Consider the following 144,179-nt stretch of genomic DNA (forward strand, 5'->3'; position numbering starts at 1 on the left):
TTGTGTACATAACAAATCCTTCTGTCAAGCTGCGAAATGATCTTTAGCTTAATTTAATTGCGCAGTCAATAGTTTTCTATGCAATGGGTCGAAATCTGATGGGTCAACCTCATTTGGTCAGCAGAGGAGTCCAGCTGTGAACGTGGCTTGCAGCCATAGTTCCTCGGATTTTGAGCTCATGTCAGTGATTTGCACTAGCTCTACCTTGAGTAGATTTTGCCATGTTCTGGGGAATTTAGGCTTCTGTTATGCAAAGAATTGGATTGTTAGGGAAACCAGTATTTGTGGTCCCATGAACTGGGGAACAGTTCCCAAGGTGAGGATCTCTAACTATTGGCTTCCTTTAACAGTGAAATCCAGTGCCGGTCTAAGATTAGTAGCAAGGTGGTAGCATTTGTCTGAAACTCCCCACCCTGTGAGCAGGGATTAATCCTTCTTGGAAAGAGTTAAGTAGGATCTGCTCACTGAGCGAGGTAGGTGGTGTGGGTTGAACAATCCTGTGGTAGGAACCCTAGCAGCAGCCAAGTTTGAGCAGAAGGCATGAGCTGAGCCTTATCCTACTGTTGTGGTCAAAGCCCAGACAGGCAGTGAGTTTGCACTTTACACGGGTGTGATACAGTGGACCCAGACACCTGCAGGCCAACTGCTACCCAAACAAATAGTGCCTGTACCAAGACAAAGAATTTTCTACAGGCTGAGAAACAGCTTTCCTTTGAGACTCCAGATTCAGGATCAAAGTGAGACAGCCCCTAGGTAAATGGGCAGCACAACCTGTGAACCAGGGCGTGGGGGATTCCGCACTAGAAGGTTGCATGGGGAACACGAACTATCTTTCAGCATGTGGTCCTCCCCTTTTCCCATTGGCATCATTGGTGCAAGATTGGGCTCCTTGTGAGCCTTATCTGGGGAACCCTAGTCCTAATCTGCTCGAATTCCAGCCCTTCAGCACCATTGAGCTATGACCCAATACACATTTCCAAATGGTGTTGTGATAAGCCCCCTGTTCCTTAGGTGATGGTGCCTGACAAGGGCACCAGGAAGGAAATTAGCTACCACTCCAGAATGAAAGAAGCTCCTTTTTGTGGGAATTGGAGCCAGCTGTTTGCTGACAAAGCAATTCCTCACCAATCAGCAACACACACCAGCCTTCTCCTAGCCTCCGCTAGGAGACTCAGGGCCAGGAAGGACAAACCTGTCGAGAGCCTGGCTTTTGAGCATGAATTTCCAGATGGAGGAAGAGGGATTTATTCTCTAGCCAAAAGCTTGGTATTAAGGGAGTACCTGTAGTTGTGGGCCTTTTAGCCCCGGAGTTCTCCCTCCTTGGAAGGGAATAGGAGAGTCAGAGTCCTCACCTTCTTAAACCAGTTCAATATGCTGTTGCCATTCCATTGTGTGAATCAGAGCAGCGGCATTTGTACCATGACATGTTGGAACTCGCCGTGACTTTTACATTATGTGCGATCCCCTCCTTTTCTTTTTCTATTTACCACCTCCCACCCACCCCCCAGTGGTGCGTGCAAGGGTGCTGTGATATGTGCACAATGCAACATTCATTGCCCAGGCTGTGGCACATAACATTAATGGGATGAAGTTTGTCCTCGGTTTTGCATCAGAGACTGACTGCTCCATTAGTGCTCACCATTATCCGAGAGGGAGTTTCATAGCTGAGTGACTGCTTGCTGCATGGGTAACGCACCAGTGGTCCTGTGTGACCTCATCTTCCCAATTCCCCCCGTTTGTCTGCCTGCCTTTATTTGCCATTTATACACAACCCATTAAACTGCGTCCTTTGAATTCACAAAGCTGAATTGGATGCACCTGGGAAACATCACATACCCTCCCATTGTGCATCTTGTTTGCCTTTAACAACCAATGAGTGGGAGGGGGACATTTTTGAAGACACATATTTGGATGGAGTTAGTCCTTCTCTCCCATGGTAACAAATCTCCTTGGCTTACGCTTGTTAACTTTTACTGACACGGGATTGAAGAAGCAAAGAGGAAGGGAATGTAGTGGAGAGTCTGAGAAGAAGAGGGAGGGTCCAAATTCATCCTTGGTGTAACGCTCTTGAGTCAAGTGGAATATTTTTGTTCTAGATAAGCCTACATACACAGTCATCAGATGTGTGTTGAACCTTAATCAAACAGAAAATCTCTGGGTGAAGGGATTGAACCGTGTGCATGGGTATAGAACATTGCTATAATGAGTGACAATGTAATAGATGCATAATTCCAGGAGCGTGAGAGATGTGTCATGCGCTGTTCGTAGTGTTACAGAGCAACTTGTGATGACCTTTGAGCATATAAAATAATATAGGGAGTCACTGTATAGTCATGCACCTGCCTCATACTGATCCCCTGTGGAACTTGCTAGTCAAATGCAAATATTCTCAAGGCAATTGCAATACACAATAGGGAGCATCAGAACATGGGAAATTGGAACAGTACCTCTAATCCATGGGAGGCACCTTTTAAATATATTGCTTTCCATGCTTGGCCAAAGGCCTTGCAAATCCCACTTAGGGGATTTTGCCTCTTGCTATAGTATGAGTGTGATATCAGTGCCTTGCAGTGTGTCCAGTCAGTGGGGAGCAAGCACACTCCAGGATTCCAGAGATCCCTATGTGACGAGGGCTTGCCCCAGAGTTAGTGTGTGTGCGCCGTAATTCACTGTTAACGTTATTTTTAGCTGCTTTTCCCGCCATAATAAATGGGGAGTGTTTTTAAAGGAATTAATGAAAGACTTAAATAGTAAATCAAAATTTTCAATGCATTTCACCTTCTCTGCTTCAATATTTTCAAAACTATTAGGAAAGCAAATGCAGACACAGGAAATAAGGAACAGATGTACAAGTGCATCATGGGATATATAAATTAACATGCAAGGGAGTGGACGTGTGTGTAGCAATAAGGAGTAATAAGACCACACATGTGCCATTGACGCGGGGCTGTAATTTCACATGCTGCTAACACCCTAGAGTACCATAGCAGAGCAAACACTGTTCTGTCATTGGCCCTGGTAAGCCTGAAGCCAGGTGCATTGGCTAAAAGTACTTAGCCCTTTGCAGACATTAGCTAATCAGTTATCACACTGGCCTCCCACAACTGAGCAAACTTTACAGAGGGGCTCACAGTCAGACAAGTTCAGTGTGATTTGCCCAAAGCAGCTCACGGAGTGGGTGTCAGAGCTGTAGGCATTCCAGGCTCCCAGCCCTGTTCTCAGGACACTAGACTGTTCCTCTCCCTCAGGACCAAATCCTGTTTCTCCTTTGCAAACACTAAGTACATGAGACATCCCCAATGGCAGGGAATGGAACACCAGTGCAGTCATTCTGTTGCTGCTATTCCAGCCCATAGGCCATAGTGTGGCCTGCACTTCCTTCACCCCCATCCCCATGTACATAAAAAAGTGGTTTGGGCCACTGATGCACATAGTTGCACCCCTGCTGCCTATCTCCCCAACACTCCAGCAACCCCTTCATCTGCAAAAACACATGGGTGCCAGTCTGGGATGTGCTGCCAGAACACTGCTGTGCAGCACACATGGATAAGGAGTGCCTCCTGCAGGGCTTTTCTCTGGCCTGACCTCCCTCACCGCAGAACCCATGCTTTGCAGGCATTGTGCACCCATTCAAGAGGGCACAAGGTTTGGTCCTTGGTGAATGGCTAGAACCACCTCAGTGATGTCTGCTCAGCTTAATTTCTCCCCCTCTCCCCCACGAGGGAGGAGTGGCTTCTGCAGTCCACCGTGAGCTCCATACTATGCACAGGAGGAAGGGCAGTGGCTGGCCTGCCAGCGAGGCATCTGAGGCACTGCCCCATTCAGAAAAAGCAGAGACTAAAGTGCCATCAAAATGAATGCACCTCCATCACAGTGCTATGCTCCATTCACAGCTGTTAACAGCCTAGCCTAGCCATCTAGGACATCTGTACATGCACCATTGCCCTGTGCCGTGTGGAATTAGACCAGCTTGAGTATTTGGGCCAGATCACTGCTTCCCCCAGGGAAAGTGTGTGGAAGGAGAGACAGGGGAGTGGGGAGGAGGAGAAGTCAAATTCCATGTGGTTCCCCTATCAGAGGATTGCCCCAGTTGTTCCATCAAGGGGTTAAGGTTTACCACTCCCCTGAGACAAGCAGCGCTTCACCCCTAAACTGTGCTGATCCCCCAAGATCCAGGAAGCTGTAGCCTGTTCTATAGCTAAGTATTCCACACTGGGGGGTTATGCTAAGTAACATTGTGAATCATGAGTGAGTAAAGTGAGGGGACTGATAGAGACTAAGAGCGAGGGCCAGATATAGGGGGCCTCTGAGTTACTGACAGGAATAGGTCACCCTCCCTTGCTCCATGTAGCAGATTTCCCCAGCATGTACTGTGATGAAGGTGACGCATGACACACGTATGCATGTGGAGTGGGGTGGCGGGGAGCTGTGAGAGGCGGATATTCCACTGGGGCCTAAACATTCAGTAGAAATCCCAGAATGAAAAGGGGGAGGGGTGGCCAAAAGCAAAGGGAGGAGGATAAAGAAAGCAGCAGCAGTGAGTCCCCATTGGTTGTGGGGCAGGGGTGAAGATGGTGAGGGGGGTTCTTCTGGTGAAGGAGCCATAACAGTTTCTAATGATCTCCAGCTGAAGGAATGAAAATCCTGCTCTGGGATTCATTAATCTGAGTAAAGGCCTCCAGTCCTTTTGTAGGGAGTCTGGGTTATTGGAGGAATCAATTAAAAACCCAGAGAGGGGAGGGTGGGATTATTTTAACATCTGGTCTGTGAAATACTAGTACCTTGTTTGGAACAGTGGCTGGCCGGTCTGACTGTGCAGAGTGCCCCTCCAGGCAATGTATTCAGCAGGCATTTCTTGGTCTTCAGGGGGTGGCATGTGGGGGAATAACATTGGTGGCAACAGCAGGATTATAGTGGGCATGAAGCAAACACCCAAAGCAGTCAGCGCTTCTATCAGGGAATGTGAAATTAAAGAAAAGCCTCCTATCCTAACTCACTGTTGGTGCAACTCCATGTGCTCTAGGGTAGGAACGTGACCCCTGCAGGGTAAATCTTGTCCAGTTTTCCTCCATATAGCCATACCTCTCCACGCACACTGTCCATCACTTTTAGAACTGAAACCTGATGCTTCGGGCCAGTCAGTCATTAGTCAGACAGATGCTGTCTGACCTGTGAAGAGGAATGGGGGAGGCAGGAACTTAATGGGAAGTGAGCCTCGGTGATTTGCTCAGAGGCAGCCTTTGGGCGATACACAGAGCCCATTTCAGGAAGCCACCGAACTGCAGGTCTTTATTCTGTGGGAATAGATTGGAGAGTGAGGGCAGTGGGGTCAGTCCATTCGTTTGCCAGGCCTCACACTGGAGCTCCTCAAGGGAACTATGGGAGCCTTTTGTTCAAAAGCCCCCATCCACTCTGCTGGTTTCAGATCTGGGCCTCTCTCACCCAGTTCCAAGTGAATCCCTGGCTTCCAGGGAAGATTTATGGTTCCCTTTGAAACCATGCAGCAGCTAGCAGTTTCCAATGAGTATCATTTTAAGCCAAACCCCAGACTGAGGGTATGAACCCACACACCCTGAAAAACAAGGGCGGGGGTGGGCAGGGCCAGGGGTTTGCACGAAGCCCTGCAGACTGACACGTGTCACAGACTCATAGAATCATAGAATATCAGGGATGGAAGGGACCTCATCTAGTCCAATCCCCTGCTCAAAGCAGGACCAATCCCCAACTAAATCATCCCAGCCAGGGCTTTGTCAAGCCTGACCTTAAAAACCTCTAAGGAAGAAGATTCCACCACCTCCCTAGGTAACCCTTTCCAGTGCTTCACCACCCTTCTAGTGAAAAAGTTTTTCTTAATATTCAACCTAAACCTCTGGGGTTTGGGGAAGGGGTTGCAATGGGGGCGGGGCAGTGGTGGAGTCAGGGTGGGGCTGGGGACAGAAAGGTGTCGAGCACCCACCGGCGCCAGCAGAAGTCGGCACCTATGCTCTCTACTCCTCTCCCCCGAGCCCTGGTTGAGTAGTGTAAGGTGATGAGTCATTCCTGTGCTAGGCTCCAGCCAATCCACAAGCTAGGAACTGGTCTGGAGACTCTTGGGCAGGTATATAAGCCTCACAAGAGGCCTAGCAGCTCAGTCTGTTCAATGGCACTCCAGGGTTTGGAGCTCTTCCCTGCCTGACAGTGGTAACAGACTCCCCAAACATTAGCCTACTCCAGACCTGTTCCTAGTCCTGCTCCAGGCTTATTCTCACTCTGGCCTTACTCCAACCCTGCTCTGGACTCCTGATTCTGGCTCTGGCCCCACAGCTCTGACCATAACGCCTGACCATCCCCATCATGGCTTCTGGTAGGAAACGTTAACCCTGTCCTGTTGCTAGCTGTAATCTCATTGGAAGATGGGAAGGCCATTTTATAAAAGAACGGGGGAAAGGGGATGTGTGCCTGAGTATGTAGTCACTAGGTTTGCACTGCACTTCACTCAAGAATCAGCCTCTGCTCTGAGAGCTGGTGGGTTGAAGCTGGAGGAGCCATTGGACTGTATGGTCACTGATGGAATTAGAGCTCCGTTGTTAAGCACCTTGGCTTTATTCATTCTACTTGCATTAACTGTGCCAGTTAATGATAGTGTTGTTCTGGCCATGCGGATGAAGTTGTTGGACTAGCTCTGTGACTCTGGGTAAGTTCCCAGCTCCCCAAAGGCTGTAGGAGAGTTTTCCACCCCAAAGCAAGGGATGAGAGTTTGGAACAGCCTATCTTTGTGTGGGGGGAGCCCCCTCACACAATTCCAGTGACATTCAAACATAGGAGCCCATCTACAAATGCACACACACAAACTCGCTCTCTTTCATAGATCCTCCTCCTTTCTGTCTCGCATCGAGCTCTTCTTCACCTTGCTGTTAGGTCCTGGATGTATTGGCTTTTCTTCTCCTCGGACCTCTTTCCCCATGCAGCTTCACATTCTTTGTATGTTTCACAATTCACTCTCTCCATGCCCTTGACATCAGGTGGGTTTGATAGATTCTCTGCCCCCAAAGGCATGCTGGGAAGTCAGTTGATGGCTGTCCCTCCCTGGCCAAGCGCTTTGCCAGGTAGAGTTAAAAAGAGGGGCTGTTGCTATGAGGCCCTTCGCGTGCCAGCTGTCAACAAACACAAACCGTATGGAAAGTAAATAGCAACTTTTGCTCCCACCCTTCGTAAGCACAGACCAATACTTAGCGTGAAGAGAGGTCACTGTTTCCATTCTGAGAAGGCCATTTTGTGTCACGCCCTAAAGCATCTTGGAAGGAGAAAAAAAACTCCATTTACTCCCTTTTTCTGTCTCCCCTCTCCACCCTTCCCACACACTTTTTGTGGCCTCTAGAATATCGTGACCAACACCCACAAGGCTTAGGGTGGCCAGCTGTCCTGATTTTATAGGGACAGTCCTGATATTTGGGGCTTTTTCTTATATGGGCGCCTATTACCCCCCCACCCCCTGACTGATTTTTCACACTTGCTATCTGATCACCCTTACAAGGTTAGAATATCTAACCCTGGGCGCTAGAACAATCTGTATAGCGGGGGTGCTGAGTCATTGAACTAATCTGTAAACCCTGTCTATGATGGAAACCACTTCAAGATGGGGTGCGGCAGCGCCCATAGTTCCAGCAACTCTGATCTAACCTTTCCTCTTTGGAAGCTGAGCTGAGGTTAGTCTCGTGTCAGATTCCATATTTTCCCTGAGCTAGTCATGGGACTATTTAGCGAAGGAGAGCAATCTTTATATTAAAGATAGGCCAGAACCATATCTGGATCCAGGTGAGCCAAGTCCAAACGCCAATTTCCATCATCCTGAAATCGGTGACAATTCAGATTTGCAATCCCAATGTTTAGGATTGCACAGGTCCAGGCAGGGTTTGGCTTGTTCCCTTTGCAAGATGAGAAGTTTGTATCTAGGATCTGCAGTTGGGGTCAAGGGTTCTTGTCTTCTGCTACATTATATAGACCCTTTCATCCAAATGGATCCCAAAGTTCTTTATAAACCTATATAACAGTTTATAACTATCACTCTGTCCATTGCTGCAATGAAGCTACTAGTGGGGAGCATTGCAGATCCAGAAGAACACCCCCCAATGATGCTAAAGAGTTTCATTCATGAGATGAAGGCAATTGCATCCAGTTGTAATTTTGGGGGGAATTTAAGGTAGGCAGAATGTAACTATCCCAACTGGAATTTTCCAAGAACAGAGAAGCACCCCCCTCTTGTCATGGGATTTTCATTGCCCTGGCATGGTCAGGACCTTGATCTCACCTGTCCTCCAAAAGACTGCACCCCCAGCAGCACAGTGCCTCCCATCAGCATGCTGGGACATGGTTCTAATAGGGAGTCAGAGAGAAGAGCGCCACCTACTGTGAAGCATCAACAAGCTTCTTGTCAGTCTCATGACATACAGAACCATGGTCTCAGTGCCTAGGGCACCAGCCTAGGGCTTGGATGAGCTGGGTTCAAGTCCCTGTTCTGCCCCAAACCACCTCTGTGACTGTGGGCAAGTCACATAGGCTCAGATCCACAAAGGTATTTAAGTTCCTAATTTCAATGGAAGTTAGAAATGTAAATACCTTTTGTGGATCTGGGCCTTTGCCTCTCTATTCCTCAGTTCCCATCTGTAAAATGGGAATTATAGTACTGCCCTGCCTCCCAGGGGTGGCGGGAGGATAAATGTCACAGTTCAGGACAACAGCACCTGTATCCCCACTCCATGGTCCAGCAAGAGCACCCGAACTCAGACTCCCAGCTCCCCTGTCATCATCTTTCTTGAGCGGACACACACGTCTTGCTCCCTCCTGACTGGGGTATGTTCAGGCTAAATGGTTCCCTGACTACACTGTGAGTTCCCCAGCAAGTCAGACTGCCTCAGGAGGCCTGCTTTGCTTTCCCCTCAGAGGCTATAAACAGTGTAACTGCCCCTAGGTATAAGGCACCACGCAGCCCTTTCTGAGCAAGCACATTTATGCTTAAGGAAAAAGCATTACAGAGAAAACAGCTAAACAATAAAACACAAGTGATAACAAGCTTACCAGAGATCACCCCCAACTCCAACAAGGATTCTGGCCAGTGAACAGTCCTTCAGACCCCACCCACGGGTTTTTTCCAAGCTCACAAGTTTATAACAACTGTTAGCTCAGAACAAGCACCCCTATAAAATCAGGACATCTGGTCACCCTAAGCTTTATGGGTGTTGGTCACAATATTCTAGAGGCCACAAAAAGTGTGGGGGGAAGGATGGAGAGGGGAGACAGAAAAAGGGAGTAAATGGCATTTGATATGTATGTTACTATGTAAACACATTGTGATGCAATAAGAGTTTGAAGAAACTATGAGTCTAGAACCTGAATGAGACCCATATTTCTTTGGATGTATTCACCCTATAAAATACCATTTCCCCCAATCCCTATCCTCCCTAGTCAAATGGATCGAGCTAGAACCTCTTCACTCTTCAGTGTCTAAGGCATCACTTAGCACAGATCTCTGAGATGCTTAGGGTCTGAAAGGTGCTAGAAAGAACCAAATCTTGTGTTTTTCACAGATATTTTTGCCCCCAAACCCATTGCCAGAGCTAGACAACACAGTTACAGCATTAAATAGCAGGAGAAGGAGGGAAGGGGGTGGGGAGTGTGTTAAGAAGCACTGGTATGGAAGTAAAGATACAGCATGTTTGCAAAAGGGAGTTAGAGAATAAGTGAAAAGATGGAGAATCAGAGAAGCCAAGCGATACAGGAAGGCTGCTCTAGACTTTAAGAGCTGCAAAGGAGAAGACTCTTGCACCAATAATGCCAAGATGGTGGGGAGGGAGTGAAGGGCTACCAAGGGCATATCTGAGTAGAGAGGGTGGGAGGGCTGTAAAAAGATGTCAGGACCCTAATTCTCCTTTCTCCGGGATATTACACCCCTGTAACGCCATTGACTTCTGTGGGGTTGCTCTGGATTGTCACTATGTCAGTGAGAGGGGAATCAGGCTCCGGGATCTTGAGAGAGGTGGAATTAGCTCTGTCATGAAAGATTTTTAAAAACAAGGAGGGCAGTTTTGATCTGGACCTTGACACGAGCAGGGAGGGGAGCCAGTGGAGTTGTTTGAGGCCAGGTTTGATGGCCAGAGATGGCGAGCACTGACACACAGCATGCCCCTTGCTGATCAACTTCGGAAAACTGGTTCGCAATAATCCGTTGTCCAGTGCAGCATTCGAAACCCGATCTTAGTAAACTCCAGTATCAGCTCTAGATTTCAGTAGTTGTTGTTATCCGTATGCTAAACAATACCAGTGCCTTATTGAAAGCATATTTGCAGAGGTTTAACAGCAATTAAATGCACATGCATCTCTCACATGGGAGTTTAGTCTCCAGGAATATGGTTTTAATAATCGAGTGGTATTTAGTTTACATGCCGTGAGTGTGATATTAAATCTAAATGAAAACCTCATTGGAGATGCCTATTTTTAAAGTGTGGTGGCCTTTGCAGCTGGAAGCAGGATCCCTGGGTAAGATGTGAGAACTGCTTTGGAGGTGCTCAGACTGGTAAAAGTGTGATGATCACACAAGTGTTACTAACCTGCATAAATATAAGGGCACAATGGTCATGAGTGGGGATTGAACCCAGAATGTTCCTCACCCAAAGCACAGGACTTGAGTCTGAACTAAAGTAAAAAGCAACAGAGGGTCCTGTGGCACCTTTGAGACTAACAGAAGTACTGGGAGCATAAGCTTTCGTGGGTAAGAACCTCACTTCTTCAGATGCAAGACTAACACGGCTACACCCCTCTGATACTGAACTAAAGTATCAGAGTAGCAGCCGTGTTAGTCTGTATCCGCAAAAAGAAGAACAGGAGGACTTGTGGCACCTTAGAGACTAACAAATTTATTAGAGCATAAGCTTTCGTGGACTACAGCCCACTTCTTCGGATGCATATGCATATGTATAATAAATTTGTTAGTCTCTAAGGTGCCACAAGTCCTCCTGTTCTTCTTTTTGTGAACTAAAGTAGTGTAGGCTAGTAAAAGGCTGTTGAAATCACTGTGACCTGCCACTAGAGGGAGACATGATCACATGCACTATGGTAGATGCTAGAACATGTCTCTCACTAGTCGCTGCTGGCCTCAGTGACTTTAACAGCCTGGTAAAAATTCCATCAATTTTGCCTCGCTCCCTCTTGTAATTTTTCATTTGGGGGATGTCTCTGCACATCCTGGCTCTGAGCTAGAGAGGAAGCAGAAGGCGCATTCTGGCTGGAAGCAGGCAATCCTGGAAAGCTCACCAGACAGCCCTTCTCAGGAGATGTCCAGCCCCATTTTTGCAGACCAAAGAAGTTCCAAATTAGTTCTGGGTTAGGGTGACCAGATGTCCCGATTTTATAGGGACAGTCTCGATATTTGGGGCTTTTTCTTATAAAGGCTCCTATTACCCCCCACCCACTGTCCCGATTTTTCACACTTGCTGTCTGGGCGCCCTATTCTGGGGGCAATCTCCATTCTAGTTCACAGGAGCTGCTGGTGCTCAGCACCTTTCAGGACTGGGCCCACAGTTGGGGTGCAGACATCTGTTCTTTGGGTGCTCATCTAAACCAAGTCTCTGAAAGCCTTGAGCTTCGTCTGCTATCAAAACACACTTCCCTGATCCCTGGGGTTACAGAGTGTGGAATCATAAATCTGAGCCCTTCAAAATTCCTCCAGTCCTGGAGGAAGGAGAATTCACCCTGCAGGTAGCAAATCCTCTGTAGGACAGGAGGAATTTTAAAGGGCTCCCAGAAGTAGTGTGAGCTAGTGACTAAGGCACTGAACTAGGAGCCAGGAGGCTTGGGTTCTCCTTCTGACTCTTCCAGTGAGAGCAACCTTCAGGAAATCACTTTGTCTCTCTGTGCCACAAGTTCCCCACCCACCCTGTATCTGTCTTGTGTATTTAGAGAGTAGGCTTTTGGGGGCGGAGTCTGTCTCTTACTATGTGTTTGTAGAGTGCCTGGCACCATAGGCGCCAACTCCGTGGGTGCTCTGGGGCTGGAGCACACACGGAAAAAAATAGTGGGTGTTCAGTACCCACCAGAAGTCCCGCAGATCAGTGCCTCCCCAACGCCCCCGCCCCCAGCGTCTCCTGCCTGCTGGTGATCAGCTGTTCAGCGGTGTTCAGGAGGCACTGGGGGAGAGGGAAGAGCAGGGGCAGGAAGGGGGAGGGGCAGGAAGAAGTGGGGTGGGGGCTTGGAAGAATGGGTGGAGTGGCGGGTCAAGCCATCCCCCGGGATCTGAGTAAGTCAGTGCCTATGCCTTGGCACAGTGGGGGTCTCAATCTCAGCTGGGGGCTTGTGAGTGCTAAAGTAATACAAATAATAAAAAACACCAGGACTTGTTGTCTCCATGTGTAGGCGAGTGAAATTTCGGAAGATAATGCCTATTAATGCTCCGTTCCTTGGAAGCCTTAAATCAAGGCTGGGTATCTTTCTAAAAACGATGCTTTAGGTCAGAAGTGATGAGCTTGATGCAGAAATCATTGGGTGAGCTTCTCTGGCCTGTGCTATGAGATGACCATAATGGTTCCTTCCTTCTGGTCTTAAAATTCATGACCACAGCTTAGAGTTAATTTCTTCGCCATATATTGCATTGGGGACTATACTGCAAGGAAAGTTGCTGTGGGAGTAAAGGGGCTGAGATTAAACGGTACCTTCTCTTCTCAATAATAAAAACCGAGCCGATTGGCCTGTGCTGAGTTTTTCTGCCTAAGAGCCATGCCTGGCTAATGTCAATGTTTACTTAGGAGATAGCAGAGCTGTCAGGATACACGCCATGTGGCCACACATGGAAACGCAGACAGGATTCCTTGGCTCAGAAGGATGACTGAAGGAGGGGCAGGGGTTACAATCACAGCAAAAAAAAAAAAAAAACCAACAAATCACAAAGTCACACAGCCAGCTAATGCAACCGCTCCTATTTTTACTTAGCAATTTACATCCCTGGCTCCCTTCCTTAATTCATCCATTATTAATCTTCTACAAATATCTCCCAGTTCTGCTAAGATAGTAAATCAGAGGCTCTTTGAAGATGTTGGGCTGCAGAACAGCAACAGATACACTTTTTGAAATAAACATTTTAGGGATGAATTCTCCCTTTGATGTGTGGCATGCAACCCCCATCCTACACACCACTGAGATTAACACATTACTTTCTGCTAACACACTGCCACTGTGTTAATGGACATAGTAGAGTTCCAAGCATGACATAAATGTATAACACACACACAAAATAGTATGTTAAAAGAACATTATTAAGGTTGTAAAGTCAAGCACGCAAAAAGAATGGCAGCAGCGGTAGCACAGCACCTCCTAGTTCTATGCAGAGCTAATGGTCAGTCGTGACTCAGAGGGACGAGTGCCACTTGCTGATCTGACATCACATCATGCAATATCCAGGCTTTCCCTTTAAGAATTCACATCCACGTACTGACCTGGACTGACCCTGATTAATTGATATGAACTGACAGGCTCTCGGCAGGAGGTAGGAGAACTGTGAGCTTATTGTCTGAGCTGCAAACTGATGCCCACTCTGTCTGCAGGGCGGCCTGGAGCTGGGAGCATGAAGTTAAGGGAGGCGAGATTCCATGAAGCATGGTGTAAGGGAAAGTCACTGCTTCTCATTAATATTCTTAATTGTCAAGCCCCCGTGTATTCTGCAGTATTTTGGCCACAGAATTGGGCTTCTAGAATCCAAGATTTCAATTTAAAAAATGTTTCTAGCCCTTATGGTCATGAAAAAAACACCTTGAAGATATGACTTGAGTGTAATTGATACAATATCGTCTTCCTGAATCTGCAGAGAGCCTGAAACAATAGCTCTGAGAGTGATGAACTTTTTCCATCTCAAAAAGCTTGTTAACTCTGAAACCTAAAGATGATGATTCAGGTGTCATAGAATCATAGAATATCAGGGTTGGAAGGGACCTCGGGAGGTCATCTAGTCCAACCCCCTGCACAAAGCAGGACCAATGCCCAACTAAATCATCCCAGCCAGGGCTTTGTCAAGCCTGACCTTAAAAAACGATAAGGAAGGAGATTCCACCACCTCCCTAGGTAACCCATTCCAGTGCTTCACCACCCTCCTAGTGAAAAAGTTTTTCCTAATATCCAACCTAAACCTCCCCCACTGCAACTTGAGACCATTACTCCTTGTTCTGTCATCAGGTACCACTGAGAACAGTCTAGATCCATCCTCTTTGGAACCCCCTTTCAGGTAGTTGAAAGCAGCTATCAAATCCCCCCTCAGTGTCAGTTTTGTTTAACTGTTTCACTGTTGGGCATTTTGTCAGAAACATGCAGCTGAGGTTTCAGTGCCACAATCCTAACCAATCTCTCACACCTGCCTTGGTACCGAAAGCCCCACATGCCCCTTGCTCAACTACCAAAACCTCCAGCTTCTCCCCTGACAGCATTTTCAATACAGATGCTTGTTGTCAACACAGAAATCTTTGGCATATCAAAAAATGAAAATGTGGCAACAGCTGGGGGTTGGGTGGGGAGCCCCTGGACACCATTCTAGACTGCCTGGGGAGGCCCCCTGCACTGGGGACATTCCATAGGGCCATCTCTGCCAGTTACCTACCCATAGGGCCATCTCTGCCAGTTACATAAAAGGGTGGATCATAACAAGTATCAGGCCCAAGCCTTCCAGTTCCATAACCTCCCACTCCCATTTGCCCCAGGTTGTAAGAGGCCTGGCTATCCCCCAAAGTGGATAGGAGTTAGGGGGTTCACGTCATGCTTTGAGGCAACCACCCTGGCTTTTAGCAGTCGATCTGGTGGAGATATGTTCCCAGAATCAACATGCACTGCAGCGAGGACAGGGTAAGTTAGAATATCAGTGGCTTATTGAATCAGTTTCTTCTTCATATTCCCTTCCTCTGCTCCCCCAAAAACAGCAAAGCAAAGGAAGGACCGAAGAAATCATCTGACGCAAATTAATTTCCTGTAAATACTGCTGAGTGAGTTTAACCAACCCCTGACATCCGACACAGTTCAAGTCCTGGTGAGACAACTTGACAAGGCGGATCCGGTGAACTCTATAGGCCTCAGTGTGAGCTGGAAGCAAACCATGCCGAGCTGTTGTTGATTCATCTCAGGGAAGCGGAGGAAGGGGCTGGTGTTTAGACAGATGTAGGTTGTATATCACAGGCAGAAGGGCTGAGCAGAATGCAGAAATCCCACTTGTCTGTTGTGCATTTTTTTTTCCATTACGATTTTAACTATCTCAAAAGAACTTTCACTCCAGCTGCTTCTCAGCCTAACACTCCAAGCCGTTGAAGGCTGCGTTGATTGAGGTTTGTGGATGAGATGCTCTCTGCTGAGAAGTGGACTATGCATTTTCTGTCAGGCAGAGATCAGTGAGGGATATTCGATTGTGAGTGATGGCTGCAGGAGAAATGGAGAGACAGAGATGTTGTGACTGGTCCCAAGTTGCAGAACTGTGAATAGAACTCACGAGTCCCAGGCTAATGCTCTAACCACTCTCTCCTTTCTCTTTTCAGATGCTTAATCATTTAGTTTTTTGCTTCTGTCTCAGGAATCTTGCCGTTTCCTGCATCAGGATTCACTGAAGCCTACAGCAAGGAGGGCTGACTTCAGTGTGATTGACACTTGTTGTGGGAGAGAAGAGCCCATGCTGTCTTCTTCCATACAGCAGGTTAGGACACAGGAACTAACCTTCTGGTCCCATATCTGAAGAGAGACTGGAAGGAATTCATGGGCATTCTATTAGAGGTAAACAAACATCACCAGGTCCCAGGGGTTCCATTCAGGTGAGTATCCAGAAGTCTGGGGGCCTGATTCTCCTCTGACTTATACTAGATTTACACTGGTCTGATGCCACTGATGTTGTTTGAGTTACTCTTGATTTACATCAGTGTCAGTGAGAGGAAAATCAAGCCCTGGATTCTCATCTGAACCTTAGCCAAGACTCTTAGCTCTGAAAACCCTGAAAAAACTGGGTTTCTCATGAGATTTCTCATAATACCTCTCCTAGGTCAAGTTGGAAATGCAATGATAACTGCCCTTCTCAGGACATTTGAATGAACACTAGCACTAGTGGTTACAGTGCAAGCCTGGGGATTGAGTTGGAGAGAACATCAGGAGCGTTGGCACCAATGGGTATGTTTGTGTCTGGTAGCCCAGTTTAGAGACACAGGGCCAGATCCTCAAGTAGTGTGAATCAGTGTAGCTTAGCTGACACCCAGGGAACTATGCCGATTTACACTAGCTGAGGATCTGGCCCTCAAAGTTACTGAATGTTTTAGAACTTCTGTAAAAGGTCCCAGTTTGGGTGGCTATTGGTGGTTGGTATTCTCCCCAAACTGATTCTTCCGTTCTCATGCTGTAGCCACTGAGATGAACAGAACTACTTCTGCATGGGAGTAAACACCAGCCTGGTGCCTATCTCCTCTGAGCAGCATGGACTCCAGTGAGAGGTAGCCACCCTCTGATCTCGACTTGCTTCAATGGACTATCCCAGGAGCTGTCAAAAGACATTTCCTTGCTTACATTTTGCTCCCCCAGCCTCAAGTGAATGCACAGAGACATTTGCACTTGGGTGGTTTGATGCCACATTGCAACATTAGAAGGCCAAAGATCACAAAGCAGATGTCAGATATTGTGTTGTCACTGAAGATGTTTCAGGAGCTTCTCAGTGCCTTGCCTGCAGTATGAAGAACTATCAAAAATAGGAGGGCTGGCCTGGGAATGCCATAACAAATCTCAGGCAGATGGACTGACAGTTAAAGTCAGGACAAAGCCTTTACCTTTCACACAGGAGGGAGTGTGAAGACAGATTCCGGTCAAGGACAAAGAGGCAGAAAGATGGGGAAGCTGAGGGGAGTAAGGGGAGAGCTGTAGATGTTTTTCCTTGCTTCCTTCAAATTGCCATGAGCTTCACATGGTTCCATCCTTCTCTCTTCACATTTGGAACCTCAAGAGTCTTCCAGATGAAGGTCACAGCTCTGAGGTAATATCACCACTGGGGGTCTTAGGGAAGTAACACGTGCGAACATGGCTATAAAACTCAAATCACCATCAGAAATCTGGGCTGATAACACTGAGTGTAAGGTCCTGATGGGAAAACGGGTCACTGACTGTGTGGCGTTGTTCCATCCTATGAAAACAGCCTAATCTTGCCTATGTCCTCAGACAGTGAGATGCTTTTATTTCTGTGAGTTTCATAAATGGGCCTGACTCTCCACTGCAGTGCTCTAGTTTTAACTTGGTGTAAATCCAGTGATTCCAATGGAGTTACATGTAAATCTGGAGTAAGGCAGTTGAATAAGGCATTCATTTTTAATGGGGAGAGTAATTAATAATTGGAATCATTTACCAAGGGTCGTGGTGGCTTCTCCATCACTAACCATTTTTAAATCAAGATGGGATGTTTGTCTAAAAGCTCTGCTCTAGGAATTACTTTGGGGAAATTCTATGGCCTGTGTCATACAGGAGGTCAGACCAGATGAGCCCAATGGTCCCTTCTGGCCTAAAAATCTCTGAATATATTAATAAATTCTGACATTACAACTAATGTAGGTATTGGTTTATAATCTGTCTTCCCAGACATAAACTTACTTCCTGGAGTCTCAAACTTTGTTTATAACTAAACCCTTTAGGTTTAGATTGTAAAGTCCCAAGACAGGGACGTTGTCTTCTAGTCTTCCGTTAAGTATCTTGAATATTTGATGCTTATATAAATACTATCATCCCAGATTACATTGTAAAAAAGCTGTGATAACCTGGGATTTCACAACTGTTGCATTCCTGCACACCTGTTACTTGAAACTTCACTACAAACAATGGAGCTAAAACTCAGACCTATGTGCTCTAAAAAGCATTGGCTGCTCTCAGTCGAGCAGAAGGAGGATCCCACTTATCTGCTTGCAAACTAGGGCCTATGACACACAGTAGAGCCATTCTGATTTTCTCCTATAGAGGGCAGTAGTAATGCACATTTGCAAGTTCATTCAAAATGTCATAGCCAGGTTCTACTTTTCTTGCTGGAATCCTGATTGAAGCTTGTAACCCCTGCCGATGGGTCTCCAGAGGTTCACGTATCTATTTGGATCTTGGTTAACAAGTTTATGAAGCTCAAGCAGGAATCTGAGACCTTTTTATTTCCTCATAGAGCTGGTGACGGGGGCAGGGCTGTATTGATTACCTCAGGATGCTCTTCGACAGCTCAGCCAAATTGCAGATGCTTTGTGTTCTGACCCCAACATTGAAGTCAATTCTTGCTACCAGCTTTATGGAGGAGAGGAGGAGCTCTGGAGCTCCGCTAGTTGCTTGCTGAGGGTCCCTTTTAATTTGGTTTAGTAAACTCTAGCAATGCTTTCAAACACAGCCTGCTTTAATTCACAGCAATCTCTTGAGTGCAGCATGAAAGGAGAGCTCCATCTGTGCTGGATTATAGGGTGGTGCAGTTGCTTTTATAGCTACAGATTCCTGCATGTGTTTCAGAGCTGGGCATACATATGCACAGAGCGCCTCCGGAGATAAGGGCCGACATCCCAACTTGAGACACCTTAAAGGGCATGGCATTTCACAAGGCAGGTGCTCTGCACTTTTGCAAATCAGGCCTAAATTGTGTCAAATCAGGCCCCTTAAAAAAAAAAAAAGTTGAGGCACCCAAAATCATGCAAGTCACTTGAAAATATAGGCCAATGGGTGGGAGTCAGACACACCTGTGTGAAATGGGTGTGAAAACACTATCATCCTGATTTGTGAGCATTTTACATCTACTCTACACTGACTTTACTTTGAGTGTAAACGGGTGCCCCCGGGTGAAAGGCAGTGGAGAATAAGACCCAGAGTAACACCACTGAAATCAATAGTTTTACACCCATTAGTAAGCCAAGGCTAAATTCTGCTTTCAGTTATACTATTAATTTCAACAGAGTTACTCTGGATTTACACCATTGTAACTGAGATCAGAATCCGGCCCCTAGCCTTTCACCAATACCTCTGTTTCTCACATGTTCAGAAAAAGCTTCCTGTACTTGCTCTAGTATTTTAAGAAAGGAGACATTGATAATGTGTGGATAGGAAGGGGGGGGGAATTAAAAAGCAGTGAGGCTCCAAAGAATTTGCAGCTGTCCCTCCTCTCCACCCCCATCCATTGTCAGCTGTAAATATTTATCTGGCAGGCTTTAATGAAAGACATGGACCAAAATAATCATAATTTCAACATGGCTGCCCTCCAGGGCTTTGAATTCAGAGGACTGCATTTTTCACCAGGGTTGTATTAGCTAGTGGTGCTGTGGGTTCATATGTAGTCGAAAGAATTCTTTGGAAAGAGTTGCATAACATCATAAACGTGTTTTGTTTAAAAAAACAATAAAAGCCCGAGTGTGGGCATGCAAGTGAGCCCTGCCACCTTGCAGTTAACAAGCTGGCACTGGTTTGGAATAGAAATGGTGAAAACCAGAGGAAATGTGAAGTCAGATGGGGTTAGTTAAGGGCTTTTGTAAATCATTCCCAGAAGCAGCAGACTCATTGTACTGATCTTACATCTCTATAGTTCATCCCAAAGTGCATTACAAACTCGGCAGAGAGAGGAATCACTTTGCTCACCATTGGCAGGCAGCCACTTCTGGGGTGGCACTTTGCTACCTGTTCTGTAGTGTACAGCAATGCTGTGCAGCAATTTAGGACAAGTGCAGAAGAATACCAGTGACCAGCAATTGTGTGCACCTCCGTTTGGGGGTATCCCACTTGCAACTCTTGTTTTTCAGAAAGTTCTGTTTGTTTACCGCCTGAAAAATCAGGCTGTGGTAATGTGTCTCCATTGGGCACCCAAAATCACTAGTCACTGGACAGGGTAGGTCACTGTCTCCAACTGAAAGTGTGAAGGGGATTTTAGGGAAATAGAATGTCATAACTGAGTTACAATTTGGCCAGGAGAAAGGTGTTAATAGCCTTGATCTTGTGTGGGAGTGTTAGCTCCAAAAGTGGGCAGGACCTCTCTTTTTCGCATCTCATGTGTATAGTGAAGGCTGGTTCTGTGGTTAGGGCATTGGCCCGGAACATCAGAGACCTGGATCACTTCCCTGTGCTTCAGTTCCCTGTCTGTCAAGTGGAGCTAAAAGCAAGGGGGTTGTGAGAGTGAGTGCATTGAAGATCATGAGGTGCTCAGATAGTATGATAATGAGTAGGCAGGGGCTGTGTAAGTAGAGAAATAAATGAAAGTGAAGAATGACACAGAACCCCTGACTCAGGGATAAAAATAGCTGATGGGGGTCAGTGGTGTATGTGAGAAGAGTGGGGTCCTTGGGGAGACCATTCTTAAAACTCTCCCACCATACTGAGAGGATGTCCTAGCTTTTGATGGAGTCACCTCCTCTGTGAATGAGGCAAAACCATCCCGAGGGCTCCAAAAATATTTCTGAAGTGCAATTATTTGTGCCTCTGGAATAGACCATTGCAGAGATTTTTTTGAAATGTCCCAAAGGAGGATCCCCACCCCCTACCCCATCACACACACACACAAGTTCTTCACCCACACCCACACCGCCAACAGCCCTCGCTGAGCACCGTGCTATATCTCAGCATGCTCCGGATCTTTTTCTGGAACAAAGTCTAAACATTTCCAGCAGCAAGTGCACTTAACAGAGCTTGGTTTGCCAAGTGGCACTGCCTCCTTCTTTGGTTGTGGTTAGGAGAAAGCGTTTCTGTTTAAATGGGAAAACAAACAACGAGCTTCCCTTGTCCCTCACAGAACGCCTCTGCAAATTCAGCTCCACCCCCGACCGCCCCCGTGGCACGCAGGATTCATCACTGGTAAGGGGGTGCTAGTTCTATGGGAGCCCCTTGTTAACATTGTGGCAACACATCGCTGCACTGGGGTGTTTAGGCGCCAGGGCATGGAGGGGCCGTTTTTATCTAGTGCTCTGCCCTGCACAGACTAGTCCCATTTTCTTCTGTCTTAACCACCTCTCCTTTTTACCTTTGCCTGTCCCTCTTGCCCCATTCACGTCCCCTCCCCCTTTGTCTCTCTTTCGCCATCATTAAAAGTGCTAATTAAAGCAGAGTGAGGGTGTCTCTATGCTGCTCTGGCCCCTCTATGTTGCTGTGGCAGCCTGCCGGGGGCATAGATAGCCAGCAAGGTGCAAATGAGGAATTTCCCCAGAGCAGAAACTATGTTGAACCACCATGGAGGATCCTGTGCAGGCCCCACCCTCAGCTTGGACACAGGGGCTGAGTTGGGGGCCGGAGGAGGCATGTCATACGGAGTGGGGGCAGGGGCACCGCATACCAGGCTTTGGCCATTGTGGCTTGCGCTGCAAGCCATAGGCCACCCTGGGAAGTTGGTGGTAAATTAGAGCAGGCCCCCCCGCCCCGTTCCCCTCCACGGTGGCATAAGTTACACCAAGGTTTGTTTCAGCCCCCACAGTGGCCTGATCCAAAGCCCATTCAATTCAATGGGAGCCTTTCCAGGGGTTTGGATCTGGTCCTATATGTACAGAGATAACCAAGCCCTTGCTACTTGCCTGCTAGAGAGGCAGCAGGCTGCATTAACTTTGTTCCTTTACTTCCAGTGTCACAAACCAATCGGTTGTACAGCTTCCTTTCGTAAATGTCTTGAGCAAGCCAGTAATTTGGTCTGTAATTAATCTGTTTGTAGTGTTGCCTACTCTTGCAATTTTATCACCGGTCTTGTGAAATTTGGTGTATTTCTTAAAGCCCCAGCCCCTGGAGCCAGGTAATTATATAAAAACATCAGCTTGCATTTTTCAAAATGTAAGTTTCTAGCTCTTGAGATTGCAAGAAAAACCTTGAAAATGAGACCCAAATGCATCCTAAAGGTAAAAGAAGAACACGACATTTTTTTTTTTAAATCTCATGACTTTTAAGCCAATTTCATGATTTTGGGGGCCCAACTCATGATATGTAAAGACTTGAGGTTAACAATACTACATCTGTTACCTGTTCAAATGGACACAACTGTTCACTTTATTACCTGTGTCTGGAGCATGATGGTCAATGGTCAGTCGGTCCAATAAATTATATTACCTCATCTACCTTGTCTCTCTAATACCCTGGGATTAACACGGCTACAACAGCACTGCATGCAATGGTCTCAACTGGTACTAGTATCTCGTAATGAGTGTGCCTTTCCAAACTGACATGCTGGCTTGGATCAATGGACTCTTGACATTTGTGGATGTACATTATGGGCTGTACTGCAGATTTCCAGCGCCACTGGACCAACCACATGCAGTGTGGAAGATTTTACTCTCTCTGATTTGTCTTCAGACCAACTTGTCCTCAGGAGCATTTGGAAGCATTGTAACTGTGACGTTGCACTCTGTATGATTTTATGAAAGTATGCTGATGAGGGATAAATACAAGGGAGGGAGAGGAATTATTCCAGCTTAGTACTAATGTGGACACGAGAACAAATGGATATAAACTGGCCGTGGGAAAGTTTAGGCTTGAAATTAGACGAAGGTTTCTGACCGTCAGAGGGGTGAAATATTGGAACGGCCTTCCGAGGGAAACGGTGGGGGCGAGGGACCTGTCTGGTTTTAAGATTAAGTTAGATAAGTTTATGGAGGGAATGGTTTAATGGTAAAACATATTAGCTGAGGAATACAGAGTTATGGAAGGTAAATAGTATAATGGCTAGCAAGGGTCAGGCTGGTGACTCTTGCCTACATGCTCGGGGTCTTGCTGATCGCCATATTTGGGGTCGGGAAGGAATTTTCCTCCAGGGTAGATTGGCTGAGGCCCTGGAGGTTTTTCGCCTTCCTCCGCAGCATGGGGCAGGGATCGCTAGCAGGAGGGTTCTCTGCCAATTGAAGTCACTAAAACACAGGATTTGGGGACTTCATCAGCAGAATCAAGGGAAGGGTAGGGACGGTTTTGTGGCCTGCAGCATGCAGGGGGTCAGACCAGATGATCATAATGGTCCCTTCTGACCTTAAAGTCTATGAGTCTATGAGTGTGAACATAATGCAAAAGGTCTCTTGTAAGGTATCATTACAAAGCTTATAATTTAGTGAGCGTGGTCATCCTATTTGTATAAATGTATCACTCTTGTATCTGAAACTAGAAATATGAAATATAACTCTGAGAGCCTATTGTAATATGCAAAGTGTCAGCCATTAATGGTGGTTTGGAATCTTGATGGCTCCCATCAACCAGGACAATTGACTGTAGATGGCTCTGTTTTACTTGTAAGTTTTCCTGTATATATGTGTGCTGGCAAGCGGGTAATGAAGTCTTACAGTGACATGTGATCATGTCACCTGAACTGGAATCCATCTTTAACCTGGTGTCTTTCCATTGAGAAGGAGGGGGTGGGAACCCAAAGAAGGACAAAGGATTCCCGCCTTATGCAAAAGATATATAAGTGGGTGGAACAGAACAAAGGAGGCTGCAGTCATGAGAAATCCCCTAGCTACCACCTGAGCTGGAAGAAGGGCTGTACCAGGGGAAAGGATTGTGCCCAGACTAGGAAGGCGTCCAGTCTGTGATAGAAGCTTATTGAAACATCTGATGGTGAGGTTTTATCTGTATTCAGTTTTCTTACTGTATTAGGCATAGGCTTGCGTGTGTTGTTTTATTTTGTTTAGTAATTTACTTTGTTTTGTCTGTTACTATTTGGAACCACATAAATCCTACTTTCTGTATTTAATAAAATCACTTTTTACTTATTCGTTAACCCAGAGTATGTATTAATACCTGGGGGAGGGGAGGCAAATAGTTGTGCATATCTCTCTTTCAGTGTTATAGAAGGCGAACAATTTATGAGTTTACCCCATATAAGCTTTATACAGGGTAAAACGGATTTATTTGGGGTTTGGATTCCATTGGGAGCTGGGCACCTGAGTGTTAGAGACAGGAACACTTCTTAAACTGCTTTCAATTAAGCCTACAGCTGTTAGGGGATGTTGTTCAGACCTGGGTCTGGGTTTGCAACAGGCTAGCAGGTCTGGCTCAAACCAGGCAGGGCACTGAAGTCCCAAGCTGCCAGGGCAGGAAAGCAGGGGCAGAAGTAGTCTTGGCACATCAGTTGGCAGCCTTAAGGGGGTTTCTGTGATCCAACTCATCACAGTAACCACGTCCTCTGGATTAAGTTTACTCCTGCCACCCTAGAATAAAAGAGGATACACAAAGTAATGCTAGGATAAGACTGATGTTATTGCCTGCTGCCAGTCACATGACATGGGCCAGAGTTACAACAGGTTGTTCCGCTGTCATACGGTAAGGCTCAGCATGTACTGACTCCAGTAGCTACCATGACAGCAAACCTCCTTATCTTAGGGTTACCATACGTCCGTTTTTTCCCAGACATGTCCGGCTTTTCGGCAATCAAACCCCCGTCCGGGGGGAATTGCCAAAAAGCCGAACATGTCCGGGAAAATGCCAGCTGGGCACTTCCCCTCCCGCGGCTGCTCTGCTCCTCCCCTGACTCTTCAGCTCTGTTTAAGAGCCGAGCTGCCCGAGCGCTATGGGCTTCAGGCAGCCCCCTTGCCTCCGGACCCCAGCTGCCGGCCGGGCACTTCCCCTCCCGGGCTCCGGCGGCGCAGGGTCCGGAGGCATGGGGGCTGCCCGAAGCCGGTAGCGCTCGGGCAGCTCGGCTCTTAAACAGAGCCAAAGAGTCAGGGGAGGAGCAGAGCCGCCGCGGCCGGAGGCTCTGCTCCTCCCCTGACTCTTCGGCTCTGTTTAAGAGCCGAGCGCTACGGGCTTCGGGCAGCCCCCATGCCTCCGGACCCTGTGCCGCTGGAGCCCGGGAGGGGAAGTGCCCGGCCAGGGGCGCAGGGTCCAGAGGCATAGGGGCTGCCCGAAGCCCAAGCGCTGCTGGCTTCACGGTTTGCCGGGCAGCCTCCAGACCCTGCGCCCCCGGCTGGGCGCTTCCCCTCCCGGGCTCCAGCTGTGCTGGGGAAGCGCCGGGCAGGGGCGCAGGGTCTGGGGGCTGCCCGGCAAACCGTGAAGCCGGTAGCGCTCGGGCAGCCCTTTTCGCGTGGCTGGGAGTGGGAGGGAAGAGGGGGCGGAGTTAGGGCGGAGTTGGGGCGGGGAAGGGGCGGAGTTGGTGCGGAGCTGGGGGTGGGGAAATGGGCGGGGCCAGGGCCCCGTGGAGGGTCCTCTTTTTTATTTGTGAAATATGGTAACCCTACCTTATCTGAGACAGGGGCAGGACTCCGACCAACTGGGTGTTCTGTCTGCCTACCAGGAATGGCTCCTGCTTGCACCCCCATCGGGTTAAAGCTGTGCCCAGCTCCTTCAGCTGTATTTCTAATCATCTGTTTTGTAACAGGCCCGGTGTCTTGCAGGCCAGAGCACGAGGTAGTTGGCTCCTCTATCATTCACACATCTTTCAGGGCTGACCGTTACCACAGCGATCTCCAAGCTGAGGCAGACTGCAGCAGGGCTGAGGGTTATTATTTCACTGCAATATTGAAAGTGCTGCCGCTCTGCCAGCCGCCAGCCTGAGTCTTGTTATCCCACGATCCCTTCACCTTTCTTTCAGCTCAGTGGGTGAGATGCCAGGTCAGACTATCGCTGCTGGCTGCCTGTCAGTTCGCGGGGAGGCTAAAGGGCTGCTTGGCCTCTGCTCTAGCGTTTCTAGCCCAGACTCTGAGCAGGATGCCCTTTCGGTGATGCACTTTGTCCTCCTCCTTTACTGAGCCAACAGTTGTAACCTTAATAAAACCGCAGCATAGAAACAACTCCTTTTATCTCTACCTCTGTCAGGGGTTGGTATTAACTGAGCCCACATTAGGGTTTCTAGGCTCTGCATTTACTGGGAAGGAAACAAGTTCTCTAGGCAACATTTTTTAAACCGGTTCTTTGTTGTTCGGGGCCATCGCTATTTCAGATCAGGGGCACTTTTAATTTTGCATGACACTGTCAGTTGGTTTGTGAAACCAGAGCTAATTCAGTCCCAGATCTCACTCCTCCAAGTGTGCAGAGTCATCGAGAGAGGGCTGTTGGAGAAAACAATCCAGTTTTGCCCCATTGATTTTTTTTTTTCTGTTGCTGTCATGTATATCAAGTAGCTCAGCTAGACCAAGTTCATAACATGAAAGGATAATCTGAGCTACATCCTGTGTGTTTTCATCTCTGCTCTTTTGGCCCAATCCCAATCCAGATTGCTAACCAGACACTGAGGGAGGGGATGGGGAATGACTTTGTGATCAAGAAACCTTTGATTTTAAGGAGGAAGAAATATTGCCCACTCTGTTGCATTATATAGCTATCCAGCCTAGCCAGCAACAAAAGGAAATCTGTCACTCCCTTCTGCTAAATCTCATCAAGAAGTATCCAGGCTAAGGGACTGGCTTTAAAAGACACGGCACTTGGCCAGAGACAGTTCCACCTCAGGATAAAGTGGCCATGGCTGGAGAGAAAGGTTTGTTGTAACAATCTCTATAAAGCAAGATGCCACAGTGGAGCCATCCCTCATGGGCAGACTCAGTAGCGCCAAGCAACACATATGCAAATTAAAGGGTGAAATTCTGAGGCCGTCATCAATGGCAAAGCCATTGGCTTCAATAGGGCAAGGATCTCACCCAAAGGGCTGGTGTAACTCGGCATAACTCCACTGAAGTCCACGTCAATTTGCACCAGCTAAGGATCTAACGCAAAGGGTCAAATCCGACAGGGCATAGTGCAGGGGCTCTATTCCTACCCTCATTGACATAGGTGCAGCAGCCATGACCTCAGGCTAAGGACTGACTTCACCGGGAATTGCGCCCCCCGACAGTGAGGGCAGAATTGGGTACAATGGGCCAAATTTATCTCTTGTGTAACTCTGTTCAAGCCAGTGGGATTACACCAAGAATGAATTTCGCCCTGAATTTACTCCGAGTAAGGCCTGAAGTGCTACAGCGTTATTGTAAGGAAGGAGCTTAGTTTTGCCAGGCAAGTGCTAGAAATCTCCTCTAGTCTAACAGGTCCATGCAAGGAGACAGCGGTGACTAGGACAGCTGTGTGAGATGAGGTCCTATTTCCAACCCACCACTAGCTCCCTGTGTGATCTTGGGCAATAGAGTCACCTTTTGCCACATGCTCTGAGCGGCCAGTGTTCCCAGTGAGTAAGTGTGAAGTCTGACTATTATAATGTTAGTATTAATATACCTAGACAGGACTGCCCTGAGCCAAAATTATATGGACAAAAGCCCAAGGAGGTAGGGTTCCCATGACCTGCGAACGGTAATACACATTTTTCGTTTCACATAACTCCAGCTGTGGATTCTGCCAGTTATCTGGAAGTAATTTGGATGGTTACTCATCTTGCAAGATCTATCTAAAGCTTCCTGGATAGAACAGACACTTTAACCACCCAATTCCATTTTTGCCACAGTCATAAATTCCAAGTCAGCCACTGGAGGAAATTCAGCATAACAAGACGCTTGGATCTTTCAGTTTTGGCCAGTTATACCCAGCATGTGGCCAGTACTGAATTGCTTCCTGTACATTCCTTTTACATGTCAGGAAAAAAATGAGTTCTTCTTCAGCCGTCTGCGGGCTACTTGGGAGGCTCTGGGGGTTTGTCTAGCTGGAGAGGTCGTGTGCGACAAGTTGGGGGTGTCAAGCTGTACCCTGCTGCCACACACTATCAGTTCCCTAGTGCACGCTGACCTAATCCCGTTTGAAATAGCAGTAGATCAAAGCTAAATAAACATTCTCCTGAAGTTTGATCAGCTGAAGGCCAGGTCTTGGTTCAAGATACCTTCCATAGCTGCTCCTCAAGAGGAAAAGTCATGAAAAGAAGGAAGGCAGTGTGGTATAGCAGTTAGAACAGGGGTCTTGGCAGCAGACACTTAGGTTCTTTTTCTGACCCTGCCAGTACCTTGTTGTGTGACCTTGAGCCAGTCATTTAAATGTTCTGATGCTCTTACTGGCCATATAGGCAAAATAATATTCCCCCACCTTTGCAAAGTACTTTGAGATCTTCACTGCAAGGTGCCAAGTTTTATTCTTAACATCACTAGTTAATGCCCCGTAGCTGGGGCTGTACCTAAGGAAGCAGTGCTGCATGTGGTGCGTGTACTGCTCTTGGAGTGTGCAGCAAGGTGCACAGACTGAGCACTCTTAGGCCCAGATCCTCAACGGTATTTATTTAGGCTCCTAACTGCCATTGACATTCAATGCCTTTGAGGATCTGGGCTTTACTGGCTAAATTGTCACCCTCTGTCGTAGCTGGTATCCTACTGGCTCATTTTTCCAGTGTTAGTGGAGTTTTCAGTACAGACGGGCCTGAGCCAAAACCCTGGACTTTGGGAGGGGGATTGGTTGTATTTTGCAAATAGCCCCTTAACCCCCCTGGGCTGAGCTATAAACCCAGAGCACCCAAAATTCCAGCTCCAAATGTCCTGATTTGTGTCCCTCCCTGATTTTAGAGGACTTGCCTGGCTTTGGGCTAGGTTATGATTATGAATCCAGGTTTGTGAACTTTTCATTGAGCCTTGGAAGGAGGAATGGTTGAGCCCTTATGGTATGGTTTTGCCTCAACGTAAAGCCTTTTTTTTTTTTTTTTTGACCGAGCTTAGCTTTGAGTTTCTGGAGCATTTGAACTCAAGAGCTTCAAAGCCATGTGAACCAAAGGAAAAAGGTTTACACAACTTTCTGCTGGCTAAACCACCAGGATTTGCACAGCTCCATAGGAGTATCTGGGGGGCAAAGGGATGGTGCAGGCTTTTGGGGGTGAAGGGGGAGTCTTTTTTTGATCACATCACCACTAGGAGGAGCTAGAGAACCCATCACCGCTTTACCAGCCATCCACCACTGACTCAACCAGCAGGAAGCTGAAGGGGACAGTTCATCTTTTCCCAGTACAACTGAAGCTTTGGCATATTCACCTTCAGAGAGCAGCTCATGTGAAAATAGAAAACAGATTTTCGGCAGTACTATGGCACCTGGCGGAATGTGCATTTGGGGGCGGGGGAGTTAAATTGCTAGTCTTGAATGGCCGCACGCTCCAACCATTGCTCAGCTGTGTTAGGCACACTGCGCACTATAAAGGAAGGGTGGTGGCAAGATTAATGTGTGTGTGAGGGGGTTAATATTTTGGGGTTTTAGTCTTGCCTCTGCTTCAGACATTCTTTGTGATGACAGGCAGCTTGAGTCACATCTCTTTGGCTGCCCAGCCTGTGAAATGGAGCTCGAGCTATTTTGCTGCCTCCCCGAGTTGTTTGGAGGCTTTGTTTACTAATGCTTTGCAGTCCTTGGATGAAAAGCTCTGCAGCAGGGCAAAGTATGGTTATTAAAACACAGTGACTGGTGGATGGGATCTGTGAACATCCCACTTTGCAAATACTAAATAAGCCTCACAACATCCCTGTGGCAGTTGAATGCACTCAGCGCCTCGCAGGATCGGCCCCGTAAGGACCAATATCAGCACCTTGAATTGCTCCCAGAAGTAGACAACCAGTGCAGCAGATGGCGCACCAGCATGATGTGCTTCCTGTGGCTATCCAATGTTCAGCAGAGCTGTACGGATGGAGTATTAGGGCTGAACCACTGACTGAGCTGCCCCAGTGTACAGAAGCTTTTACTAACCAGGAAGGTCAGCTTTCAGGGTGAGTGCTGAAGCCTTCTGATTTTTCTCCCTCCAACGTGCGCTGTTCAATGCCATATCCTCTATGCCTTCCTCTATGACATGCCACCACGTCTTCTTGGGTCGGCCTCTGTCTGTTTCCTTCAATATTGGTCTGTTGGACTCTCTTCCCCACATAATTGTCTGGCCTGCACTTACCTAACCAAATAGTCTAAGCCTGCACTCCCTCATTCTTTCATTGATGGGTGTTACTTTGAACGTGTCTCTAACATACGCATTTTTCACATGGGTCTTCTTGCCTACACACTCATCCATCTCAACCTCTGCATTTCTGTGGAACAGATTATTTGCTCATGTTTTTTCTTTGTTGCCCAGCACTCCGCACCATATATTAAAACCAGACAGACTACCGTTTTATAGCCTGGTATTTTCCTGTCGCATACTACACCACTTATGTCTCTCTCATTTGAGCCAGGCATTTATTATCCTAGCTCCAATTTCATCCTCCATTCCCCCCCTTTTCCCAGCTTCTGGAACCCAGATCCTGAAAAAATTGTGTTATTGGTATTGTGTGCCCATCTAGTTTCAAGGATAATTCTTCAGCATTTAGATTATTGACATTATATACCATACACGCTGTTTGTCCTTTGCTTATTTTAAGTCCATGTCTCTCCAACACATCAATTTATCAAGATCTTCTTCTAGACAGTCTTTCTCCTCACTACATAGAATGATATCATCTGCAAACTGCATGCACCAAGGCACCTCCTTTTCTATGCTCCTTGTGAGGGTATCCAGGACAAGGATAAACAAGAAAGGACACAGATGCACGCCCATCTTTACTGACCATTCAGCTGTTTCTCCACTAGAAGTTCTGACGATTGACATTGCACTTAGCTACATGGCTGGACCAAATCGCACATAAAGTGCTGGTACCATTTTCTCACTTATTCCCCTCCAGATGACTTTTGGAACTCAGTCAAAGGCCTTTTCCAGATCAATGAGCACCATGTGGTTATCTACTGTCTACCTTCCTGGCACAAAGCCATATTGATTTGCACTAATATCTACTTCCCTTCTTAGTCTCTTATCAATGACTCTCTCTCTCTCTCTCATTGTTTAATTGTATGACTCATCAGCTTTATACCTCTATAATTTGTGCAGTTGCCAGCAGCATTTTTTCTCATGTATATCAGCACCAAGATACTTTACCTCCATGTGTTAGGGATCTTTTACCATCTCATGATTGACTTGAACAGGAATGTCAGCAGATGGATGCCTTCTAGTCCAAGCTTTTCCCATGCTTCAGAATGAATTCTGTGTGGGTCTTCTAGGGTCTTATTATTTTTCATTTATTTTATCTGGTGTGATAGGCTCCACTACACCAAAGTTCATTATTTTGAAGTCACGTTGTGCTTTGGGGTTTTTTGCACCTAAAAGCTGTTCAAAATACCTTCTCCATCAATGCTTTATTTGACTATTATCAATCAGCACCATACCACCTTTGATGAACCTCACTTCCTTTAGAGCTTTGTTATTTTTGTCCCGTGTTTTCACTAGTCTGTGTGCTTCTTTTCCCACTTCCTTTGTTCCTAGTCCTACTTAAAGTTCCTCAAAGACCGATGCTTTCACTTTTGCAGCTACATTCCTGGCCAAGCTCTTTACATCTTTGTATTCCTCCAGATCTTGTTTGCTCCTATTCCCTTGCCAGAATTTAAACTTTTTTCTCTTATCTTTTATCACTGCTTGTACTTCTTCACTCCACCACCAAGTTTCTTTTTGAAGAAAGGTTTTTCCCTTTTGATTCACCCATAACTTCCTTAGCTCTCTCCAATATATTTGTCACCATCAAATCCCAAAATTTATCCACTCCTTCCATGTGGTACCAACCTCTTCTTCTCCATAACCAACTCCCTAAAGTCCTTCTCAGCCTTACCCTGCAGTTTTTGCCACCTTATCTTTGGTGTTACACTCTTTGATTTCTTCTGTATCTTCATTCTAAGATACATATATAAGTTGAGTGGTCTATATTGACTGGTAAGACTCCCTTCTGCAATCTCCTTGTGGTCTTATATCTTTTATTTTCCACCAGGAACCAAGTCAGTCATCAATCTGGCTTCTAGTCCTTCCACTCTTGTAAGTAATCAGATATTCATCTCTTTTTGTAAAGAATGTGTTGGATACATATAAGCTGCACTTTCACCTCTTATTCTTGGATTTGTAAAGGATGAAGATGCTCCCCCCATACAATTGGGATGGCTTTGAATTCCTATTCTGCTTCTATTTGTATTGGATTTTTCTCAGCGGTCTCAGGTAATTGTCCTATTGAATTACCATTGACCTGGCTCCTCTGTCTTTTCCCTCTCTCGTTTAATGTCTGCTTTGAAACAGAGGTGGGTGAATATGTTTGAATAATATTACATAGGCCACAAATGGCTGGGGTTTTTTGTTAAATGTTTTATAATGATATAGTTCATGCAGTATTTATCATCATAGACAGCAGCATGTGGCACCACCATGGGTTTTATGTTTATGGGCCTTATGCAAAGCCCTCTGAAATCAGTGTTTATTTTTCCATTTACTGAAATGGGCTTTGGAGAAGGCCCTGAGCCCTCAATTCTGCCCTTGGAGACTTTCAGAGTTATCCCCATCCAACTGAGGGTTCAGTAGGGTTAGGCCCAAATGCTGGATCCAGTGCATAGCAGAGTACCCAAACACCCTGGTAGTTTACAAACTTCCTGCCAAGCCATGGAGTGGTAGGGGAGCTAATCCATGGCCACTTCTACTATCTCAAGGATGCAATAGCCCCTGATGCTACTGTGAAAACTCTCCTCCTCTTGAGGGGGAGGAGTGGGTGGTGGATCCATGTAGTCAAGCCAGATTGACTCATTTAGTCTGACTGTCATAATCACGTGTGGTTGAGCTCACTCATGAAGAAAGGGACTCAGCAGTTCTGGGTTCTAGTCCTGTCTCTGCCACATATTTCCTATATGATCCGGGAGCAATCTTTAACCTCTCTGTGCCTCTGTGATCCCATCAGTAAAATGGGAATAACATTGCCTTGCCTTCCAAGATGCTGTAAGTCTCAGTTCATTAAGATTTTCCTTCACTGTTCTTGGCTAGCAGGTGCTACATGGAAGTTCCAGGTATTATTAATACTGGAGCAATAAGCCAAAACTGGGTTTCTGACCTGGTTGGTTACAACTTGCCTCAAGCAAGTATCAGACCCAAAGACTGAGGGCCTTTAACAACTCTCCAAGTGCAAGAACCCTGTACAGCCTGAGTATAGCTGTTCTGACATGCCATTGCCAAACAAAGTTAACAGGACTGGATATCTTGGGGGCTTATTCATCGGAATAGAGAGCTTTTCACCTGTATATCACTGGGGCCAAACCAGGTGTAGGTCAGGAGAGACTTAAAGTTATCACTGTCCATTGTCCAACAGTCTGTTTGGTGACTGATGTTGAAATGACTTGGTGGTTCCTCGAAGCTGAACAGCACCAGCACTTGACACCCTCATCGGCAGGCGCAACCTCACAAAGCCAACAAGAAACAGGCCTGCTGTGTTCACCGTTACCATTCCTGGGTGCTGCATGGAGGAGCAGCACCCTTTGCAGTCAGTGCACCAAGGACCATTTCATAACTGAGGTAAAGTTGTCTCTGCTTTCTTTCCTGCCACAAGGACACTGCTCCTGCTCTGTATGCCCGGTGGAGGTAGGGAGAGAACCATAATATAGCAGACAGATGGCCACACAGCCAGCTCAGTTATTACCTAAGTAAATTAGGTAAATCACAGGCTTAACAGGCACTCTCCCTGAGGTAGGAGTGGAGCTGAGGCCATGATTGAAAATTAACAGCCTCTCAGAGGAGGCAGAGGCGAACGCGGCTGGGAAGCTTGCAGTGCTGGGGAGTTACACTGGAAAGGGTGTTGCACGTAGACTGTGTTATTATTGCACTTTAAAGCATGAGAACAAAATGTTTGGGACATGCTAATGACACCAGGAGAACCAGCCACACTTTGATTAGGTAGTAATTGTTCTGATTATTTTCCACCAGAGCTGACATGAATATAACATAATTGGCCTGATTATTTGTCAGCACTGAACACAAGGAAGAAAACAATGTCTGTAAATAGTGGTGGATTTATTTTTGGGATTAGTTTAAAGCTAGAAAAGGGCAAAGCATTTCTTCAGGAGAGGGACCAATAACCCACTCGCAGGCTGGAGAATTTACAAAGGCACTTTGGATTCAAAGAGGATTTATACACTCAGGGCTCTGTTCTATTATAGGTGGATTGGTAGCACTGCCTAGAGCTAGGGTTGCCCAACACTTCTCATCATAAGAACCTGTTTTCATTTGCCAGACTTTAACCATTCACATTCAGGCTGAAATATTCCATGCCACGTGCCTGCCTGAGGTTGACTTATTTTTGGAAAGTTTTAGCAAAATTGGCTCAGCCATTTCTAAGAATGGGGTTAAGGAAAACGACATTGTTTTGCCCATGTCAAAACTTTCTTACGGCTGAGACTGGGACAAGTGCCCAGGGAGGGAGACTGGAGTGAGAGTGTGTTGGAGAGACACTAAGATCAGATGAGGTGCTCTGTGTGGGAGACTGGGACTGGCTAGGCAAAGAGCCTGGGGAGGGAGACTGGGACTAGGACGAGGAGGTCTGAGGAGGGACACTGGGACTGCCTGCGCAAGGAGACTGGGATAAGGAGCCAGGGGTGGGGGAAGACTGGAGCGAGGGGTAGAAGATATAGGGCTGCGACAGGTTGGAGGGCACAGAGCAGAAGAGGTTAATCTGTGGGGAAGAGGGACAGAAGGATGTATGACCATTAGAGAACATGCCCCCTCAGAGCCTGAAATGAAACCCAATATTCCTGAGTCTCACTATTCCTCTGCTGTTAGTAAATTCTCTGAAATCCATTGGCAAAGTGTGTCCCATCCCCACATAGAGCACATAGGCGCAGGAACTAGAGGTGCGGGGGGTGCTGCAGCACCCCCAGGTTTTGCACATGGTCTCGGCCGCCAGCCCCACACCCGGGTGCTCCGCTGCCGGCCCCAGCCCGGGGCTCCACATCTGCCCCCAGCCATGGCTCCAGCCTCAGCCGCCTTACCCCGTGCACGTCCCCCCCTCCCAGAGTCATGGCCCTGCTCTCAGCCCCAGCTCAGCGGTGAAGGGTGCGGACAGGGGCAAGGAGTGGCACAGCTCAGCACCCCCCCTCTGAAAACTGGTCCAGCACCACTGATAGAGGATGACAACGTAGTACTGCCATCAGTTACTCTGTTAGTTCAAGGTGGCTGTGGCGTGTAGCATAGTGATTACACTGAAATTCCCAGAGGGCCACTCTGTGGAAAGCAAATTTCCTTCTATTGAAGATGACGAATGTTTTGCCAGTAGAAGCGGTTACTCTTTGCATTTGACATAAGATGCTTTTTAAACACATCCCTCTATGCGTTTCTCGGCTCAGCACTCCGCCCCCACAGCAGTTTCAGTTCTTGCACTCATTTGACCTCGGAGCTAGTAGGTTGTGAACATGTCGCATTGGGACAGGCAATCGATACCAAGCTGGCCAACCCGCTAACAGACAGAGCTATTATTATAGTGGGCCGTGATGTGCTGCAGCCACAAAAAGGAAAACAGATTGTTGGGCTCCTTGTATGTCCGGAGATATCTGCATATCCTGTCCCGGGCTAACTGAAAACATGTGGTCAAGCACTGTCAGCCTGGCTTACAGCTACACCAGTTGCCAGCTCCTGAAAGCTCAACGTCTTTTCTTTCCTGACCTCATTGCTTGTCCCTTGAATAAGTCAATTCAAATCTATTTGCCAAGATGCCTGTTGTTTAAATGCATTTGTTCTCTTCACAAATACTGACTCATTTTCCTTTTGAGGATGCCATTGGCCTTTGAAGATTTCCTCTCTCCCTCAGTGAGTCCACTTGCCCATTGCATTATGGGGCAGTGAGTTATCGAGGGAAGCCTGCCCTTGCTTGTCCCAAATCCCAGACAATAGATCCTTGCTCACCTCCACTATGCCCATGTGGAATTCATACATAAAGCACGGTGGCTTCTTGCCATTTCTCAGCAAAGATTCAAAGGCAGAGTCAGTAGTGAGGTCTTGCTTTGCTAAGCCTTTTACAAAATAGAGGCCTGACTCTGCACCCATTTAAGTGAGCGGGAATTTGGCCCCTGGCATCAAGGAAAGTAGAATCAGAACATTTGGTAGCAGACTGTGACTTCTTATGAAACAGAATTAAAACTACTTTTGTCCAATGACGAAGTGCAGTTTGCAATGGAGCATCTTTGTTTTTAATTACAGTTGTCCAGTTAAGGCCCAGATCATGTGTCTGTTAATGTAAACAGCAAAAATACCCACTGACTTCAAAGGTGCAGAATGAGGCTCTCAAAATTCTTGACTTTTCAGTCAATACAATTTGAGGACACTTTATCGGCATGACAAGCTGTGCAAGGGGTGCCAAAAAGTCTGCCAGGTCATAGTGCAAATTACTGAAATTCTGCAGGATCCCATTCCAGGAATGTTGCTGTCTCCCCTGCTCCTACAAACGGACCCAATACATGTACACATATCCTACCTGCATACACTTCCACCTACAACCCCCCCCCCCGCCAAACACACATGTCCTGCCCACCCCCCACACACATACCCCCCTGCACCTACAAACATACGGTGATGGAGCTGCAAAGCAGGGGAACCTCAAGGCCCATCAGCCCCCTCCACACTGTATATCCCCTTAGTCCTGGCTAAGAAGGGATTATGATGGTGTGTTTGCTTTTCAATTAGTTATCTTGGGCCTGATTATGATTTCACTGACCCAGGTTCCACCCTGGAGTAAGTCCCCTTGCTTCAGTGGCATTACTTCTGTTTTACCCTCAAATTTGCCTAATGTTGGGTTATTAGCGAGAGCAATGTGCTGGAACACCAGCTAGCGTTTGGAGCAGGTTTTTAAATGCCTTACGTTTCCTAGTGTGTGGCTGATGAAAAAGACATGCCTACTGCAGGTGTGACTCAACCCAGTGCATAGGATGGTCTGGGGACATGGCTCAGTGTATTTAGGGGGGACTTTGGATGATCAAGTGGATAGTAAGTAGCTTTCTATAGGGATGGATGAAACTCAAAAGAATTGGCAAGTTGGATAAGCAGCCAAAAGGTCAGATCTCATCTCAAGCTCTTTGCCCTGGAAATGGGGCCAGTTAAAGTTAATAGGCTTTCTGGTCATGTGATGCATACAGCAGCCCAGTTAGTAATGCCCTGGGCCTCATTCTCCTCTCATGTCACTGCAATTCATGAGGAACGCCACCAAGATTGATGGAGAATCCGGCTCCCCTCTCCCCAGCCGCCTCCCCAGGGATGGTGAAGACAGCAGAATGGGAGCTTCTGGGCCACACCGAGGCACAACAACGTTGCTTCCCATACAGAGCCCAACAGCCTGTTTTCTGCTCTGAGGGGAAACACCTGCACGTCTCCAGCTAGAGACACTAGTAGCAGGGGTGAGGGCTGGGAAAAGAAGTTACAGGCGCTGCCCTGCTACTCAACCACAAGCAACCTCCCCCTTCCCCCGAGCTGTGTGCAATAGGGGAAGGGCTCACGCTGAAGCTGTGAGATCCCAGGAATCAGGAGGAGCCAAAAAGAAGCTATGCTGAGCTAGAACGTGCTTTGTTCACACATCAACCCCCATTTCTATAGTAGGTGACATGACCCCTGGGTATAGTTTGCACAAGGTACTTGGGAATCCACAGGGCTGAAAGGAGCTGTACACATGCAAGCTATTTATTCAATTACGATTATTGTAGGAGATTGAGAAATTCCCTTTTGCCAGCTCTTGTGACCTTAGCGCAAGAATTGTGATATTTGACGTTTAACTTAAAGCCCCAGCTCCTAGAGCCAAACGATTAGGGGAGACTCTCAGCATCCATTTTTTTTAAAGTAACCTTGCAGCCCTCATGGCTGTGAGAAAAACTTGAAAACATGACCCAAATGCACCCTTAAGGCTCAGAAACCAAAAAGCAAATACCCCCCCTCCCCGACATATTTATTCAGGGTTTTTAAGCCAATAAACTCCTGATTTGGGGGGGCGGGGGCGTGACTCATGATTTTTGAAGATTTGGAGATGGCCGTACTGCCTCAGTGTTTGTCTCATTCTCCATTCCCTCTGTAGACACACCCAACCCTTAAAAGCCAAAGAGACGAGCTCAACAGCAGGCGTGAATATAGCAGCTGTTAACGTTTAACTTTATTTTTTTTTCTGATTGAAAAAGAAAAGAGAGAGAAAAGTTACAAAAGTACTAAAGAAAGGCAACGATATTGACAGGAACTCTCTGTTCTCCAGTTCCACCTCGTGGAATATCGTAAGAGATGGCAGCACACGGCAGCTCCTCGGGCCAATAAAAACACCTCACCTTGCTGGGCGATCAGGGTCTGATTCCAGCAGCACCGACTGAAGCCTTAGAGTTTGGGGCACCCAAACCTTGCCCAACTGAGGGCCACACTTGCAGTTTGAGGCCCATACCTAATATGCAGAAAAGGGAGCCAGGATATGGCTGCCCTCGTCTTTAATATGGAGGGGTGCGGCCTCAGGAGATGACAGCTCTCACCATGCAATGCTCCAGCTTGATCCGGCAGCAGTTAAAGATCATGTGCATCATCAAAAGAGGGTATAAACAGAAACCCCTCCTCCCCCTGCAGGGAGGAAGATCAACTAGGAGTGACATCTGTTTTGAAATGAGCACGCCCTGCCGGTAGCCACTAAAGCTTTCATTCCCAACAGACGCACCCAGAAAATAAATCAAGCCAATGCCCTTTATTTAATGCTGGTGAAAGGGGCTTTATCTGCAGTCCTGAAATCCTCTAGTCACAGCAAGGGCAGCATCAGGACACGAATACCACCACCCCACCTCTCCTGCCAATGTGCCCCAACTCGGACCTGCAAGGAAGGAAGGGGAGTTCAGTCTCCGTGGTCCAGCTGGCCTCTCTGCTGAGATTTCCAGCAGAGGCCCGTTAGTACTGGTTTGCCATGTGAGCTGTCCACGGAGAGTGGGACTGGGAGCCCACCAGCTCATTTTATATGGGGCACCAAAGAGCGCTCTACACAAGAGCGCGTGGAAATTTTTCAGAAACTCACAATTCCTCCACTGAGCTCCTCGTGCTCCAGTTAAGGAGAGGAAGTTCCTGCAGCCCTGCAAAGGATGCAGAATAGGCTCCCTTGCACCTGCCCAAGGCTCAGAATGCTTGCTCAGAGCGGGGGAGCATCCAGGGAACAGGAGCTTCTGCACCAGACAGGGACATAGGATCTGAGTGCACCGAATACGGAGCCTCCCCAGCTCAGCCAAGTGAAACAAGGGCAGCCCAACGTTAACTGCATCTTTCATGGCACAAACCACCCGGCTGTCCAGCGAGATCTCAAAACTGGTTCAAGTCTCACTAGTGACAAGGCCTTGTGAGATGCCTGTGACATGCCTACCCTCTGGAAATTGCTGTGGTTTGACCACGAGAGCTCCCACCTGCCATACCTGTGTCAAAATTTACTCTGCTGGTGTGACCAGACTCAGCATCCACCACAGCACAGTTTACAAGGCACTGGCGGAATGAGGACTCAGCAGGCTTCCCAGAGAGCATGTTGGACTTTGCTGAACGTGGTGTGGTGTCCCCAGTCACAGGGAGATACCCGATGCCAAACCCCACAACACCTCTAGGTGCACACAGCCCCAGTGGAAAGGGGCCCCAAGGATGCCCCACCCCACTCGGTTTGTCACTCGAGCCCTGTAGCATGAGGACTGAAAGTGGAGGTCTGACTGTATCCATGGTCAGCTGAGTACAGACCTTCGATTTCCCACTGCAAAGCCCAGCAGAGGACACGGGCATTCCCTTAACGCCGGTGCTATCTGCCTGCCCATTTTAACCATCTTTAGATTGGATCAATGCCCCAACAGCACAATAATCAGGGTAGGCACCTGCAGGCTCTACATTCACACTCCCCACCCCCCAATTCCCAGAGTCCCTCAACTGTAGCAGGGCTTCAAATGAGCATCATTTCAACAACCTTGCAGAAGGGCCCCATTCTCTTTGTAGGGCGCCCTAGGCAACCTCTGTCTCCAGCCTTGAGAACTCTTCAGTTTGGGGGAAGCGGCTGGCCCTCCAGCAAAGCATCTGGGGAGAAATCTACTCAGTTCTGGTGGGCATGCGGTAGCAACCTGCCCGGTCTCCACCGCTGCCCTCTACGCAGTGACTGCCTGCTAGCCCTGGAGGGCTAAATACACCTGGCATGTCCGTGTGGCTGAAACCATCTTCATGGCTCCACAGTAGCTTATGAAGCAGACTTGCTCATTTCACTCCCAATGATGTGAAACTGGGCACTGGTGCAAATCCACCTGTTTCTCCACTGCCACGGAGATTGCTATTGCAAAGATGTCCCTGTCCCCCCTGTCCCCCATCCCATCCCATCCCATCCCTGCCAGGGGGATGGGTGGTACGACAATTCCTGAGGTTTCGGAGAAACTCCTTCAGTAGGCACATGACGGTTCTTCAACTGGAGCTATTGGGCTCAGGGGCTTCAAGGTGCTGAGGGAACGGAAGGCAAAGGTGGATGGGTCGTACACCAAGTGGGATGGTGGGCGGCTCCCGTTCACACTCTGTATGGAAAAAAGAAAAGGTAAAAGGAATTTGTCAGTGCTCATGCACGCTGCAAGCAGCGAACTGGTTAGTAGATACGTACACGACTGCCCTCTCCTGGATGCAATCGTATCTGCCCCAATGTGTGTCACAGGCCCTGCACCAACAGCTAATAGCAACAGCACAAATGGTAAAGTTATTTCCTCTTTTTTTTCTTCCCCAAACCATGTCACTAGACTGGAGGCACCTGGGTACCTGTGTGATTAATGGCCATGGCCATTAGGACCCATAGCCTCCGCCAGTAGTTCCGTGATGCAGCAGTGAGAAATAGGGGAAAGGATGTACAGGGTGCAACCAGAGTCAGGGGGGCCAGAACAGGTCAAGCAATCACAAAGCATCCCAGTTAGGGCTAAGTGAACTTGAATTTAGCTCAAGTGGGTGCTGGGTTAGGATGTGAACTTAAGAATCACTGCTCCCAGGCCTGTAAATTCCAAGCCACTCACGACACGCCAGATTATTATCACAAAATAAGCAGCTTCTGGTATTTCAGTCAATATCTGTTAGAGATGGCCCAGACCCAAAACCCTGGGCTCATATACCCTGAAACGCTGGGAATCTGGATCCAGGCTCTGCACCCTGGGCCCATCTCTATCATCTTCCTCTCAAGTCTGCCATCTCATCTTTCTCTATTCTGGCTTTAGCTTCTCTCTAGTACATCTCCTCTCTCTCTAATCTGTTTGATCTCTCTAATCTCTTCCTATTCTACCCCATTGATCTCCAATGTGTCTCTAAACTTTCCCTTCTCTAATCCACCCCACCTCTTGCTTTCTGTTGTCTGTCTCTCCAATCTATCCCATCACTTATCAAATCCATCTCTCACTCTCACTCTCTCTCTCACACACACACGTTGCTTCTTACCTAGAACCACATCACCCTTTCTCTGGGGAGATTTGACTCTAACCGGGATTACAGTTTGCCTGTGAACCTCTTGGATTTACAGTCTCCCTCCCTCACGAAGGAGTTACCCTATCTCAGTTCACTATAGGCAGGTTCCTCTGTATGCGTCTGATTTTCAAAAGCTCTGAGCATCAGCAGCTCCCAAGGAAAATCGGCTGGAGCAGCGTGTGCTCAGCATGTCTAAAAGTCATGCCTTCTCTGGATTTTACACCTGGCATGGAGATATCCAGCCTGTCATCCCTTCTGGGCCTAGGGTGACCAGAGAGCAAGTGTAAAAAATCAGGACAGGGGGTGGGGGGTAATAGGTGCCTATATAAGAAAAAGCCCCCAAAATCAGGACAGTCCCTATAAAATCAGGACATCTCGTCACCCTATCTGGGCCAAACTGAGCCCCCTGCCTCAGACCAGCATCACTGTCCAGGCTTCCTCCGAGGGAACAATTCCACATGGATGAACCAGGTTTAATAAACAGGAAATAAAATAACAACCCACAAGGTTGAAAGACAGCCCAGGGTGGAAAGCGGGTGGGTGGTGACCAATGGAGCTGATCTTATCTGCAGAGCTAGGAGAGAGAGCCCGTTCCATGCAGTAGACAATGCAGTCCCAAAATAAACCACACTGCCTTCAAAGAATGTCTAGGAGTTGGCTGGAGCTCACTCAGGGCCCTATAGATCACAGTCAGGGCCTCACAGCCTGGTTTGTGCCATGGCCCCCACAGACTCCTCCCACAACCCCCAGCATGGCAAGCACAGGCACAAAGTAAAGGCCCTGCAGTGATGCTGTATTGCACCACAGGATGAAAACATTGCTCCCTGGGAGTCTCTTTGGAATGCAGGGCTGGGACCTGTGAATCAACCAGCTCCACCGCTGGCCAGGGGTGGGACAAGGGATAGAGGCAGAGATTCACCCCCCTTTGGGAGGCACAATCTCACTGTTGTTTTCTATTGGAGCGACATAAGCTATCCAGAAAGACCACGGATGCCACCCAACTCTGCTCCCTGTTCCACACTCCCACAGCTCCACTCCCACTTCCACACAGCTCCGGCTCTGCCCCCCCAACTCCCAGCTACACTCCCCAGCTCTGCTCTCCACTTCCACGCCTTCTTCAGCCTTCAACCGTCCCTCTGCCGCACTGCTCTCTGCACTGCCCTCCACACTCCTCCTTCCTCCACTCTCCCAGCTAGCTAATCTGGCTGCCCCCTCCACTCTTATAGAGCGCCCGGTACCGAATGTCCCATTCTCACTGCCCCACTCCCCTTTCAGCCAAGCATCTTCTGCAGTAATAAAAATGCCTAGAAATCCTGCCCTCACACTGCAGGCCCGCAAGTCACCCCCACCCCCAGAGGCACACCCACTGAGGACACTTTAATCCCCTCGAACCCAGGCTACAGCACAGCACAGAGTGGTTTGCAAACCAGCCTTGCCTGTCTCCAGCCTATCTGGCATTCAGCCCTGTCCTTGCAAAGCGCAAAGGTCTTCTGCCCCTGAGGAGGTAATGACAAATCTACCCCTAGAGCATGACACCATCTCCCCTTGGCCAGGACTGGATATCCATTAGCACCACCAGGGGGCAGCAGAGCATTCAGATGGAAATCCTGTGTTGCCCCACAGAGAGTTTATGTACTGGAATTGGGATACTGTCAACTTATGGTTAGCATTCCCTGGTCCTCTCCCTTCAGTCCCATCCTGCTTCCACTGAAGTCATTGGGAGTTTGGCTATGGCATCATTGAGAGCAGTGTTTGGCTGGGAGAGAGGGCAGCTGTGGGCTACACCTTAAGCCACCATGGGCTACATTTGTCCCTAAGACTGCCAGTTGGATGCACCAAGCTCCAGCCTCCCCGCAGTCTCTCCTCTGCATCCCCTAACAAGGACTCGCTATTTTCCTGAATGCTAGTGTTACTCACCCAGCCTGGGTGGACGTCCCTTTTGTCGAGGGAGCAGAGCTTTTAGAAACAATTAGCAGCTCTTTTGTCCCGTGGTACAGAGACATGACCTCTGACACCTCAAGGTCATGTCTAACATGTGGCTGTCACCAGACCCAGGGGCCTCAACCTTTGATCCCCTCTTCCCACTCCCTGATGGATTTTAATTTGTGATCAGCAGGGGGACACAGCCTGTCCCTGCAGGCTTTCCGGCCAACTGAGATAGTCAATAGGGTCGTTACACCTTAGAGATGGAAAAAAATCTGTTAGATCATCCAGCCCCTGCAGCATTTACTCCAGTCTAGCGATGAGAGCAGGGATTGCTGTGGGATGCAAGGGGTGCAGGGGGGAGTCAGTGTTTCTAGGTTCTAGTCCCAGCTTTGCCACTAATCCGCTGCGTCCCCAAGTGACGGTATTTATTTTAAAAGGAGACCCGCACAAAAGCATGTGTGCGCCCTGCCTTGCACTCACGGCTGCCCCTCATCCCCAAATCGAGGTGGTCCATCAGCATGGAAGATGCCAAGGTTGTGACTGGCATCAGCTCGGCCCAAAGCTCCAGCCAACAAATCGTGCCCTGCTACCTCCCCTGACACCTTGGCCGGCCCAACGAGAAACAAGAGAGGCATATTTAAGAGCCTCTACTCAATAGACACCTGCTTTGGGGTTATATATGGTGCGTGCTCTGGCAGGGCTTGGAGCTGGAGGGTAACGTAGCAACCCCTATTCAGAGCTAAGGGGGCAGAATAAATCAGCAGATTTGTCCCTCTCCTGAGCAAAGAAGCTGCCTGTCAATACTAAGAGGGGACGGGAACAAAGAGCTGGCAGTGTCCTCCATTTTGAAATGCCAGCTACAATGAGGGGAGGGGTCTGAATGAGAGGATTTCTGGAAGGTAGCAAAGACCCAGGCAGCAAGAGAAAGATCTGGGGAGAGAGGGACCCAGAGGACCTAAGAAAAGCCACCCACAAAACTCATCACGTCTTGGGCAGAAAGGAGCTCTTTCGTCCTCCGGAGTCCACATGTGGACGAAGTGGCCTTCACACTGCCCCCTGAGGAACCCAACATGAGGCGCACGGCACAGAACGAGAGCAGAGGTGGAGCAGAGAAAGCTGCAAAAGACATGGTGGGAAAGGAGGAGTTCCCAGGAGGCTGGTCTGCTCCGAGTGCTGCTTCTAACGGATCCATTGCTGCCCTGCCTTCAACTCAGCCTGTTTGCTGTATCCAGCTGCTGTTTCCCAGCCAACTCAGTTGTAAGGGATTTGGGGTGGGGACTGTCTGTTTACTATATCTATGTACAGCACCTTCTACAATGGGACCCCATCCCTGATTCTGGCTTCTTGGTCTGGGTCATAATGACATACTAAAAAAATAATAAATAATGTTACGTTTGTGTCACTCCTTTAAAACAAAGGCACTGTAGAGACTATACTGTAAGAATCACTGGAATGCAGCCACCTCTGAGGAGAAGTTGGTTCACAGTGCACAACAGCCCCACACAACAGCTGAGGACAGGAAGTTAATATTGTATCCAATTGAAACCACAGGGCTGACAGAATCATAGAATCGTAGGATTGGAAGGGACCTCGAGAAGTCATCTAGTCCAGTCTCCTGCACTCATAGCAGGACTAAGTATTATCTAGACCTAGGGTGACCAGATGAGGGGAAGAAAATATCGGGACACATGGTGTGGGGGGGTGCCCGCCGGCAGAGCAAAAAAAAAAACGAGTCCTGCAATATCGGGACAAAATGACCCAAAGATCAGTTGAGACATCTGGTCACCCTATCTAGACCATCTCTGACAGGTGTTTGTCTAACCTGCTCTTAAAAATCCTGAACGATGGAGATTCCAGAACCTCTCTAGGCAATTTATTCCAGTGCTTAAACACCCTGACAGGGAGTTTTTCCTAATGCCCAACCTAAACCACCCTTGCTGCAATTTAAGCCCATTGCTTCGTGTCCTTTCCTCAGAGGTTAAGGAGAATAATTTTTCTCTCTCCTCCTTTTATGTACTTGAAAACTGTTATGTTCCCTCTCAGTTTTCTCTTCTACAGATTAAACAAACCCAGTTTTTTCAATCTTCCCTCATAGGTCATGTCTTCTAGACCTTTAATCATTTTTGCTGCTGTTCTCTGGACTTTCTCCAGTTTGTCCAAATCTTTCCTGAAATGTGGCACCTAGAACTGGACACAATATTCCATCTGAGATCTAATCAGCATGGAGTAGAGCAGAAGAATTACTTCTCGTGTCTTGCTTACAGCACTCCTGCTAGTACATCCCAGAATGTTTGCTTTTTTGCAACAGTGTTACACCGTTCACTCATATTTAGCTTGTGATCCACTATGACCCCCAGATCCCTTTCTGCAGCACTCCTTCCTTCCTAGGCAATCAGTTCTCATTTTGTATGTATGGATTTACTCTAACTGAAACTTACTTAGGACACCTTTAGACTTGCAGAAACTGCCACTGGATCTTTTAAAATCTCAGGTGGTAAGGATCTGTTTGATGTCTGATCCAAAAGATGGCCTCTCCCGCAGGACAGCACCCCTGAGCACCATGGATTCAGTAGTGGTTCAGAGGGAAGAGCACCCTTGACTGAATTGCTATTACCACTTCCTGCAGAGCTGGCGTTTTCTTTGGAGTTCAGCCTCCCATCCTTCTACTGACCAGACCTGACCCTGTGAGACCATTTGGGGGAGCAGCGTGTGGTCATCTCGCTCTAATACTCAGGATGAGGAAGCCCTACTGATCTCCTCCCAGAAAGGAGGACTGCCAGGTGGGAGAATAGAGTCACCCTCTGGTTCTGCCTAGTGCCTTCACCTAGTCGGAGGAGCTTTCCTACCAGCCCTGTCCTTCCCTCCGGCTTCTAACTTTGCACTATGACGAAGGTGAGGTGAGAGGACTCTTGCCGATAAAGGAGATCCAAGTCACTCCCATGTTGGCAGGTCTTTGCAGAGCTTGCCATAAACCTGCTTGGCAGGTGCTAAGGTGCAGCCACAGCCCGATTCTTGGGGCGGTTCCTTGGAAGGCAGCCCTTCGGTGTTCAATGCTCCAAGGCAATGCCTCCACTCTAATGGCATTCTGGGCAGCTGGGAGACTCATACAGGCCGCAGTCTAATGTGGCTGCACGTTCGCTGCAATCATTAACCGGGGGCCTTAATGGATTAAGCAATTTATTTACACAGCTGGAGAGCAGGCTGACATGCAGCAACTCGGCTGCTGATAGAAGGGCACGCATTTGTTTGGACCCACACCTGTTCAAAACACACACATCCGTTTGCACCCATGCAAACAGATAGGCACACTTGCCTACGTAGGCTCACTTGCACACTCACTTGCACTCTCATTCCCACATTCACGAGTACACATACACACACACACACAGACACGTACTGATCGCTCACCCTGCCCCCCCCCCCCACACTGTGACACGCATGCACTCACAGGGCTGGTCTTCCCTGCAGTGTGGCCCTAACGTGAGTCCCAGCCACACACAAAAGCCTTCACGCGAGTGGGGTGGGGCTTTTAACTCAAGCTGCCTGGCCTGGCAGGGGGTATCGGCTACCGCTTGCGCGATCGCCAGCTGCTGACCCGATTGCCCCGTGCAGCAATCCAGTCACCCTGTGCAGCTGGAGTGCTACTTCACCGCACAGCTAGGCGAACTCGAGTGTAGAGAACTCAGGTGATCGCTGCAGTTAAGACATATGGTACGTTTACACAGCAGCTGCAGCCTGGACTTCAGCGTGGGCGGTGCAAATGCATAGGTGACCGGGGGGATCAGGCGGGCTTATGCAGCTGGTACTGAAGCCCCTGCTGTGGCTGCATCGCAGCTGTTTTTAGCGAGCTAGTTAGAGTCCAACTAGCAGGAGCTGCCACTCATACCCCCATCTACAACATAGATGTACCCTGAGCCTAAATCACATACACTCCCTAATGCCAGGGTTCTCAACCTTTTTCTTTCTGAGGCTCCCCCCCAACATGCTATAAAACCTCCATGGCCCACCTGTGCCACAATAACTGGCTTTCTGCATATAAAAGTCAGGGCTGGCATTAGGGGATAGCAAGCCGGACAATTGCCTGAGGTCCCACGCCACAGGGGCTCCTTTGGGCTTCGGCTTCAGCTCCGAGTGGCAGGGCTCAGGGTCCTGGGCTTCAGCCCCAGGCAGTGGATCTTCTGTTTTCTGCCCTGGGCCCCAGTGAGTCTAATGCTGGCCCTGCTTGGAGGCCCCCCTGAAACCTGCTCACAGCCCCCCCAGGGAGCCCCTGGTTGAGAGCCATTGCCCTAATGCGCACACACACAAACTCACACACTTGCCTTGTTTGTATATACTCACTCGACACACTCGATCACGCGGACGTCCGTTCTCCCACATGCACGCTCTTGCAAATCTCTACCATAACAGACTGTTACCAGCATTGTATAAATGCAATAAATAAGAAACCCATCTTGAAACACATTAACTAAAGAGCTAGAGAAAGTCTGGATGATGACTGGACCCAGGGGCCCCAAAGGCAGGCAGGGACACCACGCTGATTGAAGATGACAGAAGAAATCCAGAATTCCAGAGCCCATCAGATTAGCTGCTCTGTGAAAGCAGAGGAGTTTGCAGCTGCTCCACAAATTGGCTTCCTGGCTGACCTATACCTTAGGCATGAATAAAGAACCATGGAAAAAGCTAAATGGGGAAGAGATGGTGTTCAGGGCTGCAGAGCGTAGCCCCGTAGAGAGAGAAAATCTAAAGCTACCCAGGAAAACCCAAGGACAGAAAAGGATGAAGCCAGTGCTGAACGAACACTGTAGCACACTACTGTAGGGTACTGTGCTGGAGATGCCATCTTTTGGAGCTGATAGAAAACCAGGGTCCTGACAGCCTAACAAACTCCTGGTCCTTGTCATAAGACAGAGGGACTTAGCCCTGGTTTCCTGGCCAAATTCAAACTCAGGTTAATTCACACACTCTGCCAGCCTAAATTCCCTTTGCAGTTTCAACTGGACACAGGAGTCTTCTTTTCTCCTTGATCAACATGGTTGCGAAGTGCTGCTGTGCTCTATTAAATAGCTGCTGCATTGCATACCAGAGGTGGCTGCCTCTTGGTGGTGGGTGAAATTTGTAGGTCAATTTGTAAAGTCCTTTGAGATGAAAGGCACCGTGTAAAGGCTCATACGATCCCTCCCTCCATGTATGGAAAGTAAAGTCCACAGTGGGGCCCTGCAAAGGACTGTCTGTGGTGCTCTGCCTTCGTAACAGGGCAGGACCAGAGGTGTGCAGGAGGATGTTTCCCAGCCACCGCTTGCAGGGGAGCCTGCAGGTAAGTCGGGGAGAGTTAATGCTGGCTGAGTCCACGTGGCAACATTGGCGGGCACAATGTTTTTAATGCCAGTTCCTTCTCTCCTCCCTGTCACCTCTGCAACATTGTCACAAAACACCAGAGACCTTTCAACTTCGATGTGTAAACTCAAACTGTGGGTGAGGAATCAGGGATCTAGTCCCAGCCCTGTCGTGGACTTGGTGTATGGCACTGAGCAAGTCACATCACCTCTCCTGTGCCTCAGTTTCCCATCTGTACAATAGGGGGATAAGCCCCACTCCACAGGTGTGTGCTGAGGATTAATCAAGTGATCTATGGGCTGAGATCCACAGAAAGGCAGTTTCCTATCATTTACTCTCTTGCTTCAGGCTCTTTGCAAAATATAGATCCTTAGTCAGGGTTAACTGCTGTAGCTCCATTAACTTCAATGGGGGTCCAATGGTTTGCACCAGCTGAGGATTTGGAGCGGATCAAAGAATATTCCTCTTTACAAACACAAAAGCCCATCCTCCAACGTCTTTCCCCCAGACACGTTTAGCCTAGTCTGGGATAATATCCAAAATAAGTCTCCTGAAAGAACTTAACTTTGGGACCAGGGTTATACGTAAACACAGTTCCCTCCATTGGAGTTAGGAATGAAATCCCAGATCCAAACACTCCCTCGCTCGAGGGAGTTCAGATCCATAGCCGAAGTCTGCAGCTGTGGCCTGTCCCTAATGTTTACAGACATCTTGCTGACTTTTCCCTCTCCCCACACCCTTCTGTACAATCCTGGAACTCTCCAGGTCTTTTCTTCCATGAGCAAAGAGCTGCCCAGCACCCACTTCACGCTGCACAGCAATGTTGCTAGGGCCAGTCCGGCTTGTGAAGGTCACATAAACACACCAGTGTCCTCGTAGAAGGGAGGGGGGAAAACAAAACTGCCAAGTGTTTGCAAATGTGTTTGCAGAGTTGTCAGGTGGCAACTGGCAGTGCTACAAAGGTGCAACCAGACAATAATATGTGAACTTCTTTGGAAAGACCTTCAAAGAAGCCTAACAGATGCTTTATGGTCAGTTATCCATAACCCAGGAGAGCAGCAAATGTGCCAGATCTGGGTTCTTGCTGACGCCATCCTACAAGACAAGCCTTTTCCTCCCCTCTTTCTGGCACGGTACTGTGCCTTTGAGAAAGCTGATCACAGGCCCTGCTTTAGCCTGCCTAATAAGCTGAGACCTAGAGGGCATGTGATGAAATGAAAACGGCAATACATTTAGCAAGGCAGGCTTCTGAATGCAATATGGCTAAAGCCACGTGGCTCACTTGCCACGGAGACTAAATGAAGACCTGCATTCTGGACACTGTTCTCGCAATGCTCCCATGCGCCAGCCAGTGCGGAGCATGGCAGGGTCACAGCTCATCTGCTTTGTCCCTCTCTGCTTTGGAATAGCTAGTGCCCCAGGGGTACTAACGAATAAGCTGCAGCCTGTATAGTGCAGAGACTGCAACTATGCCTGGCCCCTGTGAAGAGGGCACAAGGCGGGATCTCCTAGCACACCCAGGTATGGACAAGAAACAACCTGGTCCTTATTCTCTCAATTACAACTCCACCCAGTCTTCCCTGATCACTTGTCTGTACTCTGCTGAAGTTACAGTGCCCCCCTGTCCTCTTCCTATGACAAGGAGATCCACCCCCTCTACAAGGCAACATGGCCTGGGTCTGACACTTACGCTCACTTTTAGTTCCATTCAGAAGCTGGATCTGGAAGTTGCAGAGCAATGAGACCAATTGTTTTGCACATGTTGCGTACTTATATGTGACCTCCATCCTCCATTCTGTGTTAGCCCAGGGCAGTGCAATTCCACGGAACTAGGTAGTTTGGCACGGAGGAGATTATCCTTTCAATTTAGAAAGAATCAAAACTAACAGTGCAAAGTGAGTATTAATCATCCTGGCATAACTAGGCCGCTGGCACAGTGCACTTGCCTCTGGACAAACAGCCTCGGTCATGGAAGCCAAGTACAGTAACTGGGCGTAGGATGACACGAGGTGCAGACGGAAAGAGGATTACTCTGCTGTGGATTGTGTGAGCATGAATGGGAGCCAGGTTCTCACAAGCTTCGCAAACAAAGGGGAGCCTGGAAACAACTGCAGCAGCACTAGATGCAGTGAACAAGGAAAGTGCCCCACCACCTCTGATTTTACTTCCTGATGGCAAACAGAAGACTTCTGATGGAGCACCACTGGCCACGGTGCAACCCTCATCTCCTCCCCCCCTCCCCGCCCCAAACATTCGTGCTGTGCCACCTCATGGGCCACGCATTCCCAGAATCCACCAGGTGACCTCACAGGCCCTAGTCCTAGTTGTGTGACCCCATAGCTCCTTCTCAATTCCTCTGTGAAACCCTATAGGTCTCTCCCACCACCTCACTTGTGATCCCACAGGCCCGTTTCATTCCCCCCCACAACTGTCACAGGCCTGGGCTTTTTACTTCTTTGCTGCAGCTCTCCATGTGGACGGCACTTTCCAACTCATCTTCTTCGCAAGTTCCTCCCATAGCAGCACAGCAGCAAACATCAAGGATGGCGCCTCCGTTGGTGCTGGGCCAGCCTCAGAAAGGGCAGGGCCTCAGTTTGGAGGAGCAGCCGAATATCTGTATACTTCTCTGGATTCAGATTCAACAATGTACTGAAAATCTCAAGGAGAGTTTGGGAAACCTTAATATCCACTTCCCACTCCTTTCTCCATGAGCCACTGGAGCTCCTTACAGTACACGATAGCGCTGTCAGACCCGAGCTCCCCAGAAGGGGGTCACACTATACGGTAGGGGAAATCCCCGATCCAAACACCTTGGGAGGTAGATCAGTATCACTGTCTCAATCTCTCAGAGGGGGAAACTGAGGCATGGAGAGGTGAAGTGATCGCAGGCCCCTGTACAAAGTGGGTCACACTATACGGTAGGGGATGAACAATGATGCTTCCTCACTAGAGCCATTCCTCCCACATCCACGTGATTAGGACGGAGGGTCTTGAGACTAAAGCACAGGATTGAGTTCACCTCATTAAAGACTTCTGGGTTCTCTTCCTGTCTCGCCCAACGTCACCCAGCGAGGCTTTGGCAAAGTCACTTCGCCTGTCTGGGCCTCAGTTTGCCTCTCTGTGAAATGAAGATCATGACATTTACAGATCTGTGAGGCTAAATTCATTAACGCTTGCAAAGCGCTCATAGATGTGCAAAATGCCATTGCCCTCTAGCTCCTTGGGAAGGCACATTCTTTGCGCCTCATTGCAGAGCGGAGATGTGCATCAGTGATGCTCTGCCACCTGGCATACTTCTCATTTGCAAACAGCGCAGGCCTTTGCCAAAGGAGCGAAGGCCGGCACATCTTCCTTTTGGCTCCAAGATGAAAGGTTCCCTTGTTTTAAGGGAAGAGAACATGGTGCGATTCTGCAGCAGCCATTTAGGATACAGATGCCAAAGATAAGAGGCGGGGAAGTCATTCCCGGGGCCTGGCCCCTGTCCAAGCAGGGCACATTCTCAGGCACTGATAAGACTGAGGGAAGAACACAAGCGAGTTTATGTTCTGATTTTTATTCCCTATTTTATTTTCACATTGCAGAAAACATCTCCCTGATCGGGCAGATTATCAGATTGGCCCAAAATCCACACTCCCTCTCTGCCTTCCCCTGCAAGAGCTCTTGAGACTCACCAGTTGTGTTCTCTACATGCCTGTTGCTGCTGAGATAAACACAACTCTGTCAGGCTCCCATTCAGGGCTCCTGCACACACAGTAAGCGAGTGAAGAACAAGGAAATAATGCAGGGTGATCCCCAAGAGGCAAGGGACAAAAGATTCTCCAATATTATCACGCAGCCACCTTCCTCAGCCAATTTGATGCCTCCTTTCACACACCCATACCCGATCCCACTCACATACGTTATACCCACAGACACACACACGCGATTCCATATGCGTACGTACACCGCACAAAAATGCACTACTCACATGCACTCACGCAAATCCCCAACACACGCATTACACACGCACATCCCCGCACTACACCACAGCTGCATAAAGACATTACAAACGTTGCACACAGAGAAACACAATGCGCACTTTACCACACCTTGTGCACATGCACTGCCATTACACATGAAGGTGTTGCCTGGACACATACTACACATATCCATCACGCACACATCAGTATTTCACACACAATTTGTTACCTCCTATTTATTCATTCGCCCCTGCCTGTGGTGGCAATCCTCCTACTCCATTATGCCTTGAACCCCCTCTGGGGGTCTTTTCTTCCACCACAGCACCTGGTGCCTCAGGGTTGCTCTGCTGGTGCTCCTGCAAGTGTTTCCTACAAGGGCAAGCCACTGCAATGTTTGGGGTTTCACTAATCTGCCTAGGTTCTTACACATGTCAGATCGATAGCCCATCACCTTGCTTAAGAAAAAGAAGTGCTGAGCAGGATGGAAGGGCTGCGGCCTCACACGCCCCGAGCTGGCACAAGGAAAGCAGCGTCTTAGTGCAACTGGCCAGGTGAGACAAAGTCCATGCAAAGGTAAAGCCCAGGCTAGGAGAGCAGCCCATGCCAGGGAGCACAGATGTTTCTAAATGTTAACCGAGCGGGCGTACTCCAGAGCAGAAGGGCCAAAACTGCTGCTCATCCTGACCTGTACTCAGCGGTGCTACTTTTCACAGGATGCTCTCATGTCCCGAATATTCCTGGGGGGCGGGCAACATCCTCACAATGTCTCACTGAGACATGGCTACACTGGCAACGGAACCCCAAAGATGTCATGTCACAACAACCATTTACAAGAACAATATTTTTGAAATGGCAACTCTCTCACAGAGATGTACGCTGCCCTCCTGTAAAGCCTTACGTCTGGGATCTCAAAGTGCTTCCCTGACATTATAGTGCTAAGCGTCAAAACACCTTGGGAGGTAGATCAGTATCACTGTATCAATCTCACAGAGGGGGAAACTGAGGCATGGAGAGGTGAAGTGATCGCAGGCTCCGGTACAAACGATTAGACCATACTGCCTCTCCACCTGCCTACACTTCAGACTGACTCTGTTGCAATCTCTCCTTATGCTGCTACAGAATTTGGGCAGTTGCTACCAATCTGAATTTAAAGAGGGATTGCAAGCTCTTTGCAGCAGGGACCATCTTCTTGTTCTGTGTTTGTACAGCACCTAGGATGATGGGGTCCTGGTCCTTGACTGGGGCTTCTTGTCGCTACTGCAATGCAAACTGATCTCACTTAGGGACTTATGCATCTAACCTGCTTAGGCACTTCTGAAAATCCCATCAGGTGCACACCGGCACCTAAGACCTTGAAAAGTTAGCCCCAAATGGCCATTTTTGCCTTAAAGATGCACATATATTTGGAATGTGAAATTTTTGCCTGCTTCTAATGTCAAACCATCCTTATTTGGAAATACTCCCATTTCCACTCAGGACCCAGCACTCTCAGTGGGAGGAGCAATCATCTCAGTTCACTGCGAAGATCACGGACTTCCAAGTTGGATTCATGGGCCACCAAGAACAGCAAGCCACACACAGGAACGGAAATGCAACTGGCTTCCTTCCAGCAGCCCAGCCTCCTCCCGCACGCGGTAATCATGGGAGCACTGATGGTAAGTAGAGCCTTCACCTGTGATTCTGACCCTGCCCTTCCTGGATGGTAGAAGAGAAGAGAAAATGTTCGGGACCCCTACGTGCACAGATTTTCAATGCCTCCTTTGCTGAGGCAAGTCTACCGCTCATCTTCAACTATGCACGACTCTGACCACTACAAAAGAAACCTTCACTCAGTGATAGAGACCTATGCAAATTACCATTCAGTGTCTCATCGGCTTTCTCCAGGCAAGCTGAGTCAAGCACCTAGCAAAGAAGTTTCCAGGGCCACTTGTCAGTTGCCATAATCCTGGATCCCTATAAGTCAGGTTTCAGGTTGCACCGTGGTACAGACGGAACCCTTGCTGCTCGGACGGTTGAGCTCCGTAAGCATCCTGCTAGGTCTCTCTGTCTCTTTTATACTGTTCTTCACCAAGTACTCCTATCCCACCAGCTGAAGGGGGAACAGAAATGCCCTGAACTGACTCAGATTCTTCTTCTCATACCAAACTCAGAAGGTTGTTATGGGCATCTTTCGAAGCCCTCCCCTCTGAGTCACACATGCTTCAGTCCTCTCTCCCATAGTCTTCAACATTTATATGATGCAGTTAGGGGGAACAGTGCGACCACAAGGGCAGAAGTGCTAGTCCAGTTCACGGTGTCTCCTGATATTCAAAGTTCTTAATGGCACTGGTCTAGCTACCTGAGGGGTCATCTCTCCCTCTCACATATGACTTCCCACAACAACTACATTCCACTGGAAAAACGAAACTATTGGGGGGGGGGGAAGAAATGAGCATGGGGTACAGAACTTTGACAGAATCTGGGCCTAGACTATGGAACTCACTCTCCACAAGAGATAAGGATGACCAGGAACATCACCTATTCAGAAACAAATGCAAAACCTTTCACTGACATGGCTTCCCCTCAATACGTTCCTCTCACATACACAAAACCCCAACAGTCTAATCACAAGACTTGCTTCTTCCCGCAGAGCAGCAAGAAAGAAAGGTCCTAATATTGCTTCTTATTTTACATCCCTGGATGGTGTCATAAGAACCCAGATGGACAGATTTCTACTTCTGTGAAGTCCATGTGAGTTCCGCCAGAGCAAGGGCTGAGTAAATGCTTCAGGAGTTGGATCAATACAAGAGTAGTAATACTTTGCACTCCGATAGGGCCTCTCACCTAAGGATCTCAACATGTTTTAAATATTATCTCCCTTTTATAGATGAGGAAAATGAGGCCCAGAAAGGTTAAGAGATTTGCCTGAGGTCACACAGTGAGGCAGTGGTTTCTGACCCAGCTCTAACCACAACACTACCTTTCTAACATTTGGTTCTTTTTCTCAATTAAACCTCCAAATGGTTTCCTTTTAGCCCATCACCAATTAGGACTGCACTGTTATTTATCAGCAATGCTGCTACAGGACTGACCCAGCTCGAGCCGCTACTGAACCAACGTCACACAAAACCAAGGCAACCACCCAACCACTCATCGCTGAGCATATGGCACTAGAAGTCTTATGGGTAAGAAGCTGGTTATATGGCTAGACAACAAGAATGGCCTGTGGCTGGGGTACCCCTAGGACTTCAGTGACCTGAGTTCAATTCCCTGTTCTGTCACAGACTACCTGCGTGACCTCAGGCAAGTCACTTAGTTGTGTGGTGCCTCAGTTTCCCAGATGTCAAATGGGGATAACAGCACTTCATGAGGGGAGGTGAGAATAAATCCATCAAAGACAGTGAGGTGCTCAAATCCTATGGTAATGGGGCCCATATAAGTACCTCAGATTGAGAGATGTCCTTATCCCTGTTTTCCTGGGGTGACTTCAGAAGCATGAATCTCACCCCACCTGTCAGAAAGGTTGTGCTCTACTTGTTTGTTTTAGTGAAGCCTGACACGGGCTCAATAGGGAGGGAAGGAATAATTTGGTCTCAGATGCTCCAGGGCATACGAAGTGAGCTGGTGTAATGAGCTCCCAGCGCTTGGGGAAACCTCCCTTGAGTCTCTCACCTCCCTTAGTAGGTGCCACTGAAACCGGTGGGGACCTGTTACCCAAGTAGCACAGGAATAACCACCAGCCCAGGGACAGAAGAGACAAGCAGACTGAAAATGTGTGTGCCTAAGGTGTATGGAAAAGAAGGAAGCTGATAAACAGCTTGCACCAAAATACAGGGGCCATGACTAGACTGGCAGCGTGTGTGTGCAGGACAAGCCCAATACTGGAACAGCAAGAGATGGTGGCTGGGAAGGAGTGAGCTGCAGAGACAGAGCTCTCTAGAGGTTCAGGCTGGAATAAGAGGGGGTGCACTTAAAGTCAGGATTAAGAGACTTGATAAGAGTTGTGCTGGGTCACAGCTAGGGTTCCTGCAGGGCGGGACTGAAGTGCCTTGGCAGAGGGGATTAGGATGGGTTGGGGGGAAATGATGGCATGGAAAGGTAGTGCAGCAGATGTGGGTACACAGAGGGCCTCGATGCTCCAGTTGCTTTTGGGTTGAGATGTCATGAGGATACAGTGTAAACCACAAAGACACTATCATGCATGTTGGTTTGCATTTGCCATTCATCACCTACGGCTGCCTAATTGTTGAATGCAATTACTGCAATGATAGTGGCTGTTTTTACACAAGGGACGTTTGCTTTCTTCTCTCTGGTTAGCTGATGGTGTTGTTTTCACCTGTATATTACAGTTACACTGCAGATCATCTGAGGGTCATTTGGGACTCAGCTGTTAGCCGACTGAGGCATTTGGTTTAGTCTCAGGAATGCTAGATGTGAGATATCATACACAAATCTCCCACAATGCCCTATAGATATAATTGCTAGATACTATTCACCAATACGGAGCTAAGATACCTCTGAATGAGATGGTGGTTAGTCAAAGTGTCAGCTAGAACAAAGTCAATGTATTAGGAGAGTATTGGGCAAACCCTCCCATGAAAAGCTCTGCCAATGGACCTCAATATCCCCTTGGAGAAGGGCAGCGTGGTCCAGTGGTTAGGGCACTGGCAACCTGGGTTCAATTCCCTGCTCCATTACAAACTTCCTGTGTGACTTTGTACAAGTCACTTAGCCTTTTTGTGCCTCAACTCTTCATCTGTAAAGTGGGGCTAATAGCGCTGCCCTGCCTTACTAGGGTGTTGTCAGGATACATTCATAAAGAATGTGAGGTGCTCAGATATTCTGGTAATGGGGGCCATAAAAATACTTAAGATAGTCCTGACCTGCAGCTCCCATCCCTGGTTATTCCAGTCCTGAGTCCCACACAATTCTCTTCAATTGTAACCTGCAGCCACGCTCCCTGCTACTCTGTATCTGGGACTCCCACACAGCCCTGCCGATGCATCTCATTCCCGCACTGCTATAGCCCTGTTATTGCAGATCAGGTCCATCTTTGATCAAGGAGGATCAGAAGTGCTCTATCGAAGAGTGGCTTTGTGTAATTACATGCATTTACAGGATGCCATAGACTTTCACTTCAAGCAAGATTTGACCCCAAGGTCTCCAGAGCGGAAAGGCCAATATATGATTGCCTTTAGCACCACCCCTCAATTATGTTGATTACAGTCCAGGCTCGGAAAAATCCTCCGGACCGACAACTCAAAGGAAACCCACCCCAAAGGAAACCTCCACAGACCAGCTCTCATTTGTAGAGATTCAAAGGGTGCCACCTCATTCAGACACATCTGGAAACAGGCAACTTACGCGAATTTTAATAACTCTTGTTTTTGCACCGCAGTTCTTCTTGAGCAGCATTTTCTGGAAGAGAAACAGAATGCAAGGATTAGTAGCAGTGGTATGGTGGGAAGAGACACAAAGCCTGCATGGAGTCACTTTACATCAAACAGGATGGATGGTTCAGAGGAGTTAGATAAGACAGGAGTAACAGATCAGACCAGTGGTCCATCTAGCATACTGTCTTTGATGGTGGCCAATACCAAGTACTTCAGAGAACGGTGAAAGAAACCTTCTAGAGGACAATTCTTGAAGAACAGGAGTACTTGTGGCACCTTAGAGACTAACAAATTTATTAGAGCATAAGCTTTCGTGGACTAAGCCCACTTCTTCGGAACTTGCCCACCAGGAAAGTTTTTTTTTTCCTAATTTCCATCAATTAGTGATTGGTTTAGGCCCTGAAGCAGGAGAGTTAATATTCCTTTTGGAAGAAAAAAATATCCTATTTAATGTAAGTGTGGATGTTCCCATTATCCGTATTTATTTATATGATATTTATTTATGTAGAGTTACATAATAGATTTAAAAAGCACCTACTCATGGCTCTAGGTTTCTCCAGCAGGTATTCAAAAAGACATCACACTTGTCATAAAATATGGAACCATACACCTTGAACAGGAGGAGTTTGTTACAGAAAACAGCTACAGAGACAACCAGGCTTCCCACTTGTTCCCTTAAGTCAACTTGAGTCCCAGCTCTATCTCCTTTGTTCATCAGGAAGTTTTATACAGTACCCAGACAAGTAGGGGCTGAGTAACATCAGAGTTAGTTAAAAAACAATGTGACACAAACTTTTGTAGTTGGAAAATAAGAGCTTTATTGAAAACTAAATATTTTATGGAAAAATATTTCAGTGAAATATTTCAATTTTTCAAAATGAAAAATATGGAGGAAACACCAGTTATTGCATTTATTTTTGTATATAAATAGTGGATTTGCCCCCTTTTCTGTTTTCCACTTTTTACTAGCTGGAAAACAGTAACCAAGTATAGAAAAGTGTTTTCTTCCTCGCTTTCCTACACTTTGCTATTGTTTTTCAACTTGAAAAACATTCCCCCACTTTCTGTCTGATTTCCAACTTTTGCCAATTGGAAAATAGTAACAAAGTGAGAAGACTGGGGTACTCCCCAGTTTTTCGCACTTTTTTTTAAACCTCTCTCTTCCTTTTTCCAGTGAAAAAACAGGCAAAATACATAAAGGGGGAACAAAGCATTTGAAAACTAAAATAAAAAACAAAAAACCACAAATATTTGGTTAAAAAAAACTGAAACAAAAGTAAACATTTGAGGTTAAAAAAAAAAGTTTTTTGTCCTGAACAAAACAACAAATTCCCATGGAAACCAAAAAATTTTGATCCACTGGGAAAAAATTATCCCATTTTTTCACCAGCTCTAAGTAATCTACTGTAAGTAAACACACTTTTAAAATACTAGTACAAAGAAAACAAAGCAACCTCCCAAAACTTGGAAAGGGAAGAAAAAGCCACCCACCACCAGCACAAATACCAGGGCAGGGCACCCAGCCCTCCACAAAAACATCCCTCCACAGATACCTGGGGAAAGAGATGGGTCTTGCAGTATGTCTTGAAAGCTAATAGATTTGGGTTTGTTTGGACCAAGTATATTTCAAAGTGTAGGTGCTCTGAGGACTGTTAATAGCTGACAAATATAATTAGTTACTTGCCTGAATCCACCATTTTCACTGGCCATCTAAGGGCTTTGTCACAGCTACACGTATTAGTTCCCGCCCCAGAATTCTGCCCTGTAACCACAACCTGTGGTGTCAGTGCAGCCCCAAGGTCTCTAACCCTGAAGAGACTCCAACAGCAATTAGCACAAACTAGGTGCAAGCAGACAAAGAGAACTGCTGAACTTACCCAGGCCTGTGCCATCCGGCTCAGCGAGTAATTCTTTGGGAATTCCTATAAAACAATGCAGGGCTCCATTCCCAGCACTGCTGTGAGGGAGTTATTGTAAACTTGGTATTTACTGAGAAGCGACTGCCTGTTTTTAAGACCCCCCTTGATTGCTGAGTGAGATGAGGGGAGGGCCGGGCGGGGAACCTAGTGGGGCTAAATGTCCTTTTACAAAGAGACCAACTGCATGGTACAGGGTATGCAGAAGCTAAGAGTCGTGGGGTCTTACAGGGTTTTGTCCTCACCACAAGCATCTCTTACAAAGCCACTGTGTGATGTCTCACTCTCACCATATCTACCCACTGTCTGGGAGGGTAAGGTGAGTCCTCCCAAGACAAAAAGTTTACATGCTGGTCGGCTCTGAGGGGAGGAACTGCATACAAGGGGGGGCAGCATGGTCTAGTGGTGAGAGCCTAGGTGTTAATCCCACCTCAGAGGGGAATGTTGCTAAAGCAGGGAACTGGGCAACCAGGACTCCTGGGTTCCAATCCCAGCTCTGTTATAAACTGTGTGACCTTGGGCAAGTCACTTGACTTGTCCATGCCTCTGTAAAACTGAGCTTATACTACTCAGCAATCCCCGAGGGAGCGCGGGGGCGAGAGGGAGTTACAACACTTAATTCAATGACACTTGTAAAGCATTTTCCACAGCTGAACTATAGAAGAGCAAAGCATTGTCAAGCAGCCTGCTTAGCCCAGCCCCTGCTTGCAGGAGGTAAGCATGGTACCTCCCAGCCTCCCCTGCACAGCTTCCGCTGATTCAGGGGTTCCCACTCATAGATCCCTTTACTCCGGCAAGGTACCATGTATTCACACCATTCCAAATAGCCAGCTTCAAATTAGCATGGACACCAAGGCCCTAATGTTTACTCAACCCAGCCTCTGACTAAATGGGAGACAATTCATTGTGACTGCAGCTGCACTTATGTAAGTACCTAATGCTCTTAAAGAAGAAGCCAAAAATTACTTGACTAAATACTACATATTTTAATGAACTGGCTTAGGAGGGAGTGAACAGATAGATGGATGGACAGAGCTCAGTGAATGGAACTAGTATTGCTCAGATGTATCATAAGCCCTATACTGCTAACAGATAAATAGAGATTCTCTTTTACCTAAAGTAGTAGGGCTAAGCTTTAAGAGTGAGAAGATCTTAGTTCCATCCCTGCTTCTGCCATGAAGTTCCAAGTAGCTGTGGTAGACAGCATGTTGGTAGCTATGAAGTCTTGGGCAGCCATGGACTTGTTACTTGGTAATGACCTCTCTGGTATGCCCCTGCTGGACTTTCCCTGGGTATAGAAGTAAAATCTAGGGATGAGGGAACTCTAAGAGGTTCTGAGGTTTGGATAAGAACTGGTGCACCTCAGTCCCTTCGATTCTCTGCCTGTTGTGCATAATGGTCTAGTCTCCTGTGGGGTGTAATACTTTGGTCTCATTTTAGTTGTCGGGTCTAGTGTGTGGCTGTTGAGGGGTGCGGGTGGCCTGTGATGTACAGAAGGTCAGACTAGATGGAGCTGGTGGTCCCTTCTGGCCTTAAACTCCAGGCCTCTATGCGTGCCCCACCCAGGCTCTTGGGTCTGCAAAGTTGGGCCATAAATCTCTGGTGTCCGGCTTCTGCTTAGGCGGGAAATAAGGGGAGAGCAACTGTGTTGCAGAGTTTCAGCTTTGCCTTGAGGATCGAGGAGGTGCAGAGGGGCATGAAATGTTTTTGCCCCTCAAAATAAGGGTGGGTCCAGCTGCTTTATCCAGTGAAATTTCTTGCTGCTTTGCTCCTAATCACGCTGCCATCACCCCTCTCTATGGAGGGCTGCAGCACCCCAGCAATGGTACAATTACAAAATAAAGTCAAGCCTCTTTGTATAGTTTTACGTCCCTCTGGTTCCCTGTTCCAGAGCCAGTTCATTGCCAAGCCCAAGCGCTGCCTTTCAGATTAGGAAGCTAAAGCATGCTGCTGCCTAGCAACAACGTGGGGACTTTCCAAGGCAGCCCCTTTCTCATCCTGGCTCTCTAGAGCTTTCAGTCCGGCTCTGAGAAGCGGAGACTCATTAATTCATAGACACATAGGTACAGACATGGCTGAAGTAACATTAACGTAGCGGCATGACTTGGAGCAGCTTAAAGCTGGGGGAAAGGCCCATAAGAGAGGTGGCACGTCCCGTTACCACTATGTTACCCTGCTAGTAGCCCTTAATTTCCCATTTTGCAGATGGGGAAACTGAGGCAGGGAGTGGTTACATGATTTGTCTGCAGTCACAAACTAGCAAATGAGTGGCAGAGCTGGGAATAAAATTGGATGCTGCTTCTGAGCCAAGACTATCCTTCTTCCCTTGGCAATAAAGGGAATGGGATGGAAGAGGCACCTTTCCTACTCCCAACCCCCTCATTTAAACTAAAATGTCCTTCCTATCGACCTCAAATTGGCTGTAGGCTTTAGAAGCTGAACTACAGTTATCAGAGCAATAGAGAGCATATTGTAACAGGACGGTGGCTCCCAAAGTGAAGGCAAAAACAAACTGACTGAGGAAAAGAAAAGTTTCTTCCAGGACTGCATGCTGAGCCGCTCTGAAGTGAAGGCTGAATGAGCTGACTGAGGGTTAAATTTTTGAGCACAGTATAATCAGTTCAGCCTAAGAAATCCTCCCACCCACTCCACCTCCTGCACACAAGAGCACGCACAGCGATCCCCTTTATCCCAGACTGGGATTTAAAAGAAAATTGCAGTGATTCAATACAATCACTTAGAGAGTTACATAGCCACTGAATAAAATATTGCAACTAACCCATGATCCCCTAGGACTTGGCTGTATATCACAGCCATTCAGAGTGGCACGTAAACAGCAGAGACAAAACACTGAGCCTGCTGCTCTTAAAGCACCACCCTCCTAAACACTTGTGCTACAGCAGAAATCTCCATGTAGGCATTGGCAGTATAGAGCCTATGACATGCTTTGGAGCAGTTCTGTTTCTGTCCAGTAGAAGTCACTGGACGTTTAGGTTTATACAACCACACACAAGCTACCATGCTACCAAGTTCTTTGCAATCTATATTAACAGACAAAAACATAATTACTCTTTAAGTTAAAGTTGCTTCACTAATTAACATGAATGTTAAAAGATACGAATTCTAACTCATGTTACAATTTTTAGAAAATGAGCATTTAAAACTATGGAAGTGAACAGTGAAAGGAAAGTGCCGTGGCTTAATAATCAAATTCACTTGCAGCTGAATCTCTTCAATGTACAAGTGTAAAATATCACACTACACATTGAAAACCAGCCTTAATTCTCTACCCATATGCCTATTTAAATATTTCTATATGAAACAATTTTTAGAAATCTTGGTTTCATTTTTACTGTCTCCACAACTTAAAACAAACCAGAAAAGATTGTTTTGTTCTTTTTTTAACCGCTGGGCTCCTTTGCACTCCAAAGTTGCACTCACTAGAACAAAAATTGGTTTTTACATCCATTTAGTTAAAGTGGTGCAAACTCCGGTGTGAAGAATCTTAATTCAGTTTAATATTGGTTTACATCAATTTAATTTAAATGACCAAGAGATCAGCTTAAGATAAATTGAAATAAACCAAGTTGAAAGTGAATGAAGAATGTCCATCGAGAGGTTTTGCACCAATTTAATGAGAATGATTTTAAAACACACCTTGTAGTTTAACTGCTGTAACTCTATGTGCAGATCAGGCCTTCGTTATAATACGAGGAATGTCAGATCTGCCCTTCCCTGGTTTTGTGGCGGACTGGGAGCGGTCTCAGCGTTTATTGACGGTGTGTGGGTTTTTTGTCAGGGGTTGGCGTTAAATAGGTGTTCACAAAGAAGCAAAAAAAATTTAAACAGTCTGATTAAAAATCACTTGTCCTCAGCCAGGTTTACTTTCCATGCTAGAGAGGATATCATACCCTTACTAGTTCCCCAGTAGTCCATAGAGTCTTCTAGGAAAAACAGGGCAGGCGAGAGCTGGTTTTCTAAAGTAAAAATAACGTGCAGGGAAACAATTGTTGGAAAAGGACTTGTCAGGGTTGTTTTTTTTAATCCATCATAAAGAAGTAAAAAAGGCAGAGACCATTTTCCCCCCTTTGCGGGTCACCTTTAAAGAAGCCTCCCGTGTCTTGCCCTGTGCATTCTACCTTCTAAGACATCCACTTTAACTTGTGAAGCAAAGGGAACGTATGGCACTTGGAGACATCACTGTAACTGGCCATTACACTTTTTAAGCATAGCAGAAGCTTTCAAACTTGCAGAGAGTGGGGATCAGGATGATTTGGGGCTGAGAGAGAAGGGAGAATATTGGGTAAGCAAAGGGGAGGGGAAACATATACAAAGAACAGGATGGACCCGTGGAAGGAGTGAGGACGAGATTGCTCAGGGGATTGGCAATGGACAATCCTTTCACCTCTAGATCAACAGGCCAAATTAGACCCAGGGCACTAGCTGTGGAAAGCCATGGCCCTCCAATGACTCCTTGGTGGCTGATGCAAAAGGAGTGGGGGGCTCACTGTCCAGTTCCCACTGGGTGGGCATCCACATCACCAAAACCAGACGCACTGGCTCCCTTGTTGGCAGAGCCATCAGAGAAGCAATGAACTCAATGGGGCCACCAAAAGAGCTCCCCTCTTGCCCTTAGAGGTGGGATGAGACAGATGGCCGGGGTGGGAGAAGCTCTCCTTGTCCAGGGTTCAGCCTCCAGGGCTGTCACTTTTCAGAGGCACTAATCCACTTTACAGACAAGAACTGCCGCTGCCAAAAAGTAAAGTGCAGCATGTGACCAGATGAGGATCCTCTAGGGCAACCACACAGTGTCACTCCTCTGCAGGTGCTCCAGGAGACCAGGGGGTAGCCCGGTCTCCCCACACTGCCCCAGTGGACACCAGACCCACCACACCCCAGCCAACAGCACCAGCGAAGGAATAAAGCGACTCCCTCCCACCTCCCCAGCAATTATTGCGTCTGGCCCAGCGTGCCGAGGGTTAACGCCCGTGCAGGGGAGGGAGCAGCTGCAGCGTGGCGGACAGATGAGGTCAGGCCCCAGCACAAAGTGGCTATTGTGAGGCATGCTGCTGCTGCTGCTGCAGGCTTCTGCTTGACCGAGTTCCACCTACGTCTCACCGCGTGGCAGGGCACAGGCGGGGTCGGTGTGGGGGGGATGGGATGCCCGTGCCATCTAACACGCTGCAGCCTCACCCCATCAGCACAAAATGGGATTTCCGCTGGACTCTATATAAAACAAGGCCGGAAAGAATGGTTGGGGACATGGGGATAGGCCATCTCCAATAACTGGCCAAGGGCTGCCCTCCCATACATTGCCCTCCCTGCCAGGAGTCTGCCGGGCACAATCAGAGCTCAGCATCAGACCTGGCTCCTTCAGGTTCTCCTTCCCCTGCCACCACACAGTTTCTCCATAAAACCATCTCAGAGCCTGACTCCCCGCACCTTGTGCAGTCATGTACACCGCAGCAGAGCGGTGCCAAGCTGCCAGATCACAATCAGGAGCGCTCGAACAATTTGTACAGCGGGGGTGCTGAGAGCTATTGAACTAAACTGTAAATATGTATGTGATGGAAACTACTTCGAGCGTGGGGGTGCCCACAGTTCCAGCACCTCTGATCACAATAGCTGTGCTTTGCACTGGTGTGAATCACTGTGCGGGGTGCAGGGCAACAGAGAACCAAGCCTCACTTGTCTCTTCATTTCATTTACTTGGCAAGAGGTTTCCCCAAAGCAGAAGGCAGGTTTCACCTTCTTGTGAGTCTGGAGAGAACAAAGAGCGATTTCCCTATTGTCAAGACTTGGGTTGGGTGTTTGGTTTTTGAATTCCTTAGCACTAAGCAATGTTGCTAGAGCTTGGGCACAAATGCTTCGGTCTGGTGAGGAGCCTACAATGCAAAAAAACTTGGGGAAAAAGGTCAGATTCTGATCTCTATTTCACTGGTGTAAATCTGGAGTAACTGCACTGGCTCCAGATTTACACCAGGTAGTGGGATCAGAATCAGGCTCAGACCGGATGGTGGGGGGAATCAGATGCAGGTTAGACAGATTATTAATTAGCTTGATTAGATTAGACAGATAGGAAGACAATAGATGGACCATTTTGCTCTGCTCAACACAGGAATCAAGGTGGGTTAAGGAAGGAAGGCTAAGGCAGCTTTTCACCACTTTTACACCTCCCCTATTCTCGGGGCTGTCTTAATTTATCCCAGGCTATCTGTGGCCTCAAGGGGCCATTGAGGCAGCTGGGAATAGCCAGAGGCCAGAGTCACTGTGGTCATGTACTCTTTCCCTCAGCTATGCCCCCTACAGCAGGAGAAGGTTACGGGGGGTGTAGGGGGGAAAATCAATCCCTTGCTCTAGGCCAATTCCACTGTATGAAGGGAATTCCCCAGCACGGGCGCCAGGTTTGTATAATTTTTGGTGGTGCCCAAAATGGGTCCAAGCTGAGCCATCCCATCCATAGGATGGGCCAAGGCAACTGCGAATTGGGGGGCCCCCATGCTTCAGGGGGATGCGGAGTCCAGGGCAGCCTGGGTGGTTAGTGGGGGGCCTGGCACCGGCAACAGCGAGCAAGCCAGCCCCAGCCTGCTCCACGCTGCCCTGCCAGCTCCCAGCATCACTTGGGGGAGGAGTCGGAAGCCAGAAAGAGGCAGGGTGGGGGCTTGGTGGAAGGGGTGGAGTGGGGGCAGGGCAGAACAGAGGCAGGAACAGGCGGGGCAGAGTGTCGCTCACTGCTGCTGGCGCCAGGCCCCCCAATCCGCCCTGGACCCCACGTCCCCCTGAAGCGTGGGGCTCTGCAAAGTACATGGCCCAGGGCAGTTGCCCCGGTCCATCCTATGGATGGGATAGCTCTGAAAATATAAGCCCAGACATTAGTGGAGCCAGGCCCACATTCCTAAATATTGGTGGAGCACAGGCACCACGGGCCCATATAACTTGCCGCCTATGTTCCCCAGTGGCTGGATCCACTGGCTTTATGGCTAGCACAACAATGAATCAAGCTCTGTGAGCTCATGTCCCACACTTGGACTTGGGTCCCTGCCCAGGGCTAACACTGCAGGGCAGAACTGCAGGGTGCTGTCTTTCACGTAAAATGTTACACCAAAATCTCTTCGACCCAGCTCTGGGAGCTGCTCAACTAGACCTTACAGACATCCTGGGACTTTTGGAAAAGGAGTATGGGATAATTCAGGTACCCTGGCCCATCCCCCCTCTTTCTGTCTTGCAATAAAATAGATTCTAACATCCCTGACTGCATATGAGCTATTGCTGCATGTTAAATGGCACCTCTGTGTCATCTGAGGTTAGAGAGTCAAAATCAGGGGGCACATGAAAATTTGAGCTTAAGTGTGGGGAAGCAACTACTTCACTACACACAAAATTCTCCCCCACCCCAGGTAGAGGATGAGAGACTAAACAAACCACAGGTGACAGATGTTAGTCACCTTACTTAATGCACTGCTGGAAGGCGCTCAGATCCTATAGTGAGGAGGATACTGTAAGAACCAATCTAGAATAGAACAAAATAGACTAGAACCCTAATTTCTGCATCACAGCTCGGTGAGGTCTGCAATCTGACAGTGCTTCTGGATCCCACCTGTTTTTAAAGTCCAAGATAGCGTCAGTGACACCAGACAAACCCACAGACTTTTTTTGGGACCACTCTTGAATATCACTTGGAAGCTACAGCTAGTACAAAGTGCAGTTACCCACTTGCATAGAGCTATGATCTCTCTAGGGAATGGACTGTCTGAATGTATGTAGGTGACTGACTCTCTGTTATTTCTGGGTTGTCTGTATGACGTATGGGCTCCAGGTATCTTTATAGACAGCTCATCTCCCTATGCACTGCTGAAACTGGCAAGATCAGCAAAGGCATCTTTGCTAACATCCCTAAGATTTGATTTCTGAGGCCAGGGAGCTAGACATCCTCAGGGGAGAGTCCTCAGCTCTGCATTCACTTCCCGATTTGACCTGACAATTTGGCCCGTACCTGTTGATCTGCAGATCATGTCATCAGGTCCATCTATTCACTTACAGCCAAATATTAAAGTCCTTTCTCAGTTTTTTCTCGGGCCTTACGCAAGCAAAACTCCGTTTGCACATGGAAATGCCCTGTTTGAAAACACATACACCTGGAAGCTGAAAAATAAACACGGAGGCAGCATTCATTAAATCCCTTTCACTCCAGTTCATCTGTACAGTATGTGCCAAGATTAGCCACTGCTTAGACAAGTTAACTCTCCTGTTTGCAAGACCCTGCTGAAATGTCTGGGGCTCTAGTTTCACAGCTGTCAAGCCTGGAAGGGGGCTCTTCAGAAACAGCTCATAGGCTTCTGATTCATTGTTGCCAATGTGACATTTCCTCCCCAGGTTCCTGGTGCTGGGTCCAGTGCAGTCCATAGTGAATGGCCAGTCTCGCCTAGCATATTATCTGATGTTTACATGGTTCATCTCACTTTTGCAGTCACCGCCAGAGACCCTTGGAAATATTAACGAATAAGTACTGGCTTAGATGTGAGCTGCAATCCTGCCAGCAATGTTTCCATTGGTGTAACAGCGATGCCAATGGCAGACATCTCCTGCACCACTTTCTTGCTCCCTTTCAAGTGCTGCAGCACCTAGGGTGACCAGATAGCAACTGTAAAAAATCGGGACGGGGGTGGGGGGTAATAGGAGCCTATATAAGAAAAAGCCCCCAAAATCGGGACTGTCCCTATAAAATCGGGACATCTGGTCACCCTAGCAGCACCGCAGAAGAGAAGAGAGAATTCAGGGGTACCTCTCAGCTACATGGCCCAACATGTGCCCATCCAAGGTTTTCTTGTTAGTTTGCATGATGGCCCTGAGTGCTGTAAAGAGGTTAAATTGTTAACACAAATCAGGCAATAGAGTAAATTAAAATGTATATGCAGGGTTGTTCCTTCAACAGCAACACAGGGACTTCTCGGGCTGGGGCACCTCCACTGCAGTACCGGGACGGGAAAGAAATCACTGCAACAACAGACTTCCTTGTCAACTGTTATCTTTTAGCTAGATATCAGGAGGGACAGAGTTCAGAAACTTCTGCTCCCAAAATAAAGGTCACTTACAACTTAAGCTAAAGGAGGGGCTTATTTAGGCTTCATGGGCAACATAATTACATACAACTGAGCGGCTTCTCTCCAGGAGAAGGAAGCATAGACACACACACCAATCAACACAAATGCCTAGCAGCTGTACTGGGATTTCTAAAGTTAATCAGATATGAGTGCCAACCTGCAAATAGCACTGGGACTTGGAAGCAATACAGGCTGGGGCCACTGAGGGTGACACTATCATCTATACTTGAGACTAAGCCCTTGCCAGAAAAGCAACCAGCTAACAGGATGCCCTTAGGCAACACAGGTTGGGTGACTGCATTATGTGGAGCACAAGAGGCTCAGGCATGTAATGATATGTCTTTGCAGTTATGCTGTTCAGGCACTAGATGTCCCTATACTGCATAGATGTTTCTAAAAAGGGAGTGGTCTCGGGAAATCAACAAAAGGTGGAAACGAACTCGTTTTGTTGGTAGTTTGCTGCTCTTTTCCACAGTAAATGCCTGCTGATCAAGGAAGTCTGTGGCCCTGTATATTATGATGGGAAAGGTGATTCCCTTAGCCTCAACAGTGCCCAATGTTTGTTAACAGTGCCAAAATGTAATCTTTTGGTGCCAAAATAAAATCCCTTCAATTACTCCACATCAAAACTTTCCCCTCCAGAACTTGAGGAGCCTTTGCAATGCACTTCTTCATGTATATATGCAACACTGCCCTCTGCTGAATGGAAAGTCAGTCCTGCTGATGCCTTTCTACGTACATAGCCCTCTAGTGGCTGGAGGACCTAGTGATTATAAATCAGACTAGTACTGGGACTTAGGGGGCTAACCTAGGACTCCAGAAATCCATGTGCAATTCCCTGCTCCACTACAGACTTCCTGTGTGACCTTGGGCAAGTCACTTACTCTCTCTGTGCTGCAATACTCCATCTGAAACTTGGGGATAATAGCACTTTCCTCCATCACAGGAGTGCTGGAAGGAGAAATACATTAAAAATTGTGAGGCACTCATGAAAAATCAAAATTGAAGGAACCCCCAGAGGAAAACAGAAGGTTTAAAGCCCCCAAATAAGCCGTTAAGCCGTCTGATTCCATATTGTATTATATTATAAAATAGATCAAGTAAGGTCTTTTATGAAAGCTCATAATATTCTGAACTTGATGGTCACTACAAGACATGTATACAGACCATGGTTATGAATTTGTCTATATAGAAAACTGTGCTCACAAACTCCAACTCCACCTCCCTGCAGGGTGGTGAGCAGTTAAACGAGGAGAGGCACTTCCCAAGTCAGATGTCTACACGGAACTGGCTTCAAATAACCATCCAATGTCCAGCCCAGGACAAAAAATGGGAAGACATTGAGACATCCTAGCAATCATGCCAAGAGGGAATTCCCCACTGTGAATAACCATGAGGCAACATGGTCTGAGAGAGGGGAGAGAAAGGAAAAAGACTTTTAAAAAGAGGCTTGGAATGCAGGCTGGTCATCCAGCAACCGAGAACAGCATCTAGGTGGATCCATGAATGCTGGATCCCTCTTATAGCTAGTGGGTACTCTGGGAAACTGTTCAAAGGTGTTAGGTAGCTTGTATTAGAAAAGGGATTTTGTCTAATACTGAAGTGTAAAGCCTGAGGTTGCATCTTTATGTTTATTTTCTGTGTAACTTGTATATGTTTGCTCTCCCTCGCTATTTGATCGTTGAATCTGTTGGTTTTCCATTAAATAACCTTTTGCTTTACTTTTATTCCAAACAGGTCTCTATTGTGCAAACTGTGTGGAGTATGTGTGCCAAAATGAACTGATACCTGGAAGGCAGGTTTCATGCCTTTGGGGGTTACAAACCAGAAGGGAATGGTCAACATGTCTGGTACTTAAGAACACGGGGAGGACAGATTTGGGGAGACCCAGTACGGGATGGGCTGTTTGTATCATCCTGCAACGAGTAACTAGTCTGGTGAACACCAGGCTGAGACATTATGCTTGTGGGCTGGCTACTGGTGTCAGGGATCTGCACCATAGCCATATGGCACCACAGCACCCCGAAATTACAGGCCAGGTGGTGACAGAACCTTTTACAGCTCTGCGTGGCATTGGGGGGCCATATAAGTATAAGACTTGAGATTCTCCATTTGCTTATAGGAGGCCGAGGCTGGTGTTTTGGAACCGTGGGTTCAGAGTTCTCTTCTCCATACCATACATATGCAAACTACACAGTAATAATGGTGCCCAATGCTTAAGTCACAAATCCATTACATACTCTGAAGATATTTCTGTTATTATATCTGATTTATAAAACTTTTTAAAGAAAATAGGATCTAAATGTTAAGCTTTAAAATTATCTGAGAGCAAGTGCCCCTTGAAGGGCAGGTGTACTCTGAAAAGCGGCTCTGTAAGCACAATGTTTATTGTCTTGCAGTGATACCAGACCAAGGTTAGAAAAGGGCTTTTTTCCCCCCCTAACTGCCAGCCCTGAAACTTTTCCACTCTGATCCGAGAGCCTGGTCTGATCTGGTCCTTTTTGACTCATTCATCACCTGCAATAAGGAACCTGTAATCTGAATGTTGTTAAATCCAGCATTTATAGTGGTGTTTCAAGTATACACTGCTGTCAACTCTCACAATTTTATTCAGAGCCTTATAATATCAGGTGTTTTGTTTCTTAAAGCCCCAGCTGCTGGAATCAACAGATTGCATGAGAATCTCAGCTTTCACTTTTTTTAAAAGTAAGTTTCTAGCCGCTATGACTGCAGAGAAAATCTTGAAAACAAGAAACAAGGGCAGTCTAAAGGCTTAGAAGACACATAAAAGCAACGCAACGGTTAACTGTTTGTGAGATCTCATGATTTTTTGGACCCTGACTTACAATTTTTGAATGCATGTGGTGGGCAATACTGTGTATTTGTGTTTAATGGGACAGATCCCTGGGCCCTGAGGCAGCTCAAAGCAGCCAGAAGGCTGTCCTAAAGGGGCAGCTAGCACAGGGGAATCTCTAGGTGGCATAAAACCAGCATTGCAAGCTCTGTGGCACCTGTTTCCATTCCTCTCCCCCACATATGAGGGGCATATGAAGAGATTGTCAAGTATGGGACTGGCATTTGGTTCAGCGGATCCTTGATCAGCACAAAGATCCCTATAATGGGACCTCTCCCGCCAATGTAAAGTGTAGCCTTCGCATTGCTCTGAGTTACACCGGGGTCTTTCAGCAGCCTCAGGTGACTTAGAACCATCTTCCTCGCCTCTCTTCAGCTCAGGATCTAGCCCACTGAGTTTATGTTGCCACAGGCTGCTTTATTAACCCAGCAGGCAGCCATTTATGGGGGGGGGGGTCAACAAAAAATCCCACAAGATCTGATCTTCACCTAAGATTTAAATGCCTGCATGGCGGAGCAGCTTTGAAGAGGCCAAAGCTCATTGTTTTGACTGCATCAAGGGCTCTGTGAAGCCAAAACAAGGCTGCATAAAACAGACACACGGGCCGCTGCTGAGACCCTGGGGTTTACTTGATCTCCTGAGCACATGGTTCTAAGCGCCATCCCTCCCTCCCAACATATATGCAACCACATAACAACACCCCGTCAATGTCTTAGCAAGCCTTTCACCTTCACATGACTGGGCTTGTTTATGAAGGATTAACTTCATTTGTGTATGCAAATGAGCACAATTTTGCATAAATAAAGTACTATATTAGAAATTACAGGCCAGGATGATTAACAGACTGAAGGGACTACTTCTCATAGCATTATGAGCTACCAGGGGATGAGAATAATAGAGGACGATGACTAGAATAATAAATAAAATAATAAATAATAGAGGGAAATGCTGGACTAACCCATTTGCTCTCCAGAAGGGAATATGGGGCAAGTGAATGGTGAACACCATGTACATAATAACGACACAGGGGAACACACTGGAGTTGCTGGCTGGCTAATAGGATAAAAGGATCTCACTCTCCAGTGAGCTAATCCATTTATACGACACGTAATTAACCGCTGTGTTTGCAGAACATTCTCCCCAGCAGTTGCTCGGCTGCCTGAGACTTGCATGAGGCCTGAATGCAACGGAACCCTGTCTGCACCTGCTTCACATCACGATCGTTTCACTAGCTGGCAGGGGGGTTAGGGCACCATCTGCAGCAATAGCACGTAGGGCTGTGATGGAGTTTGATCTCACGTGCTAAAAGGGCTAGGCCATGCACCTGGTTGAGTAATCCCTACGGAATACATAAGACTTGCTATTCCACTGCCTAGCCCTTTGTCTGTCTTTCAATGCATGTATGTATATGGCCCTCATCACTGTAGTCTCCAAGCACTATTTGGATCGGGTAGCATTTTACATCCACTTTGCTCCATTCTAAATCACTGCAGGTGGTGCACGGTGGTGGAGAAACAGGCCAATAGGAGCTAGATACTGGAGGAAGCGGAGTGGGCAATTCAATAGGCAGCACTCTTCCCCGTACCCACATACACACTTCAACCCAGACAAAACTGAGCTTCAGCAATTATCCTTGCCCATGGCTGTTGGCACACGTCAGCCGCCACATGTCACACCATTTTAAACTTCTTATGGCAAGAGAGATCCATTTGGCCTTCATCGGACCTCTCTTGAATCTACTTCTGCCTCTCTTTACCTAACTGCATCCTCTGCATTAGTGATCTTAGTGTATGTCAGTGCCTTATTTCAATCAAGTTCATTCCTAGCACTTTGCCTGAAACAAGCTGCTGCCTTAGTGATGCCTTTGGAGCCTTTTGATTCAGTCCATAATAGCAATATTCAGAGTACAGATGCAAATTTGAACTTCACAAGTTGTGTTCTGGCCCGCCACGCATGCCTATGTATTTTAATACAAATTATTTGGATCCAGAAGTTTGGAGGGCAAAAGAAACCAGTGGCTGAATTTAGTGGAGAATTCTGTACTGCAGAACGAGCAATGTAGGCAAGTTTCAAAATTGCTAACTCCTGCTGCTTTCTATCTCACCCAACAGCCCCACCACACACCCAGCAGCCGCACTGGGAGGAAAATAACCTGGTGTTTTTCAACCTCTTGTGGTTTATGGTTTCACCCCTTTCTGAGATCTCCCTGTAGAATATTCAGAGCATCTGCCTGTAGTTGGAGAGCTTGCAAAATGTAGCGAGCAGAGGGGAAGGATTATGGCAACATAAAATGCCTTTCAAACACCCCATTCAGGATGACTCAGTTAGATATTCCAGAAAGAACACTATGGCAATGATCAAAATTGGAGAAAAGACATAGGCATACTTAAGAGGATCCTGTACGATCGCTATCTTCATCAGTGCACGATGTATTTTCCAAAAGCCCTGAAAGCATTTTCCATGATGGCACCAATTCCATCCTTGACAATTAGACTGACTCCTCCAAAAAACATTTCAAAAAGAGACAAGAGGGCTAAATGTGTGATTCAGGGAATGATGAGAACCCTGATTAAACTGAAAGAAAGAATGTTTTAAAAACACTTTGTGTTATAAATAAACTACAACCAAACTGCACCCATCATGATATCACAGTGACATGTCAGGCAGTGAGTACCTAACAAAGCACTCCAGCTTTGCTTTGGAGGTTTGCATTAAGATATGCTGAATGCACAGTCTTATCACCTAGCTGGGCAGAGTGTGTTCTTTCTCTCTGCATCGGTGTGCATGCGTCTCGTCTCTTTCTCCTGTACAGAGTGACACTAGACTCCTCAGCGGTAAAGGCTGAAACAAGCCTTCCGTTATAAACCTCATTATACTCCCTGATCTCCAACAGCTTCACCAAACCACCCTGCCTGCAATGTCATAGGTGTGAATTTACAGCAGCTCAGAATTTATCCAGGAAAATTGGACCAGGTATTTGAATGAAACGGGCCGGGGGGGGCGGGGGAAGCAAAATCAGAGGTGCTCTCACTTCGTGGACATTTCCGCATTTCCACAGTGCAGGCCCAGTTATATGAGCTTCAGAAATTATCTACCAACCTGCCAGATGCTTCCTGAACACCACATTCGCCCCATGCACCGTTAAGCCAAAGCCTGCAAGAGCATCTGGCAAACGTACAAGGGGATTTCTACCCTACAGAGCTTGCAACCTCTGCAGGAATAGCCAAAGGTCATGTCCGCACTAAGAAAAGGGTGTGTTTTTACAACAAGATAGCTAATGTGTTATAAAATCCTAATGTAGGCAGGGCAAGCTGTAGTTTTACCTTGATGTACCTGGGCAACTAGGGTTCACCTTAACCAGCTACAAAGAGGTAAAACTACAGGTTGACCTGGCTATACTAGGATTTTACAGTGTTAACTATCTTATTGTAAAAAACACACCTTTTTTCCTGGTATAGGCATGGCCATAGATTTTACAACACAGACTACAGGATTCCTACAACCCTTAGGAGAACTCCAAGCTTTGCAAGCTCATTCCTATATGAGACCACTTTGTATAAGAAATAGGCATGAAAGGTACGGGGGGCGAGGGGGAAAAGATCTCCCAACTCTACTCTCCAATTTTTATTCTTTTCACTTCCCTTTAGCCAGCAGAAATTCTATAATTTTTTTGATGTGTGATTTTAAAACTACAGTTTGCTTTTCAGGGGTTTTCCTTTAAACCACTGACCTTTCTCTACATTAACTGCAGCTCAACAAAGAGCTATGTGTATGGGAATAGAGCCCGGGTGAGATTTTCAAAGGCTCTCAGCATTAGCCTAACTCTGCTCCCATTAACTCCAGGGGGAGCAGAGTTAGACCAACACTGAGGGGTTTAAAAATCTCAGCCTAGGGGTTCAAACACAAAGGTCCCAGTCCTGCATGCAAAACACCCACGGATTTCAATGGGTCCAAGAAAGGCAAGATGGGCCCACAAGGGTGCACTTTTGTAACTTTAAGAGTCTCCTTTGAACCAACAAGAGATGGGCTACTCAGAGTTAAGAAGGAAAAATCTAAGTTATGAACTCAGCCCATACTAGGACAGCTGTGCTAGTAACAGCTGGGCTGCACAGACTCCCAAGCCAAAGCTTTTCCAAAAGATTATTTCCTAGAGTATTAACTCTAGTTACAGGCCCGATGGCACAGCCAGTCCTGCCCATCAAACTGGAACGACAGAGACTCTCAAACTTGGCACAGGCAAGCTCTGCAATAAGTCTCTCTAATTCTGTCATGGCACAAGGGGAGTGCAAAAGCCTGGCATTACTTGTTAATCCCAAATCGTCGTGAGACCATCCTGTTTCTACCGCTTCCAAATCCAAGCCGCGGTCCTTTTCCTGCTGCTCTTCTTGCACCCAGGATCTCTCCATGGGGAGATGATGTGATCCAGACACATCTCATTGCAGCAATGCTTGGTGCTGTCAGTTAAGTGCAGGCAGGTGCTATTGGAGGGAACGGGTCTAATGACTAGAGCAAAGATATGTCTTTTGGGGTTCTGCTCCCACATCTGCCACCAACTCTGTATAACTTTGGGCAAGTCACTTACAGCCAAGAGCGCTCAGCAGCCAGCTTCCACTGTTCCTCTGTCAGAAAGTCTGGCCACCGAGTTAGGTGCCTAAATAGGAGCAAGTCTCTTGAAAATCCGGCCCGTGACCTCTCTGTAGCTCCATTATATAGATGGGGAAATTGAAGCACAGAAACGCACAGAGGTGTTGTGAGGTTTAATTAATGAGCGGAAAGTGCTTTGAGACCCTCGGATACAAGCCAAAGTGCAACATATCGCTGACACTAATCTTGGATTAGCCGAACTATGTGGAGAATAGCGAAGCATGTTCCAACAGCCATGCGCCTGGCATTGCCCAAACACCTCCTGATCCTCAGCCACCAATGCTGTCCCCTGGGGATTCCATTTGGGGCTCGGGCCTTTCAATGCTAGCAAAAGGTGCGGCTTCCCAGGCCTGGAAACTGAGATCGATTCACCCACAGAACAAATACAACACGGGCCGCAATAGCATATGGAGGAGCTGCCTGCCCGCTCCCCCTCTGACAGTGCAATGAGGAGTGTGCAGAAAACGTGCGGTATTTGCCTCACAATGAAGCACCCACACCAGGGTGGGTTGGGCCCGGCAGACAAACAGTCCATTCAGAATCCAAGCTGTCTCCCTAGCCCTGATATGCCAAGGAGAATGTCGGAGGGACAACCCAACCCTCCCCTCTCTCTATCCAAGAGCTATAGTGCATAGGTCAGACCCCATCTGTACATTCCCAAGCAGCATCTACTAACTTGTCCTGCAGGAAAGTGCAAACAGGTTCCAGCAAAACTTTTTAATCCACCAGAGCCCTCAGAGCCAGCTGGGGCGAGTCCAGAGCCAGGGAGAAAGCTGGCATTGTCCTCCTGGGCTGTGTCGAAAGAACGCCTTTGGGAAACCCTCTGCAGAAAGGAAGCACCCAGCTATCTGAAAGCGAAGCGGGGGGAAATATCAGTGGACCGCAGCTCCCAAGGATCCGCCCTCGCATCCATGCAGTGAAAGTTGCTCGTTCCTCCTCAAGTCACCAATATAAACCAAGTCACTTTTGAGTTAGGACAGCCCTAGATTGACAAGCCCACCCCCGAGAACCTGTCTGGTCTGCACGCGGCCTGCCAGTCAAACACGGACAATTCCAGACGCTGGCAGACAGGCACCCAGCGGAGAGAAGGAGTCAGGCTTTGCCAAGCACTGCCATATGTAACAGTATGACTCAGTGACAAAGACACTAAGGTTCAGATCCCAACATCCTCCTCCCCCATGCAGATTCCCCAATAGCCTCTTGGTGAGTGGCCTGTCTTTTTGCTCGAGGGCAAAGTCGCATTCCATTCACCAGCCAGGCCAGGCCACCTCTCACCAGTAACTTGGGCTAGACCACCCCATCTCACGGATTTGGTCCCTAGAGGCACATATACATCTCAGCTCCAGCCCAGACATAGCTACTGGAAACACTCCGGACACTGCCCTGTGCTGTATCAGCTCTGAAGTATCCATGCCAATGTGCCCATCTGACCTCCTTTCCCTCTGGCCTGCAGCCAGAGCACCAGTCTTAGGCCAATGCCTTCTTACCAGCTGCTAGGGCTCAGAGCTAAAGGAAGACAGCAGGGCTGGAAAGGTTTCCTGCCAACCCCAATTAAAAGCCAGTAACTTCAACTTCAGGCTCACAGTTTAGTGTCCCCGATGCCAGGTGCTATTATTGTCTCTTTGAAGATTCCGATACACCCAAGATGGCTTCTTCTCTCGCTCCTCAGCGGGCTCCTCTGGGTCTCCGTTCCCTTCAACTCATTCTCCCCCAGCCTGTGCACATCCGATTTCCTTCCCTTCTCAAAGCCCTGCAATGCAGCCACAAGCATGGTGAGGACTGAACAAGACTCTCTTTGGGACTTGCTGATGCTGCCCATTAAGTAGCCGGAAGGGGTCGCTGTTGGGTCACTGCCTTTCTCCATGGGGGCTGAATGCATTACTGTTGCAGGGCTCCCATTCTCTGCTGTCCTGGGGAAGGAGAGACTGGGACTATTAATCCAAGTGTAACCTCTCGCTTGGTATGTGACCACTAGATCTCAGGAGACTGACTCATGCTCCCTCAGGAGACACCCTATCATGCCTTCAGTCAGGAACCAAAGCAGGAGGTCATCAAGGCAACAGGCTCCAGATGCTCCCAGAAGGAACAGATGTGAGCTTGCTGCTGCTAGCTGGTAATAGCAAGGGTGGTGTTAAGATAGCATGATGCTCAGAACAGGTATATTCACCATGCAGTTCTCTCAGTTGCACAAGCTCACAGGGACGGAGAGCACAGAGGAGATGATGCTGTGTTGCTAGTCCCTTGAGGAGAACAAGATCGAAGCACAGCTATCCTCTCCTGACAGAGGCACCCATGCGGAGACTCACCTATCCATTCTCTTTCAGCCTACTCCCATTGTGTGTATGACAAAGGCAACTCTTAACTTGCTCAAGATAGGCCAGGACCTAAACCAGAAGGAAGGCACTGAGGGACAGTAGCAGAGATGTGTGGGCCCAGGCACGGAATGGCAAATATATTCCACATCAGGACTGAAGTGCGCTGTTAGAGTTGTGGCTGGAATAACAGGGGATGCTAGAAGGTGGGACTGGGGTTCATTAGCAGCGCAGCTATAAGGAGACCTAGAAATGGAGCAGCAGCAGCTGCTCCAAGTCAGCACTGAGGGGCAATAGCAGAGCTGACTGGGGGCAAGAACTGGAAGAGCAGAGGGGTGCTCACAAATCCGGATTACTGACATGCATCCAGAGAGCTGTGTGAAGGAAGCCCACACATCAACTGATGCGTGGTGACCCATGCTCAAAGACAGCTTTGCTGATCAAAGCGAGCGGCTGTTCCTGCAGAACAGTGGCTGATCCCTAGCTGAGGAGCAGCTCTTCTCCTGCTCCGATTCAGCCAGCCGTGCCAGCGCTCACGAGCTTCCATTGTCGTGTATGTTTGCACAGAAAACATCTCCCAGGTATTCCATAATGATAACCATCCACAGCACACTTACAGGGCAAAATGAAGAGAGAGAGAGAGAGAGAGAGCGCGCGAGAGATCTGCTAGCTGGCAGAATTATAATCACCTCCTCAGAGGCAGGGTGGGGGTGCCCACACCCTCCCCATTGAGCCTCCCTCTACTTCCCAGCACCTGGGTGTTCTCAGATGGCACCCCTCCCTCCCTTCCCTGCTATCTGCCTACACGGACTCTATAAATGTCTTAATCAGCAAACCAGACGTCAGCTCTGAGGGCACAGAGCCAAAGATTCTCTCCAGTAAACATTGGACCAAGAGAACAGAACAGCCACCATCTCTCGGCCTCCTCCAGGGAAACGGAGACAGGGGGCGAGAGAGAGAGTGGGAATGGTCTGCCATTCCTCGTCGGCAGTGAGTGTGGTAATGTCTGACCCCTTCTCTGCTGCAGGGCTATAGATCTTTGTGGGCTTGACGGATTGGATGAGCTAATAAATCTTTTCAGTCCGAAACTGCTACTGTCCTAGGATTGCCTCACAGCAGTCAAGCCCCTCCCCTCCCCCCATCCCTCCACAATGCTCTGAACCCCTCGTTGTGCCTGGCATATCACCCCGGAATGTGGGCTGGGGGGAGGAGCACAGAGCCGTAGGAGACTCCCCCATTGTGATAAGGCGGAATTGCAAGATGCGATTTGGGGGGGAATCCAGGATTTCGTAATTGCAGCAGCCAGAGGGATACGAAAAGCAGGAATCAGGACACGGATGATGCATCGGGGATCAGGCTGCTGCGGTCGTGGTTTCTCACAATACGGCTCCAACCAGGATGTGGAGCAGCATTTAGACACAAAAGCAGCTAAGGCCCACATTTTCAAACTCCAGTGCCTATCATTACGCCACTCGCTCAACGGCTTGATTTTCAGAGCTGTTGAGTGACCACAACTTCCACTGAAACCAACAGGAGCGGTAGGAGCTAGATTCATAGATTTTTAAGGCCAGAAGGGACCACTGGGATCATCTGGTCTGAGCACCTGCAACACTCAAGCCAGGGAATTTCGTGATGGACAGCCCTGGAGACTGAAGTCCACCACTTAACCACAAATAAAGAACAACATAGGTAGTGGCAAGTTAGCCCCAACTGTGACTGAAGTTTTGCAGGGTCCATCAAGTAGCAGACGAAGGGCTCCAAAGAGCCAGCAGATAAACAGACTAAGAAATTGTCTAGGCCGGATCCCGAGCAGCTCAAAGGGGCCCCTCTTCACTATTTAGTATTTATTGGGGGGCACAAAAATACTCCTGCTTAGGGCCCCCAATGGGCTCGCACAGCCTCTGCAGCAGACGGTAATAATTTTCAGTCATTAACAACCTGGGCTTGATTCAGACTGGTGACCTGGAGGTGAAAAGGGCTCTAGAGTCTTCTCCGTCCAGAGGCTGCTTTTCCTGTCTCCATTTACCAGACAAGGGCAAGCCCCAGCCGCCATGGGGATTTGTAAATCACCACCATCCCGCAGGCCCCTTTTACTTAATGCAGTGAAATCAGCTGCATGTTTACAGCTCAGCAACCAGAGCTAAATCTGTGCCGAATTCCCATCACACTGGGGCAGACACACACACACACACACACACACACACTTCCCACTGTTTTTCTGCTCCTTCATATGACCAGTATGGGGGCCAGGTGAGCTTTCAATGCTGCCTCACATGGCAGGATCATTCCACCTGAAATGCCAGTATTCATCAGCAGTAGAAAGGAATGAAAATGTGACCTGCAGCCATACAGAAGCTAGAGCAAAGGGTGGATTTCATGGATAAGTCCAGAGGAGAGGATTGCCTCGAGTCGTCAGTGGAGCAGATATTTCTCAGCTCCTTCACATTTGGTATGAGATCACTAGGCCCTCCTCCCAGCTTGGTTTGCTCACACACTGAAGGTTTGTCCGCCCGCCAGAGAGGATACAAAGTCAACAGGGGGAGCTCCATTTCTCCCCCAGGATACATTCCGAATAAAAACACCGGATAATGTTTTCCTCTTCTATAGCCCCTTGCATCTGAGGATTGGAAAGCACTTGACAAATAGGAATGAATTACGCCCCAAATCACCCTCTGGGAGTTAGATATTATCCCCTTTTATATATGAAGAAACTGAGGCACTGAGGTGCAGTGACTTGCCCAGAGTTTGGGAGTTCCAAATAAACGCCGCACCCATCCCCAGAGGCCAACCGCAGCCCCAGCCTTTCAGGGACATGTACAACCCTCACTGAAATGCATGCAGCTGGCATGGACGCTGCCCAAGGACAATGATCAAGCGGCAGCTGGGAGAGGCTATTCACTGGAGCCGTGTGTGCCGGCGCATGCCAGGGCATTTCAGCCCAATTAAAAGAAAGAATGGAAAAAGATCTTCTGGGCTAATTTTTTTAATCCTCTGCAGTAGCAAAGAAAGAGTTTATTGACCGCATCATGCCCGCTCCAAAGGGCAGAGACTGTGTGGCAACCAGGCGTGGCAGGGAATGGGGCTGCCACTTATCCAAGCTCACTGCTATAGCACAATGCCGCTGTGATGTAATGCTGGGAAGGGAGGCCCAGGCACCTGCCCAGAATGATTTTCTTTTAAAACTCCACCTGTGTAGGTTGGACTGAGAGACCAGGACAGAATCCTCTGGCTATCCACAGGACCAGTAAGGTGTGGGGAGCAGCAGGGCAGGCTTCCCCCATACACTGTACCTCATAAATGTGCTTCAGTCCTGACCCAGGGGCACCATCACTCCAGAGGGGAATTCAGACTCAAAGTCCATTATTTGTATTATCGTAGCATCTTGGAGCTCCCCCCATCATGGCCCGGGACCCTGTTGTGCTAGACATTGTATAAACACAGAACAAACAGATAGGCCCTGCCCCAGAGAGTTTAGCCAGCCAGTCATTGGCCTCTCTTCAGAGACTGCCAGGGAGAGGCCAATTGTGTCAATTTCTTTGGACACTGGGAACGGGACCGAGACTCACCATCTCATTTCACAGAGACCCAAGCAACTGTCTGGATCCACGTTGTGTCACTATTCAACCTAGACTGGGTTTGACATAGAGGTGAAGGACTCAGCATCCCACCTCTGCCTCTAAACCATGCAGCCCCCACTCAACCAAAACAAACAGGCACCTTCTTTGCTCCCTACCTGTCTGAGTCCTACCTGCCAACTTCCAGCACCCACAGCTGGCTGTGCAGATCCAATGCAGCTGGGGGAAAGCAGGACAGCTTATTTTCCTCCTTGCATCAAACAAAACCATCAGCTACATTCTGCTGGCTGAATTTGTATTAGTAAAGATAATGAACAAGGAACAGCTTGATGTTCAAAGCTCAGGTGGCATCTGCAACTCCTGGCCATTTTTATTACTACTCATTTGAACGACACCAGTATCCAGAGATCAGGGCTTCATTGCACCAAGTGCTGTACAAGCGTTTGAAAAGAGACAGTCTCTGCCCTGAAGAGCATGCGATCTAAAGAGACAAAGAAAGGGTTATTAGGTTATTCCCATTTTATGGACGGGGAACTGAGGCACTGGAAAATTAAGCAACTTGCCCAAGGGCAAACAGGAAGTCTGTGGCAGAGCAGGAATTGAAATCAGATCTCTAAAGTCCCAGCCAAGTGTCTTAATCACAAGATCATTGATTTAGCTGAAGCAAAGTGAATCTGAAATGACTGGGGGAGACTAAGGCCTGGTCTACACTTAAAAGTCAGGTTTACAGTTACAGCACTCAGGCACATGAAAAATAAATACCCTTGAGCACCATAGCTATGTCAACTAACCTCCAATGTAGACATGGTTAGGCTTACAGAAGAATGCTTCCGTCAGCATAGGTACTGCCACTCATGGAGGTGATGGAAAATCCCCTTCCATTGCTGTAGGAAGTGTATGGCGCCGTATCTGAGCCACTGTAGTAGCTGTAGTGTAGACATGGCCGCAACAGTCCACTCAATCATGTTACTTCTATACTGATTTTTCTAGCAGTAACCACCCTTCAATGGTGCCTTTAGACTCGTCCTCAGAACACAGGGGAGTTCCCCTAGACTTAGGTCTGTCTTGCAGAACTGGGCACAAACAGCAACCAACGAGGGCATAAATTAGAGACCAGACAGCCCTTCTAGGCTGTGATCATGAAGCTCTACGTCTGCAAGTGTTTGGTTAACTTATGTTCAATATTTTTCAAAATAAAATTGTGAAAAAATTCAAAAATGTTTCCATTTTGCAGGAGTCAAGATGGACTGACCCATTTTTATTCCTCCCCACCCCCTTTTTTTTTTTTTTTAAATCAAAACTATTATTGAAGTTTTTCATTTACCAAAACCTGGGGTTTCTGAAAATGAAAAGCGTCAATGTTCTCAATCAAAATTTCTTTGAAGAGAGCCACAGAAAAATTCTAAAACAGCAATTTGCAAAATGTTTCATTAAAAAAACAAAAACGTCTTGTTCAAAATAATTCCAGCCTACTCTTCTTTTCCAGTTCTCATGCTGTGATCAGAGCAGAGAGGAACTACTGTGAAAGAGGCCTGTCTGGTGGAGCTTCCATCCTCGCTGAAAGCAGGAAGTACCAGGAAGAAGCTTGTTTCTGCACGATTCCCCTCCTCCACTTCATGGGTTCTGAAAAGCCTCAGCAGCTTGGGAAGCTGAATTGAAGGAGCCTCCAACCCTTTTGAAGTTCACCCTTTGCCAACGAACACTCGCAATCATGCTGCTGCACAGCGACCGTGGGAAGAACCAATTCATGCCTCTGACTCCGAGATTAAAGACGTGTGTCAGGTCTCAAGAAAGGGTCCCCGTCCCTCCAACCATACACACACTCCTCCCGAAACTGACACATTTTGCTCAGCTGTGCATTGGTTCTTCTATTTTTTCTTCTCTAACTATGCAGGGCCCAGATCTGTGAGCCTTACACAGCTAACACTTCTGTAGGCACCAGCGGATGTTTTGGGTGCACCGGGAGTACAGGATTGGGCCCTCTGAATGTTCTATCATTAATTGCTTGTTGAGCAGGGCAGAGAGGCTGGCGGTTGGGGGTAATGTGCTGAAATCACGAGGCTGGGCATTATGCATTCAAGGAGCACATGATGCCAGCCGTGGTGGAGAGGGACAGCTATTGTGATAGGGGCAATGATGTCTTGGAGACAATGGGAAAAAGGGCCCTTTGTTCCGTATTTTTTTTAAAGATACAGAACAGATTTGATCTTTCTTTTGGTGGGACCCTCAGACAAGTCGAAAACGGGCCTCGTTAACAAGGCTAAATTCAGTACACCCAACGCAAAAAAACAGAGCAGGAAAAGTCTGAGTTAGAAGCCTGAAGGCAGGAAATTCACAATTAAAATAAGAGGCTCTGTCCTTACTCTACTGGGGTCACCAGATGTCCAGAGGCATCTGACACCCATTTTCCACCTGGTGGGATTTTAAAACTTGATACTACATCAGTGCAGGAAGAAAAGCAAATAAGGTGAGAGTTGAGATACTCAACACTGGAATAATATTCTAGTGAAAGGAGACAGATCAAACAGGCATGAAACAGATCAGCCAATCATACCAGAAGCAGGACATCTATTCAGCCCATAAATACCAAGTTTATTTATACTCACTAAGAGTCAGTGCAAGATCCAGTGATTTATATGTCTTGATCCTGCTCAGATACAACATTGTGAAATCAGGAGGAATGCCATTTAAGTCAATAGTTACACCTGAGTAAAACCCATACGAGTCAGTGAAGAAGTAGACTCGAGAGTCCAAAAACTTTAGAAATGGATCCAACATTCTCTGACTTACAGAACTACATTTATTCATACAATGAGACTTAAAAAAAAAAATACTGGGCTACCAACAATCCCTGCCCCTGAATAACTGAATGTTGTGGGTGAACCTAAGACCTGGAAATAGTAGGAGTCAGCTGAAGTCAGCCGATTTGAATCTGGCTCTCTATAGTGCAATGAACTGGCTAGTATGGCTGTGACACCTCCGCCTTCTTAATGGATGGAAATCAGGACTGCTCAACTGTGTCGGACAGAGTCAATACAGCTAATGGAGCCTTTACCTCAAACAAGAAGTCCTAGCTGGCCACGGATCTAAAATTCTAGAGAGGAGAAGAGGGATGGACTGATGATGCAACTGGAGAGATCTTCACATGAAGTCAAGCAATGCACAGAGTTACTACCTCTACCTCAGCAGCAGCCAGGCCTCCATTTACCCTCTGCTTGCAATGGTTCCTTCTCAAGTCATAAGAACGGCCATATTGGGTCGGACCACTGGTCCATCTAGCCTAGTATCCTGTCTTCCAACAGTGGCCAATGCCAGGTGCTTCAAAGAGAATGAACAGAACAGGGCGATTTATTGAGTGATCCCATCCCCTGTCATCCAGTTCCGGTATCCGATAGTCAGAGTTAGGCACATCAAGAGCAAGGGGTTGCATCCCTTACCATCTTGGCTAATAGCCATTGATTGACCTATCCTCTATGAATTCTAATTCTTTTTTTAACCCAGTTATACTTTTGGCCTTCACAACATCCCCTGGCAACAAGTTCCACAGGCTCACTGGGTGTTGTGTGAAGTACTTCTTTTGTTTTTTTTAAAACTGCTGCCTATTAACTTCATTGGTTCCTGTGTTATGTGAAGGGGTAAATAAAACTTCCTTATTCACTTTCTCCACACCATTCATGATTTTATAGACCTCTATCACATCCCCCCTTAGTCATCTCTTTTCTAAACTGAATAGACTCAGATTTCTTAATCATTCCTCATATGGAAGCTGTTTCATACCCTTAATCTTTTTTAAGCAACAGAGGGTCCTGTGGCACCTTTGAGACTAACAGAAGTACTGGGAGCATAAGCTTTCGTGGGTCAGAACCTCACTTCTTCAGATCTGAAGAAGTGAGGTTCTGACCCACGAAAGCTTATGCTCCCAGTACTTCTGTTAGTCTCAAAGGTGCCACAGGACCCTCTGTTGCTTTTTACAGAGTCAGACTAACACGGCTACCCCTCTGATACTTAATCTTTTTTGTTGCCCTTCTCGGTACCTTTTCCATTTCTAATATATCTTTTTTGAGATGGGGCGACCAGAATTGCATGCAATATTCAAGATGTGGGCCTATCATGGATTTATATAGTGACCCCATTGTTTTGTATGTATAGTTATGTTTTCCAATATGCATTACTTTGCATTTATCAACATCAAATTTCATCTACCATTTTGTTGCATAGTCAGTTTTGCAAGACCCCTTTGTAATGCTTCAGTCTGCTTTTGACTTAACTATCTTGAGTAATTTTGTAGCATCTGCACAGTTTGCCATCTCACTGTTTACCCCTTTTTCCAGATCATTTATGAATATGTTGAACACAGTAGTACAGACCCCCGGGGGACACCACTATTTACCCCTCTCTCCATTCTGAAAACTGGCCATTTATTCCTACTCTTTGTTTCCTGTCTTTCAACCAGTTACCGATCCATCAGAAGACCTTCCTTTTTATCCCATAACTGCTTACTTTGCTTTAAAGCCTTAGGTGAGGGACCTTGTCAAAAGTTTTCTGAATGTCCAAGTGTGCTATATCCACTGGATCACCCTTGTCCACATGTTTGTGGACCCCTCAGAGAATTCTATTAGACTGATGAGGCATGATTTCCATTTACAAAAAACATGTTGACTCTTCCCCAACAAATCATGTTCATCTATGTCTCTGATAATTCTGTTCTTTACTGTAGTTTCAACCAATTTGCCTGGTACTGAAGTTAGGCTTATCACCCTGTAATTGCCAGGATCACTTCTGGGGCCATTTTTAAAAATTGGCATCATATTAGCTATCCTCCAGTCATCTGGTATAGAAGATGATTTAAGTGATAGCTTACATACCACAGTTAGCATTTCTTCAATTTCATATTTGAGTTCCTTCAGAACTCTTGGGTGAACACCATCTTGTCCTTGTGACATTACTGTTTAATTTATCAATTTGTTCCAAAAATCTTCTCCACTGACACCTTAATCCGGGACCGTTCCTCAGATCTGTCACTTAAAAAGATGGCTCAGTTGTGGATATCTCCCTCACATCTTCTGCAGTGAAGACCAATGCAAAGAATTTATTTAGCTTCTCCGCAATGGTCGTGTCTTCCTTAAGTGCTCCTTTAGCATCCTAATCATCCAGTGGCCCCACTGATTGTTTGGCAGGCTTCCTGCTTCTGATGTACTTAAAATTTTTTTTGCTTAGTTTTTGAGTCTTTTGCTAGTTGCTTTGCAAATTCTTTTTTGGCCTGCCTGATTATATGTTTACACTTGACTTGCCAAAGTTTATGCTCCTTTCTATTTTCCTCAGTAGGATTTGACTTCCAATTTTTAAAGGATGCCTTTTTGCGTCTAACCACTTCTTTTACTCTGTTTAGCCATGGTGGCATTTTTGGTCCTCTTACTATTCTTTTTAATTTGGGGTATACAGTTAATTTGAGCCTCTATTATGGTGTTTTTTAAAAGTTTCCCTGCAGCTAGCAGGCACTTCACTCTTGTGACTGTTCCCTTTAATTTCCATGTAACTAGCCTCCTCATTTTTGTGTAGTTCCCCTTTCTGAAGTTAGATGCTGCTGCGGTGGTGTTCTTTGGCATTTCCCTCCCGCCCTCACAAGGATGTTAAACGTAATTATATTATGGTCGCTATTACCAAGCGGGGTTCAGTTATAATCACCTGTTGGACCAGATCCCCGTGCTCAATTGAGGACTAAATCAAGCATTGCCTCTTCCCTGTGAATTGCTGACTTTTCCTGTGTGAAGCTGACTTACCTGCTGCATTTTTTCCAGGTCAAGGCTGGGTCTGCTGACCTTGTCCCCGTAGCCTTGCCGGTGTCTCTTACAAGGCATGACTTGCTCAAAGCCGGCCCCAACACTCGTGAATATCAGAGGCCTGGAGGTTGGGTTCCGCACCAAGGGCTGCAGTCTCTTAGGAGGGGAGGCACTGAACAGCACTGGGCTGGGGCTAGCATGCAGACCATCGGCTTGTTCCACCACGGGCCGGAAGGACATGCCACACAAGTTCTTCACTTCCTCGTCACTGGAGGACGTGTTGTTGCTGTCACCACAGCAAGAAAGCCTGCTGACCTGAGACCACTTCCGCTTCTCGGTGGCAAACTCTCGGTTGATGCGCTCCAATTCCTCTTCCGAGCTGTGACGATCCAAGCTAGCATGGAAAAGGGCCCGGACCTTACAGCATTGATTCTCCTGGTTCTGGAGCTGATTGGTCGCAAGAGGGGTCAGTGTGCAATTCCGTCTTCTCTCTGAGGGAAGGAGGAGAAATGTGAGTGGTAGGACAGGTGTGAATCACACCTGCTATACAATCAGGCCTATTAGCTTCTGATCACCCCTTCTTGATCCTCCAAATAACCACTTCAATTGCTCATTAGCATATGGCTGGAAGGCCACAGATCGCAGCTCAGCTTTAAGTTGGCTCACTGGACCCCAGCCAGAGAACCACCAGTTGGACACAGACTGTACAGCAAGTATATTGACACACCAGTTATTTCAGCGCCTGAATCTATTAAAAAGCTGGGTCCCTATGTAATGTGCTGGCTTTGTGTGTGAGAACAAGTGGATGACGTTGCCTTCTAGTGGCTGACTCTGTGAGACGATATGGGACTTACAAGTAGTGTTATTTAAAGAAATTCTCCTGAGACTCTAATGGCCGAAGCAGTGTTTTTGAGCTACGTGTGCGTACCAACCCCCCTCCAATTATTAAAGTTGCTGAACACTCCATTATAAGATCCATTTTCAGTTACTTATAACTTTGACATTTGTGCTAAAATTTTTAAACATTAACCATTTGTGCTAAAATTTTCCATGCCAGGCGTCTACCTCAGGCTGAATGTTTCCGCAAAACTTCAGCCAAAATGGTTAACTGGTTTCCAAGAACAAGGCTAGGAAAACACACATTTGTTTTGCCAGTGTTAAAAAATTCTGCCAACCTTTTCTGTGAGCTCTAGTGCCCTCGCAGAGCAGGGAGTTAAAATTTGGCATGGGGAGCCTTTTATGTCAGGGATGTGCCTTTTGCCATCCCCATAAAAATCCACCCAAATTTGGCCCTCCAAAAAAATCAATTCACAGAAGCTCAGCAGAGGCTTGCTAGAGTTTTGCAGCTAAATTCTCCAGAGATTCCATTGCACTGGGCCTGCTCCAGTTTGGGGCTGAGCAAGACTTCCCTTGCACTTGTGGACCATGCCCTGGAGCTGAGAGTTCTCAATGATCCCCTGCTGGGTCCAAACATGGTGGAGATGGAAGCTGCTTGTTCAAATGTAGAGGGGCCAAGAGCCAGACCTCAGAGATGGTGAGCAGAAAGGAGTAAGGACAAGGAGTCTGGGAAAAGTGGAAACTGGGACTATTTGGGCAAGAAGACTGGGAACTGCTGGGAGAAGAAACTGGGAATGGTTAGGCAAGAAGACTGATACAGGCAGCTGGTGGAAGGAAAAGAGTGGGGAAGGAGATGGGGTGTGGGACAGGAATCTGGAGGGATGAGACTAAGACTTGCTGGACAAGCAGACTTGGGCGGGAATGAGAAGCCTGAGAAATGGAGAGAGGGATTGGCTAGGTGAGGAGAAAGGGGTGGGGCAAGGAGCCAGAGCGGGAAAGAGGCAGGACTGGGACAGGTTGGAGTGTATGGGGTAGAAGGGGTCAAGTTTGGGAGGAAATGGGCAGAAGAGTCTGGAATCCCCTCTAGAGCCTGGAATGGAACCCAAGATGAACCCTCTTCTGTCAGCAAATATCTGTGAAACCCATTGGCCATATGTCTCATCCCCATCTAGTGCTGGTCCACAGAGAGGACAGCAACCTGCTACTACTACCCGTTACTTTGTTAGCTCATGTGGCAGTGGTCTCACTGGTGGATCTCAAGGTTCCACCCTGCTGCTGATCCACATGTGTGTCAATCTGATGCCACATGATGGAATTTCTATTTTCTCCGTTTCTTTTTAGAAAACCTATGAAATGGAACCCACAGAACAAACTAAATTAAAAGAACCATATGAAGGATTGCAAAGTCGTGCTCTCAAAAGTCAGGAAGCACCAGAAGTAAGGTTGCCTGTGTTTCTTTAAGTCAGCCCCCGTGGTGTATGCATTATGAGATGGTCTCAATTACATGAGCGTACACTATTTCTTCCACAGGACCCTGCATCATTCAGTGCACAGGATGGACCATGCTCTGGAGATGAATCATGGTTGTCTAGTGAAGGAGGAGACTGCGGCCTGTACAACTCCTGCCTCGTATGTGGAGTGCAAGAGTGGCTAAAAGTCACTCCAACAGAATCAGGGGCAGGGGAAGGAGAAGGAGTGAACTCATGATGTAGGCAGTTGAACGCTGCTGTGGAGAATTGGATTCTATCCCTGCTTTTGCCATAGAATTCCTATGTGGTGCTGGGCAAATCACTTCAACCAAACTTTCCACAGGTGGCCATGAATTAAATGTTCCTCATTTTCTGGGTGCCTGACTTGAAAACCTGGGATGTGATCTGCAGAAGTGAGCACTCATCCCAATGGGAGCTGTGCTTTGGATATAGAAAGTGCTATACAATGATAAGTTCTCTGAAAAATCAAGTATTATGTATCTCAAATGGGGCAAGGTGTGTTGGGAAAATAAATTCATTAATCTTTGTGAAACACTCCGATACTGTAGTGATGAGCACCATAGGCTTGGTCTACACTAAACCCCCAAATCGAACTAAGGTACGCAACTTCAGCTACGTGAATAACGTAGCTGAAGTTCGAAGTACCTTAGTTCGAACTTACCTCGGTCCACACGCGGCAGGCAGGCTCCCCCGTCGACTCCGCGGTACTCCTCTCGCCGAGCTGGAGTACCGCAGTCGACGGCAAGCACTTCCGGGTTCGACTTATCGCGTCCAGACAAGACGCGATAAGTCGAACCCAGAAGTTCGATTGCCAGCCGCCGAACTAGCGGCTGGGTATAGACGTACCCATAGAAAAACCCAGGAGAAATGAATCATTGTGTCTTCACAGCAGGGTTTGAACAGTGTGCAGTAAACAAACAACTCAACAAGGACGAGAAAACAAAATATTGAAGAGCTCTCATTCAGTGAGCATTGTACATTTTGGGCTCTCAGTGAGCCACGTGTTCTGTGGAAAAAAAACAGTATGTGCTCATGTAATTAAAAACTGGCTCCTAATGCATACCCCCAAGAGGTCTAATTTTAGGTAGAACAGGAAACCTTACTTCTAACACTTCCTAACTTCTGAGAGCTAGACTTGGCAACATTAATCATGTTATTGATGTAGTTTTTTGTGAGTAACATGATATTATATAAAAACTAGATCTGTTATCTGAAACTTATGAAGAGAAAGCATTGTCCAGTAGATAGGGCTCTGGATTGGAAGCCAGAAGACTGGGTTCTAAGCTCTGCCATTGACCTGCTCGGAGACCTTCTCCTCCCTGAGCTACTGTTTCCCTGCCCTGAACAGGAGGTTAATGATACTTAAGGCTTGTCTCCACAGGGCCACTCAATTGAATTAACTAAAGGTGTGAAGTTAAAGTGCATGAACCCCGCCATGTGGATGGCCTCATTCAGAAGTAAAGAGGAATTAGTTCACTTTATCTTCACTCCTTTTAAAGGAGAATTAAGGGCTTTGTCTACACTTGAAATCCTACTATGGCACAGCTGCACCACTGCAACTGTGCCGCTGTGCACTTCAGTGTAGACACTACCAACGTCGACGGGAGAGGTTCTCCCATTGCTGTCATTATTCCCCCTTCCCGAGAGGTGGTAGCTAGGTCCCTGTGAAGACAAGCCCTTAGTGAACAGCTTAGAGAACTGTGGCCTTGGTCCTGCAAACACTTGCACAATTTCATTGATGTGAGTAGTCCCACTGACTTCAAGGCTGCTCTGACTTACTCTGGGCTGAGCAGGTCTACGCATAGTCTCAGAATATGTGGGTGCAAGACTGGCTTAAAGCCACTCAAATAGAACAACTGAAATTAGTCCCGTTGTGTACTTGTACACTGGCAGGGACCTGTTCATGTACAGGTAGCTTAAGAAGGATCCTTTCTATTGATACCCTTGTGAGCTGCTGTTTACAACCCCTGCTGATTCCAGCAGCCCCATAGGGCTTCCTGAGCAAAGGTTGTCAAGCTAAGGAGGATGTACATGGAGATGGGAGCATCCACAAAGCGTCCACTAAGGAGATGCAGGCGAGACAGTAGAACTGGCTGTGGTGCAGGAGGGATAATATGAACTGGAAGGCAAGTCTCTTCCAGGGCAGAGGGGCAAGGCAAAATGCACTTCCACCATGGCAGCCTTGATTTATGCTCTTTATTCCCTTGTCCCTTTACCTCTGTCGATCTGAGCAAGCTCCTGGTTCTCTCCCTCAGAGTCATCGCTGTCCTCCTCATCACTTGGGGGGTAGGAGATCTAGGTGACAAGTCAGAAAGGGAAGGTTTCATCGTTGGTATTAAACATCTGATGCCCCCTGCACCTCTGCTGCCCACACCCACTTCCCCAACCTCTCCCACTCAAATCCTGCAGCCACCCACCACCATGAACCACACTCACCCTGCGACCACGCAGACACCCTGCATAAACATCTTCCTCCCCAACCTCAATCTCCACGCCCACGTACCCATCTACCAAACCCAGTACAAACGCACACTGCCTGCTTCCACCTCACCTCCCCAACCTGTCCCCGTAACACAGTGGTTCTCAAACTTTTGTATTGGTGACCCCTTTCACACATCAAGCCTCTGAGTGAGATCCCCCTTATGAATTAAAAACTCTCTTCTTTATATTTAACACTATTATAAATGCTGGAGTGAAGCGTGGTTTGGGGTGGAGGCTGACAGCTCACAACCCCCATGTAATAACCTTGTGACCCCCCTGAGGGGTCACAACCCCCAGTTTGAGAACCCCTGCCGTAACACAAACACATCTCCTCCTCCCAATCTCCCCAAACACACATACCCTGTAACCACACACAACCTGTCTCCACATCCACCCCACACGTACGCTCACTTCCCCAACTCCTCCCCACCGTGCTGCCACCAAGTTCCCCCCCCCAACACACACACATCCTGTCAACAACCACGCCATCCTACAAACCACACACATAGCCCTACACCAGTCACCCAACATGTGCACCCACGCTCTCCTTCTAGGAACACACGAACCACCAAAGAACATACATGCCCTGCCACGCTTTCTGGAAGAGTCCAGTGCAATTTACCAGAGATGACACAAATTAGATCCTATAGAAATATAATAGGGCTGTCTAGAATTTACTTCCAAAAGCCTACCGAATATGACAGAAAGAGACTCCTTCCATAGGCCTTTTAGAACCACCCCCCAAAATTTCATAACGAATTAAATCCTATAGGACAGATGAAAAAGATCTTTAGATAGGTTCTCATTTGCTATTATGCTCTATAGGACTCTTCCATAAAGGGCCTTACACATGGCCATGCAGCATATACACCTTCTTCTCCAAAGCTAAAATACCCACAATGCCCCTTTCCTACAGGCACACATGCTATGCCACCACACACCCACAAACACACAAGGCCTGCCACCATTCAACCCATGCCAACACCCCACCAATAGGCTTTCCCCATTAGCAGTGACTTGATTTAGCAGCCACTTTGACTGGTGCTAAATCTTCCAGGTATATTTGGAATAGACATTTCATGTTGCTGACAATTCCAGATATACCTGGATTTGGCCAACCAATGCACCTGAACCAAAACCCCATATCCAAGCACCTACTAACATGGGGGCTATAGGTTTGTTTGGAATTTTTTAATCTAAATTTGGTGGCTGGCCCCTATGCCTGAGATGGACTGAAGTAGAGCCCTGGATTCAATTGCTGCAGCTTGAGTCCAATTCTAGATAGAACACATCTGACGTTCTGCTGAACAGTCCACATATAGCTGCGTAAAACACACCTACTGTGTTGCCAAATGTGCTGATACACCTATGGAGACTGTGCCTGCAACGCTGCTGAATGTGGCACACATAGGAATTACCATAGTCCTCAGACCTGATATCCAGCTAGCCCGTATCCCATCTCTGCTAGTGGCCAGCACCAGATGCTTCAGAAGAAGATGCAAGAATCCCAAGAAAGCCCACATAATGGGCAATTTTGGAATAAACTGCCTGTAGAGGAATTTACTTTGTATCCCCAGGCCATTAGTGGTTGCCCAAAGCATACAGTTTTCTATCCTCTATACATTTTTAATCCTACCTAAAATAACTGTGCGTGGTCCTATTATTCATCTAATTATCAAAAGCTTTTTCTGAATCCTGCTAGGCTCTTGGCCCACAACAGTATCCTGTGGCAATGAGTCTCACAGGTTAATTATGAGTTGTGTATCGGAGAGGGGGAAAATATATTTCCTTTCAAAGTTTTTAATAGGCTGCCTTTTAAATTGCATGGTGATCCAGGTAGAATGCACACATGATGTTGATACAAATCTATCTTCTCATACTCCACTGGTCCCCAGGAAATGTCACTGGAGTAACACAGCCCAGCGGGTGCACACAGGGACTAGCAGTACAGGAGAAAATTCATTTCACTGGGGCCATATGTGGACAAAATAAATAAGAGGACTGGAGAAGGTCTACAGCTGGCACCAAACACAGGCACAGCATCTGTATCAACCCAACCACCATCCTGCAGTCTGATGTAAGTGGGCATTGTCAAATCTTCCCTACATCCCTTCACATTTGCTTCTCGCCCTCCTGTATTTGCAATGCCCTGCTAGAAACTGGAAAATATTTTCCTTCCTGGATGGTTTGAGAATTTCCCACTACTACGTGTCAAACCATGACAGTGGGAGCTGGATTTTCCTGAGCTCGGCATGCTGCTGAAGTCAATGCAGTTGCTTGTTTCTCCACACCAGCTAAGATTACATTGTGTGTGTGTGAGCGCACACACACACACACACACACACACACACACACACACACACACACACTTTAATAAGGACATTTAGCACTGAGGAGAGGTGCCAAGTTAATAGCCATGGAGTATGAAGTCCTCCATTTGTCCAGAGGGCTGGTAGAATATGTAGCTATTATTTGTATTAGAGCAGTGCCCAGAGGCTCCAACTGAGACTGAAGCCCCATTGTGGGACATGCTATACAAACACACAGTGGGCTTCTCTTCAATCAGAGTTAACTCAACTTGTAACTTGATTGCTGCCCCTAACTTGAGTTCTGTCCACACACACTGAACTCAAGTGTGGTTGCTGTTAGCTCAAGCTTGCTGGCCTAGCAGGGGGGGATAGGCTAAAACTTGTCAGCTGCTAACATGACCACTCTGCAGTTTGGAAGCAGGTTAGCTCCTCGAGCATCGCTAGTCCTCCAATGCCTTCCCACAATGCCCCATGTGCCCAAAAAGGGCAGACAAGTTCTCCCACAATTCCCTAGGAAAGAATACACAGAGTGGCTCAGTTTACTAAGCAGTGCTAAGAAGCATGGCACATGTAGAGTTGCCAACTTTGATTGGATGAATTCCTGGAGGTTTCATCACATGACATTATCTTTAATTAAAAAATTAATCTTTAATTCCTGGAGACTCCCGGACAATCCTTGAGGGTTGGCAACCCTGGGGACATGCTCTCAAAAGTCTCAGCATGCCACATACCACAGCAGCTGGAGTGTCATTTCACGTTGTGACTTCTCTCGCTCAAGCTGAGTAACTCCAGTGGAGATAACTGGAGTTAACGCTTCAGTGAAGGCGTGCCCAGCAAGAGACAGTCCCTGCCCCAAAGAGTGTACTCTGTGCTTTTAACAATGATTAGAATGGAAAAACTGAGCCTGTGGCAGTAATACCACGGGAGTGCCCATAAGTGCTCCCATACTCTGGTATGGCGAGCAGTGTGATAGAAATGCCTACATTGATAGATGTGGCTTCTACCATCCGTATAACTATTTATCTTACTGAGACAAACAGGTTTTTAGCACTAGCCACGAGACAACAAGCTATGCTCCGTTCTGCCTCAGATGGCGTTCACAAAACCACCAAGTGAGGTCTAATTCCAGAATCACAGCAATTAGAGATGGAAAATACCTACTAAGTCATCCTATCTCTCCCCAGCACTTCCCTGGGGAGGCCATTCCACAATCCAACAGCTCTTACCCGTAGAACATTTCACCTGATACTCAGTCTCAACTTTTCCTTTGTTCAATTACATCCCAATACTCTTACTATAGTTAGACCCCTAGAGGCCACACTCAAGAGTGATTTTTCCTCTTTTGGTCTTTCCACCTTACAAATATCTGCAGACAACTATCATGCATCTCCATAGTTGTTAATTAGACTGTATTTTAGTTCTTTTAATCTCTCATTTTATTAGTAAACCTCTCCACATCTTAAATCATAGTTAGGCTTTAAAAAAAAAAAAAAAAAAAAAAGAGTACAGTTGAAAGGTGCCAGACTGACAGCCCTGGAAACTGAAGTCCTCCGTTCATCTCCAGAAGTGATACTGATACAGCAGTGAAGCTTCCCCTGCACGATACCCAAGAAATGTGCCTCAACCCTGACAGATGGGCTGCTTTCATGGTAGACTGAATATTTTTCCACACATCATAAAATTAGCCGGTGGAACTCACTGCCACAAGATATCGCCAAGGCCAAGAGATTAGCAAAATTGAAAAAAAAACAAAATAAGGGCTGGACATTTATATTGATAAGAATTTCCAGTATTATAGTAAAATTTAAACAAACATTTTGGAAGGATATAAACATTCATGTTTCAGGGCATAAGCAACCTCTGAAGTGGAGAAGAACTTCTCTTCCCTAGCTCCTCCTGACTTTTACCCATACTACCCTGCTCTCTTAGGTGTTCCCAACATCAGCTTCATGCCTCTACCCTCCACTGAATGACCCATGCTTTATATTAGCCTCAAATTTGCCTCTGTCCAAACAATCCTTCATGTTAAATGACAGCATCCGTCAATGAGTTGTCTGCATCACAAACATAGGATTGGTGATGGAAAAGCTCATACATGCCAAAAAGGCCAACTAGCTCCTTCCTTCGTTTACTGCATAAGAAATAGTGTTTGCATCTGTGTGCAAAACTAGTGGGAATGGGGGAGTCTCCAGTTCACTCACACACACACACACACACACACACACACACACACACACACACACGTGAGTGTTCCCAAGCTACAGGTCAGGGGTGGAGCGCGAGGGCCAAATGTGCATATAACGTCTGTGTGTGCGTGAATGGCAGTTCGTCGGTGCACATGTGTGACAAGCAAGCTAGTATATCTGGAAATGTGTCTCGGTGCAAGTATAGATGTTTGGCTGTTGTGAGTGCACGGGAGCATCAGGGAGTGAGAGCAACAGTATGTGCTTTGGTGTGTCCGTGCAAGTGTTTGAACGGGTAGTTGTGTTCGCCTCTCTGTGCTAGCAAGCATGTGTGTCAACATTGCTGTGCATGCGTGACTGCGTTCAGGACAGAGAGGCTGGGAACGTATGCGAGTGCACGACGCACACGTGTGTTGAATCAGAAATATGCTCCTGCTGTTTCCAGTACTCCCCGTGACGCACACATCGTCTCAGTGGGAAGCTGGGGCTGTGTAAATACTTTTATGAAACAAACCATCCTCGTGGCTGGAAGGGCAGGGGATTAACTGCAAATCATCCTCAATCTTGCTTGTTCACTCTCCCCCTTCAAGCTGGAAAACTCCTGCCTTTCCTCAAGCAGCAGCTTGTTCCATCCAAACTGGTGACAGTAGAATCATAAAATCATAGAATATCAGGGTTGGAAGGGACCTCAGGAGGTCATCTAGTCCAACCCCCTGCTCAAAGCAGGACCAATTCCCAACTAAATCACCCCAGCCAGGGCTTTGTCAAGCCTGACCTTAAAAACCTCTAAGGAAGGAGATTCCACCACCTCCCTAGGTAACCCATTCCAGTGCTTCACCACCCTCCTAGTGAAAAAGTTTTTCCTAATATCAACCTAAACTTCCTCAACTGCAACTTGAGACCATTATTACTCCTTGTTCTGTCATCAGGTACCACTGAGAACAGTCTAGATCCATCCTCTTTGGAACCCCCTTTCAGGTAGTTGGAAGCAGCTATCAAATCCCCCCTCATTCTTCTCTTCTGCAGACTAAACAATCCCAGTTCCCTCAGCCTCTCTTCAGAAGTCATGTGCTCCAGCCCCCTAATCATTTTCGTTGCCCTCTGCTGGACTCCTTCCAATTTTTCCACATCCTCCTTGTAGTGTGGGGCCCGAAACTGGACACAGTACTCCAGATGAGGCCTCACCAATGTCGAATAGAGGGGAACGATCACGTCCCTTGATCTGCTGGCAATGCCCCTACTTATACAGCCCAAAATGCCGTTAGTCTTCTTGGCAACAAGGGCACACTGTTGACTCATATCCAGCTTCTCGTCCACTGTAACCCCTAGGTCCCTAGGAAGAGAGGAGGCAAAAAAAGAGTGGGAGGGAGCTGCATTGCTCTACAGCAACCCCTGCAGGCTGATTGAGGAATGCCATCGACAGGTTTCCCAAGAGAGAACTGTCCAATCTGAACCAGCTGAAGTGCCCTCTGTTACCCAAAAATATATACATAGAAGCTGTTGAGCTCTCAGTCTGTCAGCTGGGCTCCCTCTCTCCCTAGCGTACACACATCTGGCAGCAGCACAGCCCCCTAAAAGCCACTGGCCATGGTGCCAACAGCAATATTAATTCTTAGTTGCCACACTGTCTTGTTTATCTCCTCCAAATAATGAAGCTGACTTTAGATGGTCGCCTGGGACAAACACGTTGTTTCGTATGTAACAGGTGAAAGGGCAAAGGAGGATTTCTTTTCCCTCCAGCACAACTGCAGACCCTTTCCCACCAAATTGCGGTATCTGGCTGGCAGGCTGGCACTCCTATATTGAGAGAGGAAATTCCCCATTCAAAGATTTCCTCTTCCACCTCACGCCCATGTATGCAACTGCAAGCTATGACCTCCAACACAGACAAGAGAAATCATCACTCAGACGAACCCACTCCAGCCTGAAAAGGACAGAGATGCCAAATTTGCTCTGGGACTTTTAAGGATGGGGGAAAAAAAATAAGGAGGAACCAGGAAGGTTGCTTGGACCAGCGGCGAGGGCCAAACGTGCAAAGCCAAACACAGATAGAGGGCTTTGGGTAGCACCTTGAACGCTTGTGGTGCATTTTAGACACACTTCTATGCATGTTCGCTGCTGCCTGACATCCAGGAAGGGAACCCAGCTCAAAATGAACCACAAACCAGAGCAAATGGACCAATCTATTTTCATTGAAATTCAAAAAGTAAATGAATAGTGTTACAATGAGGCTTTTTTAATTTTTAGATTCAATAAATTCAGGGATTATTAAATATAGGGACAAACCCTGAGGTCCCTTCTTGACCCACAGCTAAGGACATTTCTTTCTTAAAACTACAGGTTAGATCTTTATCAGCTATAAATCAGTGTTGCTTCACTGGCTTCTCACGTTTCACAAGCCTCGCACTGTGTGATATTTTTCTTAAATCCTCAGCTTCGGAAGTCAAGAGATTATATGAAAATCTCAGCTTTCAGTTTTTTGTTTTTGTTTATTTAGTTTCTAGCCCTCGTGATGGAGGAGAAAAGCTGGCAAATGTGAGTCCTAAAAGTTCAAAACCCAGAAGCACCCCCAAATTTGTCTCATGACTTTTAAGCCAACCTCATGACTTTTGGCAACCTCCTGAGTCATGATTTTGAATGGTTGTGGGTTGGCAATACTGCTACATAGATCAGCTAAGGATCTCATTTTAACCTGCTGATGTTATTTTAGGCCCCAATTCCACCAGGTACTTAAGCATATGCTTAACTTTAAGCACATTAACAGTTCGTTTGAAATCAGTAGGTGTACTTACACACTTAAAATTAGGCACATTGCTTAAAAGTACCTTGTTAAATTGGGTCCTTAGTTACTGCTTGACTCCCCAAAAGTGCTTCATAAGATTGAAACTAACCACAATAGCATAAAGCTACAAACAGTGATGAGGAAAGGAAAACGTCTTCAGTTCAGATTTTAAAACGGAGCCTGACGATCTTAAGGGAATGAATTCTTTGTGATGGGAAGAGCTAAACGGGCATGAGCAGCAAGCAGAAAGGGATGGGGGAATAGCCTCCTAAGGAGACAGGGATGAAAATAAATTCCATTGAGCAAGACTTTCATCAGCTGAATGAGCAATCTGGTAGGAGGCCAGCGGATAGATGGAGCACACAACTGCAGCAGCAGCAGAAAAATCAGAAAGCCAATACTCTGCCCTGACGAATAATAATCATGAGCACTTATGCAGTGCTTTGTAAGGGAACCCATTCAGCATTAGTAATGAGCTAGATGGTAAATACTATTCTCCTCATCTTACAGATGGGGAAACAGAAAGAGGGAGGGGCCAAATTCAGACCCGGTAAATGGCCAGAGCAGTTAAGTGGCATGCCCATGGCAATACAGAGTAGTGAGTCAGAGCAGGGCCAAAAGTCCCTGTCTGCCAGTCCCATGTTTAGCCACTCGACCAGTGGTTCTCCACCTTTTTCACCCAGGACTCGAAATCCATCCATGGCTTCTTGCTGGGACCCATCAAAACCCCAAGGTCACAGCAGAATCCTATAGCTGATTCTGGAGGCAGATGCCAGGGGGAAATCATTGAAGGAGTGAGGGGGCTGATAAGGTGACTTCTCTACTGACTAGACCATATTGCTGTATGCACTGAGCAGCCATGAGAGGCTGTTCTCTGTTACGAGACTCAGATGAGAACAGCATTTGCCTTCCTTTCATGGGCTAAAAAGTAAGCACCCTTCTCATTCCCCTAACCAGAAAATAGTGCTTCAAGCCAGTAAAGAATTAGTATTCCAGATACAGAATCATTTCAATAATATTTCTGGATTAAAATAATAATAAGTGTGTTGATGTTACAGTAATTCAACAATTACTGTGTTGTCAATAAAGTTATTCACTGCTGTCATGGTGTCAATAAAAAGTAATTGGCTAGAACCTGTGATAGATGCATCAAGGCTATTAATTTTGTGCGCCTTGGGCTAGGTATTTCAATCTATCATTGATTATTTGCACTGCAGTAGCACGTAGGCGCACCACTCAAGGCCCTAGTTTGACAGGCATTCTATAGACATGCAATGAACACACAGTCCCTGCCCCGAAGAGCTTGAAATCTAGGCTTAAAAACTAGACTCGTAAATTGCACCAACTACATATGCACGCAGTGGTGCAAACAGTTAACCGTGGATGGAAAAAAATGCATCTGTGTGATTTGTGAGAGTAAAAAGAGTGCTACAGTTGCACATGCAAACTCGTTTGGATACACACAATTAGCCATTTTGTTCCTATTGTTGTATATTTTTGCACTCTCAGTTACCTGTATCTTATTTATCCCATGTACCTAGGTACAACTTCATGGCATATTTTTGAAAACTGACCTTCTATGGTTAGGCCTAGTTCTTCCAGAAGTGGTCTCCAATGCAGCCAACCCAAAACTGGAGTGTGATGGTTCTCTGTATACCCAGGACTGTGAGTCACCTTATCATCTTCTGCTTCTAGTGAGTGGTAGGCTTACCCTGACCGTGGTAACTGGGTATTAGCTCCCTAATACCACCAGCTTATTAACCATTTAAACACTCTCCTCTGGGCTAAGACAGCCCCCGCTTTGCCCTGCAGATTAACAAGAAGTGCACCCCAGTCGCCGAGTCCCTTTGAAACATTTCCCTGTGACTCCCAGCCCCTGACACTGGCTACTCACAGAAATCCCAGATCCTCTGTGCCCCAGTTTACTAGGTTTCCCTTAAACCACCACTCCTAATAATATACAGCACTTTTAATGAAACAAAGGAAGGTTTTATTTAAGAAAACATAGCGATTCCCCTAGAAACAAGAGAGAGTGATGGAAACAAATGGTTATAATACAAAACAAAATCAGAAAACACCAACTAGCAGCTATACGTATTAATAGTTACCTTTCCTATCTAATACACTAGACTTTCCCCCCAAAGTTCAGTCTGTTGCAGAGCTGGCTGGTTCCACAGGAACCAGGATTCAAACGTACATGAAAACACCCCAGCTCAACAAGATGTCTCCTCAGTGAATGGATCCAGAGTGCCTCTCCTCCCTCTGTGTTATATTGAAACACTCATTTGTCTCTGTTCATAGGCAGGGTAATCCCCTTGTCTGTTGTAATGGTCCTTTTTTACCTCCAAGTGGCTTTGACTGTTTGCAGTTGCCTTTGATGTTTTTCCATTGACTATTCTGGGATGGGGCAATGGTAGACCACTGAGTCTGGCATTACCTTACCAGCTAACTAGGGAGGAATGGCAACTCCTTCCTGCATGAACAGGCTGTCACCGAGTAATATCATTCCCTGGTGACGCCTTTTAACCTTAAGACCACAAGGGCATAAACTTCAATATAATTACATTATTCCTTACATACCACACGTACACGCATAAAACTATGATTATGAATGTCGTTAAGTTGCAAGCTCTCAACAGAGACCTTACATGTTACTCTTTATGGATAAATACCCTGTAAGCAATGTACTTGATGTAGTGAGTTTGTCAGGTCTGAGATGAGAGTTGTTAGCAAAGAACAGGGAATCATTTGCCAGTGTGTCACGTGGGGGTACAAATAACGGCACTCATTTGGATGTCTAACTACCTGCTTCAGGGGTTCAATTTTGGAGGTTTGGTTGAGGCCCAGCTAAAAAGCAGTACTCTTAGAGGGGTATGGTTCTCTCTTACTCCCTCACTTGGAAAATTTCAACAGAATGCTGCTCACAAATTTAAACTCCCTTTCTCATTTCCTCAGACACCCTCCCCGCCCTACAGAGTCTGTTCTACAGCTGCTAGTTGTTACAGAAGATGGGTCCCAAACTGTAAAATTCAGATCTGGCTTTGCCTCTAGATTTTTAACACTCCACCAAGGTTTGGAGGGTTTTGTATTTCAGGTTTCAAGTTGGGCCTCCTCTCTAGCAAATATGATCAGATGACAGAGGCAACAGGTGAAGCTGTATGGGACGGCTCAGTGTAAGGAACGTATGGCCACATGTGTAAAGACACCATCCTTAGTAGGAATAGAACCCAGGGCCTCAGCACTGACAGCACAAGCAGCGCCTGCATGAGCTAGAGTAGTAATTCCATCAGCTGCTATGGTAGCAGGTTCTTATTCTCAATGAGGCCAGCCACTAAAGTAACATGACCAAACACACTAAGCCCATTTATTACATGCAGTACCATTAGTTAGATCCACAAAATGTTCAGGGGCTCTACTCTGAGAAGCATCCAAAAGTTTGAGTGCCAATCTAAAAATCTTTCCAAACTTCTTGAGTCTGCAAAATTGGGCTGGAAATCCACTGAAGAACAGTCTCAGTTGCAAGATTTCAATACTGCCTGCTTCCCGTAGCGCTAGAAATGTAAGAACAGTCTGTTCCATGGTATTAGGAACTTCCAGCAAGCATGTGAAGTGCAGAAACGCATGACAATGTGGGTGGAATCAGCTAACCAGATTTAAAAAAAAAACAAAAAAATTGCTCGGTTTGGGTTTTGGCTGGAGGTCAGATCTTATTTTATCCAAAGTGATTCACTCATCCTTAGTCTGACAACCATAGACCTGATCTTACTCCCATTCATGGCAAAACTCCCACTGACTTCACTGCCTGCAGGACTGGCCCCTTAGACTTTCGAAACAGCCTTGGATGAGTAATTGTAGCCCAAGAATACATGCATCGTGCCCGCAGCAAAATGTGCAAATTGGGAAGCTGAGGAGATGCCGACGTGTGCTCCAAGAATATGGTGCTCAGAGGGCCCGTTTGTGACCAGCTGCTCCTGGAGTGTGTAAGGGAGCGGGTGGGGGGTTCGGGCAGGCCCCAGACACAACTCTCCAAAGCACAGGGACTCTACATGTCCCCGGTGGTACCTTCCCCAAGTCAACAGCCGCTAGAAGATCTGGCCAGATACACAAGGGATAGTATTGTGTACTCCATGAAGTAGTGAGGAAGGGATGCTGGCCTGAGGTAAAATCCCACCCAGAGCTCCCCACAGTGGTTCAGCTCCACATTGTCCCCAGTGGCCATTAAGGCATGTTTGAGTCCAGAGTGTGGAAACTCTGGCTTCGTGCCCACGCATGTTTGTGCCAGTCATTGTATGAGCAACTCCGGCAGGTTGCAATGACACTTGCACAGACCTAAGTGTCAGGCTTTGGAGACACGGAAATCTAAAGGCTGTATCCATAGACCTTCAAAAATGCAACTTGCTTGTTTGTGCCGAAGAACCTTGGCACTTGTGTGAATAAAATGGCTGATGCCTTACAGCTAGTTTGTGCATCCTGAAAGCCTATGGGGCCCTGTTGGTTCTCAATGTCTCATCTGCAGCCCCAGAAACCTTGCAGGTTTCGGAATTCAAGATTCAGAAAGAAAATTAAAACAAAAGGTGGCTAGAGCCACACAAGGCCCAAAGAAATAGTCCTGCGCACTGCCCACGCACAAAGCCTGTCCTGCACGGGATCAATCTGCCACAATCTAAAGTAATGTCCCTATTGCCTCCAAACAACTCCCTCTCCTCACCCCCCTCAAAACCAACAGAATCCACAAGCCAAACTGGAAGAAGTGAACGGGACACAGAACGTGGATGAAATATCAGCCCCATTTCTCAAAAAGTTGCCACCAATCTAGCCAGAGGAACTATGCAGGAGCACAGATGCATACTACAATCTGTCCCTGTGTAATGCATACAAAAGACTCCACTGGAGACCGCTGCATAGCACCCCCACCCCCCAAACCAAGCAATAAAGGCTGCTATTTTTCCCTGGTCCCTTCTTTGATTTGGGGCCAGATTCTGCTCTCACTAACACCAATGCAAATCCAGTGAAACTTCCCTGATTTCAGTGGGATTACTCCAGATTCACCGCCCAGTGTCCCAAACCAGAACCTGGCACTTTTTGTATTCCTCTCACCCTGGCTCCATTTTTATTTCCCAACATATGGTTGATAAATTCCTCCTTGCCTTTTGCAGAGGGGGCTTGGATATACATTGTCCTGAGTTTGCAGTCCCTAGCTTTCCTGTACAAACTAAATAGGGATATAAGTAAGGTACAGAAAGCCTTAGGTCAATGAAGTGAGACAGGCTGCAAACTCCAGGTCTGATTCTGGCCTTCAGATCCAGGAGAAAGAGAACTGCAAAAATATTGAAGAGAATGGAGCTCAGACTAGTTATGTTTACACAGTGCCTACCACAATGGAGCTCCAACCTGGCTGAGATCTCTAGGTGCTACTGCAACATCAAAGAGGTGTGATTTTAGATACATAGATAGATATAGATACACACACACACCCCTCTGCTAGGCAACTCTCTCGGCACTCAAACATGCACCTTATTAAAAATATTACAGGCTAAAAGACCAATATATATGTTTCTCCACCACACACCCCTTCTATATTATATCCTGCCTTGGCAAAAAGGCAGGCCTGCATTCAAAGGAATAGGTCTTAATAACATTAATGCAGTACAGGCCAATTCCAACCCTGACTGGCACTCTGAGCAGGGTGAAAGGCAACTGACCCAGGACACGGAATGCTGAAAGTTAATAGCTTTATTATCCCGCTTATTAATTAGCTGCACCATGCCAAAAAAAAATAATAATAAAGACATGCTGGGAGCTTTTCTTACCTTTAGCTGGAAAGGCTGGATCTCATTCAAACTCTGGTCCCTGAGCTTTTTGGTTAGGATCTTCAGCATGGTATAAATCCAGGGAGCGAAGAAAGGGTTAAGCATGCACACCCGCACACATCTACATCTGCTGAGCTGTTGCTGCTTTGCTGGGAGGCGCTCAGAATAGCTTGCATTCAAGCAGCCCCCCAGGTACACAGACCTCCTAAAGGCAGCCAAGCTTCAGCTACCCTGATTTCAGCACTGCCCCTCCCCTTCCTCCTCCACCACCACTCTCTGTCTTTTGGCCCTCACTTTAAAAAAAAAATCCCTTTTCAACACTTAAAAAAAATTAAACTTCTCTTCTTTCTACAGGCTGCAGAAGGAGTGAAGGTACCAGCTGGCAGGGCTCTGCAAGGGACAGGAGACATTTGGTGGAATATGGTTTTATTAAGAAATGGAAAAGCTGTTTAGCAGAGGCCCTGGGCTCTGCTCATGGTAATGGTCTAATATGCCATCTCTCTCTCTCCTTGATGCCTGCTGCTCCAAACAGGCATCCTCCCTCTCTCTCTTTCTCTGTCGCGCCCCTCTTCGCTCTCTTCCCCCCCTCATCCACGCTCCCTCACACACACACTGACTCTCTGTTTCTCTCTCTCAGTCTCTGTGTCTTCCAGCAATGTGAAACTTGTAACAAACAGAACACCCAGCCAAGGCTCTCATTGGCCAGCCAAGGAGGACTGTGTCAATTTCAGTGGGCAGGGCTTCCATTTAAAGGGAAATCAAAGGGGGCAGAGAGCCACCCCCTCCCCCAAACCACTTTGTGGGTCCTGGAGTGGCAGGATAACAGGTCTCCCTCTCCCCCCCCGCACACACGCTATAAACCTTGGAAGGGGAATTTCTACAGGGGGGTTTCAAAAGAGATCACTCGCTATGTAGCAGAAGGAAGTGTTTCTTATTAAAACAAAAAAGAATCAAGGTGGGTTTCTCCTAGCCTTGCCCTCCTCTCTCGTACACAATCTGATCCTGCTATACAGGATCATATTGCTGCCTGTGTTGTCCTGTGGCGAAAACTGACAAAGAGGGGGGGAGCTGAAATCCAGGAAGCCCATCAGCTCCCTGAACCCCCTCAGTGCACACAGAATGTCTGGCTTTCCTTTTCTAGCAGGGCCTATTCTGGGAGTAGGGAGATTGGAACTACAAGGCAGTGAGGGTGGGCAGGGGTGAGCCCACCTACCAGAATACTGGGAGGCAAGGGTGTTATCTGCTCATGGACTGAGACTCTCAGAGTCAGGATGGCTTTAGGAATCAGTAACGGGAGCCTTTCACCACTGGTTTGAATCCACCCACATAGTGGCAGTGACAGAAAGTCCTTATTAACTAATGGGCACTGAGTGGTCTCTGTCCAGTGGGCAGCTGTATCCATCACTATAGGGCACCCTTGTTAGCACTCTGCTCACACAGGAGAAGGAGGGAGTGGGCCACATGAACTGACCTCCTGGAATCTGCCCATCCAAGTCAGATTCAAACCCATGACCTAACACTGAAAGGTTCCCTATCTCACCCCTCAGTCATCCAGGCCCTTTTGGGAAAGGTACTACAATGACAGCATTGGAGACAACTCTTCTCTCCGCAGCGCAGGTGCAGTACGGGAAGTGACAATACAAACTTCCCCCACACCACGGTGCCAATGTGTCTGCAGCGACCCCCTCTGTGAGTAAGGGGGTTATGCAGGCTCCAGGAGCCCATACGCTTCTCAGCCTTGCTGGTGACCCTGCCAACAATGTTACCAGTGGTCCTTGGCCATTCTGAACTAATAGGTGGCCACCAGCTCGTTTCACATCGGATACCATGTGGCCATCAGGATCAGTAATGCCAAAGTTATTTCACAAAAAGAACAGGAGTACTTGTGGCACCTTAGAGACTAACAAATTTATTAGAGCATAAGCTTTCGTGGACTACAGCCCACTTCTTCGGATGCATATAGAATGGAACATATATTGAGGAGATATATATACACACATACAGAGAGCATGAACAGGTGGGAGTTGTCTTACCAACTCTGAGAGGCCAATTAAGTAAGAGAAAAAAAACTTTTTTTGCCCGTCCTTCGAGCCAACCAAGCCTTTCAGCCCCACCTGCCCCAGGGAAAAGGAGGTCTCAGCTAGTGTAGGAATCCCCAGGAAGGCCTGCGTGGTAAACATGTCAATTCTCTGTTCTCAGCCAAAGCGCCTGTAACAAGATAAGGCAAGAACTGATAATCTGCTGGCTGTGAAGAAGTGAAAGAATGTTTTAGCTTCACAAGAAAAGGACTGAATTCAGCTCCAGTCAGCAAAGCCATTTTTCTTAAAGGGCCCCCACACTCCCTGAGCCTGCATCACGAAGACACCCCCTTCGTCTTCCAAGGGTGCTTCCTTACAAGGTGCTAGGAGTGGAGGACTTCAACCCTTGTATCTGGTATAGTGTACTCAGAGCGTACTCCACCTATCTCAGGGCAGGTCTTCACTATGGGGGGGGGTCGATTTAAGATACGCAAAATTCGACATATCGGAGCCGACTTACCCCGCTGTGAGGACGGCGGCAAAATCGACCTCCGCGGCTCCCCGTCAACGGCGTTTACTCCCACCTCCGCTGGTGGAGTAAGCGCGTCGATTCGGGGATCGATTGTCGCGTCCCGACGAGACGCGATAATTCGATCCCCGAGAGATCGATTTCTACCCGCCGATTCAGGCGGGTAGTGTAGACCTAGCCTTAGACTACAGGCCTGATTGTTTCATTTTCAATGGATTTTCCCTATGTCTCTCCAAGAGGTACTCCCAAATTACTCCAAAGTGAAATCAAACTCAGCCCCTATAACCATGCCTCAGCAAATATCAGGAGGCTGTCTAGATATCTCTATCTAGGTGTTTCATGTACACAGGAACATGGGTATTGGTATATCAGATCAGACCATTAGTCCAGCTAATCCAGCATCTTGCCTCCAACAGAGGTTAATACCAAATGCCAGAGGAAAACATAAAACCTCCACAAAGCTGTGAGATATTATGTCCTGTTGGCAAGGAATTACCCCTGACCCCCATATGGAAATAAGCACATGCCCTGGCGCATGAGGATTCAGAGCCCTTCTAATGTTGTTGTCGTTGTTCTAGTGAGTGTCACTGTAGAAGTTCACACAGGGCCAGTTCCTGAGGCCTTTATTAACTCCATATTCAGGCACTGGAGAAGTGGGAGCTTTGCCTAAATAAGGAGCATGAGCTGTAAAATATGACCCATAAACCTCAGTCAACTAAAACTACAGGGTTTGACTCCTTTCCTGCATTTGAGCAACCCCTGGGACCATGCCAGGCTTGCTCACACTTCCTACCAGGAACCAGGACAGGCACGTTCCAGAGACCACTTGTTTGCTTCAGGGCAGAAGAGGAGATAAAATAACTACCTAGAACACAGCGCCATTCCAAAAGGCCTGCAGGTTGTGATAGATAGAACCTGCCATCTGACAGGCCTGCAGCTGGCAGCCTCTGTGTAAACCCGTATAGACCCCATGGAGTGCAGAGTAGCCACCGCAAAAGCGAAGCGACAGGTCCAGCACCAGTGGAATCTAACACGGTTCCTGGGTTGGTGCTGCCAGCAGAGCATGCAAGAGCAAACGACCGTGAAGGGTTGTGATTGTGCCTGAAACATGAGACAGACCAATCATAATTATACTTTGTATTGACACAGGACCTGATTCTGCAGCCCTTACTAATGCTGACTAGCACAAACTCAAACAAGCAAGCCCGCTTCGTACTTACATTGAGCAGTACATCGCACTCGCAATGCTTATATAACACCGGGAGACCCCGGTCGTTGGCGGGCAGGATCAAACCTGGGGCCTCTAGAGCTTAGTGCATGAGCCTCTATTGCAGGAGCTAAAAACCATGGGGCTGTTTGCAAAGGCCTTAGAGCAAACTCATCAATCTCTCTCTCTAAGTGGTCTCGGTGCCACTACATGGGACAGAACACCACACCCGGTAGGTGTGGGAGTTACACTTACTCACACTGAGTGGCTCGTACTTGCATGAGTGGTCCCACCACTTTCTCATGCTGGCAAGCACATGCTCCCACAGGCAGTCCCAATGGCTTGTGGGATGTTGCACCTCAATGCGTGTACGGGTTGCAAAATCTGAACATAGTAACTTTCACACAAGGATTGCAAAATATTTTCCAGTGGTGGGTAAGTAGTATTATCCTCCCCAAAGGAGAAAACTGAGGGACAGAGAGGTTAAGTGACTTATTGAAAGGTTTCAGAGTAGCAGCCGTGTTAGTCTGTATCCGCAAAAAGAAGAACAGGAGTACTTGTGGCACCTTAGAGACTAACAAATTTATTAGCGCATAAGCATATGCATCCGAAGAAGTGGGCTGTAGTCCACGAAAGCTTATGCTCTAATAAATTTGTTAGTCTCTAAGGTGCCACAAGTACTCCTGTTCTTCTTTTGACTTATTGAAGATCACAGAGGAAATCACTGGCAGATCCAGGAACAGAAGCTATGTCTCCTGGCTCCAAGTTGCATGCTCTAAGCACTATACCAGATTGCAACCTAACCTGTTGTTTGATGAAGGATCATAGTGCTGGAGCTATGTAGAATTCAGTAGTTTCACTTCCCTGGGTTTCATATGAGCATTTGCTTTGGTTTTGATTCTTGTGGGTTTCTCACCCCCGGAGTTTTGCTTTGATTATTGGGTTCACACCAAAGCTAAATCTCAAAGAGAAACTCAGTCAAAGGGGTTTAGTTCCATCTGGCTGCACAATGAAAACACAACAAAATGGTGAACGATGCACAATGATGACATAAAACAGAACCCATAGATCGGCCTCAGCACATACAACATTGCAATTGCACAGCCAGGCCAAGATGATGCTGCGAGCCGAGCCAGCTATCTTCAGTGAGACCCACCTGTTGCATTTCTTATTGTCTTGGAGAAGGCAGCTCCTGGAGAACATGCCTTAACTCACCTTCTTCATCAGGGGAAGGCAGCTCCTGGAGAACATGCCTTAACTCACCTTCCTCATCAGAGATGCGGCTTTGTGGGAGCCATACCAGAGCAGTGCAACTGAGGGGGTGCGCCGTGTGTGGTTAACCAAGGATTAGTTTAGGGCATGGATTCCCTCTCATTCCCCTGTCCATTACACGCCAGGGGACAACATGATACCTGATGCAGCTCATCCAATCCATCTGTCCCCTTGACTCCCTTGTTCCAGACACAAGCGCAGGAAGCTAACGAATGGGGGCACCACATCCATGCAGCAAGCCCAGCAGGCAGGCCCAGACAAAGGATTCTTGTATGAGAAGAGCCGCTGTGGACATCAGCAGGGGATTTTTTTGGCCCACAGCACTCTGTAAACTGGTCCCCTACCTTCCCTCCCTCAGCCACCAAGCCAAACTGCATCACCCTCTTCAACCTAGGCTGTGGATTGAACAGGCCAGGCAGTATGGGAAATGAACTGCAGGCCAGATGGTTCAAGTGCCATCTAGTGGGTATCTCCCTTCATTACACCAAAAGAAGCTGCAGAATTAAAAGCTGCAAGGTTAAATTCCACCCCTAGGAGGCGCGTAAGGGGAATGACCCCAGGGCTGCATTTGGCCCCACGCATGGAACCATGTACCCAAATGGTTTGCAAAAGTTGATAAGCCGGGGCAGCAAAGCAAAACCAGGCTGAAAGTTGAAGCTGGAGCAAGGCTGCATAGGGATACTTGGCCAGAATGAGGTAGATCCAGGGGAACGTGACTGTCTGTCAGATTTCAGTGTCTGTAAACAGAAATGGGGGAGGAGAATTGTTTACATAGCCCTGATGTGTATAGAAATGTTCTCAAGAAATTGTAAGTGGTAAAAGAGAAGTAGTGTGGACCATTGGCCACACCACCGTACAGAGGCACTGGGCTCTATTCCTGGCTTTGCCCCTAATCTACCATGACCAACTCTTTAACCGCTCTGCGCTTCTATTTTCCCTCCCATCCTCGAGTCCTTTTAGATTATAAGATCTTTGAGGTGGGGATTGTCTCTTACTATGTGTTTGTACAGAGTCTAGCACAGGGGGGGTCCCAGTCTTGGTTGAGGCCTCCATCCACTGCTGTAATATAAAAAATAATGACATAACTGACTCCATTGCAAGGCATCGCTGTGAGTGTTGTGGTTAGGGTGGCCACCCCTGCATCCCCAGAATATCGGGCATTCTGGTACTTCCGGGAACACTGTGGGCCCGCCCCTGCATGTGTGGCCTCACCCCTGCTGCCATGTCCTCACATGCACAATACCTGCAAGGTCACGCCAGTGAGGATGGAGCGGCACGCTCTTCAAAATGGCATCTTCCATGTGTGATGCTAGACAAAGCCATATCTAGTTTTATACAGTACCAGACAGTGGACAGACCACACAAAAACAGGACTGTCCATCTTAAAATGGGACAAGTGGCCTGCCTGAGTGCAATCCACATCAATCCCCTCTGATGTCTGGTAGCATGAATTCAGAGGCAAGCACTGTGCTCTTCATGCTGCAGCCCCCAGTGGCTTCCCCTAAAAACTTGCACACTACGAGTCACTGAGGATTTCTTCACTAGGGCTGCTAGAAATAAGAGATGCAAACAGCCTAGGCAAAGATCCAATCCACTGAGTAGGTCACTGTCAAAAAAATCCTGTTTGGAGAACAAGGAATGGGTGTGTGATTAGAAAACCACTTAGGACTAGACACTGAGAATGTCTAGTTATTGTCAGATGCTCACACCATCCTAGAGGTCTCTATAGACTGTGTTTGAGTAGTGTCTGTTTATCTGGTTTGGGCTGAGATTATAGTTTATTTGCATTGAAAAGAAAAGAAAAGAAAAGAAAAGAAAAGAAAAGAAAAGAAAAGATGATGTAACATTGGGTTCAGTGGCTACTGACCCCTTCAATGTGAGTGCACCCATTGTAACCCTGACCCATGCCATGTGACTGGGACCAGTCTCTTAACAGCACTGTTGTGTCCCCTCCGCTTTATTGAAATATTCAGGCTACAGCTGGCTGCTCATCCCTTTCTCTGCTACTGCCAGTGGGACAGCCACTATCTCACCAGCTCACCAGGTATCGAGCCAGGGACCTCCAGAATAAAAGCAACAGCTGCTACAGCTTGTCCTAACACTCCTCTAGTTGGGGACTGTAACAGACTCATTCCCATGGATTGGCTTAGAGGGGGGCCTTGTATTATAGTTACACTCACAGCGGCTTATACCAGTAGTGCTCATAGTAGGCCGCAGACAGGCGCTTAGCCCAGCTAGCCGATGGCATAAGGCCCATTGCTAACAGGGCAACCCTGCACCTCACAAACTAAGGCAGACTAGAGGAGAAGACTCTCCCAACCCTAGGAAACTGCTTCCTTTTAACCTTTGGAGGAGGGGGTGACGTCCCTCCCCCCCACGCACACATACACACTTTATCTCTTTCCCTAGCAGCCTTCCCACCACAGATACACACAGAGCTGCAGAAAAGGACCCTGGAAAGCTGCCATTCACTTTGTCCCTATGCAGTGTGCCATGACCTCTCACTATCCCTGCCTCTCTTGCCATAGATATCGGAAAGAGCCTGGCTGGGGATGCCCCCCCATGCACTTCCTGTCAACTGTCTGGGTTGCTCCCCTGCTTCCTACCCTTGGAGGAATGTCAGGGAGGCAGATTAAGGCTTGCTGGGTCCCAATCCAAGTTGGGGAGGCAAGTGTTTTGTAGAGGGTGGATGTGGAGCAGCCTGATTTCAATGGGGTTAGGCACCTAAGTAGCTTTGAGAATCTGGGCCAGAGATGATGTTTGTATTCTGGGAGGAGTCAGGGCACAGGAAAATGTCACAATGCAGTTAATATGGGGTACAGTGGTAAAGGTGGTAGTGTTCTGGGGTCCCTGCTATTGCCTTAACTTCACCTCTTTCTCTTGGCATGGACACCGGGAATGTGCTATTTTCACTAATCTTCTGAGTGGTGCTGAGGCCGATCTATGGGTTCTGTTTTATGTCATCATTGTGCATCGTTCACCATTTTGTTGTGTTTTCATTGTGCAGCCAGATGGAACTAAACCCCTTTGACTGAGTTTCTCTTTGAGATTTAGCTTTGGTGTGAACCCAATATTCAAAGCAAAACTCCGGGGGTGAGAAACCCACAAGAATCAAAACCAAAGCAAATGCTCATATGAAACCCTGGGAAGTGAAACTACTGAATTCTGCATAGCTCCAGCACTATGATCCTTCATCAAACAACAGGTTAGGTTGCAATCTGGTATAGTTCCTACCAGGAACCAGGACAGGCACGTTCCAGAGACCACTTGTTTGCTTCAGGGCAGAAGAGGGGATAAAATAACTACCTAGAACACAGCGCCATTCCAAAAGGCCTGCAGGTTGTGATAGATAGAACCTGCCATCTGACAGGCCTGCAGCTGGGGGACCCCGGTCGTTGGCGGGCAGGATCAAACCTGGGGCCTCTAGAGCTTAGTGCATGAGCCTCTATTGCAGGAGCTAAAAGCCATGGGGCTGTTTGCAAAGGCCTTAGAGCAAACTCATCAATCTCTCTCTCTAAGTGGTCTCGGTGCCACTACATGGGACAGAACACCACACCCGGTAGGTGTGGGAGTTACACTTACTCACACTGAGTGGCTCGTACTTGCATGAGTGGTCCCACCACTTTCTCATGCTGGCAAGCACATGCTCCCACAGGCAGTCCCAATGGCTTGTGGGATGTTGCACCTCAATGCGTGTACGGGTTGCAAAATCTGAACATAGTAACTTTCACACAAGGATTGCAAAATATTTTCCAGTGGTGGGTAAGTAGTATTATCCTCCCCAAAGGAGAAAACTGAGGGACAGAGAGGTTAAGTGACTTATTGAAGATCACAGAGGAAATCACTGGCAGATCCAGGAACAGAAGCTATGTCTCCTGGCTCTAAGTTGCATGCTCTAAGCACTATACAAATTCAAAGTTTAAAATAAAACACCAAAAGTTGGGAAGTCAGGAAATTCATAGGTGAGACACCATAAACAGCCTTCACTCTGAGCTCAAGTTCCTGGCCACTGGGGAATTGTTATTAATTTGCCATACCTATGATTTATCGGAGGATTTGAGTAGGATTACAATCTACAGTGCCAGACCTGCATCGTTTCAATAGGACCTTTCAGATACATTTCTTATGCTATCTTCTGCCTAGGTATTCTTAAGTCCCTCTTCAACATAGCATCTGAGCACCTCACAATCATTTCTGGATTCTTATCCTCACACCACCCCTGTGAGTTAGGGAAGTGGCAGATTTGACAGATGGAACTGAGACACCGGCTAAATTAAATGACTTGTCCACACTCATGCAAGGAATCTGTGGCAGAGCCAGAAATAGAACCAAGGTCTCCTGGATCCCAGCCCAGAGCTCCGGCTGAACCATAGGAGAGGGTAATTGAGGGCGCTATCATGGGATGCGAGATGCTTTCAAGGGTGCTGCCGTAGACTGGGGTGTTGGATCTGAGACTGTGGCATACTCACCATGCCTAACTCTCCTCCCAATCTTTAAGATTCACCCTTTCTTCCCGAATCACACTCAGTACTTTCAAAGCACCTCACAGGGGAAAGAAGCCCCCAGGTCCCTTCCTATGATCCAGTATGGTGGACTGTGATCTCTCTCCTGTCACCAGACGAGGTTCATTACCCAGCTCAGCAGTTACCAATGTCAGACTGTCTTCATTAGAAGGGGAAAAAATTAGAGAGACAATCGGTGAAAGAGGGGCCTACGGCATCAGAAGTGTCTCTCAGCAGCCTGCAGCCTGTGTTACAAGTGGGGAATGTTATCTAGGGGATCACTCAGAAGTCTGAGCCACAGTTTAAAAAGCAGTCTGTATACTGAGGGGACCACCAACTAGACTCTGGTCTATTCATAGCCAAGCTGTCAGCACAGGTCATGTGGCTAATGTCTCTGGGTCCAAGAAGTGACTGAGCATTAGAGAGAGGCCACGTTTTGTTCTTGTCAAAGGCCTTCAAGTTCAGCATCCCAGAAGTTCTGTCATGTCCCCCACACAGGGTTCTCTAATAGGCAGTCTCCCATCCAGTTGCCTCCTTCCAAGTGTGCATATTTCTCTTCCTCCAAGCATGGCCAAGTGAAGGCAATCAAAAGGCCAACATACACTTCCCTTGGCCCTGCCCCTCAGACTGTAGCCCCACCCCTATGATTGGCCACATCCCTTCTTGGGATGGCAGCAGGTTTCAGAGTTAAGATGAGTGAGGCAGTTCAAATCTCTTGGAGCTAGTGTTTCAGGCTGCCTGCATACTCAGGTGGACATCCAGCATGCTCAATTCACATTGTCAAGCTTTTCTTGGCATCTATAAAGGCTAGAAGCAGGGGTTTTAAATGAAAACTGAGACGCTGATCTCACCACCCCACTCCAGGAGCGGGTGCCCTAAGCACAGGCTTACAGTGCCTGTGTCTGACAGCTGCTCGGCCCTCACGGGAGGGCTGGCTTTCTTTACTGTCTGTTCTTAAGGAATGGTACACCCTGTTACAAGTCCCACCACCCAACAGCACTTCCTAACAGCATGACTCAGTACTGCAGCTCTCCCACCACAGATTCCCCAAACACCCTACAGACTATGCCCACTGAGGAGGTGACTTGGCCCTCCAGCCAAGCCACTTTAAAGTACCCTGTACTAGGGTAAGAGTCCCATAGTCCAAGCCCAGAAAACATCAAAACAAGAGTCTTCTGTCCCCTTCCTTACAGGCAGGCACCAAGCAGCAATGGTTTGTTCCACTGTCTAACCACCAGTTCTAACAAGGAGTCATCTGCATCAGGACTACCTCCTACAGAGCAACCTGCCCACTTTCCTAGCCAGCCCACCCTGTTCCTCTTCGTCTTCCTCTTTTTCAGTCCCACGCCCTGCACCAGTGTAGCAAGGTGGGGCTAATTTAACAGGGCTGCCTGGCCCAGGCCTCCTGGCCCTTAAAGTGGCAGGCCATCCTGTAACACACCTCCAGGATGATGTCTTTAAAATAGAGGTGTTCTCATCCCATTTGTCACCACCTTCTCCAAGACCAGGGTGTTCAGAACCTGAGCAGTCCCCAGAAAGTTTATGCATCTAGAGATCGCTTGAATTTCATGCAGTTATAAACTTAGAGCAACATCATACTCCACTGGCCAGATTCTGCTCTCTGTGACACTGATGTAAATCTGGAGTAACACCATCAATGTCAGTGGTGTAACACTGGACTACATCAATGTAACTCAGAGCAGAATCTGACCCCAACATTTCTAATATCTTTGTCACATCCAGATTTCTAAGAACATTCTGTCTTCAAATCTGCAAACCATAATACACCAAGTACAGTCCTTGGCCCTAGGAATGTGTATGGTGCATAAGTAAGGAGGTCTTAGTGAAAGCAGAGCAGTGTTTGGAACAGGAGCTTGTGGGTGATGATGAGAAAGGGAGTGGTAGATCAGGATTACCAGGGTGGGCAGTGAGGATTAGCAGTGCAAGAAGTAGAACGTGGAAAAATTACCATGGTTTGGTCAATTGGAAAGGGATTGTTGGTGAAAACATGGAGGATGGGTCAGAGTTAAGGTTGTCTGTGGTATATTAAATATCATTCATGTCTGCCCCTACTTCTAACTTCAGGAGGGAAATGAGAGTTTTACCACTGACTTTAATAGGTGCATGCCCAGGCCCAAATCCCTTAAGAGTGAAGGATCCAGTGTTCTGAAAGGGGCAAGAGAAACACAGGCAATTTATTTATTCTTTTTAAATGTATACGAAGCATCCATTGCCTCCTCTAGGAGCATGTGCGTAGCCATTAACGGCAGATCAATTAATGCTGAGCCAGACTGATGCCAAGGGGCCCAAAGAGAATGCCCAGTGAAAACACAAACTCAATACAAATTCACATACATGCCAGGGTCCCACTGTAAGAGTTGCCATATAAATACTAGGCAGCATTCACACACACCCATCAAATCTCCCCTTAGGTGAAAACCTTAGCAAATATATAGGCATTGCCTGAAGTTCAGCAGAGCCAAGCTCTGCCAGCCTAAGGGGGAAGAATATTACAGCGTCAAGGGGTCGGCACTGACACCCCAACTCTCATGATTGTCAGTGAGAGTCCTAGCTGCCCATTGGGTACAGGATGAGAAAGGTGACCCCTGGATAAGCAGGCTGCAGAACAGTGCATTGAAATGAATTAGAAGCCAGCACGTTCTACCGTGGTCTGTGTGGGGAACGCCATGGAGCAGCCACATTTTCCGCTAGCAGAAGTTTCTGAGTGCTCTTTAGGAGGGAGCAGAGCCATGGGCAAGTAGGGCCAGGCCTGTATCCAAGAGGAAATGTCACACTCTCCTGGCCAAGCAAAGAGCACTCCTTGAGGAAAGCCCTGTGACCTAGGAATCATCAGTCTAGCAGGGTAATATTTTCTAAATAACAGGAAGTTACTCCTGGGAGCTACTGGCTCCTTTTTAACTACAATGAATGGGCAATGTTAAATAATCCCACTCTTACTGTGTGTGTTTTTATTCAGTGGGACTCATCGAAACAGCAGGAATTAAAGGACACTCCAGTAGTCCGGTCCCTGTCGCTCCAGGCAGGGAAAGCAAAGCGGATGCTTGTCACTAGGACTAGTACTGAACAGCAGGGGGCTGCCAAGCCCTTCAGAACTCACCCAGGCAGACAGCAAAGTGACTATTAGCCACCAGGGGTCAGCAAAGGAACGCGATGGCATGAGCCAGTCACATTTGTATATAAGACACAGTCCAAAGTTATCAGTAATTATATCTTTAACTGGAGTCACTAAAAAGGGAAACGTTTGAGCAGTTTTAAAGGCAATGGGCCAAATTCAGCCCTAATTAATTCAGCGCCAGCTTTTGTTGAAGTTGATGAAGTTTTACCTTGTCTAAATTTGATTGATTATACTTTGTTTTATTAGCAGTTAGAGCAGCAAATGTGTTCCCAAGAAGAAACTGCCCCTTCCTAGGAACCTAATAATCCTGGGTAATTATATACTCTCTTACATTTAAGGATCTCGGAGCACTTTGACTTAAGCCTCAGCAAAATGCAAGGTGGGGAATATTATATTACAGGTGCAGAAACTGAGGCATGGAGTGGCAAAGTGACTTGCCCACAGTCACACAGCATGGCTGTGGCAGAGCAGGGGTCTCCTAACATCAAGGCCTCCCTTGACCACTAGAAAATGCCACCTCCAAAAAGACACATTGAAGATCTCCAGTAAACCAGACTGAACTAGGGCCCTGTTTAAAGTTTGCTTTCATTAAAAAAAAAAATCAGTCTCGATTCCTTAGCCCTGGTGGAGCATCTCAGGACATCCCATCACTACAGTCACTCAGTGGGATTAGCTATGTGTAATTGGGGGCTGCTACAGGCAGCCCACAGTCAGGTCTGCTCTCCTGGGTATCCCACCATCTGAGAGCTCAGTAAGCCACTCAGTTCCAGGCATGGGGATGGCGTAGCATGGTTGGGTTTATTATTTCCTGCACACACCCTCCTCTGTGCTTCCCTCCTCAGCTAGTTGATGAGGTTTTGTGAAAGCAGGATGCTGTAGAGCAATAAAAGGCATTGTGTCACCTCCCGCTCTAGGATTCCCGTCTTGGGTGAGTTGGGACATTAGATGATGTCGCAACTCCTTGCCAAGTTTTTCCCATTGTGATGGCTTACAGAGTTCCTTCCCCTTCCCCCACCCACCAGATCCTGCTAAGTTACTGGAATTACTGCAGTCATAACATTAGCATCTCCAGACCACCCATGAATTCCCCTTGGAAAGTAACTTACACTCACAACTCACTACAGCAATAGGACCTTGTCTAGCCCCTACCTTGTCATTTGCCACCCCCCATTTTTCTCCCTGAACACAGCGACGGCTTTATTCATAGTTTTGACACCACTAACTACTAAAGCAGGCCCCCAAAGCAGAGCTGAATCCCACTGCCCAAACTCTGGAGGTACTGCTACAATAGGAGCCGCAGCTGTAGCACCTCCAACTTTGAAAAACAAATTAATCAGGGAAGGGAGAGGAGTTGCAAACCCAAACCCAGTTGTGTGCCTCTGCCATGCAACTAGATTGTCAGCACAGGCGAGGAGGTGTGCAGCCTGCATAGAGATGATTGCAAAATGCACTGGAGAGAGAGAATAAAAATTAAATCTGAGAAGGTAGGGTTGTGTAGCTAGTGTGGTCTAGGGGCAGTGTAACCCACACACCTCCTGGGTGTGGTCTTCTGTCCCATCTAGTGGCACCAAGACCACTTAGGCCTGGTCCACACTAACCCCCCACTTCGAACTAAGGTACGCAAATTCAGCTACGTTAATAACGTAGCTGAATTCGAAGTACCTTAGTTCGAACTTAGCGCGGGTCCAGATGCGGCAGGCAGGCTCCCCCGTCGATGCCGCGTACTCCTCTCGCCGAGTTGGAGTACCGGCGTCGACGGCGAGCATTTCCGGGATCGATCCAGGATCAATTTATCGCGTCTAGGCAAGACGCGATAAATCGATCCCAGAAGATCGATTGCTTACGGCCGGACCAGGAAGTAAGTGTAGACCTGCCCTTAGAGAGTGAGTTAAATGAGTCTGTTCTATAGCTTTAGCTAACAGGCAGTTGGCTTTTAGCTTATGCAGTTGAGGCTCATGCAGTAAGCTCCAGAGGTTCCTGGTTCGATCCCGCCCGCCGACGATCAGGGTCTGTTGGCGTTACAGTAGTGCAGCGGAACAGGATTCCTGGGTCTTATACCTAGATTTTTCTACTGACTGTCTTCGGACAAATCTCTGAACCTGCCTAGCTGTTTTCAATGTGACAAATGTGGATAATACCCACCTCTCAAGTATTTCATCCCTCTGATGAAAAGCTCTCTGTAAGTGCACAGCTTAATTATATGATGTTTAAGACCACAACTGCATCTGTCTTTTAACCTGAAGGAAAATCGGAACACTGAGTAACTAAAGTAAGAGTGTGATCTCTTAGGGCATGTCTACATTACGCGCTGGATCGACGGCAGCAATCGATCCAGCAGGGGTCAATTTATCACGTCTAGTCTAGATGCGATAAATCGACCGCCGAGTGCTCTCCCATCGACTCCGGTACTCCACCAGGGCAAGAGGCGTAGGCAGAGTCAACGGGAGAGCGTCAGCCATCAACTTGCCATAGTGAAGACACCGCGGTAAGTAGATCTAAGAACGTTGACTTCAGCTACGTTATTCACATAGCTGAAGTTGCGTAACTTAGATCTATCCCTCCCAGTGTAGACCAGGCCTTAGTGAAGATAACAAAGAAGGAGGCAGGGTTCTTGTGCTATCTCTACCACTGATGTCTTGTATGGTCTTGAGAAAATTGGCCTCTCAGAGTTGGTAAGACAACTCTTGGGACTGAGAGGGACCAGACATCAATCCAGGTTCTCCAAATCTTTCTGAACAAGTCTCTCATATTTCCAACTTGTAAGTAAACGGCCAGGCAAGGCATGTTAGTTTTTAACTTTGTTTTCTCAACTTGTAAATGTACCTTTTTGCTAGAGTGTTTATGTCTGTTTGCTGTAACTTTGAACCTAAGGCTAGAGGGGTCCTCTGGGCTCTTTAAGTTTGATTACCCTGTAAAGTTATTTCCCATCCTGATTTTACAGAGATGATTTTTACCTTTTTCTTTAATTAAAAGCCTTCTTTTTAAGAACCTGATTGATTTTTCCTTGTTTTTAGATCCAAGGGGGTTGGATCTTGATCCACCAGGAGTTGGTGGGAGAAAGGAGGGGGGATGGTTAATTTCTCCTTGTTTTAAGATCCAAGGAGTTTGGATCTGTATTCACCAGGGAATTGGTGTAGACCAGTCCTTAGTGAAGATAACAAAGAAGGAGGCAGGGTTCTTGTGCTATCTCTACCACTGATGTCTTGTATGGTCTTGAGAAAATTGGCCTCTCAGAGTTGGTAAGACAACTCCCACCTGTTGATGCTCTCTGTATGTGTGTGTATATATCTCCTCAATATATGTTCCACTCTATATGCATCCAAAGAAGTGGGCTATAGCCCACGAAAGCTTATGTTATAATAAATTTGTTAGTCTCTAAGGTGCCACAAGTACTCCTGTTGTTTTTGCAGATACAGACTAACACGGCTGCTACTCTGAAACTTGAGAAAATCAATTCACTTCTCAGAGCCTCAGCTTTCCCATCTGAAACAATGTGACAATAATTAATTAATGGTGGTAAAGTACTTGGAAATTGTCAAATAAAATGTGCCACCTAAGTACAGGGCAGAAACGAAATCTACTACTGTGATGGTGAGAAATATGCCAAATAAATAGCCTCTGTTTATGTCACTTATCAGGTGACAGTTCTACTTCTCTGGATCCCTTGTTTCCATGCTTCACCTCCTACATGGGACAGAAAAACACAGTCCGCGTCAGTTCACATTGCCCACTGCCTCTGGTCTCTTCCTACAGCCTCAGGCTATGTTTCAGTGGCCTTTCTGTGCCACCAGAGACTGAAATCCTTATTTGCAGCCAGCAGGGCCGGCTCTGGCTTTTTTGCCGCCCTAGGCCTTCCTCTTTGCTAGCTTCCAAGTGCAGAATTGTGATCGTCTTATTAGCCACCAGAGTTGACCTACGTGCCATTGGGTATTTCAGATTTGATGATTCATCCAACATTTCTAAAGAGGTGACCAGGGCCGGCTCCAGGCACCAGCTGAGCAAGCTGGTGCTTGGGGCGGCAGATTGTTGGAGGCGGCATTCTGCCCAATCCTAGGGTGGCACGGCCGCTTTTTTTTGTTGTTGTTCTGCTCCGGCCGCCCTGTAGGGGGCGGTGGCGCGGAGAACCAGAGCACCCTGCAGGGTAGTCCTCTTCCTTCCCTCCCCGCCAACTGGAGCGGAGCCCTCGCGGCAGGCAGCAGGAGGCGGCGCAGAGGGAGGGGCTGCGTGGCAGCGCCCCTGCTGTAACCCTGGCCGCCCCCTTCTCTCTCTCTCCGGCCCGCTCCCTCCCCCTCCCCCCCCAGCCGGTCCCCCCGCACCCGCTCTCCGGCTGCGCCGCAGGTTTTTTTTTTTTTTTGCTTTGCCGTTCTGGCCGCCCCGTTTGGGGTTTTTTCGCTTGGGGCAGCCAAAAAGTCAGAGCCGGCCCTGGAGGTGACAGAGGATGGAGAAGCCACCTATTTAATTAAAGCTGCACATTATCTTGCTGGTGTTTCTCAAAGAAGAGGTTTAGGAATGTAAATCCCCTGGGTGTTTTACAAAATCTCCAGAGGGGTGTTGATTTTGCATTCACCCTCTCCCTTAGTGGTATATTTTTATTATCTTCCACAATCAGTTGTGCTGTAGCTCACAACTATAAATATTTTGGCATTGCCTGACAGCTGCAATGTTCCATATTGTTCCACTTCAAACTTCACATCATCCATTATCAAGGCCCCTTTGTAGCAGAGTTTCGGCACAGACTTCCTCCTGCTAAGCCCACCAGAGTGCAGACCTCCAGCTGCAACACTGATCAATGCCAGGTACATTAAGAGGCAACTTCAAAGGAAGGAATGATATGCAAACAGCAGGACAGAGCCACTAGAAACATTAGAGGTGTCCACTCATGACCAAGGAGATGGGGTGGTTGAAGAGAAAGGAGGAAAACACAGAGGTGGAGTAGTTTGGGAGAGGGGTTGGAAGGAGAAAGGGGTTGAGGAGGGAATGGAACGTGTCCTGGAGAGAAGGTGACATGGGGTAGAGGGAGGGAATAGTGCGCATTGGTGGAGAGAATGTGATAATTTTGGAAGGAGGAAATGGGATGTCTGGGGGAGAAGGTAGGTGATTTGGGGTCATAGAATGGGGCTGTCTGTGGAGAGAAAGCCCATGGCTTGTAGGAAGGAAATGGAGGTCTCAGGGGAGATGGTGTAGTGCTTTAGAGGAAGACAATAGTGGACATAGGTTGGGAGGTATAGGGGCAGACTGGTGGGAATCTGAGTGGAGAATGTACAGAGCTGTGAGGGAAAGAATGGAAGTGTCAGTGTGGAGATTATGGATCCCACGATTCCCAGCCTCCTTTCAAGGTAACAGCTCCCTCCAGTCATGTGCAAACGCCCTAGAAGAAACCAGTTTTGCTGCAGGCCTTGCAGCTGATGCCTCGGTCGTTTCTGACATGTCGCTAGCGGGGAGAGATTTAACATGTACTTATTCAACGTCGCTAAAAATACTTCAGCAATTGCGGGGAAGGAGTGGGAGGCTGATTAATGGGGGAGGAGGAAAGGTACTGGTGACTTGCTAGTGCTGAACCGCAGTGTCCAGGTACTGAATTTGGAGGGCTCCCTGATGAGAAACCACTGAGTATCCAGGAAGTCTCTGTCCATAGGATCTGCTGTCAAGTGTCACTTCCTAACAGGGATAATGGGTGCCAGGGACCAGAGACACCTTCCTAGTAAATAAAGATTGATCAAAGGGAGGAAATTACAACATTAGGGTCCACTCTAAACCAGTCAGGTTCCTGCTCAGGAGGTGCTAACTCAGTTTCCCTGGCCAATGCAGAGAAGGTCTTATCTGATTTCATTCCAGACAGGTGTGTAGGTTTCTTTGTTACAGTGAGTCCCTTTGCTGCTGTGTCTGGACTGACTCACAGCCCTGCAAGCCTTTGTCTACTTCCCAGCTTCCCCATGTGGTCGAAGGAGCAGACAGGGCAGAAGGCCATCATTCACACTGACACCCTGGGGCACAGCTGGATGGACCATTCTCTTTTCCTTCTCTCACTTGGTAGATCCCGACCACCAGGTGTATCCAAACCCATATTCTGTTGGGTTGTGACGCTTGCTTCTTCCCCCAGCTCCACAACTAGGTTTTTCTCTTCAGCCCATCCAGGCCCAAGGTGGGGAGAGATTGTTCTCTCTCCTGCCCCCATGTGGTGGAGAGAGAAGATCTATGGGGCATTTAAGATGGGGGAGCACCCCAGGTTGAGGAGTCAGCAGAGCACAGAGAGTCACTGCAGTCAGGTGATACCAAATGTCCAGGAGACAATCGGCGATGATCGGAGGTTTATTCTTCCACACCATACAGCTCCATTCCCATCCCTGTTAATGAGAGATGGGCCTAAATGAAGAGCTAGGATTCAAACATCCTTGAACACCGAAGGAGCTTGGACCCAGATCAGAAAGTGCTTGGATGCCATGGTGACTGGCACCTTAGAAATTTGACAGATCGAGGGAGCACATTAGAAGTAGATAGCACTTTGCAGCCTTGGCCCTTCTCTGCTAGTTATTATTATTAAAGATGATGTTTCACATCAGCTTCAAACTCCTGTGCAGGGAGAGAACAAGCAATCTCAGCCACCTAGAAGAAGACTGTCTGGATTTGACAATGTTCAACCCCAATGGGCTCTGCCATGCTGCATTATTTAAACCCGGTAACCAAATTTAGTAACCACCCCCTGAGGCGCTCTGAGAAAAACACAGCTCCCAGAGATTCATTCCCCAGCAGCGGTAAATCCAGCAGTAGCTGTTGGCTTCTTCCCTTAAAGGAACCACACACTTTTCCTCTCCTTCTCCCCCTTCTGTAGGCAGGCTAGGGTCTGATTCTCCATTGCCATGTACCTTATGTTGTCATTTACATATATGCAAAGTGAGCACTGAGTGAGTGTGAAATGCTTCTACGTCCAAATGACTCTTTTACACCCCTGTGCACAAAGGTGAATGGTGACCTAACATGCAAGGCAGTGGAGAATCAGGCCCACACAGTTTTTCTAGCAGCTACACTTGGTGGTACTAGACGTCATTAAAGCTTTCAACCCTTATGCTTCAGGGCATAATGGGATCACCTGCTGGGGGGTCAGGAAGGCCACTCCTTCCCGCCCCCACATGCCAGGGTACAGCACTGTACAATGAGATGCACAATGGAGGCTATTCTGTTGTAAATGAGCAGTGGGCCTCGCCCCAAAACCCAGTTCCAAATATCCCTCAAAGCTGGGGCCTTTTCCCTATTATAAAGAACAGCAAAAGGACAAGGCAGGTGATTATACAATGCATTGCAGTGAGGGGGGATGGTGGCATCTTGGAGGGCTTCCCTGTCCACGTGCACTCTAGGCACATGCCCGCCCCACCACCATTTTCCTGCCTGCTTGTTTTTAAGAACCAGGTGCCTTTCCCAACAGCATTCCATTTCCCTGTCTGGGCTGCAGTCTGGGTCTCGTGGGGTATTGCTAGGAGACAACAGAGCCCAAGGCAGGATTTAAGACCATGCTGCCCTAGGGGATCTGGGGGAAGGAGGGGTGGATAAAGTAAATATTTAACCAGCACCAGGCCTGATGTGAACACTTGGCCATTGTTTAATTTATCATTACACAGCGGTGACCTCATGTTTACACTGAAGGCAGCAGAAGGGAGCTCTCCCTGGATCCCAGCGGAGCTGGCTTCAGAGTTCTGGGATTTACCTTGGCATGCGAGCAGGCTGTTTCATTAAAAGCTAAGCTCACCCCCAGCCCCCCCCTCGCTCCCTCCTGGGAGCCAGGGAAGGCTGCTTAAACCTGCCAGGACCAGAAGTGACTCCCACTGTAATGGTTATTAACTGCAAGGCGTGTCTGCTCCAAGGCGGCGAGCAGACGCTGCAGCCTCTTAAACCTATCTGCTGTCTCTCGCATCCCTCCTTGGCCTCTGCCCGGGGCCCGGCGCGCAGCGAGACGCAGACTGGTGTTTACAAACACAGGCTTTTATAACCCTGTGTGGAATGGGGGAAAGGCACGAGTCCAGCTGAATGGCCCCAGGAAGAGTTTGTATAATTGGAGTGTGCATGAATTGTCATCCTGATCCACCTCTTGCGTCCCAGCTGAACCACTTCCAAACTGCCAGGGGAAATAACAATGGTTTCAGAAGGCTGGTCATTGCCTTTTCCCCAGTGGAACGCCACACAGAATCAACCCTCCTGCCCAAGCTCCCTTTGGTCTCTGGCCATTGTGACAGATTGGCCAAGCTAAGAACAATTGGTGTATGGTTGGAAGGGAGACTCTCCAGGCAAGGGATAGCCTGGGGGCTGCATGAAGCAGTGTTGATAACTCAGCAGGCAATGCCGTCTGCTTTCCACCACGCATGCTGCTAGGGGTCAGCTGTGCTGCTGGAACTGCCATTTTCAGCAGAGATGTATCCTCGCCTGACCAGCTGTGGTTATTAAAGATTCCTTGGCATTTTTTTCAAGAGCTATATTAGTCCCACTGTCCTGGCCCAATGCCAATGTAGGTCATATATGACCTTCCTAGGACACTGTTTCAAATATGGCCCAGCACAACAGTAACCCAAACTCATCACTGTCTGTCGGTCATTTGATTCATATGGCGTTGGGTGGGTCTCAGTCTTCTTCCCAGTGGACAAGTGCCCACATCACAAAGGTGACCACCATGGTCGGTATCAGCGTTGGCCCCTTTGTTGACACTCCCAACACAAAGGCCAAAGTCTAGAATAGCCCATGGAGAGTGAGCTACTCTCTACTTCTTAGACGTGGTCCTGTGGCCCATTCTGTTCTTGCCTTCTTGGCTGAGACTGCCAACAAGGTGGTGAGTTGGGACAGCAAGCAGGGGCGGCTCCAGGCACCAGCACAGCAAGCGCATGCCTGGGGCGGCAAGCCGCAGGGGGCGGCCTGCCGGTTGCCGTGAGGTCGGCAGTGAGGCAGCCTTCGGCGGCATGCCTGCGGGAGGTCCGCCGGTCCCGCGGTTTTGGCGGCAATTCGGCGATGGGTACGCCGAAGGCACGGGACCGGCGGACCTCCTGCAGGCATGCCGCCGAATCCGCGTTACCAGCGGACCTCCTGCAGGCATGCCGCCGAAGGCTGCCTCACTGCCATGCTTGGGGCGGCAAAATACTTAGAGCCGCCCCTGACAGCAAGGGCTTTGGTGATGGGGAGACTGGCCCATTGGGAAGGGAACCCATCAAGCTCATTCCAGGCAGAATAGAGATGACTTGCAGCCACTGCTGAACTATTCTGGATTAGAAACCACAAGATGGGGGAAGTTCTGGAGATGGGGGAAGTTCTGGGATTAAGATCTACTAGCAGGATTAAGATCTACTAGCAGCCACCCATTTTTAATCTTTTCTGAGGCCTTGTCTACATAGAGAAATGGATCAACACAGCTACTGTGGACTAAGCTATTCTGCAATCACTATTCCGGCATAGCTCCGCATATGGACACTTTATTCTGGATTAAAAGTCACTTTTATTCTGAGATAATTACTCTGCTTGGCGAGTCTGACTGATTCCCCCTCCTTCGTGACATGAGGATGATGAGTCCTTTGGAATTAGATTGCAAGCTCTTTGGGCAGGGGCCATGTTTGGGGTGTGTTAATGCAGCACCTAGCACCGTGGGGCTAGAGTCTCAAGCTGCTACCGCGACACCAGTAATAAACTAAGCACCCATGCAAGGTTAGCCTGTAGCTGCCATGGAGTCTCTGCCCTCCCACGTGGAAGCCAGGCTGGGAAAATAAGAATAAAGATCTTAGCGTGAATACAGCAAAGACTTCCAGCAGCTGTAACTAACATAAGTCTGTTTGGCAAAGGGTTAGGGCTCCACCTCGCTCTCTCTCCAGGGAACCTCAGCAAGGGCGCAACTGGGATCCTTATCTGATGAAAGGGAGGGTGGGGAACATGTATCCGCCCAGCCTGGGATTTCCCTGAGACTATCACAGAGCTAGTGCTCGTCCCAGACAGACCCAGGCCAAGTGAAGCAGCTCCAAAAGCAACCCGCAGGAAGGGGAAGGCGTAAGCCTGTGTGTGTGAAAAAATAGATGAACTCAGGCCAGTCCAAAGCCATTCTATTAGATGCTCTGAATGCAAGGCCCAGCATTCAGCCAGCAGCCGCAGACTGTTCTGCCCTGCTAGCTGGGGCGGGCAGGGTTCTATCTGCTGGGGGGAAGTCCAGGCAGATGGTGTTTCTGGAGTGGGTGGACTGGCAGGCAGGGAGGGGAATAGTGGCTGTTGAACGGGCCAAGGGACAAACCTGCGATGTGTCTCAGGTGTGATGTGCGAGGAGGCCTCCCATTTCCTGCTGGGGCTCAAACTGACTTGTACAGTGCTCTCGTCAGCACCCAGCAGCGTGGGCACTGGAGAATGCGTGGAGGGATGGGCCCTCCCCTGGGACAGCAGGCTTCACAGCCTGACCCTGGGACAGGCTTCCGCGGGGTTGAATTGGCCAGGGTACAGCCTAGCTAGGGTGTGGTGTTTCAGGGTGGGAGCCTGAATGAGAGGCACAAGCTGCTGCCCTGCACCAGCCCAGGGAGGAGCGTGCGGCGATACAAGGCAGCACAGGCTGTGCTAGTTGGCTTGGGAGCTAGAGAACCGCAGGGCAAATGTGCAATCCAGCAGGCTCAGCAGAGACTCCCCTTTTAGATTCATTGCAAGTGCGTCGCGTCTCTTCTCTACCGTGAGACGCCCAAACGCTGGTGTAATATCCCTGGCTTCAGATGAGTTATACCAGGGGTGAGCTTGGCCCACCGTTGATTGTTTTTACATCTCCCGGAGGAAGCTGTTTCCAAACTGCAGCCTTCGCATTCCTGGTCAGGTTCGCTCTCTGCGGCACTGACATCCACCTCTGGGGGGAAAAGCCTGTCAGAGCATTCAGCCCTGCAAACAGCAGGCCCAATGCTGCTCCCACTGGAGTCAAAAAGGGAGCTTTGCCATCGACTTCAACAGGAAGAGGATCGGTCCCTTGGCTAACTAACCTCGGAGCCCCAGTTGCAAGAGGGCTGAGGAGAGAATTTCTAAGAGGCAACGACAGAGAGGAAGTGGGTGCAGGAGAGTGGTGGGGGGGGGGGGGGAGCAGGGAGGTGGAGAGGAGGAATACATATGTCATGGCTTACCTCAGAGCCAGAATTAGAAGCTGGGTAAAAAAATCAAATCACAGCAGGAAATAATGTGTTGCTTAAAATAGCAACATCAAATGGGAGAGAGAATGGGGAGTGGGTGGCGTTTGAGGTTGCTGCTCAGTTCCGCCCTCAATGGCAGGCTGATTAATATGTCTGTGCTACTTGTGTTTATGTAACAAAGGCCACTAAAGGCCAAAGCTGTATTTCTGCTCACACTGCAGGGGAGTCTGTGAGCCTTTTCTCCCCCCATAGCATTAAGTGGGAGGATACGCACTTGTACTTCCTGCCCCAGAAAAATCCGTGCTTCGGCAGCATGCACGCAGTTAGGTTGCCATGGCTTGGCCGGCTGGAGCAGAGTTCTTCAGTCCTTGGACCGCGTTTTCTTTCTTCCCCACAGAAAGCTCCTGCTCTCCAGCATACCTGCAAGTGCAGTGGAGCTGCCAGCAGCACTGTAATAGCACATGAGGTGCCGGTGCATGTTACTACACATTTCAAGCCCACTCTGTGTATTTTGTAATGAATCATTGATATATGAGACAGGTCAGGGAGTCCATTTCCCTGCCAGTGCAGGGCTGTTCCCTACAGTATATTTAGTCCCTGGCACTTCCCTAGGGAGATTATTCCACACTGAGTTTTTTCCTGGTAAATACATTATATCCTGATAAGTACGTTAAAGATTGTGAGGTGCTCAAGATAATGTGGGCCATATAAGGACCTAAGATATAAGGACCTAAGATAGATACTCAGCGTAAGTTTTACCTTAGTTGATCACAGCTAAGGTGCCTGAATGTGGAGGAGCAGCCAAATGACCATATGATACATAGTCTTAGCTCTTTCTAAACTGTGGCTCATCCACATGCTAATGTGCTGTGATCTCTGCTGATCTCACACACTAAGCCAAGGCAGCTCTGGCCAGTACCTCCAAAGACAAATGGGAACCCTTCCCCCCTCCTCCCCCCCGAAAACCCAAAGTGCTGTAGGAAGCTGGTATTTTGGTGTTTCAGAGGATCTCACTGGCCTCCGCACCTCTGAATGGTGTGGAAGGCTGCGTTGCTAGAGGCACCCTCTCTCGGCTGTGTGGTAAAACCAAGGCCCTGGCCACCAGTGACTATGACAAATCCCACCACAATATTCATAAGGTTAGGAACGTTAACTCTGGTCTCCTGGCTAGATTCCAGCTACATTACATTTCGCTTCATTACAAATTCTCCTGGCAGTTTCAGTAGATACATTTTTTAACACCACATCCCTGGGTGGGTGCTTGGCAGAGGAGATTGGCCTCTGGTGCTAAGGACATGAGCCACTACTGGGTGAGCTAAAAAAAACCTGGCTCTTTTACCCCAAGCTGTAGCAGGCTCATCAGCCACCACTAAAGGGAGCTAGAGCACCACTCTGGGTGGGTGTGGGTCACACATGCCCCCTGGCTGAGGAAGCTCATCCCGAACTTTAGCAGCCCACCACTTTTAACACTGCCCTGAGACAGAACGCCATGCGGAGTAGGTGTGGGTTACCCAGTATTCATCTCACTTCCTGCCCTAAGCTGTTGGCTGGCATTGCTGTAAGATGTCAAACAGCTGCTGAGTTCCATCTCTTCAATGGCTGCATTTCAGTGGCAGGTGAAGCAATCTCTTCTCTATAGTTTGTAAGGCCCCAATCTGCAGTGAGCTCTGGTGGTTGAGACCCCTGTGCCATGCACCGCTGGCATGTCTTTAAAGCCAATGGCAGTTTTGGAGTGTGCCAATAGGGCAAGATCGGGTCAAAAGTTGTGGGACAAAAAGCGCTATATAAATATAATGGGCCTGATTCCCCTCTCATGTACAGTGTGAGAATCGTCGAAGCCAATGGAGCTAATGCTGGTGTCAGAGAGAGGAGAATTGGACTCAGAGCTGATACACACTTTCCCACAGAAAGAGACAGGTTGAGCAGAATGATTTGTTTAGCCACGCCATGCAGGAAGTTGCGAACAGCAAAAGTTCCCAGAAACCTCGGTCAACATGGAGAAACATGTAACTTTCTGGTAATTAAATCCAATCATAGTAAATAGCTCCATCCTCTAAGTTATCCTTCCAGTCAAATACAGTACCTTCATGGAAGAAATTCCTCAGTATGTTTCCTGTCCGGGGCTTACACTTGCCAGGGATTGAATTTCCTGTAAATCTAGAGTAAGGAATGGAAAGCAAACAAGCTAAAAAGGAAATCAGGAGCTACATATTTTAACCTGCTCTCCAAAGATCAGTTTGAACAGATACACTTCCCCACCCCCCACCTAAAAATAAGCATGAATTACTTGGGTTTACAAGTATTAATGGGGTTAATTTTCACCGCGAAGTCTTATTTTTACTTTGCTCCCTCTATTTTTTTTTTTTTTTTTAATTTCCAGCTGCGATTCTGTGACTTACACAGCCTGCAAACGAAAGAGGTTGTTTTTGCCAATAGCAAAGCGCTGTGCATCCTCTCAACCATCTGGAAATGGGCTATTTTTTTATTCCCCTCCCCTAAAAAAATCTTTGCCTTCCGGAAGCTTTTCAAGCATCAGAGTGGATGGTTATGTAAAGAATTCATGAAAGAAAGAGGTTTCATGGTAACAATTAAAGGGCTGAAATATAACAAATCTCATGGCTTTTTGCATAGCTGGTTCTGACCAAAACTGCCACCTTCAAGAAAAATAGGTGGAATGGAGAGTGTTGTCTAGCAGCTAGAGCATAAGACAGGACTCCTGGGTTCTAGTCCTGGCTGTACTGTGGACCCCATTTGTGAACCTGGGCAAGACATTTAGCCGTTCTGTGCCTCAGTTTCCCCATCTATAGAACAGAGATAATAATACTTTCCTACCTCGTGGGAGGATAAGCCCATTAATGTTTGTAAAGTGAGATGAGATCTTGGGGTGAGAGAGGCTATTAAAATGGAAATTGCTATTATAGCTATATGCAGAGACTAACAGGGCTGTCTGGGAGCCAGAGACTAGACTTGAACTTGATCATCACTCACCCCAAGGCAAGTGTTACGTGACCACACTAGCCAGGAAATTGCAGGTCTGCAAGAGGAGACAGAAAAGGAACTGGAGCCATATTGACTGGTACAAACATGCTTACGGAGTCCAGCTGAGAATGAGTAACAGCTGCTTTTTCATCATCCTGAATTCTCTGTCACTACCGAAGTGCTGCTGTATGCTGAAGTGTCCCATTGCTGTGACTCAAGTCTATGAGTCATGGGCTGCATCTCTAGCACATAGAATCACTCACTCACTCGCTGGGATGAGACCACAGAAATCACAAATCATCTCAGGTCTCTTATGGTGACTAGTCATAGAAATGTGGATGGCTATTTACAAACAGGTCCGGAACAAATTTCATTCTGGGTGCGACTCCATTGACTTTACATCAGGGATCCATATTAGGGCAGGGCAGGAAATTCGACCAGGGGGGTAAAAGAATCAGCAATAAATAGAAGCTTTTTTTTTTTTTTGGCAAACATTTAATTCCCATTCCCCAAGCAGCTCTAGGGCATTTGAACTAGATGAGATGCAATACATGTCATCTAAACCTACCACCATTCTCACTTTTACTGGTCACAGCTCAGAGCTGGGCTGGCACTTGCAAAGCAGCATGTCAATTGTCACCTCTCAGTATTAATCAGAAACCAAAGGGGGGAAAACCTAAGTGAAAGAAGTGGTTGGAGTGAATGTATTATAAAGAGTCATTAGGCTTACCCCAGGCATGCGAATAATGAAAAGCTCAGCTCCTCGCTTGCTGTTTGTTAACCCTTTTGTGGCTGTCCCTTGACTCCTTGCGCTACTAGTGTCGCTGCTCGGTTGCATCTTCCTAGGCAGACCTGTAATATTTAACAAGCCATCTGGTGCTGCCTGGATATTGTTTGCAGCACTGCCTGACACGACAGCGTACACTGGAGCATGTAACTCTCTCAACCCAGAACTGCAGAAGTAACTTGCCAGGAGCCCCGAGCCTCACATCTAATTTATATAATCTTCAGGTCGCCCTGCATTTTGACGGGGGCAGCCAACACATTCAATGCTTTGTCTTGAGCTGAGCACAGGCCACTCAGATCAAACTGGAGCAATGCCTGCTGGGACCTGTAGTATCTTTGAGACTCACGTCTGCATTGAAGAAAGACTGGAGCAGATCTACGTCTGGTGTAAATTGTTGTAGCTGAATTGACTTCAGTGGAGCTATCTATGGTGACAACTTACCCTAGCTGAGGATCTGCACCACTGTTGGCCTGTGCATCATCTGTTCTGTGGAGACTTAGGCCCAATCTATACTAGAAACACTTTGGCCGTATTAGCTGAGTTTCCACAAGCAGGGTTAACCAATATAACTACACAGGCAACCTCTCTTGTATAGGGTTCTTTTGCTGGCAAAGCTTATACCAGGGATCAGCAATCTTTGGCATGCGGCCTATCAGGGAAATCTGCTGGCAGGCCGGGACAGTTTGTTGCTAGCAGCGTCCGCAGGTTCGGCTGATTGCAGCTGCCATTGGCCCGCGGTTCGCTGTTCCACGCCAATGGGGGCTGCGGGAAGGGGCGCAGGCCAGTGGGAGCTGCGATCGGCCGAACCTGCGGAAGCTGCAGGTAAACAAACCGTCCCAGCCCACCAGCGGATTTCCCTGACTGGCCGCATGCCAAAGGTTGCCGATCCCTGACTTATACCAATTCCCTAAACAAAATAAGCCATACTGATAAAAGGAATTTCCTGCCTATATAACTGTGTCTATACTATGGCTTTTTGCCAGTATAAAAATGTTGTAAAGAATCACCCACCTAGCCAACATTATTATACCGGCAAATGTTTCTTGTGTAGACCTGGCCTTAGATGACCTCAGCATTCAGTGCTATCAGTCCTTTCCTTGTGTCTGCGGGCTCCGGTTTCTGAGAGATTATTCCATATGCTAAGAGAGGCCTAGTGTTTCAGTTTCCCGTCTTCAGTACATTTGACTTGCCCAGGCATCACTCCATTTAATTTGTGAATCTGGACCAGTCTAGACAAGCTCCCAGACACATAGTGGAAAAGCAAATCCAGTGCGAGGAGGAGCGGGTACTCCCAAGCGTCAGGAAGTGACTTCAACAGTACCAAGGCCTTTGTTCCTGTAACTCTCTGTGGGTTTGCCAGCAGCCTTATCATCCCTGCAAATAGGGTGACCAGATGTCCCGATTTTATAGGGACACTCCTGATTTTTTGGGTCTTTTTCTTACATAGGCATCAATTACCGCCCACCTCCTATCCCGATTTTTCACATTTGTTGTCTGGTCACCCTACCTGCAAATAAAGGGCTGTTTCAGCTAACTGATTACATCTTTCGCTTTCCTTTGCAGTCACCCTGTTGCTAGTTATTCTTGACAATCAGTGCATTGATAGGTTAAAAAAGATGCTTTTGCATGTTTCTCTATTTGCTATTGTTGTATTGACCCAACAGCCCTTGCTGAGCTGGAATAGGAGCTGGACTGCACTAGGAACTATTCAATCCTTATAACATTCAAATGTGCAGGTCACACGCAGAGGGAAAGGGTGAAAATTGATCAGTGGGTTCAGTCAGGTGGAGGTGCCAGAATACGGAACCAGAACTGGACTAGCAGGAGTTGATTGGTGCAGGTCCGGGTGGAGAGGAGAGCCAGGGGACGGGAGAGGGAGACAGCCAGAACAGCAGGTTGTACAGGTTAGGATGGAGGACCACTGGCAAACATGTGGGGGTGCCCAGAGCTGGGATAGTGGGGAGTGTGGTCTATCAGGTGGAGCACAATGGCAAGGGCTGTGGAAGAGTCCAGCTACAGATCAGCAGGAGGAGCGGCAGCTTAGGACTCAGATGCATTAGTAGAGCTGGGGGTGGGGGGAGGGGAGGCATTTGTCCAGCATCTACTTAAACTAGCAGTAGCAATTGTTCATTGTGATAATTCATGCACCAGATCCACTCACCGATTGAAAATAAGCAAACCAATGTATTTTGGAGCTATTGGCCGGGACAGTTTAAACACAGATATTAAAGAAAGCCAACCTTACTGCATACGAGAAAAACAGTGAAGGGTAAATGTGCAGTGTTACATACATGATTTTTATTAATAATAATAATACTAGTGTGCCAGGGAATATCAGACAGAAATCATACTATTAGATCAGCAGTTTTCAACCTTTTCCATATGGCAGCTCCATGTTTCAACGGCAAAAAATTTGGGGATCCTCCCCCCATTTACCCATAAAAAAGGGAAGGGTGATCTCAAACCAGCGAAGACTTGTGTCCAACCCCAGAGTGAGAATTAATATGCATGGACAATTATTTTTTTTCATTAAGAGCACACACACATATAAACATGCAGGGAGGCTTACTGTAAAAATAAACATGGGTGCATTTGTTCTTGAATGTTACACTACAGTATTTGATCAAAAGGTTTGTGCATCTTGATCTCAACACTTCCCAAAGAGGCTGACACCTTTAATTAGAATCTCTGGAATGAAATGATAGGGTTAAATTAAATGATAGAACTGCTCAATCGTTAACTTTCACTTAAGAAAAATAACAGCATAAAACATGGGCCAAATTCCTTCTTGATGTGAGTCGCTGGAGTGACGCCACAGATGGCTTTAACCCAGTTTGCTAAATGACTAGAAGATGGTCAACTTGAATGTGTTTTTTTCCTCTCTAAAATAGTTCCTGGAATCCTGCTTGCAAATGCATCACTGTGATTTTAGTTGATGTAACAGAGTGGGTGGTGCATCTGAATAGCATTTTGTTTGACCTTTTGCTTTCAGAGGGTTGCTTTTTTTGTTGTTGTTGATTTCTTCTAAGAAACTCTCACACAAGCCTCTTTCCCCCACCCCCTTGAACAGCATCCGCAGCATCCAACCACGATCCTTCCAGAGAGCGGTGTGGCTTGAACAATGACGACACCACACTCTTAATTTGTTCCAGGCGTTTTCACGCTGACATTTCAGAACTGACGTCATCAGCTGCTGAGATTTCATTGCTGCTGCTAAAAATAACAGACCTGCTCATCCCCCACCTTACCCCGAATAACAATTCATTAATACAGTCTAACCCTCAACTTATCTTTCCTGCCACAAAAACAGGGGCAGGTATTGATAGCTAAGAAAACAGCAAGCAGAAAGCACTAAGGACACCTAGAGACATTCTGACAGGCTGCAAAAATAAATTCAAATAAGATAAAGTGATATTTTTGTAAAGAGGTAGATGTGCTTTAAAAAATAACATGAAATATATACATGTAGAAGACCAACCTGTTTTAAGCCTACCTCAATGTGCAGTGGGAGGCACTGCTGACTGTCAAATGTCTTGGGTCACATTCTGCCTTTGCAGCCCCCCTTTCCCCCCCAAGCCCAAAGGAGCCTGATTCTCCGTCATCTTGCACAGCCTTGTGCAGTCACTGGCACCTATGCAATGTGAGTGTGAAACACTGCCAAATCAGAATTCACCACTCACTTGCATGGGACCTGATCCAAATCCTGGTGAACTCAGCGGGAGATTTTTCATTCACATCTGTGGGCACTGAATCAAGCCTGCAGTTGGCAGGGTTTGACACCCCATTTGCACTCACTTGGTGACTGCATAAGGTGCAGGGCCATGGAGACTGGCCCAAAGTCACTGAAAAGAGTTTTAAATGAGAGCACAGGGTGCCGGATGGGAAGTTTTTTGATCCTTCAACCAACAGTTGGAATTTGCCCCATATTGGTAAAGATTAAGGGCCAAATTTACAAAGGTATTTAGGTGCCGAGTGGGATTTACATAAGTGCTTAAGCAGGTTAAGTGTCTAACTCCCACTGAAATCAGTCAGGCACCTAAGTTGCTTAACTGAGTTTGAAAATTCCACTGTGCATCTATTTGCATCTTTAAACACCTAAATAAATCCCTTTGTAAAGCTGGCCCAAAATCACTAGCCTCTGAGACATGTTTGGGGACTTCCGTGAGAGGAACTAGTGTCATTGCCACGATGGGGGTCCATATTCTAATAACACACCCAACTGTGGGGATGAAAACAGAGCTGAGTATTATCTGGATACAAAAGACAGCTCACCCCTTTTCTTCTTACCAATCATCTGTTACAGTTCTCAGGGGAGCCAGGACTATGAATCATCTTGTTACCCCCCTGCCTCCAGTGAGGGAGAGGCCTGCTTGTGCTAACCTGGGGGTCAGCTCCCTGACTCCCCCAGTCCATTGGCCACCCAAACAACCTGCTCTGGGCTCTGCCAGCCCTTACTTTGCCTTGCAGGTTAACAACAGATGCACCCCACCCCTCCAGCCCCTTTGAAGCATTCCCTTGCAGTGTCCATCCCTTCTCCCCAGAACACTCCCAAAATTCCCAGCTCAGCGGTCTCCAAGGGGACAGTATACTCACCAGCTTACTTGGTTCTACTCAGGAGCAGCACTTAACAGCACAACGCTAAGATATATTTATATTGAAAACAATAATTTATTATCAAAGAGCAAGTTGTAACAGGTAGTGAGTAAGGATAAAAGAAACAACAGGTTACATAGAAGTATATACTTTCTAGAGCCTACATTTAACCTAACTGTACAGCAAACAGGAGAAGATCAAGAATGAGCTCTCAAAACTGGAGACTCATACAAAACCAACCTTTCACACAAACTTCCACGTGGCTGGACTTTACAAAAATGAGACAAGCCATTTACGATGCACACTTTACTTCTCTACAGAGGAAAAATGACAGTAAACTATCTAAACTCCTACATGCCACAGGGGGCTACAACAGTGGTACCCTTAACTCACCCAACAATATTGTTAATCTATCCAACCACACACTAAGCCCGACAGAAGAGTCTGTCCTGTCTTGGGGACTCTCTTTCTGCCCCACCACCCCCACACACATGACACAGTTCTGCAGTGATCTGGAAGCCTATTTTCATCGTCTCCAACTCAGGGAATATTTTCAACACACACACCACTGAACAGTGCACTGACCCACAGGAACCCTCCTACCAACACTACAAGAAGAAGAATTCTGCGTGGACTCCTCCTGATGGTCTAAATGACAGACTGGACTTCTACATAGAGTGCTTCCACAGACGTGCACAGGCTGAAATAGTGAACAAATAGCATCACTTACCCCATAACCTCAGCCATACAGACAGGGCCATCCCTAGCTATTTTGGTGCCCTATGCAGCCCTGCCGTGGGAGGGCCTGTGTGGGGCCCCAGGCCTCTGCAGGGGGGAGTGGGAGGGGCTGGCCCTAGGCCTTCGCGGGGGGGGGAGCCATGTGGAGCCCCTCTCCAGGCCTCCATGGGGGGGGAGGGGGCTGGCCCCAGGCCTCCATGGCGGACGGGGGAAATGGGGGCTGGCCATTTCCTGCAGGAAGTGGAGTGACCCGGCCCCAGCCTGCTCTGCTCCCCTGGCTCCCAGGCTTGGGGGTAGGGGGGAACCGCCCCCCAGCACTCGCCGGCGGCGTGGCTGGGAGCCAGGGGAGCGGAGCAGGCTGGGGCCCGGTCGCTCTACTTACCGGTGAATGCTGGCCCGACCGCTTCTGGAGTGGGGGCGGGGCTGGGGCAGGGAAGAGGCGTGGTAGGGCGGAGCAAGGGCAGTGGCCCTGGGGAAGAGTCAGAGCAGGGGATGGAATAGCACGCAGCTGCGCAGGGCATCAGGAAATGCAATGCCATCCACAGCCTCAGAATAGGGTGACCAGATGTCCCGATTTTATAGGGACAGCCCTGATTTTTGGGTCTTTTTCTTATATAGGCTCCTATTACCCCCCACTCCCTGTCCCGATTTTTCACATTTGCTGTCTGGTCACCCTAGCCTCAGAAACAACTCTGACATTATAATCAAAGGGGCTGACAAAGGAGGTGCTGTAGTCATCATGAACAGGTCGGATTATGAACAGGAGGCTGCCAGGCAACTCTCCAACACCACCTTCTACAGGTCACTATCCTCCGATCCGACTAAGGAGTACCAAAAGGAACTACGCCATCTGCTCAAGAAACTCCCTGCTATAGCACAGGAACAAATCTACACAACACACCCCTAGAGCCCTGACCAGGGGCATTCTATCTGCTATCCAAGATCCATAAACCTGGAAATCCTGGATGCCCCATCATCTCAGGCATTGGTACTCTTACAGCAGGATATTTGGCTATTTGGACTCTCTTCTCAGACCCTACGCTACCAACACTCCTAGCTATCTTCAAGACACTACCGACTTCCTGAGGAAACTAGAATGCATTGGTGATCTTCCTGAAAACACCATCCTGGCTACCATGAATGTAGAAGGATGGACTACAAGTTGTCAGGAACAGTATCCCTGATGAGGCCACAGCATACCTGGTGGCTGAGCTTTGTGACTTTGTCCTCATCCACAACCATTTAGGATTTGGGGACAACTTATACCTTCAAGTCAGTGGCATTGCTATGGGTACCCGCATGGCCCCACAGTATGCCAACATTTTTATGGCTGACTTAGAACAACGCTTCCTCAGCTCTCGTCCCCTAGTGCCCATCCTCTACTTGCGCTACATTGATGGACCCCCGGGAAGGAGGCCCTTGAAGAATTCCATCTGGATTTAAACAATTTCCACCCCACCATCAACCTCAGCCTGGACCAGTCCACACAAGAGATCCATTTCCTGGACACTACGGTGCAAATAAGTGATGGTCACATAAACATCACCCTATACCGGAAACCCACTGAGCGCTATATTTACCTACATGCCTCCAGCTTCCATCCAGGACACATCACATGATCCATTGTCTACAGCCAAGCCCTAAGAAACAACTGCATTTGCTCCAATCCCACAGACAGAGACAAACACTTACAAGATCTTTATCAAGCATTCTTAAAACTACAATACCCACCTGGGAAAGTGAGGAAACAGATTGACAGAGCAAGACGGGTACCCAAAAGTCACCTATTACAGGACAGGCCCAACAAGGAAAATAACAGAACACCACTGGCCATCACGTACAGCCCACAGCTTAAACCTCTCCAGCACATCATCAACGATCTACAATCTATCCTGGAAAATGATCCCTCACTCTCACAGACCTTGGGAGGCAGGCCAATCCTCACTTACAGACGGCCTCCCAACCTGAAGCTAATACTCACCAGCAACTACACACAACACCACAGAAACACTAACCCAGGAACCAATCCCTGTAACAAACCCCGTTGCCTTCTCTGTCCCCATAGCTACTCTAGTGACACCATCATAGGACCCAACCACACCAGCCACACCATCAGAGGCTCATTCACCTGCACATCTACTAATGTGATATATGCCATCATGTGCCAGTAATGCCCTTCTGCCATGTACATTGGCCAAACCGGACAGTCTCTACGTAAAAGGATAAATGGACACAAATCAGACATCAGGAATGGTAACATACAAAAGCCAGTAGGAGAACACTTTCCTGGCAACTCAATAACAGATTTAAAAGTAGCCATTCTTCAACAAAAAGCCTTCAAAAACAGACTTCAAAGAGAAACTGCTGAGCTACAATTCATTCGCAAACTTAACACCATCAATTTTGGCTTGAATAGGGACTGGGAGTGGCTGGCTCACTACAAAAGCAATTTTCTCTCTCTTGGTATTGACACCTCCTCATCAATTTTTGGGAATGGACCACATCCATCCTGACTAAACTGGCCTTCAACATTGGTTCTCCACTTGTCAGGTAACTCCCTTCTCTTCATGTGCCAATATATATTTATGCCTGTAACTCTAATTTTCACTCCGTGCATCTGAAGAAGTGGCTTTTTTTTACCCACGAAAGCTTATGCCCAAATAAATCTGCTTGTCTTTAAGGTGCCACTGGACTCCTCTTGTTTTTATGGGTACAGACTAACACAGCTACCCCTCTGATACTTTGTACTATAATAAATGGAGATTCCTTGCCACAGACGCAACACAAAAAGGTAGAAGCTACAGAAAAAAATAAAGAGAATGTGAAAGAGTTATAAAGATTTGACTAAAAAGAAACATACAAACATTTCCTCTGATCTTTGTCAGCCATTCTAGTCCAGCATGGAACAGTCAGCAGGGTCACATGCCTTTGGGCTGAAGTGAACCTATCTTTGTGCTGACGTGCATCTCCTTGTGGACGTCAGGATTGGTCTGGTTTGAAGCCCCAAGGGATCTCTGAGGCCACTTGATTTCCTCAAGCTTCTGTGCTAACCTTTGCAACCATGCTGAAACTATCAGTAATTCAATCCCCCCCTTTCCCGGCTCCTCACCCGATGCATTTTTGCTTCACTAGCTGCTTGCTGCGTGGCACCGTCCGTTACAGATTGCAATAGGAGTGTGAACACTTGGCAGATCAGCTAAGGGGAATGGGGAGCTGTGGAGGATGGGGAGCTCCCTTTTGACTTTAACAGATGAAGGGGAGCTGTGCTCCTCCCCATGCCCCCCTATTGTAACCCTGCCTCTTGTGAAATATAGTTCAAAAATGCTTTAGTTGAACAATCACATTTAAGTTGCTATAGTATTTTTTCATTACAAACCAGCAGCCAAATTCCGCTCTCAGATATCTCCATGCAATTCTTTTGAAGTCAATGGGCCCAATTCTCCTTACACTGATGGAGGTCCAATGGATTTACTCAAGATTTACATTAATGAGAGCAGAATCAGGCCCAGGAGGTTTGCCTGGATGTAAATGAAGCAGGTTTTGGTCCCCTGTGTGTATTTTACTTGGTTTTGCTGACATCTACAAAAAATGCTTTCAGCTTTGGACTTGTGGGCCTGATTCTGTTCTGACTTCCCCAGTTTTACACTGGTGAACTGCCATTGAAGTTATTCCTGGCTTTCACTGTTGTGAGAGGAGAATCAGACCCACAGCTTTATTTGTCACTTATACCAAAAAGGAGCACCTCACCAAAAATCCCTGTAAACCACATGTATCTGAAGAGAGAGCTCTGCTTCAGAGGAACCTCTCAAGGCAAATAGCTTAGTAATTTTTTTAAAGCTTTGACATTTCTGAGAATAGTGTCTACAGGTACACTTGCTAGGATAAAATTACAAGGGTTTTTAATCCTCATGCTTCAGGGCACAAACTGATCTGCAGGTAGGGGTCAGGAAGGAATTTTCTCCCATGGGATACTCTTGTGCTGTGAGAAGCATTATGGGAGATTTACGCATTCCTCTAAAGCCTTTGGTCACCATAAAAAAAAAAAGATACTGATCTAGATGGGCTTTTGGTCTTCTAGTATGATAAAGCCTGTGTGCCAAATTCTGCCCTTAATCATGCAACCCCACAGATGTAGGTGCAGTATTTAGCCCTGTACTCTTCCTTTACCAATTAAAGGCATGTGGGGAGCATGTTTAAGGTAGAAGAAATACACAGAAGTGCCAGGATGGTATTCTTTTTTCTGACTATGATACACCAGGGGCCTGATTCTGCACTGTCTTGCATTTTCTGTAGACATTTACACCATGGCAAAGTGAAAGATAAGGTCATGTGTCCAAACCAGGTTTTTATTATTTGTAGTATAGTGGTGCCCAGAGACCTCCATCCAGATCAGAGTCCCATGATGCTTGGCACTGAACAAACATATAGTCACAGACATTCAGAAGATGGGAGAGAAAACAGAGTCACAGGGAGGTGAGGTGACTGGCCCAAGATCAGTCAGAAGATCAATGGCCAAGAATAGAACTCATGTCCCTGGCTTTATGCCCACTAGGCCAGTCTTCCTCCTATGTACTCCCCAGTTTTAAGAACTTTCAAACTCAGCATGTTATGTGTATTGATCAGGCTGCCCAGTTATGAATGGCATATTCCAGTGTTAAGGCTCATGACAATTCACGTTTTTCCCTTCCTTTGCACTCCATGGCTGAAAGTTCTTCGAAACAACATTTACTCGGAATTAGCTGGGCACCCCACCCCAATACACAATCACACACAGTGATCCCTCATCTCCCTGGTGTAATGTACAACAAAAGGGGGCATGTCCGTTAAAACCCTGTCCGATTCTACTTTGAGTTGAAGTCAATAGAGTTATTCTGGGTTTATGTAGGTGTAAATGGGATCGGATTTTGGCCGCAGAGCTCGGAGTATACATGAGCTCAAGCCTGTACAGAAGAGTGTAACTTCTGTATCCCATTCAAACACTGTGTTATTCCACTGACTTTGTTGGGGTTCCACAAAGTGTTGATCAAGGAAGAATTTTTGCCCAACAAGCATTTTATTTCCATTGTTTGCCGAACAGAATGCTGAGACAGAGAGATGAGGATTAGTACCCAATACACCAACGCCCTGATCTGGCACCTCCTGGTAGCGAATAGCGATCTAGCTGCGAAACTCCTGGGGGGTCAGAGGGAGATCTCCCTGCAACAGACCAAGGTGCCTAGTGCCTTGTATCCTGCAGATGACAATGGAAAGCACAGAACTATACAGTGCAGAAAAAGGGGGTGTCCCGCCTGCCTGGGAAGCTATTGACCCACACTGAGAGCTGAGCCAAGGGACAGTTTAGAAGAGGAGGCTCCCTAGCCCCATCACTGATCCGTGGTCTGGGGAGCAGGAGAGAGAAGGCAGGATTTGGTTTTCTACAAACAAAAGCCAGAGATAAACAATGACACCCCCCCACCCCACGCTTTCCTCTCCCCCTTGCCCATGGACATTGCACAAGACCATGTATGTTGCCTTTGGGAAGAT

The 144,179-nt window shown here is 47.5% G+C and overlaps 1 protein-coding gene across 3 annotated transcripts; it reads right to left on the reverse strand.

The window, feature by feature from the left end:
• Window positions 1-37,772: 37,772 nt before the first annotated feature.
• On the reverse strand, window positions 37,773-106,440 carry LOC101944093 (uncharacterized). Of its 3 annotated transcripts, XM_005289512.5 has the most exons (5): window positions 105,782-106,440; window positions 92,433-92,511; window positions 87,890-88,380; window positions 57,679-57,732; window positions 37,773-40,191 (listed from the first exon to the last, which is right to left on the reverse strand). In XM_005289512.5, exons 1-5 carry the CDS (start codon window positions 105,884-105,886, stop codon window positions 40,063-40,065), a joined length of 858 nt encoding a protein of 285 aa, XP_005289569.2. In that variant the 5' UTR covers window positions 105,887-106,440; the 3' UTR covers window positions 37,773-40,062. The 3 variants fall into 3 exon arrangements, with proteins under 3 accessions (XP_005289569.2, XP_042704455.2, XP_023967172.2); XM_042848521.2 differs by lacking the exon at window positions 57,679-57,732 and having other exon boundaries at window positions 39,915-40,191; window positions 105,782-106,438; XM_024111404.3 differs by lacking the exons at window positions 37,773-40,191; window positions 57,679-57,732 and adding an exon at window positions 82,436-82,590.
• Between the last annotated feature and the right edge of the window lie 37,739 nt (window positions 106,441-144,179).

Source organism: Chrysemys picta, chromosome 3, assembly GCF_011386835.1.
Source record: "Chrysemys picta bellii isolate R12L10 chromosome 3, ASM1138683v2, whole genome shotgun sequence".
NCBI classification, from domain to species: domain Eukaryota; kingdom Metazoa; phylum Chordata; order Testudines; family Emydidae; genus Chrysemys; species Chrysemys picta.

What these genes read in the sequence shown, in the direction of transcription:
- LOC101944093 (XM_005289512.5), bottom strand. Translation starts at nt 105,886, where the DNA reads ATGCTTAACCCTTTCTTCGCTCCCTGGATTTATACCATGCTGAAGATC. An exon ending in TCCAGCCTTTCCAGCTAAAG is followed by an intron (nt 92,512 to 105,781) that starts GTAAGAAAAGCT and finishes CTTGTCACCTAG; the next exon opens with ATCTCCTACCCCCCAAGTGA. An exon ending in ACCTGGAAAAAATGCAGCAG is followed by an intron (nt 57,733 to 87,889) that starts GTAAGTCAGCTT and finishes TTTCTCTTCCAG; the next exon opens with AAAATGCTGCTCAAGAAGAA.